Source organism: Salmo trutta, chromosome 34 (genome assembly GCF_901001165.1).
Source record: "Salmo trutta chromosome 34, fSalTru1.1, whole genome shotgun sequence".
Taxonomy (NCBI): Eukaryota; Metazoa; Chordata; class Actinopteri; order Salmoniformes; family Salmonidae; genus Salmo; species Salmo trutta.
In genome coordinates, this window is record NC_042990.1 from 38,873,463 (window position 1) to 39,017,641 (window position 144,179).

Below are 144,179 nucleotides of genomic sequence, written 5' to 3' on the forward strand. Positions count from 1 at the left end.
CCTGCCAAATGAGTTCTGTTATACTCACAGACACCATTCAAACAGTTTTAGAAACTTTAGGGTGTTTTCTAGCCAAATCAAACAATTATATGCATATTCTAGTTACTGGGCAGGAGTAGTAACCAGATTAAATCGGGTACGTTTTTTATCCGGCCGTGCAAATACTGCCCCCTATCCCCAACAGGTTATTAAGGATACTTGCAGGAGCACATAAACACTTCACTAGTCAGACACAGACACACACACACACACACACACACACACACACACACACACACACACACACACACACACACACACACACACACACACACACACACACACACTGTGACAGTGTGTCTTTTTTGGGCTACAATTGAAGAAACCCACAGGAGAGAGATACATCAAGACTAAATGTTTTTAATCTCCGAGCCGGTTGACAATGCTGTCTGGGCTGGACTTAATAAATGTCAGCCAGGTAAAGTGTTTTAATGGCCTAATCTTCCCTCCACTGTGACAGTGTAATTGTCCCTGCCTGTTCATTGACAGATAGATGCACAGAGGGAGGGAAGAATAGAAAGAGAGACGCGTGGTGGGATAGAGACAGAAAGAGAAGAAGAGAGGGAGATGATGAGAGAGAAGAGATGAGAGAGAGAGAGAGATTCATGGTGTGAAGGGCGTGAAGTGGCAGCAGTTCATGTCCTGATGGAGATAGATGGAGGAATAGTGAAAGAGAGAAAATGAGGACAGGGAGAGAGAGAGAGGAAGAAAGATATGAGGAGTGGAGAGCGTGCCTCCGCCGCAGTAAGAGGACAGGAAGCAGAAAGAGGACAGGTGTCAGAGAGAGGACAGGAGGCAGAGAGAGGACGGGAGGCAGAGAGAGGACGGGAGGCAGAGAGAGGACGGGAGGCAGAGAGAGGAGGCAGAGAGAGGACGGGAGGCAGAGAGAGGACGGGAGGCAGAGAGAGGACGGGAGGCAGAGAGAGGACACGAGGCAGAGAGAGGACGGGAGGCAGAGAGAGGACGGGAGGCAGAGAGAGGACGGGAGGCAGAGAGAAGACGGGAGGCAGAGAGAGGACGGGAGGCAGAGAGAGGACGGGAGGCAGAGAGAGGACGGGAGGCAGAGAGAGGACGGGAGGCAGAAAAAGAACAAGGAACAAAGAACAAGGAAAAGTGTGGGATGGAATAGGAGAGAGATGGAGGGAAGATTGAAAGCGACCGTCTGTTGCAAATAGAGGGAGAGAGAGAGAGAGAGAGAGAGAGAGAGGGAGAGAGGCAATGTAAATATGTTTCCCATGCCAGTAAAATACACTTTGAATTGAATTGAGAGAGAAAGAGAGAGAGGGGAAAGAGAGAAAGAGACACCTCCCACAACCATCCACCATCCAACATCCGCCACCATCATCCACCATCCATCATCCATCAACCACCAACATCTACCCGCCATCTGCAATCTGCCACCATCTGCCGTCCGCCATCCGTCCGCCATCCGCCGTCAACCACCACTATCCACCACCATTAACACTCACTGCCATCCACCACCATCCACAACCCAATGTCTTCCACCACCATCCACCATCATCTACCACCATCTACCACCATCTACCACCACCATCCACCACCATCCACAACCCAGTGTCATCCACCATCATCTACCACCATCTACCACCACCATCCACCACCAACCACCAATATCATCCACAATGCACCGCCATCCACCACCATCCACCATCATCTACCACCATCTACCACCACCATCCAATATCCACCATCCACTGTCCACCACAATCTACCACCACCATCCACTACCATTCACAGTTCACGTCATCCATGACCCCCATCCACCACCATCCATCACCAACCACCAACCACCAATATCATCCACAATGCACCGCCATCCACCATCATCCACCATCCACCACCATGCACTGACATCCACTTCAATTCCCATCCACCACCATCCCCCATCCACCACCATCCACCACCTTTCACCATTCACCATCATCCACCATCCACCATTCAACATCCACCATACACTACCATTCACAATATACCCCATCCACCATCATCCACTGTCATCCACCACCATCCAATATCCACCATAACCCATCCACCACCATCCACCATCCACCACCATCTACCACCACCATCCACTATGTGTATGACAGCAACCCCTACACACAGCAAAACCTCCTGGAGGCAATGGTGGACGCCTGTGGTGATGTGTCTGTGGAGTCTACCAGGGTTTTCTAAGGCACACAAAGGCATTTTTCCTACACTGTCTGGCAAGAGCAAACATAATGTGTGACGTTGATGAGATATTATGGCCTGACCCAGACCTGAGACGAGATGATGAGAACGCTGATGCTGAGTAACCTGTACATTTTGCAAAATTTGGAAATAAAGCTTTTGGAAAATTGGATATTTTGCTGTGCATGGACAGATACATGCTTAGTCAGTGTGACATTTCAAATGTCAGGGTTTTTGACAAAAACAGCATATACAGTAGTATTCCCTTATCCACTAATGTAAGAGATATTTATTACAGTAGTGTTTTGAAGTTCTCTCACCAGGGTGTTCCTGAAAGGGTTATCTGGATAGTCAGTGCTGTGATTTTAAAGTTCCAAATTATTTATCTGAAAACCTATTCTCCAAATATTTTTTTATTGAACACATACACAAGAATGGTGTATAGGTATAAAAGACAAGTTTACAGTTCTTATCTAAACATAAGAGAACAGACATTAACCAAAAGACCCAGAGTTCTGAAAACCTATTCTAAACATTTTGGTAGCAGTGTTTTGAATGAATCCCTCCAGTGTGTAACAAAGTCATGTAATCTGTGTTTTTGACAGCTTGTTCGTGTCTGAGGGTAAAGTTTGTTTTGGAACCAAAAAGTTAGATGTTTGTACAGTTGTGTGTTTTTTTTAAATTGTGTGAAGATTTGAGAAAATGGGGAGTTGTTCAAGAAATTGTCTTAGCAATTGATTAACTCTTAAAATTGTGTTTTGGCAACAAAATTCTACACACAAACCATCAAATGAGTAGTTCTTATACACGCCAACTACACACGGGTGACAAATGTAAAACACTATGTTGTGTCTTTTGCATGTTCAGTGGCGTCACGGCAGTTTGTCATAGCACTCACACGTACATGTATGTGCACAAATATATACAGTATGTATGCATATTCAGTATATATGTCACATGGAGCAGAACAGTTGAACCTAAGAGCATACTTAGGTGATGAGACTGGGATGAGGTAACCAAGGTATTTATTGAATCACGGGGAAGATGGAGTGCAGGCCAGGGGTTGCTCGGGCAGGTTGCCGGAAACCAGGTGCTGAGGCTGGAGCGAGAGGTGTTGGGACAGGGTAAGCAAGTGCAGAGGGGAATCCAAGCGAGCGTAGAGTGGGGAATCCAGGATAGAGTAGCAGGACTGATGAGAAGTCGGACTGGAGACAGGGATCAGAGTAGGCAGAACTGTAGCGGAGAGGAAAACAGCGTCAGGGAAGGAAACCAGGAACAAATGTCTAGAAACATGGACTGACTGAGCAGAGATTTTGATCTGGCAGTGTGGAAGTGGCAGGACTGAGTATTTGTCGAGGTCTTGATTATGGAACAGGTTGCAGCTGGTGCGGATCTGCTCTGACTCCAGCACACCTGTCACACACACACACACACACACACACACACACACGGAGAGAACACTGGGGGAGTGGCGGCAGGTCAAGGAGACACAGGATGAGCAGTAGAGGGCGTGGCAGGAGCAGATGTGACAATATACTTACACTATAAACAGAAATGCAAGGGGGAAAAAATATAATCTATTTTTTAAAACATTGTATTTTCATCCAGATTTCGGGATGATCAGTAACAGACAAAACAAGTACAGTAGAAGATAAACAAATAGGCTTGTCCTCCTCCTTGTCCTCTTCCTCGTCCTCCTCCTTGTCCTCTTCCTCATCCTCCTCCTTGTCCTCGTCCTTGTCCTCTTCCTCGTCCCCCTCTTAATAATGTCACTCCTCTTCCTCTAACTCTCTCTCCAAAAATCGCCTCCGTTTGTTGTCCAAACCAAGAAAGCCAACCTGAAACCTATTTATAGTGCTCGATCTCTGATTTCTAAGTGAAGAAATTAGCTATAAATGTTATCACGTGAGCACTGGGTGAAGGTAATTGGTAAATGAGTGTGGCATTTGGAATGGCAGTGTTTTCCAAACGAAACACAATACCTGGAAGTTTTGAATGAAGTGTCTAATGTAGAGATCTGTGTTTAGTGTTTTGCAAAAAGTGTTTTACAATTGCAAACTGAGTGTAAAGCAGATAATGTGCTTGCAGTTTTGCAGACTTCTGAAGATTAGGTACATGAGTTAATGGTTTCACTGAGTGTTCCTGAAGTACCACGTTTAGTGTGTAAGCAATTGTAAAAAACTGTACGCTTTAAATGTCTTTTGGTTGCATCTTGACTTGTGTTTGTTGAAGTACTGCAGTGCCTACCCCCACCTCCACCTTAACGAGGTCCAAACATGTTGCCACCTGGCCACAACTAACACAGTTGCCTTACCTGTAATAGACTTACATTTATTATCAACTCTATTTAAATCCCACTCCTTCAAACATATAACGTATGGCAAAGGTAACATGTTTCACAATAAAAGTCCTAACAATATAGAGGCCTTACGCTAACTGACGTGAAGTCAGGTGATTGTTGTTCATCATTTATTCATGATGACTCACTATAAACTATGGGAAATATGGATTGTTTCCTTCCTCTTCAGGAAGCAGAGTGATTCAGATGGTAAGGCTGTTTTCATGTCTTCCACAGCTGTTTGTGTGGTGGTAATGGGGAAGAGGCACCTGCTAGACATTATGAAGTCCATCAATCAGTCTCTTCTGGCTTCTCCTCGGCCCCTCCAGACATTTAGATGATTCCCCATGATGGTGATGGAACTAACTCATTATAAAACAGTATAAAAGTCTGAAGAAAATTCCTTTGGATTGAAGGAATCCCTGAACAGTAAAGGTATCTGTTAGTGTGTGTGTTTGTGTGTGTGTGTGTGTGTCTGTCTGTCTGTCTGTCTGTCTGTCTGTCTGTCTGTCTGTCTGTCTGTCTGTCTGTCTGTCTGTCTGTCTGTCTGTCTGTCTGCGTGCATGCGTGCATGCGTGCATGCGTGAGTGTGAACTGTACTTTATTCTCCGTAACTACATTCAGGCTGAAATATAATTCTGAGAATCTGTGCGGCTTTTCCCTAGCGAGGTTGAGAGAATGAGGCGAGAGACTGAAGGCCGGCCCAACAGATAACTTCACTTTTATCTTCAAATGTTGTAAACGGAATGAATTTTCTTTGTTCTCTTATCCTGTGGAAAAAAGGTTTTATGAGAAAATTCTAATTCCATAGGCTTCTAGGCTTGTTTTGTTCATGCTTTGCCATGTAATGCTTGTTGAATCTGTATAACTTAAATGTATGTGAATCCATTCATTTTGCAAAGTAATACTTGCATTCTCTTCTTATGACCATTTCTTGATCTTAGACAGCTAAACTCATAATACTTGATTACACATTGTTTTACTATAATATTACAGTTGTTCCCAATTGTTTACACACTAAAGCTGGCCCATGAGGCACAATGACCCAAATCTGTAACTCATTTAGCAGAACCAGACACCAAATCTGCATTACTACGGGCACATGTTTTGCTTTACACTCAGATTGCAATTTTATAACAAACATTTGACAAAATGCAACACACAATGCTCTACCTTCGGCAAAACCTTCACAACTAAAATCTCTTGTCTACTGTATTACTGCAGTGTTTACTGTACCGTATGCTATTTTGTTTTTGTAGAACTGAAAGACGACCACCACGCTGTGGTAGAACGCATCTATTTACATATGAACAGGAGGTTGCCATTGTGCAAATGGTAGTTGAAAATAATGCCATAAGACTGCGAGAAATCCATCAACAGATGACTGAAAACCCTGCCTTAACATCAGAGTGAGTTTATCAACCATAGCCCACATCCTTATTGAAACACCATCTCCGGATGAAGCAAATCTACAGTCCCACTTGAAAGGAATGAATAGGTGCAAGTAAGTAATGAACTAGTATTACACTCTTGAAACATTAGAGATTCACTGATGTTGCCGGTGAACTTTACTCTACATCAATTACAGTATTTACTGTCATTTCAGAAACTCGTGGAGTTGGATGCAGGTCCCATCCCCATCCTATTCATAGATGAGGCTGGATTTAATTTACCAAAGACGAGGAGAGGAAGGAACATCATTGGTCAATGCGCCATCATTGAGATACCTGGCCAGAGCTGGGGAAATGTCACCATATGCACAGCAATGAGCCACAATGGAGTCCTCCACCGCCATACCACACTTACATGATAACCTTACATGACAACTTTTTTCAACCAAAGCAGAGAGGGCCAGGTGATCCTGAGCAGCAAATGTATGTTCCATCGGGCTGCTCAGGTCCATAACTAGTTCCATGACCATCCCAGGTTTACAATTCTCTATCTCCCACCATATTCCCCATTTCTCAACCCCATTGAGGAGTTGTTTTCAGCATGGCGGTGGAAGGTGTATGATCGCGAACCCCATGAACGTATGGCCCGTCTCCAGGCAATGGAGAAGGCCTGTGGTGACATACCAGCAGAGTCCTGTCAGTGTGGATGTGTCTTGCCAGAAGATTTTTCCCCCGCTTTCTGGCCAAGGAGAATATCGCCTGTAATGTTGATGAAAATAGACCGGACCAAAACAGACCTGACTGATTATGTTTTCACAATGGAGTATTTGTTTCTTGACTTATGATTTTAACGTATTTTGAAAGTTTCTTTATCTTTACAATTGATCTAACATACAGTACAGTAGTGGCTATTGAGTGGCGCAGTGGTCTAAAGCACTGCATTTCAGTGCAGTCACTGGTTCAAATCCAGGCTGTATCACATCTGGCTGTGATTTGGAGTACCATAGGGTGGCGTACAATTGGCCGGGGTAGGCTGTCATTGTAAATAATAATTTCCTCTTAAGGATCTGCCCCTTTTTTTTCAATTTCACCTAAAATGACATACCCAAATCTAACTGCCTGTAGCTCAGGCCCTGAAGCAAGGATATGCATATTCTTGGTACCATTTGAAAGGAAACACTTTGAAGTTTGTGGAAATGTGAAAGGAATGTAGGAGAATATAACACAATAGATCTGGTAAAAGATAATACAAAGAAAAAAAAAACGTTATTTTGTATTTTTTGTTCCATCATCTTTGAAATGCAAGAGAAAAGCCATAATGTATTACTCCAGCCCAGGTGCAATTTAGATTTTGGCCACTAGATGGCAGCAGTGTATGTGCAATGTTTTAGACTGCTCCAATTGCATTTCTGTTGAACATTTTGTATCAAGACTGCCCAAATGTGCCTCATTTGTTTATTAAATAAATAAAAATTGTACAAAGTGCTATTTTTCTTCCTTTGCACATGCAAATATATTTACAGTATGTTTGCATTTTTACTGTATGTGTCCTACAGTATACTGATTGATATGAATTGAGTCATGTGGAAATAAAACTTACTTGTGTTCCTTTCTTGTTTGAGTATACACAAACAATATAAAGTATAACAACAAAATATTTGTTTTTACACTGAAATAGGTTCTGATAGTAGCGTTTTGAATATGTCACATTTGTGTGATCTCAGATGTCACTAAGTTTGTCTCATTGGTATGCAGAGTTTCATTTTGAGCAGAGAGTACCTGATTTTGATTTGCTGTGTTTCATTTTGCAAGATGTCTGTGGGGTTTTGGGCTAATTGTTTTGTGTTTAGAGTTTTGAGTACACGAGATGTAATTTCTGCAAATGAATGTTAACAATTGGGAAAAACTGTAAATGGAGTCACATAGTCCGATTTATTAAATGTAAATTGTTAAATATTACTTAGCCCTATGGTAAATGGCGACCACGACATGATATGTTACGGATATTTTGGGCTAATCTGGAGTTTATTCCATTAGTTTCCCAGATATATAACGAAAACTTACCCGATGGAGAATATGCAAGCAACCATTTTGTTTTGTTTTTGGGAATGGTCCTCTATCAATGATTTGGGGCAAAAGCTCATGTCATGACGTTGCCCTCTGGGTTTTCTATGCACCATCCCCCGACCTCTATACTTCTGACACAAGGCTGTGTGAAGGCGGTCGTAAATTCCAAAGGGAATGTCCTGCCTAACAGGCCACAGTCTTGAGACAGAGTGGGTTTTGTATGGAGAACAAAGGATTCTTCCACCTCACAGGATTGGAGAACTGAACGACATTTATGTTCTGGAGAAGGTATAAAAGATCGGTGAAGAATCCAGCTACGAACTGGACCGCTTGGTACAATTTTATGAAACCCATGAGAGACAATATTGCCATACTACCATAATAATGTTTATATAATAGCCTCAGCTATGGGACTTACACCTAAATGGTTGTATCAAATGTATTAATAAGGATAAAGCTTTTTGGAATATGCTGAGATGCTTTGTACTGATGTTAATGTGAGAGAATTGTATTTCTGTTCAAAAGCTTAACTAACTCTTCGGCACGCCCCCAGGGACACAGACAGGACAAGGCGTCAAGGCTTTTCTATGTTCAGTATAAAACCCCCACCCAGAATTTCTTTCACCAGACCAGCTTACCTCAAAAGAGAGAGCCAAGGTTTTACCATGCATCCCTCTACTGAAGTTTAACCTGTTGGGGATAGGAAGCAGTATTTGCACGGCCGGATAAAAAACGTACCCAATTTAATCTGGTTACTACTCCTGCCCAGTAACTAGAATATGCATATAATCATTGGCTTTGGATAGAAAATACCCTAAAGTTTCTAAAACTGTTTGAATGGTGTCTGTGAGTATAACAGAACTCATATGGCAGGCAAAAACCTGAGAAGATTCCTTACAGGAAGTGGCCTGTCTGACCATTCCTTGAGCTTCTTGACTCTGTTTATTGAAGACTGAGGATCTTTGCTGTAACGTGACACTTCCTACGGCTCCCATAGGCTCTCAGAAGGCGGGAAAAAGCTGAACGATGTAATTCCAGCCCCAGACTGAAACACATTAGCGCTTTTGGCAAGTGCTCTATCAGAGGACAATGGGCTGAGGCGCGTGCACGAGTCAACCCCATGCTTTTTATTTTCTTTCGTCTTTTAACCTAAACACAGATTCCCGGTCGGAATATTATCGCTTTTTTACGAGAAAAATTGCATAAAAATAGATTTTAAATAGCGGTTGACATGCTTTGAAGAACGGTGATGGAATATTTAGAAATTTCTTGTCACGAAATGCGTCGTGCTCGTCACCCTTCTTTACCATTCGGATAGTGTCTTGAACGCACGAACAAAACAGAGGATATTTGGATATAACTATGGATTATTTGGGACCAAACCAACATTTGTTATTGAAGTAGAAGTCCTGGGAGTGCATTCTGACGAAGAACACCAAAGGTAATAACATTTTTCTTATAGTAAATCTGACTTTGGTGAGTGCTAAACTTGCTGGGTGTCTAAATAGCTAGCCCTGTGATGCCGGGCTATCTACTCAGAATATTGCAAAGTGTGCTTTCACCGAAAAGCTATTTTAAAATCGGACATATCGAGTGCATAGAGGAGTTCTGTATCTATAATTCTTAAAATAATTGTTATGCTTTTTGTGAACGTTTATCGTGAGTAATTTAGTAAATTTTTTGTAAATTCACCGGAAGTTTGCGGCGGGGTATGCTAGTTCTGAACGTCACATGCTAATGTAAAAAGCTGGTTTTTGATATAAATATGAACTTGATTGAACAAAACATGCATGCATTGTATAACATAATGTCCTAGGTGTGTCATCTGATGAAGATCATCAAAGGTTAGTGCTGCATTTAGCTGTGGTTTGGGTTTTTGTGACATTATATGCTATCTTGAAAAATGGGTGTCTGATTATTTCTGGCTGGGTACTCTGCTGACATAATCTAATGTTTTGCTTTCGTTGTAAAGCCTTTTTGAAATCGGACAGTGTGGTTAGATTAACGAGAGTCTTGTTTTTAAAATGGTGTAAAATAGTCATATGTTTGAGAAATTGAAGTAATAGCATTTCTAAGGTATTTGAATAATGCGCCACAGGATTCCACTGGCTGTTACATAGGTGGGACGATTTCCTCCCGCCGACCCTAGAGAGGTTAACCATACTACGTGGTTAAACTTTTAGACTATCGATACCGACAGAATAATAACAAGTGTTTGATATTAATTAATAGTCCGCAGCTAGAAATTCGATATCATTGAACGCGAAGCCCGACGAAACATCCATTCTATAACAACATGAACGAATGTTGCTTTGAAAGATCCATTCTAACCGAGAGAGAGAGAACGCGGACAAAACTCTCCAACAGGACAAAAACTCTCCAACAAGGATCCTGACGACACACTGAGCATAAATATATATTGATTGCAATTGTTCCCGAATGAGTGAGCGTTCATGTGCAAAGGGTTAGCATATCAATTGTTAATATTTATCAACTCTGTTGTGCCTTCTCAGCTGCCCTGTATCACCCTTTTGTTTAACAAGCCGCCATGCCGGTTTAGCCCACTAGGGCACATTACTCTACCAATTCTTTGTAACGATAACCACTGTTTGTATGCTTTCTGTGAATTACATTGTTTAGTAAATAAATTATTTTAAGACAGTTGATGTATGGATGACTTAGTGAAGACTGGGTTCGTGCAGATACAACAATTTACGACGTTTGGAATGAGACTGGACTAGGAAAAATACACCATTTAAACCAGAAGATAATCGGTCAGATACTATAATATAATATAGAATGTTATAATATAGGAAAGTTATCCTCTCTGGTACATGTGGGACGATTTCGTCCCACCTACGTAACAGCCACTTCAATCCAGTGGCGCGATTTTTGAATCGTTAGAAATGCTATAACTTCAATTTCTCAAACATATGACTATTTCACAGCTATTTAAAGACAAGAATCTCGTTAATCTAACCCCACTGTCCGATTTCAAAAAGGCTTTACAACAAAAGCAAAACATTAGATTATGTCAGCAGAGTACCCAGCCAGAAATAATCACACAGCCATTTTTCAAGCTAGCATATCATGTCACATAAACCCAAACCATATCTAAATGCAGCACTAACCTTTGATGATCTTCATCAGATGACACACCTAGGACATTGTGTTATACAATACATGCATGTCTGTTCAATCAAGTTCATATTTATATCAAAAACCAGCTTTTTACATTAGCATGTGACGTTCAGAACTAGCATTCCCACCGAACACTTCCGGTGATTTTACTAAATTACTCACGATAAACGTTCACAAAAAGCATAACAATTATTTTAAGAATTATAGATACATTACCCCTCTATGCACTCGATATGTCCGATTTTAAAATAGCTTTTCGGATGAAGCACATTTTGCAATAATCTAAGTACATAGCCCGGCATTACAGGGCTAGCTATTTAGATACCCACCCAGTTCAGCCTCCACCAAAATCACATTTCCTATAAGAAAAATGTTCTTACCTTGCTTGTTCTTCATCAGAATACACTGCCAGGACTTCTACTTCAATAACAAATGTTGGTTTGGTCCCAAATAATCCATCGTTATATTCCAACAGCGACGTTTTGTTCGTGAGTTCTAGAATGCTTCTTCGCGGTGTCGCGCATGGCGCATTGGCGTGTCAAAAATGTCTAAATATTCCATTACCGTACTTCGAAGCATGTCAACCGCTGTTTAAAACCAATTTTTATGCCATTTATGTCGTAGAGAAGTGTTAATATTCCGACCGGGAGTATGCATTGAGCCTAAACAGCCGAATAAAATTTCTCCTCAGAAGCGACTCATGCACGCGCATCATTGAAAGGTCCTCCGAGCATCCACTTACAAAAGGCGATAATATATTTCAACCTGAGGTTCCCTCGTAAACCTTCAGTTATTTCGCGGGCTCTGAGAGCCTATTGGAGCCCTGGGAATTGTCACGTTACAGCTAAGATCCTTACTTTTCAATAAAAAGAGGTAAGACGCACGACTCCTTGTCAGACAGGGTACTTCCTGCTTGAAGCCTTGTCAGGTTTTTGCCTGCCATAGGAGTTCTGTTATACTCACAGACACCATTCAAACAGTTTTAGAAAATTCAGAGTGTTTTCTATCCAAACCTGAACAATAATATGCATATTCTAGCTTCTGAGTTGGTGTAGGAGGCAGTTAAAAATGGGAACATATTTTTTCCAAAATTCTCAATACTGCCCCCTATACCAAACAGGTTATATTAGGAAAATTATAACTTTGTAATCTGAAGATTTTCCTTGGTGCCCCGATCTCCTAGTTAATTACAGTTAAACGATTAATCAGTTTAATCGCGTAATAATAATTACAGGGAGTTATTTGATAAATTTGTCTTCAGTTTAATGGTGCCCAAAGACACGACACTTGTCAAAAGAGGTAAGAGATATCTTACATTTGATTCGATTAGGGATGAAATGTTTCAGTACTGGAAATATATTGAATACGCATAAGAAAAAATGTATGAGGATGTTAATTCTAGAGCTTGCTATGTTTTTACTCGGGAAACATGAATTGCAACACACAAACTAGCAATGAACATGCTTGATACCAGTGTGAAATTTCAGAGGAACTCAGAGTGCAAAATAAAGTAGTTGCAGTCCGACCTCCAACTAAGTTCAACATGAATTTACAAAGTTATTTCTGGTCTAAAGAAAGCAAGATTGAACTCTTTGGTCTGAATGCCAAGTGTCATGTCTGGAGGAAACCTGGCACCATCCCTACGGTGAAGCATGGTGGTGGCAGCATCATGCTGCGGATATGTTTTTCAGTGGTGGGGACTGGGAGACAAGTCAGGATGGAGGGAAAGATGAACGGAGCAAAGTACTGAGAGCTCCTTGATGAAAACCTCAGGACCTCAGACTGGGGGCAAATATTCACCTTCCAACAGGACAACAACTCTAAGCACACAGCCAAGACAACGCTGGAGCGGCTTCGGACAAGTCTTGGAATGTCCTTGAGGGGCCCAGCCAGAGACTGGACATGAACCCGATCAGACATCTATGGAGAGACCTGAAAATAGCTGTGCAGTAACGCTCCCCATCCAACCTGACAGACCTTGAGAGGATCTGCAGAGAAGAATGGGAGAAACTCCCCAAATACAGGTGTGCCATGCTTGTAGCGTCATACCCAAGAAGACTCGAGGCTGTAATCGCTGCCAAAGGTTCTTCAACAAAGTACTGAGTAAAGGGTCTGAATACTTAGGTAAAAGTGATATGTATATATATATATATATATATATATATATATATATATATATATATATATATAAATGTATTTTCTTTCTTCTAAAAACCTGTTTTTGCATTGTCATTATGGGGTATAGTGTGTTGTATTATAATAAATTCATCCATTTTAGAATAAAGATATAACAGAAAAATGTGGAAAAATTCAAGGGGGCTGAATACTTTCAGAATGCACTGTACACTATATGCTGTAGGGAATGGCGTGCCGTTTGGCATGCCCTGGGTGGTATCTGATTGGTTGAAACTTCTGAGTTACCTTTTCAAAACTAGATGCAGGATATCCCTAGACATTTGCATGGCCTGGTTGCAAATTAAACATCCTAAATTAAGGTGACCAGATTTCTGAAATTAAAACCGGGGACATTTCCAGTTCGACGGTCAATATATCATTAAAATGTCCAATGTCATTATCTATGAAATAAAAAAGGGGGACGATTCCGGTTTCATGTATTTAGTCTAACTGTGATAGAGAAAACAACTATATTACAGAAACACTACAGACAAGACAGAACTGTCCAATCTGAACAGCCATTCAGGTGGTCCTGGTAGTCTGGGTAGAATAAGAGCAGAAGAGAACATGAGCGAAATTGAAAAAACAGACAATAGTATATGTGAAATACTGAACAACATAACAAAGAAATAAGACGATGATGAGATTGGTAACTACATAATATACTTATACCAACCTAATCTGTATATTTCTCAGAAGAATGTATCTTCTTCAGGATTGCTCTGTCTTTGGCCAGCTTCTCCATGAACTCCTGGCAGGGGAGGTTGAAGTTTGTCTTCACAATAAGCATGGCCTTGATGGTAGGAACAGTGAACTTATTTCTTGCTGCTGTCCATATATATAATTCATTTGGGAGAACACTCTCTCGACTGGTGCATTACTTCCAGGTAAGCACATGACAACAGACGCTAATCTAGCCAGGTTAGTGTGTGGGATGTCGTTCTCTTTGAAGTGGATAACCACCGTGCTCCATCTCTGACTAAGTGGTGTCTCGGATGTTTTCCATTCTTCAAGCGATCCCCCCTTTAGAAACTCTTGGAGGCCAGTAACCTCGTCAAACAATGCATCCTGATTGATGGTCACATTGGGGCATTTTTCCTGCAGTGTGGCTGCTGCCTTCTGGATCTCTTCACGCTGAGGTTGCCTTTTTAAAAGGAGACAATGTACATCTTTTAGATTATCTGTGTGCTTTCCCCATGTTTGCAAGTACTTCACAGCCGTAGTGAAGAATGATTGGGATGTTTTGAGAAAGCTCCTTTTAGACATTGCTCCATTTCCCTCTAGCTTTCTCAGAAGTCTTCTGACCAAAACTGGAATGAAGTTGTCATCACGTCTTGCAGTCAATTTTGCCTCAATGTTTCTCAGAATTGCAGCTGACTCCACAGCACAGCTGTCCTTCAAGCATCTTGATCGTGTCACTGAATACGGTCAAGTTTCCATGGACAAAAGGCCAGCCAAAGTTCAGTCAGTCGATCTTCGAACATTGTTCGCAGGACAACAGGGCATTTGTCTTCAGAAAAAAAAGGATTTCAATGGCACATACATTTTCAGCACTCTTTCTAGAGCAGGGAGCATGGACAGCCAGCGAACATTGCTGTGTCCTAAAAGGTTATGGTACTCCTGGCCAACAAACTCACAAAAGCTCTTCAGTCTTTCTACTCTGACTGTGAAAATACGAAAATATCCAAATATCTTTGTGAGCAGGTACTCAACATCAAGTGGATGTTTAAATGGAAATTCTCTCATCATGTTGTCATTAAAATGGCATTTCCATTTCTTAGAAAGAGCCATTGTACCTCCTCTGTCTGCTCTTCTTCACTCTCCTTGTGTCACACTTCTTCACTCTCTTAACTTTTTCTTCTCCTCCAATCTTTCTCCTCTCGTCTTCCTGCTCTTTCTTCCTTTCCTTCTCTTTACCTTTCCACCTCACTCTTCCACACTCTCCTCGCTTCACTCTTTTTACTTCCTTAATTTTTCCTTCTTCTTTTCCAATCTTTAATAATAAATAGTACACTATTAGATCAAATACTTTGGTTAACAGATTCCCATTGCTTGCCTCATTTTTGTATTTTATCTCAAAAACATTGTCTGGAATAATAAATTGTCAGGCTCTGTAATAATTTCTTTACCTTTCCTCCTCTCTCTCTCACTCTTCTTCCTAACCAGTCTTCCTCCTCTCTGTTCTCTAACAGAAAACATGATGCTAATGTCATCCATGAAAATGTATAAATATATTTTCACACTACTTATAATGCCAAACCATTAAAATTGTAATCTACAAATAAATATTCTCATAATTAATTGTGCATTAATTTAATATAATCATATTTTCAAAATATACATGTGTACATGTGACATCTATGTACATATGATTTTTTTTTAACCTAGCTACCATGACAGTAGCTGGCTAACCTAACTAGATAACTTAGTCGGCATAGCTAATGTTAGCTAGCATAACCTATTTAAAACCTTAAAAAGCAGAGCATCTATCTATATAATAAATTGTGACATTATAACATCATTACCTAGTATCTCAAACGAGTGTAACTTACCTGGCTTGATAAGACTTTTGTGGTGATGTTGTGGAATCACTTGACACTTGCTAGCTTCTGTCCGAGTTTTCGACAGCAGTTTTCTCTAAAACTAGCGTGAGCAAGTAGTTAAAAGAAGAAGAGTGAATGAAGCTGATATAGCGATCAGCCCCCTCTGCTGGAGAAAACAAATCAAATCAAATCACATTTATTTATATAGCCCTTCTTACATGAGCTGATATCTCAAAGTGCTGTGCAGAAACCCAGCCTAAAACCCCAAACAGCAAGCAATGCAGGTGTAGAAGCACGGTGGCTAGGAAAAACTCCCTAGAAAGGCCAAACCCTAGGAAGAAACCTAGAGAGGAACCAGGCTATGAGGGGTGGCCAGTCTTCTTCTGGCTGTGCTGGGTGGAGACTATAACAGAACATGGCCAAGATGTTCAAATGTTCATAAATGACCAGCATGGTCAAATAATAATAATCACAGTAGTTGTCGAGGGTGCAACAAGTCAGCACCTCAGGAGTAAATGTCAGTTGGCTTTTCATAGCCAATCATTGAGAGTATCTCTGCCGCTCCTGCTGTCTCTAGAAAGAGAGAAAGAGATAATTAGAGAGAGCATACTTAAGTTCACACAGGACACCGGATAAGACAGGAGAAATACTCCAGATATAACAGACTGACCCTAGCCCCCCGACACAACTACTGCAGCATAAATACTGGAGGCTGAGACAGGAGGGGTCAGGAGACACTGTGGCCCCATCCGATGATACCCCCGGACAGGGCCAAACAGGCAGGATATAACCCCACCCACTTTGCCAAAGCACATCCCCCACACCACTAGAGGGATATCTTCAACCACCAACTTACCATCCTGAGACAAGGCCGAGTATAGCCCACAAAGATCTCCGCCACGGCACAACTCAAGGGGGGGCACCAACCCAACAAGCACAACGCGATTGAGACGTCAACCGGTAGGCTCTGCTGCCCGGTCTTTCTAGCCACGTAAAATATTATTTCACTTTGCAGTCTGTTTAACACACAGTTAAAAACGGGGACATTTCTGGGGACAGCTCCAGCCGGGGACAGGCCACCAAAAACGGGGTCTGTCCCTGGAAAACGGGGATGTCTGGTCACCCTATCCTACGTGTTTCCCGTTTCCCTTACTTAAGGGAATTGTTTAAGGGTTTTGCATAGAGAAAGAGTATGCCATGGTAACCAGAGTAAATGTTCACCTCCACAACCGCTGTTTACATTGATATCCATACTGAATGACGCAGTAACCTCTTCGGGCTAGGGGGCAGTATTTTCACATCTGGATGAAAAGCGTGCCCAAAGCAAACTGCCTGCTACTCAGGCCCAGAAGCTAGGATATGCATATAATTATTTGGATCGAAAACACTCTAAAGTTTCTAAAACTGTTAAAATTATGTCTGTGAGTATAACAGAACTGATATGGCAGGCGAAACCCCGAGGACAAACCATCCCCCCCAAACAAATCAGCTTACCTCTATTTTCAATGGCTAGTACTATAATTATAAGCCCAAGTCCTCCCAAATTGCAGTTCCTAGGCCTTCCACTAGATGCCAACAGTCTTTAGAAAGAGTTTCATGTTGGTTTTTGGAAAAATGACCATGACCTTGTAGTTTTTCTAGGTGGCTCCCATTTTGGCTTGTAGTGTTTCCATGCGCATGGACGAGTGTGCTTTCTTTTTGTTAATCTCCGGTAAAGACAATAACGATTCTCCGTCTTAAATTTTATAGTTTATTTGCATAATAGGATAACTAAGGTTTGATTATAAACGTTGTTTGACTTGTTTGGAAAAGTTTATTAGTAACATTTGGGATTTATTTTGTATGCATCTTGACGGAGGGAAACTGAGTGGATTTTTGACTGAAGCGCACCAGCTAAACTGAGTAGGATAATTTGTGATGTAACTGGGACATTTTGGAGTGCCAACAGAAGAAGATCATCAAATGTAAGGCATTTTTTATATCGCTATTTCTGACTTTCGTGTCACACCTCCCTGGTTGAAAATGATTTGTTATGCACTTGTGATTTCATGAAAGTTTAATATTTATAGTAATTTAATTTGAATTTGGCACTCTGCGATTTCACCGGATGTTGTCGAGGGGTTCCGCTAGCGGAAACGTCTAGCCGTAACAGGATTTAAGGGACCTCATGGACACCCTTAACTTTTTCAATTCATTTGACAGGGGAAATTCACATAAAAATGTTATGTGCAACTGACTTAAATTTAGGGAAACTTCAAGGGTAAGGAAAATTAACTTAACCTTTTGGATTTACCCTAGGATAGGGGGCGCCACAGCGCATTTTGGAAAAAAATCGTTCCCATTTTCAACGGCCTACTAATCAAAGTCAGAAGCTAAGACATGCATATACTTATTTTATATGGATAGAAAACACCCTAAATTTTCTAAAACTGTTTGAATGGTGTCTGTGAGTATAACAGAACTCGTATGGCAGTCAAAACCCCGAGACCGATTGAACCAGGAAGTGGAAATCTGAATTGTGGACTCGACTTCACAGCCTTACCTATAAATCACAACGTAAAAAAATGAAAATTGAGCACTTTCCAGTGCTTCCACTAGATGTCCCCAGTCTTTACAAAGTGTTTTGAGGGTTCTGCGGTAGAAACTCAGTGAAAGAGACGATGTGGCAATTGGTCAGAGTAGTAGGGCCATGAGCATTGTGACGTCGGCGGCCGTGTCTGCCCCCACCTTTGGAAGCCTTTTGAAACACAATGACATCGTCCCACTCGAATCTGATTGGCTCTCTTGTTGAAACAGGCCCTGACGATTACTTGATACAACGTTTGACATGTTTGAACGACCCTAACTTACCGTAAACAGTCATTTTGCGTTAGACAGGTGCCGCGCACGGAACAACATTTGATTACAGCCTTAGGACGCGCTAACGACAGGAAGCTAATGGAACATAAAGCATGGACTTTTTCGACCGAAAATACATTTGTCATGGACCTGGGACATCGGGAAGTGTTTTCTGATGAAGACAACTAAAGGTGAGGGATTATTGGCGATATTATACAATATCAGATGTTACTTGCTCAAATGTTCAAAGATGGCGCCGAGCTAGGTTTTCGAGCTCAATTTCTGGGTATCGCATCCCATTTGATCTCAAAGTGTGATTACCCTGTAAAGTTAATTTAAAATCTGTTTTGACAGGTGTTTTCAAGAGATATTCATCTATAAATCTTAGATTGACAATATATATTAAAAAAATCGTTTTCGAATAGTAATTTATAAAATTGTAGCACTGTTTCCCGGGACGCATTATATGGGAAAATAGTTAGTCAACCTCAGGTGCCGATGTAAAATGCTGTTTTTATATAGAAATATGACCTTTATTGAACAAAAGATTGCATGCTGTGTGTAACATGATGTCCTAGGTGTGTCATCTGATGAAGTTTGTAAAAGGTTAGTGCTGCATTTAGCTGTTTTTTGGTTATATGTGATGGGTGTGCTTGCTCGGAAAATTCATATGATGCGACTTTTACAATGTACTCTAACATAATCTAATATTGTGCTTTTCCTGTAAAACCTTTTTGAAATCGGACAACGAGGGTCGATTCAAGAGAGGTGTATCTATAAAACGATATGAGACAGCCCTATATTTGAAAAAAAAAAAAATATTGAATTTCGTTATGCTAATGTCGCTAGGAGTTTTCGCTGGAAAATGATCCCGCTAACGGGATGGTAGGCTGAAGAAGTTTTTAAGGTGTTTTATGCAACCAGGATACTTTCTAAATCCATCTCCTCTTCTCCTCCCTTCCTCTCCTTCTCTCTTCCTCTCCTTCTCTCCTCCTCTCTTCCTCCTCATCACCTCCTCTCTTCCTCTTCCCCCCTCCTTTCTGCCTCACCTGTCCTTTTCTCTTCCTCTCCTACTCTCTTCAGGGTGCTCCTCCTCACTCTGTCTCTCTCTGTCTCTCTCTGTCTCTCTCTCTGTCTCTCTTTCTCTGTCTCTCTCTCTGTCTCTCTCTCTCTCTCTGTGTGTGTCTGTTGACAGGAGTTCATCTCAATAGGTGAAGTCTAGCCACTCCATTACCCAGGTAGGGGTCTGACAAAGGAAGGACCATCTCTCTCTCTCTCTCTCTCACACACACACACACACACACACACACACACACACACACACACACACACACACACACACACACACACACACACACACACACACACACACACACACACACATACATACACACCCTACCTCTCCCTTTGTTGATGTTAGACAGAGAGAGGTTGCTCTTGGGCACACAGCCCTTCACTACATCCCTGAGCTATTAGGACCTGACAGTGTCTTCCATTACAGTGTTTCAGTCCTGTCTGTCTCTGACTCTTCTATGAGACAGAACTCAGAGGGTTGAATGCTGAACACACACCAGTCCCAGCTTTAATAGCTTTCTACCACCGCACCGCAGCAACCTAACGGCCGCCCGCCAAGTCAATTGAATGTATTACAAGTGTAATTGAAGAGTATTGACTGACAGATTCTTAACGTGTCGTGGGAGCTTTGCTTCCCCCACTCACAACAAATACTAAGAGATAGATAGATAGATACAGTAGCTTACGCGCACAGACGCACACACGCAAGCGCACACACACACACACACACACACACACACGTGCGCACTCACGTCTCAGAGCAGAGCAAGCCTCATAAAAATGTCAGAAAATGACATTAAATGACTCTGACATTCCATCACTTCCTCCGCCATTTAATCAAGATCCATGGTCCATGAACGTGTGTGTGTGTGTGTGTCTGTCTGTGTGGCTTATGTGTGTGTGTGTGTGTGTGTGTGTGTGTGTGTGTGTGTGTGTGTGTGTGTGTGTGTGTGTGTGTGTGTGTGTGTGTGTGTGTGTGTGTGTGTGTGTGTGTGTGTGTGTGTGTGTGTGTGTGTGTGTGTGTGTGTGTGTGAATTAGTGCCTGTCACATCGTTAAATACTCCGTCCTCAAATATATGATCATGTTTCATCAAGCTGCACTCTGGGGTTCAATACACAATCTAACTCAAGGTCAGACCCCTCTTGGACTGACGCCCCAGAAAACGCCTGCGTTAGAGCTTTAGCCTGGAGCAACGAGATGGCAGCCGGCTAGCCGCTAATCTGACTCATGACAATTGAAGAAAAGTGATGAATTCAGACACAAATATGGCAGAAAGAAGCATTTCTTTCCCCAAACTAGTAACAATTTAATAATAATCTTTTTATAATCTTTTTTTTTTATAATTACAACAAAAAGTACAAAAAAAAGAAACATACTAGAATAGAAAGAGCAGTAAAACCAAAGACATAAAGACAGTCTAGATGTTAGCAGGACACAGTCTATATGTTTGCAGGACACAGTCTATATGTCAGCAGGACACAGTCTATATGTCAGTAGGACACAGTCTATATGTTTGCAGGACACAGTCTATATGTCAGCAGGACACAGTCTATATGTTTGCAGGACACAGTCTATATGTCAGCAGGACACAGTCTATATGTCAGCAGGACACAGTCTATATGTCAGCAGGACACAGTCTATATGTCAGCAGGACACAGTCTATATGTCAGCAGGACACAGTCTATATGTCAGCAGGACACAGTCTATATGTCAGTAGGACACAGTCTATATGTCAGTAGGACACAGTCTATATGTCAGTAGGACACAGTCTATATGTCAGTAGGACACAGTCTATATGTCAGCAGGACACAGTCTATATGTCAGTAGGACACAGTCTATATGTCAGTAGGACACAGTCTATATGTCAGTAGGACACAGTCTATATGTCAGTAGGACACAGTCTATATGTCAGTAGGACACAGTCTATATGTCAGCAGGACACAGTCTATATGTCAGCAGGACACAGTCTAGATGTCAGCAGGGCGGCCAAATGAAAAGATACAGTGAAATGGCCTAGAGAGAAACATTAAACAGGAAATAAACAGGAAATACAGTGCCGTCAGTAAGTATTCACACCCTTTGAGTTATTCCACATTTTGTTGTTTTACATCCTGAATTCAAAATTGATTAAATATATATTTTGTGTCACCCATCTACACACAATACTCCATAAAGAGAAAGTGAAAACGTTATAAAAATCAAATACAGAAATATCTCATTTACATTAAGTATTCACACCCCTGAGTCAATACATGTTAGAATCACCTTTGACAGCGATTACAGCTGTCAGTCATTCTGGGTAAGTGTCTAAGAACTTGTCAATATTGCCCAATATTATTTTCAAAATTCTTCAAGCCATGTCAAGTGGGTTGTTGATAGCGTTCCTAGACAGCCATTTTCAAACCTTGCCATAGATTTTCAAGCAGATTTAAGTCAAACCTTTAACTCGGCCATTCAGGAACATTTACTGTCTTCTTGGTAAACAACTCCAGTGTAGATTTGGCCTTGTGTTTTAGGTTATTGTCCACTTTGACATTATGGGGTATTGTGTGTAGGCCAGTGAAAGAAAATCTCAATTTAATATTTTTTTCTTCTTCGTCAGGCTGTAACACAACAAAATGTGAAAAAAAGTCAAAGGGGTGTGAATACTTTCTGAAGGCACTGTACAGCACTATCAAAAGTCATCCATCTATTTCATAACATAACTCCCATGTTGACTCCACAGAACCTGCGCTGTAAGCAGCATTTACATAAGCCACTCACACTCACTAGATGATTGATTATTTGAAAAAGGGGCCAATTGGCGCCAAGGTGAGAGGAGAGGTTGGTGGTAGCTAGCTGTCACCATGGTAATGGGGTCAGGAAGAGGTTAATGGGTTAGGAGCTGAGGACGCTAGCGCACGGTTAGCGGAGCTGCTAAATTAGCCTCCGAGGGTTCTACAGGGGTGACCGTGCCCCGCGGTGCCCTGGCCCCAATTGATCCCCCCCATCCCCCCTCCTGGGCTGACAACTCAGAAAATGCCTGCGTTAGCACTTTAGCCTGGAGGAACGCGATGTAGGTGAAAGGTGGTAGGTGAAATGGTATCACAGACCACATGGACATCGTGCACACATACAGACACACATAGAAAAATAATTTATGCATGCATATATACACATAATATTATATATATATATCTATGCACCCATGCATACAGAATTCACATATATCAATTCCCACATCTGTTTCCTTCCAGACAAGTTTTGGAAATTGACCTTCACACCTTTTTCCTGCGAAACAAAACCTTGAGAGATAATGTCACCTTGTAAAGCAGTGGTCACCAACCGGTCGATTGCGATCGACTGGTCAATCTGTACGGCGTTCCTAGTCAATCAACAAACATTTCTGTAGAAAAGCCAATGATAAAAACTTACGCCCCCTTTTTGTTTTTGTGCTGCGCAGCTGGTGGATAGGTGCACTTGATTCAGAAGCCCTGCGCACCTGGTAGGCAAGTTGTTCCTATTATGAACCATTTCATGTCTGAAAAGACAAACTCTGCCTACAAGGCAAGCCGGGACATCTGTGGCTAAATCCAGTGCCCCTATGTTGGTCAATTATATATTTTTTATTTTTACATTTCACCTTTATTTATTAACTAGGTAAGTCAGTTAAGAACAAATTCTTATTTATAATGATGGCCAAACCCAGATGACGCTGGGCCAATTGTGCGTTGCCCTATTAGACTCCCAATCACAGCCGGTCTTGATACCGCCTGGAATCAAACCAGGGTCTGTAGTGACACCTTTAGCACTGAGATGCAGTGCCTTAGACCGCTGCGCCACTCGGGAGCCCAAATCACTGTGCTTACAGCAAAGTTTGATACTAGCCTACATGAAATTTCGACACTTAAAAACCATGACCTAAGAGAGACTGTCAAAGAATTCAGCAAAGAGCTGCTGTTTTTATGAGTTATTTTATTCAGCACTATTACAAAACATGAATTGTGCTTCTCCGTACTACCACTGGAGCTGCAATGAATTACTAGCCAAGTGTATCAATAGGTCTGCATTTGTATTATCATTAGCGTCTACTCGTGTGTATTTTAATATTAAGGAATATTTAACTTTCTATGGTCATAGGAACAACAGGAATTTGTGCATGTGTTGCGACTCATGTTTAGCCATCGGGTTGGAAGACGGTGTCCCCTCTCCCTGGTCAGTCTCACCAGAGGAAAGGAAGGAGAGATCAGAGACCATGAGAGTCGAACCCTCTGCTGCTCCCTACCTCCCACTGTGGAGTCTAATGCCATGTTCAAAACAACTTGGAACCTGGACTTCAATCAAGTTGTAGTGACATCTCAAGGATGATTGAAGGAAAAAGGATGCACCTGAACTCAATTTGGAGTGGTATAGTAAAGGGGTGTGAATTCTTATTTAAATGAGATATTTCTGTATTTAATTTTCAATAAATTTGCTAAAATTTCTAAAAACATGTTTTCAATTCATCTAGTTATTGTGTGTAGATGGGTGAGAAAAAAAAATCATTGAATACATTTTGAATTCAGGCTGTATGACAAAAAAATATGTAATGAGTCCAAGGGTATGAATGATTTCTGAAGGGGCTGTATGTGCTGTGTATTCATATTAAAATGATATATTGATATAAAACAGTGAAGATATAAGACAGTGTTGTAGAACAGTATTTATGATCTATTAGATGAAATGTGTGTATCCATTGCTAGATGAAAGGACAGTTCTGGATGGATCTGGTTCATGATCAGGTCTGGATGGATCTGGTTCATGATCAGGTCTGGATGGATCTGGTTCATGATCAGGTCTGGATGGATCTGGTTCATGATCAGGTCTGGATGGATCTGCTACATGATCAGGTCTGGATGGATCTGGTTCATCGACAGGTCTGGATGGATCTGGTTCATGATCAGGTCTGGATGGGTCTGCTACATGATCAGGTCTGGATGGGTCTGGTTCATCAACAGGTCTGGATGGATCTGGTTCATGATCAGGTCTGGATGGGTCTGGTTCATCGACAGGTCTGGATGGATCTGGTTCATGTTCAGGTCTGGATGGGTCTGCTGCATGATCAGGTCTGGATGGATCTGGTTCATGTTCAGGTCTGGATGGGTCTGGTTCATGATCAGGTCTAGATGGGTCTGCTACATGATCAGGTCTGGATGGATCTGCTACATGATCAGGTCTGGATGGATCTGGTTCATTGACAGGTCTGGATGGATCTGGTTCATGATCAGGTCTGGATGGATCTGCTACATGATCAGGTCTGGATGGGTCTGGTTCATCGACAGGTCTGGATGGGTCTGGTTCATGATCAGGTCTGGATGGGTCTGGTTCATCGACAGGTCTGGATTGGTCTGGTACATGATCAGGTCTGGATTGATCTAGTTCATCGAGAGGTCTGGATGGGTCTGGTTCATGATCAGGTCTGGATGGGTCTGGTACATGATCAGGTCTGGATGTGTCTGTTACATGATCAGGTCTGGATGAGTTTGGTACATGATCAGGTCTGGATGGATCTGGTTCAGGTCTGGATGGATCTGGTTCATCGACAGGTCTGGATGGATCTGGTACATCAACAGGTCTGGATGGGTCTGCTACATGATCAGGTCTGGATGGGTCTGGTTCATCGACAGGTCTGGATGGGTCTGGTACATGATCAGGTCTGGATGGGTCTGCTACATGATCAGGTCTGGATGAGTCTGGGACATGATCAGGTCTGAATGAGTTTGGTACATGATCAGGTCTGGATGGACCTGGTTCAGGTCTGGATGCATCTGGTTCATCGACAGGTCTGGATGGATCTGGTTCATTGACAGGTCTGGATAAGTCTGGTACATGTTCAGGTCTGGATGAGTCTGGTACATGTTCAGGTCTGTATGAGTCTGGTACATCGACAGGTCTGGATGAGTCTGGTACATTGACAGGTCTGGATGAGTCTGGTACATTGACAGGTCTGGATGAGTCTGCTACATGATCAGGTCTGGATGGGTCTGCTACATGATCAGGTCTGGATGAGTCTGGTACATCGACAGGTATGGATGAGTCTGCTACATGATCAGGTCTGGATGGGTCTGCTACATGATCAGGACTGGATGAGTCTGGTACATCGACAGGTATGGATGAGTCTGCTACATGATCAGGTCTGGATGGGTCTGCCACATGATCAGGTCTGGATGAGTCTGGTACATGATCAGGTCTGGATGAGTCTGGTACATGTTCAGGTCTGGATGAGTTTGGTACATCGACAGGTATGGATGAGTTTGGTACATGATCAGGTCTGGATGGGTCTGCAACATGATCAGGTCTGGATGAGTCCGGTACATGATCAGGTCTGGATGAGTCTGGTACATGTTCAGGTCTGGATGAGTTTGGTACATCGACAGGTCTGGATGAGTCTTGTACATGATCAGGTCTGGATGGGTCTGCTACATGATCAGGTCTGGATGAGTCTTCTATATCGACAGGTCTGGATGAGTCTGCTACATGATAAGGTCTGTATGAGTCTGCTACATGTTCAGGTCTGGATGAGTCTGGTACATGTCCAGGTCTGGATGAGTCTGCTACATGTTCAGGTCTGGATGTGTCTGGTCCATCGACAGGTCTGGATGAGTCTGCTACATGATCAGGTCTGGATGGGTCTGCTACATGATCAGGTCTGGATGGATCTGGTTCAGGTCTGGATGGATCTGGTTCATCGACAGGTCTGGATGGATCTGGTGCATCAACAGGTCTGGATGGGTCTGCTACATGATCAGGTCTGGAGGGGTCTGGTTCATCGACAGATCTGGATGGATCTGGTTCATCGACAGGTCTGGATGGGTCTGGTTCATGATCAGGTCTGGATGGGTCTGGTACATGATCAGGTCTGGATGGATCTGGTTCATCGACAGGTCTGGATGGGTCTGGTTCATGATCAGGTCTGGATGGGTCTGCTACATGATCAGGTCTGGATGAGTCTGGTACATGATCAGGTCTGGATGGATCTGGTTCAGGTCTGGATGGATCTGGTTCATCGACAGGTCTGGATGGATCTGGTTCATTGACAGGTCTGGATAAGTCTGGTACATGTTCAGGTCTGGATGAGTCTGGTACATGTTCAGGTCTGGATGAGTCTGGTACATCGACAGGTCTGGATGAGTCTGGTACATTGACAGGTCTGGATGAGTCTGGTACATTGACAGGTCTGGATGAGTCTGCTACATGATCAGGTCTGGATGGGTCTGCTACATGATCAGGTCTGGATGAGTTTGGTACATCGACAGGTATGGATGAGTCTGGTACATGATCAGGTCTGGATGGGTCTGCCACATGATCAGGTCTGGATGAGTCTGGTACATGATCAGGTCTGGATGAGTCTGGTACATGTTCAGGTCTGGATGAGTTTGGTACATCGACAGGTCTGGATGAGTCTGGCACATGATCAGGTCTGGATGGGTCTGCTACATGATCAGGTCTGGATGAGTTTGGTACATGATCAGGTCTGAATGAGTTTGGTACATGATCAGGTCTGGATGAGTTTGGTACATGTTCAGGCCTGGATGAGCTTTCTACATCGACAGGTCTGGATGAGTCTGCTACATGATCAGGTCTGTATGAGTCTTCTACATCGACAGGTCTGGATGAGTCTGCTACATGATAAGGTCTGGATGAGTCTGGTACATGTTCAGGTCTGGATGAGTCTGGTACATCAACAGGTCTGGATGAGTCTGGTACATTGACAGGTCTGGATGAGTCTGCTACATGATCAGGTCTGGATGAGTCTGGTACATGTTCAGGTCTGGATGAGTCTGGTACATGATCAGGTCTGGATGAGTCTGCTACATGATCAGGTCTGGATGAGTCTGGTACACATTCAGGTCTGGATGAGTCTGGTACATCAACAGGTCTGGATGAGTCTGGTACATGTTCAGGTCTGGATGAGTCTGGTACATGGTCAGGTCTGGATGAGTCTGGTACATGTTCAGGTCTGGATGAGTCTGGTACATGTTCAGGTCTGCATAATCAGTCACTCGCATGAAAGGACATGGGAAGGACTTAATAAGTTCATGATTGAGACAGGGTGTGCGTCCCAAATTGAACGGAATCCCTATGGGCCCTTGTCAGAAGTAGAACACTACATAGGGAATAGGGCCCAGGTCAAAAGCATTGCACTACATAGGGAGTAGACCCCAAGTCAAAAGTAGTGCACTACATAGGGAGTAGGGTGCCATTTGGGACGTAGCCTTGCTCTTTGATAGCACCCAGGGAGAGTCTGCCTGACGCCTTTGAAGTGGGTAGAGATATGCAGACTGTGACGTATTTCAAGGGCGATAGCTCGGCTCAGCTCTGGTGGCTCTGTGCCCCATCCCTGTGAACCCATCCAATGAAAAGAGACAATCTGCTTCCCAAATGGAACACTGTTCCCTATATAGTGCACTACTTTTGACCAAAGTGTCCCTTTGTGAAGTGATAGTGACAATGTTGCCCCCCCTCTCTTCTCCACACCTCTGCTACGCTCTGTTATCATCTATGCATAGTCACTTTAATTCACTCTACCTACATGTACATATTACCTCAACTAACCGGTGCCCCCGCACATTGACTCTTTACAGTACCCCCCATGTATATATTGTTATTCTACCGCTGCTCTTTAATTACTTGTTACTTTTATTTCTTATCCGTATTTTTTTAAACTGCATTGTTGGTTAGGGGCTAGTAAGTAAGCATTTCACTGTAAGGTCTACACTTGTCGTATTCGGCGCATGTGACTAATACAATTAGATTTGACATTGATTTGAATGTTAAGTGTCTTTCACCGAATCATTCAAGCGTTTCATGTTCCAAGGTCTTTAAAATACCTATGTCCTATTCAAGAGTGTTTCAAAAATGAGCAATTTCCATTTAATTTGTTCATATGTTCAATCATATGCTCTTGACCTTTTGTTCCATGCTTTGTGCCATTTGATTTGATCACATATGATTCATATTTTTATATGTACCACAGATGGACACTTATCAGTTGATACTAGGCTGATACGTGTGACTCATTCTTGGTTCAAGGCAGGTTGAAAGTGTTGTTGTTCTTTTTGTTTTGTTCAGGACATTAGGTCCCTACTTCAGAGTAAAGCAAACAACAATAACAATGATATTCTCAAGGTAGCTCTATGGAATCCGCATTGTAGCTCTATGGAATCCGCATGGTAGCTCTATGGAATCCTCAACGTAGCTCTATGGAATCCTCATGGTATCTCTATGGAATCATCAAGGTAGCTCTATGGAATCCTCAAGGTAGCTCTATGGAATCCTCATGGTAGCTCTATGGAATCCTCATGTTAGCTCTATGGAATCATCAAGGTAGATCAATGGAATCATCAAGGTTGCTCTATGAAATCCTCAAGGTATCTCTATGGAATCCTCATGGTAGCTCAATGGAATCTTCATGGTAGCTCTATGGAATCCTTAAGGTAGCGCTAGCAGACGTCAGAGCAGACCAAACAAAAATAACAATGTGCAAAAACAAAACAGTAGCACTACCTCTGTAATATGGATGAATAGCATGAACTGAAATACTGACGAAACAAAGTTAAAACCCCCTAGATTCGATTGACGCACACGTGACGTCATTTTGAAAATTGAATGACTCCATGTGTGTTTATGCTAGAGACTTACTGTTTCTTGCAGTGGCTGCAGCTCCATCTCCTCTTTCTGATATAAAGCTGGTGCCTATCTCATAACATGGGGCCTGTGAAAGCAGTGTTTTCTACACGAGGGGATCCGGACAAAACAATTATCACGAAATCACCCATAAAACCATCGAAAGAGAAGACTCACACCAACACAACGGTGTCCTTTGTTTTGTTAAACATTTTTTTTGTATACATAAAGGGGTCATAAAATTCTAAAACAAACAGCTAAATTATTGTTTTTTTGACCATCTTAAAGCAATTTCATATGTTAGCTTAGTAGATAGTCCCAACTAAGGGCTTAGAGCTACAATTTTCATTGTGAAAATGTATGTAAAATTGTTTGTAACATCATTACAGTCCCAACTGTTATTATTTTGGAAGAAAAGACCAACTATTGGCTCATCATTGTTCCTATAGATGCAGTAAAGATGGAATGCAGGTCATTGATGCGGTCCATGGAATGCAGGTCATTGATGCGGTCCATGGAATGCAGGTCATTGATGCGGTCCATGGAATGCAGGTCATTGATGCGGTCCATGGAATGCAGGTCATTGATGCGGTCCATGGAATGCAGGTCATTGATGCGGTCCATGGAATGCAGGTCATTGATGCGGTCCATGGAATGCAGGTCATTGATGCGGTCCATGGAATGCAGGTCATTGATGCGGTCCATGGAATGCAGGTCATTGATGCGGTCCATGGAATGCAGGTCATTGATGCGGTCCATGGAATGCAGGTCATTGATGCGGTCCATGGAATGCAGGTCATTGATGCGGTCAATGGAATGCAGGTCATAGATGCGGTCCATGGAATGCAGGTCATTGATGCGGTCCATGGAATGCAGGTCATTGATGCGGTCCATGGAATGCAGGTCATTGATGCGGTCCATGGAATGCAGGTCATTGATGCGGTCCATGGAATGCAGGTCATTGATGCGGTCCATGGAATGCAGGTCATTGATGCGGTCCATGGAATGCAGGTCATTGATGCGGTCCATGGAATGCAGGTCATTGATGCGGTCCATGGAATGCAGGTCATTGATGCGGTCCATGGAATGCAGGTCATTGATGCGGTCCATGGAATGCAGGTCATTGATGCGGTCCATGGAATGCAGGTCATTGATGCGGTCCATGGAATGCAGGTCATTGATGCGGTCCATGGAATGCAGGTCATTGATGCGGTCCATGGAATGCAGGTCATAGATGCAGTAAAGATGGAATGCAGGTCATTGATGCGGTCCATGGAATGCAGGTCATTGATGCGGTCCATGGAATGCAGGTCATTGATGCGGTCCATGGAATGCAGGTCATTGATGCGGTCAATGGAATGCAGGTCATTGATGCGGTCCATGGAATGCAGGTCATTGATGCGGTCCATGGAATGCAGGTCATTGATGCGGTCCATGGAATGCAGGTCATTGATGCGGTCCATGGAATGCAGGTCATTGATGCGGTCCATGGAATGCAGGTCATTGATGCGGTCCATGGAATGCAGGTCATTGATGCGGTCCATGGAATGCAGGTCATTGATGCGGTCCATGGAATGCAGGTCATTGATGCGGTCCATGGAATGCAGGTCATTGATGCGGTCCATGGAATGCAGGTCATTGATGCGGTCCATGGAATGCAGGTCATTGATGCGGTCCATGGAATGCAGGTCATTGATACGGTCCATGGAATGCAGGTCATTGATGCGGTCCATGGAATGCAGGTCATTGATGCGGTCCATGGAATGCAGGTCATTGATGCGGTCCATGGAATGCAGGTCATTGATGCGGTCCATGGAATGCAGGTCATTGATGCGGTCCATGGAATGCAGGTCATTGATGCGGTCCATGGAATGCAGGTCATTGATGCGGTCCATGGAATGCAGGTCATTGATGCGGTCCATGGAATGCAGGTCATTGATGCGGTCCATGGAATGCAGGTCATAGATGCGGTCCATGGAATGCAGGTCATGGAGGTCATCCAAATACACATATAAGCAATAGCCGAAATGTAGGCACATTTTGTTGGGGGGCAATGATGAGATTTGGGATCATTGTCAAAATCAAATCAAATGGTATTGTTTACATACACATATTTAGCAAATGTTATTGTGGGTTTTGCGAAATGCTTGTGCTTCTAGCTCCAACAGTGCAGTAGTATCTAACAATTCACAACAATACACAAATCTAAAAGTAAAATAATGGAATTAAGAAATATATAAATATTAAAATCAGCAATGTCGGAGAGGCATTGACTAAATTCAGCAGAATAGAATACAGTATATACATATGAGATGAGTAAAGCAGTATAAAACATTATTAAAGTGACTAGTGTTCCATTATTTATAGTTACCAGTAATTCCATGCCTATGTATATAGGGCAGCAGCCTATAAAGGTGCAGGGTTGAGTAGCCGAGTGGAAGCCGGCTGGTATGGCTATTTAACAGTCTGATGGCTTTAAGATAGAAGTTTGTTTTCAGTCTCTCGGTCCCAGCTTTGATGCACCTGTACTGACCTCACCTTCTGGATGAACAGACCATGGCTCGGGTGGTTGATGTCCTTGATGATCTTTTTGACCTTCCTGTGACATCGGGTGTTATAGGTGTCCTGGAGGGCAGGCAGTGTGCCCCCGGTGATGAGTTGGGCATACCGTACCACCCTCTGGAGAGCCCTGCAGTTGCGGGCGGTGCAGTTGCCGTACCAGGGGGTGACACAGCCCAGATGCTCTCAACTGTGCATCTGTAAAGGTTTCTGAGGATCTTAGCGGCCAAGACACATTTCTTCAGCCTCCTGAGGTTGAAGAGGTGCTGTTGCGCCTTCTTCACCACTCTATCTGTGTGGGTGGACCATTTCAGATTGTCAGTGATGTGTACGCCGAGGAACTTGAAGCTTTCCACCTTCTCCACTGTGGTCCCGTCGATGTGGATAGGGGCGTGCTCCCTCTGCTGTTTCCTGAAGTCCGCGATCAGCTCCTTGGTTTTGTTGATGTTGAGAGAGAGGTTATTTTCACTCTGCCAGGGCCTTCACCTCCTCCCTGTAGGCTGTCTCGTCATTGTTGCTAATCAGGCCTACTACTATTGTGTCATCTGCAAACTTGATGATTGAGTTGGAGGCTTGCGTGGCCAGGTGAACAGAGAGTACAGGAGGGGGCTGACCACGCACCCTTGTGGGGCCCCTGTGTTGAGGATCAGCGAAGTGGAGGTATTGTTTCTTACCTTCACCACCTGGGGGTGGCCCGTCAGGAAGTCCAGGACCCAGTTGCACAGGGCGGGGTTCAAACCCGGGGCCCTGAGCTTAATTATGAGCTTTGAGGGTACTATGGTGTTGAATACTGAGCTATAGTCAATGAACAGCATTCTGACGTATGTATTCCTCTTGTCCAGATGGGATAGGGCAGTGTGCAGTGCAATGGTGATAGCATCGTCTGTGGATCTATTGGGGTGGTAAGCAAATTGAAATGGGTCTAGGGAGTCAGATAAGTTAGAGGTGATTTGATCCTTAACTAGCCTCTCAAATCACCTCATGATGACAAAAGTGTGTGCTATGGGGCGATAGTCATTTAGTTCAGTTACCTTTGCTTTCTTTGATACAGGAACAATCTTGAAGCAAGTGGGGACAGCAGATAGGGAGAGATTGAATATATATCTGTACAAACTCCAGCCAGCTGGTCTGCGCATGCTCTGAGGACACGGCTAGGGATGCCGTCTGCGAAGGGTTAACACACTTAAATGTCTTTCTCACGTTGGCCATGGAGAATGAGAGCCCACAATCCTTGGGAGCAGGCCACATCAGTGGCACTGTGTTATCCTCAAAGAGGGCAAAGAAGGTGTTTAGCTTCTCTGGGAGAAAGATGTTGGTGACCGTGACGTGGCTGGTTTTCCCTTTGTAATCCATGATTATCTGTAGACTCTGTCACATACGTCTCGTATGCCTGTTTGATTGCCTTGCAGAGGGAAAAACGACACTGTTTGTATTCAATCCCAGTTACCTTGCCATGGTTAAATGCTGTGGTTCGCACTTTCAGTTATGAGCGAATGCTAGCATCTACCCACGATTTCTGGTTTGGGTAGGCTGTAATAGTCACCATTGGAACAACATCCCTTATACACTTCATGATGAACTCAGTCACCATGTCTGTGTAAGCGTCAATGTAACTCTCAGAGGCTACCCGGAACATATCCCAGTCCGCGCGATCAAAACGTTGAATTGACCTTAGCACAGGTACTTCTTATTTGAGTTTCTGCGTATAGGAAGGGAGGAGCAAAATGGAGTAGTGATCTGATTTGCCGAAGGGGAGGGCGATGGGAGGGCCTTGTAGGCATCTCGAAAAGATGAGTAGCAATGATCTAGTGTTTTCTCTTAACAACTACTACAGTCAATGTGTTGACAGAACTTTGGTAGCATTTTCCTCAAATTTGCTTTGTTAAAATCCCCACCTATCCCCATCCCCCACGTGTTTCCATAACATTTCCATTGTTTTGGTAGAGTTCCATTGACTTCTTTACCACATCTGTCAGAGCATGGTTTAGTCCCATTGTTGAGTCATCATTATTCCTATCAGATCAGAGTTTATAAGAGCATGGTTTAGTCCCATTAATGAGTCATTATTATTCCTATCAGATCAGAGTTTAGTCCCATTATTCAGTCATCATTATTCCTATCAGATCAGTTTAGTTCTATTATTTAGTGATCATTATTCCTAGAGTGTACCCCAGGGTGTGAAGATAACCCTCTAGTGGTGTGGGGACTGTGCTTTGACAAAGTGGGTGGGGTTATATCCTGACAGGTTGGCCCTGTCCGGGGGTATCGTCGTGTCTCAGCCTCCTGTCTCAGCCTCCAGTATTTACAGTGAGGGAAAAAGTGTTTGATCCCCTGCTGATTTTGTATGTTTGCCCACTGACAAAGAAATGATCAGTCTATAATTTTAATGGTAGGTTTATTTGAACAGTGAGAGACAGAATAACAACAAAAATATCCAGAAAAACGCATGTCAAAAATGTTATAAAATTATTTGCATTTTAATGAGGGAAATAAGTATTTGACCCCCTCTCAATCAGAAAGATTTCTGGCTCCCAGGTGTCTTTTATACAGGTAACGAGCTGAGATTAGGAGCACACTCTTAAAGGGAGTGCTCCTAATCTCAGTTTGTTACCTGTATAAAAGACACCAGTCTACCGAAGCAATCAATCAATCAGATTCCAAACTCTTCACCATGGCCAAGACCAAAGAGCTCTCCAAGGATGTCAGGGACAAGATTGTAGACCTACACAAGGGGGCAAACGTACAAAATCAGCAGGGGATCAAATACTTTCTTCCCTCACTGTATGCTGCAATAGTTTATGTGTTGGATGGGCTAGGATCAGTCTGTTATATCTGGAGTATTTATTCTGTCTGAGCCGGTGTCCTGTGTGAATTTAAGTATGCTCCCTCTAATTCTCTTTCTCTCCTTCTCTCTTTCTTTCTTCTCTCAGAAGACCTGAGCCCCAGGACCATGCCTCAGGACTACCTAGCCTGATGACTCCTTGCTGTCCCCAGTCCACCTGGTCATGCTGCTGTTCCAGTTTCAACTGTTCTGCCTGTGACTATGGAACCCTGACCTGTTCACCGGACACGCTACCTTGTCCCGGACCTGCTGTTTTTGACTATCTTTCTCTACCACACCTGCTGTCTCTAACTCTGAATGATCGGCTATGAAAAGCCAACTGACATGTACTCCTGAGGTGCTGACCTGCTGCACCCCCTACAACCACTGTGATTATTATTATTTGACCCTGCTGGTCATCTATGAATGTCTGAACATCTTGGCCATGTACTGTTATAATCTCCACCTGGCACTGCCAGAAGAGGACTGCCCACCCCTCAGAGCCTGGTTCCTCTCTAGATTTCTTCCTGGGTTACTGCCGTTCTAGGGAGTTTTTCCTAGCCACCATGCTTCTACATCTGCATTGCTTGCTATTTGGGGTTTTAGGCTGGGTTTCTGTATAGCACTTTGTGACATTGGCTGTTGTAAAAAGGGCTTAGTCTCTTTCGTCTCGCTGTCTCTTTCAATCTCTCTTAGTTTCTGTCTCTCTCAGTCACTCTTAGTCTCCCTTACTCTCTCAGTTTCTTTGTCTCCTGTAGTCTGGCCTAGTTGTGTTTGTGTGTGTGTGTGTGTGTGTGTGTGTGCCCCCCACAGCCAAAATATTTTCTCAGTTTTCCCAGTTTTAAACGAACCATTCATTTCCAGGCTTTTATTTGTGTAAAGCAAATATAATCCAGCTACTATGACGAGGAGGATGAGTTAGGGTAAGGTTTTAAAATGTTTTCAGAATGCCACATTTTCTCTGATGACTTTGCTCTCTGGTCTTTTCACCTGGGATTTACCCTGCCAACCCTGCCTGGCCAATATATCTCATTGTCATTCCAGATCCAGACCTGACATTTCACTCATTCTTTCCAAATTGGTTCCAAATTAGTTCCCAAATTAGTTCATATTTGACCCTGAGCTTCCGACAGAGCTTGAAGTTAAAATGTCACAGTGATGCTTAGTGCTGTGATTCTCATCTATACACACACACACACACACACACACACACACACACACACACACACACACACACACACACACACACACACACACACACACACACACACACACACACACACACACACATTAATTTCAAAACATCAAGCCTCTCAAACATTTGAATCAGACTGACCTATGAATTAGTTCACAGATTCATACATCTACAGTCTAAATCACTGAACGTGTGTGAGCGAACAGAAGTTTACCCAAACCATGTTTTTAGGCCTACGATGACTTAAATCTGGGCGTAAGGTGTTAAGATGGCGCTGCAGTGGATAGCAGCCAGGAAGAAGATGGCGCTGCAGTGGATAGCAGCCAGGAAGAAGATGGTGCTGCAGTGGATAGCTGCCAGAAAGAAGATGGCGCTGCAGTGGATAGCAGCCAGGAAGAAGATGGCGCTGCAGTGGATAGCAGCCAGGAAGAAGATGGCGCTGCAGTGGATAGCAGCCAGGAAGTGGATAGCTGCTGTCTTATTGGCTCCTGACCTATTCTGCAATTTTGTGTTTTTTTTATTTTTTATTATGATTTTAACATCTTCAGGAACAGAACATGTATCACTAACCTCGATTTGGCCCAAAAAGTTTACTTCAGTTAGACGGCAGCTCTGGACGTTCTGCTTACTCTAAACCAGGTCCTAATCGCCGGGACTCGAAAGAGGAATCTCACTCAACGAGTTGTATAGAGCCGTAAACAAACAATAAAATTCACATTCAGAGATGCCGTTTTCCGTGGCCGGTGATTTTAAAACAGGGAACCTGAAATCTGTTTTACCTCATTTTTACCAGCATATAGCCTATGCAACTAGAGTAAAAAAACTCTACATCACGATGCGAGCCTACCAGATGAGCTAAATGCCTTCTATGCTCGCTTCGAGGCAAGCAACACTAAACCATGCATGAGAGCCCCAGCTGTTCAGGACAACTGTGTGATCTCGCTCTCCGTAGCCGATGTGAGTAAGACCTTTAATAACCTCTTACATCTAGACGTTCCGCTAGCGGAACACCGCTCCAATATCCAATGATAGGGCGTGGCGTGAAATACAAACTCCTCGAAAATCCGAAAACTTCCATTTTTCAAACATATGACTATTTTACACCATTTTAAAGACAAGACTCTCCTTTATCTAACCACACTCTCCGATATCAAAAAGGCTTTACAGCAAAAGCAAAACATTAGATTATGTCAGGAGAGTACCCAGCCAGAAATAATCAGACACCCATTTTTCAAGCTAGCATATAATGTCACAAAAACAAAACCACAGCTAAATGCAGCACTAACCTTTGATGATCTTCATCAGATGACACTCCTAGGACATTATGTTATACAATACATGCATGTTTTGTTCAATCAAGTTCATATTTATATCAAAAACCAGCTTTTTACATTAGCATGTGACGTTCAGAACTAGCATTCCCACCGAACACTTCCGGTGAATTTACTAAATTACTCACGATAAATGTTCACAAAAGACATAACAATTATTTTAAGAATTATAGATACAGAACTCCTTTATGCAATCGCGGTGTCCGATTTTAAAATAACTTTTCGGTGAAAGCATATTTTGCAATATTCTGAGTAGATAGCCCGGCCATCACAGGCTAGCTATTTTGACACCCACCAAGTTTGGTACTCACCAAACTCAGATTTACTATAAGAAAAATTGGATTACCTTTGCTGTTCTTCGTCAGAATGCACTCCCAGGACTTCTACTTCAACAACAAATGTTGGTTTGGTTCCAAATAATCCATAGTTATATCCAAATAGCGGCGTTTTGTTCGTGCGTTCAAGACACTATCCGAAGGGTAACGAAGGGTGACGCGCGGACGCGTATCGTGACAAAACATTTCTAAATATTCCATTACCGCACTTCGAAGCATGTCAAACCGCTGTTTAAAATCAATTTTTATGCGATTTTTCTCGTAAAATAGCGATAATATTCAGACTGGGAGTCGTTGTTTTCGTTCAAAGACTGAAAATGCAAAATGGACTCTTCATGTGCACGCGTGCGCCCGTCTCATTGTTCTCAGATCGACCACTATCCAAATGCACTACTGTTTTTCAGCCAGAGACTGCAGAGTCATCATTCAACGTTCTGGCGCCTTCTGAGAGCCTATGGGAGCCTTAGAAAGTGTCACGTTACAGCAGAGATCCTCTGTTTTGGATAGAGATGACAAAGAAGGCCAAGAAATGGTCAGACAGGGTACTTCCTGTACAGAATCTTCTCAGGTTTTGGCCTGCCATTTGAGTTCTGTTATACTCACAGACACCATTCAAACAGTTTTAGAAACTTTGGAGTGTTTCCTATCCAAAGCTACTAATTATATGCATATTCTAGTTTCTGGGCAGGAGTAATAACCAGATTAAATCGGGTACGTTTTTTATCCGGCCGTGAAAATACTGCCCCCTATCCATAACAAGTTAATCAGGTTAACATTAGCAAGGCCGCTGGGCCAGACGGAATATCAGGACGTGTACTCAGAGCATGCGCTGAACAGCTGGCAAGTGTCTTCACTGACATTTTCAACCTATCCCTGACTCTGTCTGAAATAACAACTTGTTTCAAGCGGACCAGCATAGTCCCCGTGTCAAAGAACACCGCAGTTAGCTGCCTAAATGACTATCACCCCTTAGCGCTCACATCTATAGCCATGAAATGCTTGAAAGGCTGGTCATGGCTCACAATCAACACCATCATCCCAGACACCCTGGACCCAATCCATGTCACATACGATCTATATTGCACTCCACACTGCCCCCTCCCACCTGGACGAGGGCAGTGCATATATGTTAGCATATTAACTTTTTTTGAATCATAACCTGGCTCAGGAAAATTACATTGTTTTTGACACTTGAGGGCACAAGGCCATTTGTCCATGTCAAATGAACAATCAAATATATAAAATGATTACAACATTTCCTGAGAAAAAAGTGTAAAATTGAAACCTACTACGAGTACTGTAAGGCCATTGTAGGAACAAAAGGCTACAGGGATCTCTAAGGTTTATAACTGGGTCATCTCAATCAGGATTACAGGACTCAAGCCTACTGACTGAGATTGGCAAAGGCCGCGGCTTGTAATCAAACTGTCAGTGTACTGTAACCTGCAGGGGGCCCAGGGCAGTCATGACACACGCATGCACGCACACGCACACGCACGTGCACACACACACATACCTGTACACACTCACACTCAAGAGGGTCTAGAGAAGGCAGTCACGGCTGGCAATGTCCAAATAAAACAATCTCAATCACATTCTATGCGATTTGGGCCAGCGATAGAAGAACCCTAGAAATCCGTTACAGTCACAATTGTTTCTTCAGTGATGGAAATCAATGTCCTTGTTTTGTGCCGCTCGCTCTCTCTTCTTCTTCTTTTTCTTCTTCTTCTTCTTCTCTTTCTCCTCAGAGAAGAGAAAAATCTATTGAGGCAACACCACTTCTCTGGGTTCATTTTGTTGAAGCAGAATTATGTGAGACGTGAGTTAGACAGGTATTGGTTTTTGAATCAGAGTTATGTGTTGTTTTTGATTTTTTTTTTCATCAGCCTGGGATGATAACCCTGAATCAAGGTTGCAGGCAGAGGAAGAATTAGTCCTTTTGTTGTTATTAAAACTGTCAAACAGACAGACGAGGGTGACAGGATATTGATACAACATCTAGGAGGGAGGGAGGGAGGGAGGGTTGTCTCAGAAATTCCCCACGGTTTCATAACAGGATTGTCTCAGAAATTCCCCTCAGTTTTATAACAGGGTTGTCTCAGAAAGTCCCATCGGTTTGAAAACAGGGTTGTCTCAGAAAGTCCCCTCGGTGTTATGCCTGCCTGTCGCTACTGTCACAGACACAGGATTGGCAATGATCCTGCATAATAGACATCTCTAAAATGTTTTATTTGTCAACGTCTGCTTGGCTCTGTCATCTTAATATGCAAAAAACACTCAACCAAAAATAGATAAAGAACAAAATAAAAATGTTTTTCTCCAAAACACAAGACATGAAAGTCTGTCTACTGACACGTCTTGCATGTGGGGGGGGGAAAAAGCTGGTATTGGACTCAGATGAATCTTTAAAGAAGGGCCCTGTGGGGTGTTTTATGAGAAACTGACTGAGTTCCCAAATGGCACCCTATTCCCTATATAGTGCACTACTTTTGCAAATAACCCTATATGTCCAGGTGAAATGGAAAGCACTATGAAGGGGATAGGGTGCTGTTTGGAAAGCAGTCATGGAAGTGGAAGAAAATGTGTTTGTATTCATCACCGGGTATCATATACGTACACATATTTCCATGGGAATGAAGTGGATTGAAAAAAAGCATTTTATCATTCAGAAAACTCTCCCTTTTGGATTGTATTACCCTTTGCAATAACTGCAAACATACATACATGCATGCACTACATGACCAAAAGTATATGAACACCTGCTTGTCGAAACATCTCATTGCAAAATCATGGGCATTAATATGGAGTTGGTCCCCACTTTTGCTGCTATAACAGCCTCCACTCTTCTGGGAAGGCTTTCCACTAGATGTTGGAACATTGCTGTGGGGACTTGCTTTTATTCAGCAACGAGCATTAGTGAGGTCGGGCACTGATGTTGGGCAATTAGGCTTGACTCGCAAGCATTCCAATTCATCCCAAAGATGTTTGATGGGGTTGAGGTCAGGTCTCTGTGCAGGCCAGTCAAGTTCTTACACACCGATCTCGACAAACCATTTCTGTATGGACCTCGCTTTGTACACAGTGGCATTGTCATGTTGAAACAGGAAATGGCCTTCCCCAAACTGTTGCCACAAAGTTGGAAGCAGAGAATTGCCTAGAATATCATTGTATCCTGTAACATTAAGTTATTTACATTTACATTTACGTCATTTAGCAGACGCTCTTATCCAGAGCGACTTACAAATTGTTATCACTTCACTGGAACTAAGGGGCCCGAACCATTAAAAACAGCTCCAGACCATTATTCCTCCTCCACCAAACTTTACAGTTGGAACTATGCATTTGGCAGATAGTGTTCTCCTGCATCCGCCAAACCCAGATTGGTGCCTGATTCATCACTCCAGAGAACATGTTTCCACTGCTCCAGAGTCCAATTGCCGTAAGCTTTACACCACTCCAGCTGACGCTTGGCATTGCGCATGGTGATCTTATCCTCGTATGAGGTTGCTCGGCCATGGAGCCCCATTTCATGAAGCTCCCGACGAACAGCTCTTGTGCTGATGTTGCTTCCAGAGGAAGTTCGGAACTCGGTAGTGAGTGTTGCAACCGAGGACAGATGATGTTTACGCACTACGCACTCTGTGAGCTTGTGTGGCCTACCACTTCGCGGCTGACCCATTGTTGCTCCTAGACGTTTCCACTTCACAATAACAGAACTTACAGTTGACTGGGGAAGCTTTAGCAGGGCAGAAATTTGACAAACTGACTTGTTGGATAGGTGGAATCCTTTGACGGTGCCATGTTTAAAGTCACTGAGCTCCTCAATACAGGCCATTCTACGGCACTGAGCCTTTCTCTGAAAGGTTTTATGAGTTGCAGAACACATTGGGAGGGATCTTAGACTATTCCTCTATACAGAATCCTTCCACATCCTTCTTATCCTTCATCTTTGCTTTTGGAGCCACCCCAATATTTTACAGTAGTTATGGGGTTTTACAGTAGGTATAGGGTTTTAACAGTATGCATGGGGTATGGGGTTTTAGGTATGGGTTTTTAAATTAGCTATGGCGTTTTACAGTAGGTATGGTGTTCTACAGTAGGTATGGTGTTTTACAGTAGGTATGGTGTTTTACAGTAGGTATGTTTTACAGTAGGTATGGTATTTTACAGTAGGTATGTTTTACAGTAGGTATGGTGTTTTACAGTAGGTATGATGTTTTACAGTAGGTATGATGTTTTACAGTAAGTATGCTCATGCATTCCCATTTTGATGCCAAGCCCACAACCGGCTAAAGACCTCTATTTTCATGTCATCCAACAAATGTAAACGCCTGGAGTTTGCTTTGGAACTGGTGCTTTGGTCACATGACATGACATGACAACTGACATCTTTGGGTACTCAAACCAGTGATGGGTTTGACGTCAAAATGATAGCTCAGTATTTGAATGATTTATTTTGATACAGTCTATTTTTGCTCATCTTTAGTGTCTGAATTATTTGGGACCCAACTGCACAGATTATGATCTTTTGTCAGAGATCATTCATTGTCCAAAGGAAGTATTCTGGATGTTCCTGGAAGCCTACAGGGTATTCCGTCCGTAATCTCAGCAAGACGAGAAAACACAAATGTTTGTCAGGACCTGTTGATACTCAAACAGGAGATATGGAGACAGACAGACAGACAGACAGACAGACAGACAGACAGACAGACAGACAGACAGACAGACAGACAGACAGACAGACAGACAGACAGACAGACAGACAGACAGACAGACTCTTACACACACTCTTACACAGACACACAGTGACATTTCAAACAGGGGCAGAGATAATTACTTGTTGAGTTTTTGACATTAAACTCATGGTGGCTTTAAGATTTTCACCAAACTCCTGCAGACTTTGAGAAAACAAGTTTATAAGGACATGCTGATTACCATGGTGTTTGTTTATTTTCATTCCTCTAAAGGGATTTTGACATTGTGGCTTGTGCTTATGTTTCTGTGTGTGTGTGTGTGTGTACATGTCTGTATGTGTGTGTGTGTGTGTGTGTGTGTGTGTGTGTGTGTGTGTGTGTGTGTGTGTGTGTGTGTGTGTGTGTGTGTGTGTGTGTGTGTGTGTGTGTGTGTGTGTGTGTGTGTGTGTGTATTTAGAGATAGGAGATTAAAACTCAATATGGTGTGAGGAGTGAGGAATAGACAGTTCCGTTCTTCAAAGTACACAGCAGAAATACACTTGGCAGCTGCTTCGTTTCAGCTCTGCTGCTATGGCAGAATAAGGCAAAACACACAAACTGTAAGGATCGACGCTGGTAGATGAGAAGCAGGTACAGGGAGTGAATATTTAATTAACAATGAACATGGACTAACAAGGGAAATCCATGAACTAATAGTACAGGTAGATAGCAATAAAAATTATACTACAGAAATACAAAATAAGTTAGAGGAAAAACAAAAAGAACCGAGGAACTTATTCAAGAACGATCTAATGTAATCTATTACAACAATAAAGCAAACTGGATGGAATATGGAGAAAAATGCACAAAATTCTTCCTGAATCTCCAATACAGGAACATTAACAAAAATGATTTGCAGAAACTCGTTACTGAAAACGGAGTCATCTATGATTCTACCAATTATATTTTAAAAGAGGAAACTAATTATTTTAGGCAGATGTTCTCTTTTCTGTCTCATCCTTTCCCACTGAATGAAGATTATGGGAGGGAATTCTGTCGAAATAATATAAAAAAATGGAAAATTAACAAATGTACAGAAAGATCAGTGCGACGGCCAAATTACAGAGGAAGAACTGTTTGAGGCTATTAAATCCTTTCAGTCTGGAGAAACCCCAGGGCTTGATGTAGCGGTATAGAGGTAGAGGTATATAAATTATTTTTTGATATACTTAAAGCTCCATTGTTAGATTGTTTTAATTACTCCTGTAGAAGTGGTAGTCTGTCAGGTACTCAGCGGGAAGGTCTGATTTCTCTATTATTAAAACAAAACCCAGATGGCAAATATAAAAAATTGGAGGAGGCCCCTTACACTTCAATGTTGTGATGCAAAAATACTAGCAAAGTGCATAGCACTCAGAATTAAAAGGATTTTACCAGGTATTGTTCATCCTGATCAGACAGGGTTTTTTTTCATGGACTACACATTGGAGATAATATATGACAACTACGAGAAATAATGGAACATCATGAAACATACAAGAAGCCAAGAATGGTATTTACAGCGGATTTTGAAAGGCATTTGATAAAGTAAGACTGAATTTTATTTAGAAATGCCTTGATTTTTTCAATTTTGGTAATTCTCTTATAAAATGGATAAAAATAATGTATAGCAACCCCAGGTGTAAAATAGTAAATAACGGCTACTTCTCAGAGAGTTTTGAATTGTCAAGAGGAGTTAAACAAGGATGTCCGCTGTCACCATATCTATTCGTCATGGCCATCGAAATGCTAGCTATTAAAATCAGATCCAATAACAACATTAGAGGATTAGAAATCCAAGGCTTAAAAACTATAGTTTCCATGTATGCCAATGACTCAAGTTTTATATTAAGTCCGCAAGCTAGATCCCTGCAATGTCTCATTGAAGATCTAGATAACCTTTCTGTACTCTCTTGACTAAAATCTAATTTTGATAAGTGTACAATATTATGCATTGGATCATTAAAAAATACAACTTTTACATTACCCTGCATTTTACCTGGGCAGAACTGAAAAAGCGTGTGTGAGCAAGGAGGCCTACAAACTTGACTCAGTTACACCAGCTCTGTCAGGAGTAATGGGCCAAAATTCACCCAACCTATTGTGGGAAGGTTGTGGAAGGCTACCTGAAAAGTTTGACCGAAGTTAAACAATTTAAAGGCAATGCTACCAAATGCTAATTGAGTTTGTAAACTTCTGACCCACTGGGAATGTGATTAAATAAATAAAAGCTAAAATAAATCATTCTCTCTACTATTATTCTGACATTTCAAATTCTTAAAATAAAGTGGTGATCCTAACTGACCTAATACAGGGAATTTTTACTATGACTAAATGTCAGGAATTGTGAAAAACTGAGTTTAAATGTTTGACTAAGGTGTATGTAAACTTCCGACTTCAAATGTTTACGTGCGTCTGTGCCCGTGTCTCTCTTCACACTCCCTCTGTTCCATAAGGTGTATTTTTATCTGTTTTAAAAAATCTGATTCTACTGCTTGCATCAGTTACCTGATGTGGAATAGAGTTAAATGTAGTCATGGCTCTATATAGTACTGTGCGCCTCCCGTAGTCTGTTCTAGACTTAGGGACTGTGACGAGACCTCTGGTGGCATGTCTTGTAGGGTATGCATGGGTGTCTGAGCTGTGTGCTAGCAGTTTAAACAGACAGCTTGTCAACACTTCTTACAAAAACCAGTAGTGATGAAGTCAATTTCTCCTCCACTTTGAGCCATGAGAGATTGACATGCATATGATTAATATTAGCTCTCCATCTACCCTACATCTGTACATACAAGGGCCAGCCGTGCTGCCTTGTTCTGAGCCAATTGTAATTTTCTTAAGTCCCTCTTTGGGGCACCTGACCACACTACTAGACAGTAGACCAAGTGCGACAAAACATTATACATTACAATATTTAGTTGAGGTTTAAGGTTTAGTGAATGATTTGTCCTAAAAACAATTACATTTTACATTTAAGTCATTTAGCAGACGCTCTTATCCAGAGCGACTTACAAATTGGTACATTCACCTTATGATATCCAGTGGAACAACCACTTTACAATAGTGCATCTAAATCCTTTAAGGGGGGGGGGGTTAGAAGGATTACTTTATGCTATCCTAGGTATTCCTTGAAGAGGTAGGGTTTCAGGTGTCTCCGGAAGGTGGTGATTGACTCCGCTGTCCTGGCGTCGTGAGGGAGCTTGTTCCACCATTGGGGTGCCAGAGCAGCGAACAGTTTTGACTGGGCTGAGCGGGAACTGTGCTTCCTCAGAGGTAGGGAGGCGAGCAGGCCAGAGGTGGATGAACGCAGTGCCCTTGTTTGGGTGTAGGGCCTGATCAGAGCCTGAAGGTACGGAGGTGCCGTTCCCCTCACAGCTCCGTAGGCAAGCATCATGGTCTTGTAGCGGATGCGAGCTTCAACTGGAAGCCAGTGGAGAGAGCGGAGGAGCGGGGTGACGTGAGAGAACTTGGGAAGATTGAACACCAGACGGGCTGCGGCGTTCTGGATGAGTTGTAGGGGTTTAATGGCACAGGCAGGGAGCCCAGCCAACAGCGAGTTGCAGTAATCCAGACGGGAGATGACAAGTGCCTGGATTAGGACCTGCGCCGCTTCCTGTGTGAGGCAGGGTCGTACTCTGCGAATGTTGTAGAGCATGAACCTACAGGATCGGGTCACCACCTTGATGTTAGTGGAGAACGACAGGGTGTTGTCCAGGGTCACGCCAAGGTTCTTAGCACTCTGGGAGGAGGGCACAATGAAGTTGTCAACCGTGATGGCGAGATCATGGAACGGGCAGTCCTTCCCCGGGACGAAGAGCAGCTCCGTCTTGCTGAGGTTCAGCTTGAGCTGGTGATCCGTCATCCACACTGATATGTCTGCCAGACATGCAGAGATGCGATTCGCCACCTGGTTATGAGAAGGGGGAAAGGAGAAGATTAATTGTGTGTCATCTGCATAGCAATGATAGGAGAGACCATGTGAGGATATGACAGAGCTAAGTGACTTGGTGTATAGCGAGAATAGGAGAGGGCCTATAACAGAGCCCTGGGGGACACCAGTGGTGAGAGCACGTGGTGCGGAGACAGATTCTCGCCACGTCACCTGGTAGGAGCGACCTGTCAGGTAGGACGCAATCCAAGCGTGGGCCGCGCCGGAGATGCCCAACTCGGAGAGGAGGATCTGATGGTTCACAGTATCAAAGGCAGCAGATAGGTCTAGAAGGATGAGAGCAGAGGAGAGAGAGTTAGCTTTAGCAGTGCGGAGAGCCTCCGTGACATAGAGAAGAGCAGTCTCAGTTGAATGACCAGTCTTGAAGCCTGACTAATTTGGATCAAGAAGGTCATTCTGAGAGAGATAGCAGGAGAGCTGGCCAAGGACGGCACGTTCAAGAGTTTGAGAGAAAAGAAAGAAGGGATACTGGTCTGTAGTTGTTGCCACACATTCTGAATCTGACTGCAGCTCCCTGTTAAGGGTTGCAGTGATTTCACTTGCTGTAGTATCTGACGTGTATAGTGTTGTCATCCACATACATAGACATGCTGACTTTACTCAAAGCCAGTGGCATGTCATTATTAAATGGTGAAAAAAGTAAGGGGCCTAGACAGCTGCCCTGGGGAATGCCTGATTCTACCTAGATTATGTTGGAGTGGCTTCCATTAAAGTGTTATTTTAGACAGATAACTCTTTAAACACAATATAGGAGAGGGCGTAAAGCCATAACACATACATTTTTTCCAGCTGCAGACTATGATCGATAATGTCAAAAGTCACACTGAAGTCTAACAAAATAGCTGCACAACATTTTTGTCATCAATTTCTCTCAGCCAATCATCAGTAATTTGTGTAAGTGCCATGCATGTTTAATGCCCTTCCCTATAAGTGTGCTGAAAGTCTATGGGTTGGTAACAGTATGTTTGGTTGGCTATTTGAGCCAGTAAAGGGTGCTTTACTATTCCTGGGTAGTGGATTTACTTTTGCTTGCCTCCAGTCCTGAGGGCAAACAAATTCTAGTAGGCTTAAATTGAAGATATGGCAAATTGGAGTTGCAAAATAGTCTGATATTATCCTTAGTAATTTTCTATCCAAATTGTCAGATCCAGGTGGCTTGCCATTCCACGCCAATTTCACAGAATTATAAATAACAATGCTTGTCTTTCAAATTTGTTAAGTTAAACTTGGATGTGTAGTGTCAACATTTGTTGCTGCCATGTCATGCCTAAATTTGGTCATTTTGGCAATTAAAAAAATTATTGAAGTAGTTGGCACCATCGAGAGCATCCTGACTGGTTGCATCATCGCCTTGTATGGCAACTGCACGGCCTCCGACCGCAAGGCGCTACACGTGGTAGTGCGTACGGCCCAGTACATCAATGGGGACAAGCTTCCTGCCATCCAGGACCTCTATACCAGGTGGTGTCAGAGGAAGGCCCTAAAAATTGCCAAAGACTCCAGCCAACCTAGTCATAGACTGTTCTCTCTGCTACTGCATGGCAAACAGTACCGGTGCGCCAAGTCTAGGTCCACAAGGCTTCTTAACAGCTTCTACACCCAAGAAAGAAGACTGCTGAACAGCTAATCAAATGGCTACCCTGACTATTTGCATTGACAACCCCCCCTTAAGCTGTTGCTACTCTCAGTTAATTATCTATGCATTGTCACATTACCCCTACCTACATGTAAACTACCGTTCACAAGTTTGGGGTCACTTAGAGGTGTCCTTGTTTTGAAAGATAAGCACATTTTCTGTCCATTAAAATAACATCAAATTGATCAGAAATACAGTGTTGACATTGTTAATGTTGTAAATTACGATTGTAGCTGGATAAGGGCAGATTATTAATGGAATATCTATATAAGTGTAAAGAGGCCCATTATCAGCAACCATCACTCATGTGTTCCAATGGCACGTTGTGTTAGCTAATCCAAGTTTATCATTTTAAAAGGCTAATTGATCATTACAAAACTCTTCTGCAGTTATGTTAGCACAGCTGAAAACTATTTTTCTTATTAAAGAAGCAATTCAACTCTCATATTTAGACTAGTTGAGTATCTGGAGCATTAGCATTTGTGGGTTCAATTACAGGCTCAAAATGGACAGAAACAAAGAACTCGTCAGTCTATTCTTGTTCTGAGAAATGAAGGCTATTCCATGCGAGAAATTGCCAAAAAACTGAAGATCTCGTACAACGCTGTGTACTACTCCCTTCACAGAAGAGCGCAAACTGGCTCTAACCAGAATAGAAAGAGGAGTGGGAGACCCCGGTGCACAACTGAGCAAGAGGACAAGTACATCAGAGTTTGAGAAACAGACGCCTCACAAGTCCTCACCTGGCAGCTTCATTAAATTGTCGCCGCAAAACACCAGTCTCAATGACAACACTGAAGAGGCGACACCCTGGGATGTTGGCCTACCTCAATTACCTTGACTAACCTGTACCCCTACACATTGACTCTGTACTGGTACCCCCTGTATATAGCCTCCACATTGACTCTGTACCAGTACCCCCTGTATATAGCCTCCACATTGACCCTGTACCAGTACCCCCTGTATATAGCCTCCACATTGACTCTGTACCGTAACACCCTGTATAAAGCCTCCGCATTGTCTCTGTACCGTAACACCCTGTATATAGCCTCCACATTGACTCTGTACTGTAACACCTTGTATAAAGCCTCCGCATTGTCTCTGTACCGTAACACCCTGTATATAGCCTCGCTACTGTTATTTTATTGTGTCTCTTTTATGATTTTTTTACTGTAGTTTATTTAGTAAATATTTTCTTAACTCTTTTTTTTCTTAAAACTACATTGTTGGTTTAGGGTTTGTAAGTAAGCATTTCAATGTAAGGTCTACACCTGTTGTATTTGGCGCATGTGACAAATAACATTTGATTTGATTATCATTTGGTTTTGTGATGATCTAATTCTCTAAATGATGCCCAAAATTTAATTTAAGTGCTCCAAAGCTTTTTACTATCGTTCTTTATATAATTAATCTTTGTTTCTTAGTGTAGTTTCTTATTCTTTTTATTCAGTTTAGTCACATGATTTCTCAATTTGCAGTACTTTTGCCAATCGGTTGTTCAGATAGACTTATTTGCCATTCCTTTTGCCTCATTCCTCTCAACCGTACAACTTTTCAATTCCTCATCAATCGACGGAGATTTAACAGTTTTCACAATCATTTTCTTAATGGGTATATGCTTATTAGTAACTGGGATAAGCGATTTCATAAATGTATCAAGAACAGCATCTGGTTGCTCCCCATTACACACCACAGACCAGGAGATATTCTTTACATTTTATCCAGATACTGACTTTCAGCACTTGGTGGTCTGTAGCAGCTTCCCACCAGAATGGGCTTTAGGTGAGGCAGATGAACCTGTAGCCATATTACTTCAACAGTATTTAACATTAGATCCTCTGTAAGCTTCACAGGAATGTGCCTTTGAATATAGACTGTAACATCGCACTCCCCAAATTGATATTTCTGTCTTTTCTGTAGATGTTATAACCATCTTTTGCTACCACAGTATCATCAAAGGTATTATCTAAGTAGAGTTTCAGAGAGTCTGAATATGAATGTCATCTGTTACTAGCAAGTTATCAATGTCATGACATCAGTTACAAATGTAATTTGTTAGCACTTTTCTGTTGATTGTTTTTATTGCTTTACTGGGAAGCTTATCAGAAGTAGTAGACATGACAATATTATTTATGTTTGAGCTGATCGTGCAGGGTGAGCTGCACACAGTGGACATCCTACTAGGGCACACCGCTTCAGAGCTAACAGTATAACTGTCACGCTTACTCCTGCTTTCTCCCTCCGGGGGCTTGACATCGCCGTACCCACCGGTCCTGGAAACTGACATTGGGCACACCTGGCAACCATCATTGCGTACACCTGCTCCCCATCGTTAAGCACACCTGGACTTCATCACCGCCCGGATTACTCTCCCTTCATATAGCCCTCAGTAGCCCCAGTCATCAGGCAGTATTTTTTTATATATATTTTTTTTTTTTACATTTTGACTTACTTTTGGTTATATTTTATTTAGACTTTATTTTTTTACTTTTATCTTTGACAGTCTTTCTATCCACCATCCAGCAACTCCACTCCCACTTGTCTCCAATTCCACATCCCAACCCTCAGCTTCCCTCAGCCCATTCCACCTATCTCTGTTGGCCACCCTCTTCGGATTTCTACGCACCATATATCGTTCAACTATGCTGTGATGTTTAACATACAATTTGAATATATCTAATCGAATAAAATCCACATATTGCGAGTTGAAGATAAATACTTTTACTAAGCGTATTAGAATATTAGCAATTGACTGACCATGTCTCTCCAGATCTCCCAACAATGCTATTTTTAGGGTCAATGTTAGATGAATGTTTTGCTTTTTCAGCCATTCCTGAACCTGAGACAAGAAACAAGCTACCCGAGGGCAATACCAAAACAAATAGTCTATTGATTCTGTATCCTCACAACAAAATCTACAGAGCTGCGATGATTGTATGCCCCCAATATTCAACATTTTGTTGGTGGCAAGAATTCTGTACAATAATTTTTGATGAAAAGCACAAAGTCTTGAATCTTGCGTCGTTTCATAAATCAACTCATACACCCTGTACTATGGAATTGGTCAATCAAAAAAATGTATAATACAATTTACAAACAAAATACCCTTTGTAAACATCTTTTCGATAAATACAAGTCTTTTATCAACCAGCACATTTGAGTTCAGCCATAATATTTGTTGTAATATTTGTAATATCTTTTTAGGGGGATGAAATTGAAATTGTAGCCAGCTCTGCAATGCTTGTTTGAATAAGAGAGATGCTTTGTAAAAAGTTTCATTTTCAATTTTTTTTAAATGAGACAAGGCAATCTGCACAAAGGCAAAAGGAAATGTTTTAATCAATGGATGAGCTTTTCTTAGTAATCTTCTAAAATATTTGGATAAGTGAAGCTTTTAGATTTAATAATCTCAACCCACCTAGTTCATATTAGGGCTCGTGAGTGGCACAGCGGTTTAAGGCACTGCATCTCAGTGCTAGAGGTGTCACTACAAACCCCGGTTCGATTCCAGGTTGTATAACAACTGGCCGTGATTGGGAGTCCCATAGGGAGGCATGCAATTGGCCCAGCGTTGTTCAGGTTAGGGTTTGCCTGGGGTAGGCCGTCATTGTAATTAAGAATTTGTTCTTAACTGACTTGCATAGTTAAATAAAACAAATATTAATTATATAGATAGGCACACTTTATCATGTTTTGTTTAGCATCCCAGATAAAGCAAAATATTTTCTGCTCATATGATTTAAAAAACGAATCATCAGGAATAGGCAGTGCCATCAGTAAGTGAGTAAACTGAGATATGACTGAGTTAATCAGGGCAATTTATCCATAAATAGACAGGTATTTACCTCTCCATGATTGCAGGATCTTGTCTATTTTTACAAGTTTTCTATTGAAATTCGTTGTGAAGAGCTCATTTATATCAGACAGTTCTGTTTTTCTCTCACGTACAGTACCCATCTCATGTTTGTTATTTTGTATCATTTCATTATTAAACTCAACCTTTGACAACTGCTTCCTTATTCCCTGCGTATATGTTACAATACCTCTGGTTCACAGGCACATGATTACTGCATACAATAGCTGTAGGATCGACAGAGGCAGAGTTAGAGTGACAAACATTAGGTTACTTACATTGTGACTGTCAATGCCCCCTTGGGATAATGTACATTTGCTGCAATATTACGACAACTCGGTGACACAATGGTAGGGATTATCTGAGCAGGCCTTGGGTCATTGATAAGTCATTGTCTCAACGCAGCCAAGATGATTTGGATGGGCTTTGTCATGTTTCCAGAAGGTGTCAAAGTTATCTTTAAAAGTTATTCCAACAGAGCTGATATGAAGGCAAAAACCCAGATGCAGATTACGTCGAATAAACTATATTTTAATTATCCCACAGGGGCAGGCAATAGACAGGTCAATAGTCCAGAGTAGTGGGGAAAAGGTACAGGATGGTAGGCCGGCTCAGGGTCAGGGGCAGGCAGTGGTCAGGCAGGTGGGCTCAGAGACAGGGGTCAAACCAGAAGAGCGAGAAAAAGAGAGACTGCGGAAAAGCAGGAGCTGAGATAAAAACGTTGGTTAATTGGTTAACTTGACAGAAAACACACGTATAAATACACAGGGGATAATGGGGAAGATGGGCGACATCTGGAGGGGGGCAGAGACAATCACATAGACAGGTGAAACAGATCAGGGTGTGACAGTACACCCTCAGGAGCGCGTACCTGTTTGCCCGGGGTGCCGGAAGTCAGCGATGAGGGCTGGGTCCAGGATGTCTCTAGCGGGGACTCAGCACCTCTCCTGTGGGCCGTAAACATCCCAGTCCACCAGGTACTGGAAACCCCTTCCCTGCAGATGAACACTCAAGAGGCGTCTCACCGTGTATGCCGGATGACCATCAATGACATGGGGAGGTGTGGTGTGCCTAGAAACAGAAGACAGAGGGCTGTGAGACACGGGCTTAATCCTAGATATATGGAAAACAGGGTGAATACAGAGGGTACAGGGTAACAAAAGACGAACAGCAGTTGGGCTAATGAATGGTAAGGAGGGGCAGATCCTCTTGCTGTTTTGTAGGTAAGTACCATGGTCATATAGTGGATGTGAGCTTCGACTGGAAGCTATTGGAGTGTGCGGAGGAGCGGGGTGACATGAGAGATTTTGGGAAGATTAAAAACCATGCGAGCTGCGGTGTTCTGGATAAGTTGCAGGGGTTTGACGGCACAAGCTGGGAGCCCAGCCAACAGCGAGCTGCAGTAGTCCAGATAGGAAAGGACAAGTGCCTGGATTAGGACCTGCGCCACATACTGTGTGAGGTAGGGTTGTACTCTACGGATGTTGTAGAGCATGAAACTGCAAGAGAGGGTCACTGCTTTGATGTTTGCAGAGAACGACAGGCTGTTGTCCTGTTAGGTAGGATGCAATCCAAGAGCCTGAGATGCCCAGCCGTGAGAGGGTGGAGAGGAGGAACTGATGGTTCACAATGTCGAAGGCAGATAGATCTAGGAGGATGAGAACAGAGGAGAGAGAGTCAGCTTTGGCAGTGTGGAGAGCCTCTGTGACACAGAGAAGAGCAGTCTTGGTTGAGTGACCCATCTTGAAGCCTGAGTGGTTAGGGTCCAGAAGATAGTTCTGAGAGAGATAACAAGAACGTTGATCAGAGACAGAACGCTCAAGTGTTTTGGAATGAAAAGAAAGAAAAGAAAGAAAGTATACAGGTCTATAGATTTTGAAGTCAGAGGAGTCGAGTGTTGGTTTCATGAGGAGGGGAGCATCTCTGGCCATTTTGAAGTCAGAGGAGACAGCCAGAAGTCAAGGATGAGTCGATGAGGGAAGTGAGGATTGGGAGAAGGTCTCCAGAGATGGTCTGAAGGGGATGTGGTCGAGAGGGTAGGTTGTCGGGCGCCAGACCTCAGTAGTCACAGGCTGTCATCTGGAGAGAGGGGAGAAAGAGGTCAAGGCATAGCATAGTTCTTTGTGAGTGAGACCAGTGGACTCAATAGGCTGAGTGAATGAGTAGCGGATGTCGTCAACATTTAAAAAAAGTGTTTGACATATTTTTACGCAGAGAGGGTGGAGGGATGGGAATGGGTGGAGGATTAAGAAGGGAGGAGAAGGTGGAAAATAGTTTCCTAGGGTTAGAGGCAGAAGCTTGAAATTTAGAGTGGTAGAAAATGGCAGTAGATACAGAGGAAAATAAGGTAGAGAGGAGGGAGTGAAAGGATGATAGGTCCTCCGGAAGTTCAGTTTCCCTCCATTTTTGCTCAGCTGCCCACAGCCCTGTTCTGTAAGTTCGCAATGAGTCACTCAGCCACGGAGCAGGAGGGGAAGGCCTACCCGGCCGGGAGGAAAAGGGACAGTGCGAGTCATAGGATGCAGAAAGGGAGGAAAGTAGGGTCGAAGAGGCAGAATCAGGTGACAGGAAGGAGAAGGATTTAGTAGAAGGGAGAGATGATAGGATAGAAGAAGAGAGAGTAGTGGGAGAGAGAGAGTGAAGATTGTGCCGCCGAATGACCATCTGGGTAGGGGTTGAGTGGTTAGGGTTGGAGAAGAGGGAGACAGAAAAGGAAACAAAGTATTGATCAGAGACCTGGAGGGGGGTTGCAGTGAGATTAGTAAGTGAGCAGCCTCTAGTAAAGATAAAGTCAAAGCATCGCCTGCCTTGTGAGTTGGAGGGGATTGGGAAAAGGTGAGGTCAAAAGAGGCAAGGACAGGAAAGAGAGAGTTGTAAAGAAATAATTGAAGGCAGACATCGGGACGTTGAAGATCCAAGTACTAAGAGCGGTGAGCCATCGTCAGGAAATGAGCTCAAAGGTGTCAAGCTCATAGAGGAACTCTCCAAGGGCACCTGGTGGGCGAAAGATGACAATAATGTTAAGTTTGAGTGGACAAGTGACAGGACGGAATTCAAATGAGATGGACAGGTAAGGGAGGGAGAAAACAGAAACTCTCCACTTAGGAGAATTTGAGTAGACCTGTGACACCACCGAAGTTTGGGGGAGACTGAAGAACCAAACACTAATTACTAATTGCCGAGCAGAATAATATGCAAATCTTAGCTTTTGGGACTGAGTAGCAGGCAGTTTACTCTGGGCACCTTCTTCATCCGGACGTCAAAATACTGCCCCCTACCCAAGAGAGGTTAATGTTCTTCTTCTTGAGCCACTCCTTTGTTGCCTTGGCCGTGTGTTTTGGGTAATTGTCATGCTGGAATACCCATCCACGCCCCATTTTCAATGCCCTGGCTGAGGGAAGGAGGTTCTCACCCAAGATTTGACCGTACATGGCCCCGTCCATCGTCCCTTTGACGCGGTGAAGTTGTCCTGTCCCCTTAGCAGAAAAACACCCCCAAAGCATAATGTTTCCACCTCCATGTTTGACGGAGGGGATGGTGTTCTTGGGGTCATAGGCAGCATTCCTCCTCCAAACACGGCGAGTTGAGTTGATGCCGAAGAGCTCCATTTTGGTTTCATCTGACCACAACACTTTCACCCAGTTGTCCTCTGAATCATTCAGATGTCCATTGGCAAACTTCAGACAGGCCTGTATATCTGCTTTCTTGAGCAGGGGGACCTTGCGGGTGCTGCAGGATTTCAGTCCTTCATGGCGTGGTGTTACCAATTGTTTTCTTGGTGACTATGGTCCCAGCTGCCTTGAGATCATTGACAAGATCCTCCCGTGTAGTTCTGGGCTGATTCCTCCCCGTTCTCATGATCATTGCGACTCCACAATGTGAGATCTTGCATGGAGCCCCAGGCCGAGGGAGATTGACAGTTCTTTTGTGTTTCTTCCATTTGCGAATAATTGCACCTACTGTTGTCACCTTCTCACCAAGCTGCTTGGCGATGGTCTTGCAGCCCATTCCAGCCTTGTGTAGGTCTACAATCTTGTCCCTGACAACCTTGGAGAGCTCTTTGGTCTTGGCCATGGTTGAGAGTTTGGAATCTGATTAATTGATTGATTCTGTGGACAGGTGTCTTTTATACAGGTAACAAACTGAGATTAGGAGTACTCCCTTTAAGAGTGTGCTCCTAATCTCAGCTCGTTACCTGTATAAAAGACACCTGGGAGCCAGAAATCTTTCTAATTGAGAAGGGGTCAAATACTTATTTCCCTCATTAAAATACAAATCAATTTATAACATTTTTGACATGCGTTTTTCTGGATGTTTTTGTTGTTATTCTGTCTCTCACTGTTCAAATAAACCTATCATTAAAATTATAGACTGATAATTTCTTTGTCAGTGGGCAAACATACAAAATAAGCAGGGATCAAATACTTTTTTCCCTCACTGTAAAGACAAAAAAAAAGATAAAATAAATCAAATGTATATGTAGATTTACTCAAAAACAGAGATGCCAACTTACACGCTCACACACACACACACACACACACACACACACACACACACACACACACACACACACACACACACACACACACACACACGCTCACACACACACACACACACACACACACACACACACACACACACACACACACACACACACACACACACACACACACACACAAAACACTAACCTTTTCACTTCCTGATCTCAGCGTCTATATTCTTCCTGTTCCAGGGAGTCGTGTGCGTGTGTGTGTGTGTGTGTGTGTTCATGCTTATAATTCCAGGGCTTCTCAGGGAGTCAGGTGAGGTTGGGTTCAGGCTGTATCGCCCAGAGCTCAGTGTCACTGTTCCTCAGTCTCACAGCAAGGGGCTCACTTAGTGTCAGGAACATACACATCAGGAACAAGCCTCACAGCTGTCAGACTATACTGTTCCATGTCTCCTCTCCTCTCCTCCTAGTTGTACTGTCAGACTCTACTGTACCATGTCTCCTCTCCTCTCCTCCTAGTTGTGCTGTCAGACCATAGTGTACCATGCCTCCTCTCCTCCTAGTTGTGCTGTCAGACCATAGTGTACCATGCCTCCTCTCCTCCTAGTTGTGCTGTCAGACCATAGTGTACCATGCCTCCTCTCCTCCTAGTTGTGCTGTCAGACCATAGTGTACCATGTCTCCTCTCCTCCTAGTTGTGCTGTCAGACCATAGTGTACCATGTCTCCTCTCCTCCTAGTTGTTCTGTCAGACCATAGTGTACCATGTCTCCTCTCCTCTCTTCACCCAAATACTCTGCTTCTAATTTGTGTAATATGGTTGTTTTTTTATATTTTGTTGTTGTTGTTGTTGTTGTCAGCTGTCAGAGACTAGGAATATATTTGGCTGAGAAACCAAAATCTCACTAATATAACCTTTTTAAAGACTTCAAATCAAATCAAATTCATTTATATAGCCCTTCTTACATCAGCTGATATCTCAAAGTGCTGTACAGAAACCCAGCCTAAAACCCCAAACAGCAAGTAATGCAGGTGTAGAAGCACGGTGGCTAGGAAAAACTCCCTAGAAATGCCAAAACCTAGGAAGAAACCTAGAGAGGAACCAGGCTATGAGGGGTGGCCAATCCTCTTCTGGCTGTGCCGGGTGGAGATTATAACAGAACATGGCCAAGATGTTCAAATATTCATAAATGACCAGCATGGTCAAATAATAATAATCACAGTAGTTGTCGAGGGTGCAACAAGTCAGCACCTCAAGAGTAAATGTCAGTTGGCTTTTCATAGCCGATCATTGAGAGTATCTCTACCGCTCCTGCTGTCTCTAGAGAGTTGAAAACAGCAGGTCTGGGACAGGTAGCACGTCCGGTGAACAGGTCAGGGTTCCATAGCCGCAGGCAGAACAGTTGAAACTGGAGCAGCAGCACAGCCAGGTGGACTGGGGACAGCAAGGAGTCATCATGCCAGGTAGTCCTGAGGTATGGTCCTAGGGCTCAGGTCCTCCGAGAGAGAGAGAGAAAGAAAGAGAGAAAGAGAGAATTAGAGAGAGCATACTCAAATTTACACAGGACACCGGATAAGACAGGAGAAATACTCCAGATATAACAGACTGACCCTAGCCCCCCGACACATAAACTACTGCAGCATAAATACTGGAGGCTGAGACAGGAGGGGTCAGGAGACACTGTGGCCCCATCCGATGATACCCCAGACATGGCCAAACAGGCAGGATGTAACCCCACCCACTTTGCCAAAGCACTGCCCCCACACCACCAGAGGGATATCTTCAACCACCAACTTACCATCCTGAGACAAGGCCGAGTATAGCCCACAAAGATCTCCGCCACGGCACATCCCAAGGGGGGGCGCCAACCCAGACAGGAAGACCACGTCAGTGACTCAACCCACTCAAGTGATGCACCCCTCCTAAGGACGGCATGGAAGAACACCAGTAAGCCAGTGACTCAGCCCCTGTAATAGGGTTAGAGACAGAGAATCCCAGTGGAGAGAGGGGAACCGGCCAGGCAGAGATAGCAAGGGCGGTTCGTTGCTCCAGAGCCTTTCCGTTCACCTTCACACTCCTGGGCCAGACTACACTCAATCATAGGACCCACTGAAGAGATGAGATTTTGGGTAATGTTGGTCGGTTTTTGGGTAATGTTCGTATTTCTATGCTCTGTCTATGTTGTGTATTTCTTTGTTGGCCTGGTATGACTCTCAATCAGGAACAGCTGTACATCGTTGTTGCTGATTGAGAGTCATACTTAGGTAGCCTGTTTTCACCTGTCCCTTTGTGGGAAGTTGTTGTTTGCATAGCTGTGTGTGTGTGTGTGTGTGTGTGTGTGTGTGTGTGTGTGTGTGTGTGTGTGTGTGTGTGTGTGTGTGTGTGTGTGTGTGTGTGTGTGTGTGTGTGTGTGTGTGTGTGTGTGTGTGTGTGTGTGTGTGTGTGTGTGGCCTGCAATCCTGTTCGTTCGAAAGTCACTATGAGCACTCGACCCGCTACATACGATGACCGTTACAGAGAGAGAGTGTAGAGAAAGAGAGCGAGAGATGCTCAGCAGGCTCTTAACAGAGAAAATGTCCTCCTGTGTGCTACCTATATCCCCCCCACTAGAATCCCCATACTTTAATGAAGACAGCTTCTCCACCCTGGAGGGGGAAATCAATCATTTCCAGGCCCAGGGACATGTACTAGTCTGTGGTGACCTAAATGCCAGAACCGGACAAGAACCTGACACCCTCAGCGCACAAGGGGACAAACACCTGCCTGGAGGGGACAGCATTCCCTCCCCCATATGCCCTCCTAGGCACAACCATGACAAAATAACCAACAAAAACAGGTCATAACTCCTGCAGCTCTGTCGTATGCTGTGTATGTACATAGTCAATGGTAGGCTTCGAGGGGACTCCTATGGTAAGTACACCTATAGCTCATCTCTTGGCAGTAGTACTGTAGACTACTTTATCACTGACCTCAACCCAGAGTCTCTCAGAGCGTTCACAGTCAGCCCACTGACACCCCTATCAGACCACAGCAAAATCACAGTCTACTTAAACAGAGCAATACTCAATCATGAGGCATCAAAGCCAAAGGAACTGAGTAATATTAGGGAATGCTATAGATGGAAGGAATGTAGTTTGTAAACCGACCAAAAAACAATTAGGCAACAACAAATTCAATCCCTTTTAGACAACTTCCTGGCAAAACGTTCCACTGCAATAGTGAAGGTGTAAACTTGGCAGTAGAAAATCTTAAGAGTATATTTGACCTTTAAGCTTCCCTATCAAATCTAGAAATTTCAACAACAAAAAATGAAGAAAATGAACAACAAAGACAAATGGTTTGATGAAGAATGTAAAAACCTCTGAAAGAAATTGAGAAACCTGTCCAACCAAAAACCTAGAGACCCAGAAAACCAGAGTCTACGCCTTCACTATGGTGAATCACTAAAACAATACAGAAATACACTATGGAAAAAGAAGGAACAGCACGTCAGAAATCAACTCAATGTATTTTATTAAGAATCCATAAACTCTAATCACTTCTGGGAAAATTGGAAAACACTAAACAAACAACAACATGAAGAATGATCTATCCAAAATGGAGATGTATGGGTAAACCACTTCTCCAATCTTTTTGTCTCTATAACAAAGAACAAACAGCAAAAACATATACATGATAAAATACAAATCTTAGAATCAACTATTAAAGACTACCAGAACCCACTGGATTATTCAATTACATTGAATGAACTACAGGACAAAATAAAAACCCTCCAACCCAAAAAGGCCTGTGGTGTTGATGGTATCCTCAATGAAATGATCAAATATACAGACAACAAATTCCAATTGGCTTTACTAAAACTCTTTAACATCATTCTCAGCCCTGGCATCTTCCCCAATATTTGGAACCAAAATAGAAACCCTCCAACCCAAAAAGGCCTGTGGTGTTGATGGTATCCTGAATGAAATGATCAAATATACAGACACCAAATTCCAATTGGCTTTACTAAAACTCTTTAACATCATTCTCAGCCCTGGCATCTTCCCCAATATTTGGAACCAAGGACTGATCACCCCAATCCACAAAAGTGGAGACAAATTTGACCTCAATCACTACCGTGATATATGTGTAACAGCAACCTTGGGAAAATCCTCTGCATTATCATTAACAGCAGACTCGTACATTTCCTCAGTGAAAACAATGAACTGAGCTGATGTCAAATTGGCTTTTTAAATTATCGTACGACAGACCACGTATTCACCCTGCACACCCTAATTGACAAACAAACAAACCAAAACAAAGGCAAAGTCTTCTCATTCTTTGTTGATTTCAAAAAAGCCTTCAACTCAATTTGGCATGAGGGTCTGCTATACAAATTGATGGAAAGTGGTGTTGGGGGAAAAACATAAGACATTATAAAATCCATGTAAACAAACAACAAGTGTGCGGTTAAAATAGGCATTAAACACACACATTTCTTCCCACAGGGCCATGGGGTGAGACAGGATGGAGCTTAAGACCCATCCTCTTCAACATATATATCAACGAATTGGCGAGGCCACTAGAAGTCTACAGCACCCGGCCTCACCCTACTAGAATCTGAAGTCAAATGTCTACTGTTTGCTGATGATCTGGTGATTCTGTCACCAACTAAGGAGGGCCTACAGCAGCACCTAGATCTTCTGGACAGATTCTGCCAGACCTGGGCCCTGACAGACCTGGGCCCTGACAGTCAATCTCAGTAAGACAAAAATAATGGTGTTCCAAAAAGGTCCAGTTGCCAGGACCACAAATACAAATTCCATCTAGACACCGTTGCCCTCGAGCACACAAAAAACGATATATACCTTGGCCTAAACATCAGTTCCACAGGTAACTTCCACAAAGCTGTGAACAATCTGAGAGACAAGGCAAGAAGGGAATTCTATGCCATCAACAAGAACATAAAATTTGACATAACAATTAGGATCTGTCTAAAAATACCTGAATCAGTTATAGAACCCATTGCCCTTTATGGTTGTGAGGTCTGGGGTCCGCTCACCAACCAAGAATCCACAAAATGGGACAAACACCAAATTGTGACTTTGCATGCAGAGTTCTGCAAAAATATCCTCAGTGTACAACATAAAACACCAAATAATGCATGCAGAGCAGAATTAGGCTGAAACCCAATAATTATCAAAATCCAGAAAGAGCTGTTAAAATCTACAACCACCTAAAAGGAAGTGATTCCCAAACCTTCCATAACAAAGCCATCACCTACAGAGAGATGAACCTGGAGAAGAGTCTCCTAAGCAAGCTGGTGCTGGGGCTCTGTTCACAAACAGACCCCACAGAGCCCCAGGACAGCAACACAATTAGACCCAACCAAATCATGAGAAAACAAAAAGATAATTACTTGACACTTTGGAAAGAATTAACAAAAAACCCAGAGCAAACTACAATGTTATTTGGCCCTAAACAGAGAGTACACAGTGGCAGAATACCTAACCACTGTGACTGACCCAAACTTAAGGAAAGCTTTGACTATGGACAGACTCAGTGAGCATAGCCTTGCTGTTGAGAAAGGCCGCCGTAGGTAAACCTGACTCTCAAGAGAAGACAGGCTATGTGCACACTGCCCATAAAATGAGGCACTTCCTAACCTCCTGTCAACTGTATGACCATATTAGAGACACATATTTCCCTCAGATTACACAGACCCACAGAGAATTCGAAAAAACAAACCCGATTTTTATAAACTCCCTTATCAACTGGGTGAAATACCACAGTATCCCATCACAGCAGCAAGATTTGTGACCTGTTGCCACAAGAAAAGGGCAACCAGTGAAGAACAAACACCATTGTAAATACAACCCATATTTATGCTTATTTATTTTCCCTTTTGCACTTTAACCATTTGTACATCGTTACAACACTGTATATATACACATAATAGGACATTTGTAATAACTTTATTATTTTGGAACTTCTGTGTGTGTAATGTTTACTGTTCATTTTTATTGTTTATTTCACTTTTGTATATTATCTACCTCACTTGCTTTGGCAATGTTTACATATGTTCCCCATGACAATAAAGCCCCTTGAATTGAATATAATTCTCACAGCTGAGTTCAGGTACATTGGTGAGAAGATTCTATCATACATTTCATTCACCAACAGTTTAACCATATGGCTAAGGAATCTCACCAATGTTTCACTCAGCACAGCATATCCACTACCGACAACACCATCATCTAATCAATTAACCAGCAACATATTAGCCCACTGAGCTAAAACCTATAGGCATTAGTACTGGGAACGAACACAAGTCTTCAGCTCTCAAGCGATTAACCATTTCCACCTAACTACAAAGGGTGAACATATCCCCAAACAGTAATTCTCTGGTAACCAGTTCTCAGTTATTAAGTTCATTTAGACCCCAATAACCATTCATATTGTGCTGAAGGAGATGAGTATGGTTTCACGGCATAACTATGATAATATCAGACTCTAAACCATCTGGAGCTACAGCATCTCTGACCACAAAACAATAATTGATCATTAGCCCAAAAATAAAGAATATATTCATGTGGATGGTTTTAAGAGAGGTTGAAAGGAGTAAACAAAACTTTTGAGATGTTTAAACAAACATAACAGAAAACTTTGAGTTTCTGACATTCAAACTTCCTAACATCTCCTCAAATCCTCTCAGAACTTATAGTTCAATCAGCTAGATGTTTATTTCAGGAGCTGTAGCAGCCCAGAGACTTGCCTAGTTAAATAAAGATAAAATAAATAAATAATTGTCTTCAAAGATTCCTTTAAACACAGCTCACAACAAACACACACACACACACACACGGTAACTAGGTTAACACACATGCAGAATTAAAACTACTCACAACAAACACACACACGGTAACTAGGTTAACACACTTGCAGAATTAAAACTACTCATCTTCAAACACACACACACACACACACACACACACACACACACACACACACACACACACACACACACACACACACACACACACACGGTAACTAGGTTAACACACATGCAGAATTAAAACTACTCACAACAAACACACACACACACACACACACGGTAACTAGGTTAACACACATGCAGAATTAAAACTACTCACAACAAACACACACACACACACACACACACACACACACCCACACACAAGCAGGCTAACTGTGAAACTCTGAAAATGTCCTGACGCAGGTGGAAGACTATATCCAGGGAAGGATCATGATTATGGCTTTCCAGCCTGGTTTAGACCTAGATTCAATCAGATCAAACATTAACCGGCGATAGCCGACACCCACATAGCTGATGTTTTGGGGTGTCACCATAATAACATTGGAGCCGACAGGGTAGACTAGTGGTTAGAGAACTGGACTAGTAACTGAAAGGTTGCAGGATCGAATCCCCGAGCTGACAAGTTAAAAATCTGTCATTCTGCCCCTGAACAAGGCAGTTAACCCACTGTTCCTAGGTTGTCATTGAAAATAAGAATTTGTTCTTAACTTACTTGCCTAGTTAAATAAAGGTAAGAAGATACAATCGGATTATGCTTAGTATGCCCACACAGCCATGTAACAGTGTTTGTTTATGGGAAGCAAAGACAAGAGGTGAACACCGGTGCTATCTAGCATGCTCTGAACACATGTGCTAATCAGCCATCTAGCATGGACCAAACACCTGTGCTAATTAGCCATCTAGCATGCTCTGAACACCTGTGCTAATTAGCCATTTAGCATGCTCTGAACACCTGTGCTAATTAGCCATCTAGCATGCTCTGAACACCTGTGCTAATTAGCTATCTAGCATGCTCTGAACACCTGTGCTAATTAGCTATCTAGCATGCTCTGAAAACCTGTGCTATCTAGCATGCTCTGAACACCTGTGCTAATTAGCCATCTAGCATGCTCTGAACACCTGTGCTAATTAACCATCTATCATGCTCTGAACACCTGTGCTAATTAGCTATCTAGCATGCTCCGAACACCTGTGCTAATTAGCCATCTAGCATGCTCTGAACACCTGTGCTAATTAGCCATCTAGCATGCTCTGAACACCTGTGCTAATTAGCTATCTAGCATGCTCTGAACACCTGTGCTAATTAGCTATCTAGCATGCTCTGAACACCTGTGTGTAAGCGTAACTGGAGAAGTGTAATGGACGTGTAGTTTCATCAGAAGGAGGCTCCATAGCTGTATGGATCTGTCCGCTAAAGTAAGTGTATCCTTTTGTATTTGAAGGATTCTTTCTCGCTGATGAAAGATAACCTGTCTGGGAACCTGGGACGTTTGCGTCCCACCCTAGTCAACAGCCAGTGGAATTGCGTCGCGCGAAATACAAATACCTCGTAAATGCTATAACTTCAATTTCTCAAACATATGACTATTTTACACCATTTCATAGATACACCTCTCCTGAATCGAACCACGTTGTCCGATTTCAAAAAGGCTTTACAGCAAAAGCAAAACATTAGATTATGTTAGGAGAGTACCCTGCCAAAAATAATCACACTGCCATTTTCAAAGCAACTAGCATGCATCACAAATACCCAAAACACAGCTAAATGCAGCACTAACCTTTGACAATCTTCATCAGATGACACTCCTAGGACATCATGTTACACAATACATGCATTTTTTGTTCGATAAAGTTCATATTTATATATAAAAACAGCATTTTACATCGGCGCGTGACGTTCAGAAAATATTTTCCCTCAAATGCTTCCGGTGAATTAGCGCTACAATTTACAAAATTACTATTCGAAAACATTGGTCAAATATAATATTGTCATTCAAAGAATTATAGATTAACATCTCGTGAATGCAACCGCATTGCCAGATTTAAAAATAACTTTACTGGGAAATCACACTTTTCAATAAACGAGGTGCTATGCTCAGAAAAATAGGCTAGGCGATACAGGTTAGCGCCATCTTGGAGTCATCTAAAATCAAATATACTATTGTAAATATTCACTTACCTTTGATTATCTTCATCAGAAGGCACTTCCAGGCATCCCAGGTACACAACAAATGTAGTTTTGTTCGAAAAAGTTAATAATTTATGTCTCAATAGCTCCTTCTTGTTAGCGCGTTCCGAAGGCTACTCAAAATGTACGAGGCGCGCGGGACTTGTCGTCACGAATGTGCAAAAAAAACATATTTACGTTCGTTCAAACATGTCAAACGTTGTATAACATAAATCTTTAGGGCCTTTTTCAATCAGAGCTTCAATAATATTCAAGGCGGACGATTGCATTGTCTTACTAAACGTTTCGGAACGAGAGGGTACCCACGGGCGCCCGCGTCATAGTAGTAATGGCCCTCCCTCTATGGCCAAATTTCCAGGCCTCTCGTTCGGTCAGTTTTTACCGGAGAAGACTCAAACCACTTTGTAAAGACTGTTGACATCTAGTGGAAGCCTTAGGAAGTGCTAAATGAATCCTAACTCACTGTGTGTTTCATAGGCAAAGTGTTGAAGGTGATTCCACAAATCAGATTTCCACTTCCTGCATGGAATGTTCTCAGGTTTTTGCCTGCCATATGAGTACTGTTATACTCACAGACACCATTCAAACAGTTTTAGATACTTTAGAGTGTTTTCTATCCAAATCTACTAATTATATGCATATTCTAGTTACTGGGCAGGAGTAGTAACCAGATTAAATCGGGTACATTTTTTATCCGGCCGTGCAAATACTGCCCCCTAGCCCCAACAGGATAAGGGCTTGATTATTGAATGTTATTGAATGTTATTGATGATTATTGAATGTTAAAATACAGTGTTGGGTTTGTAGTTCACGAGGCAATCATGTGCTACTAATGGCTGAGAACTGTAGAGAGAAGGCAAAATGGCGGCTAGAGTTTTCGAGAGCCAGAGTTGTTGTAGCTTGCTTGCTAGCTTGTTGTAGCTTGCCATCCCCGAACACCATGATAGATCTGAGTGGGCAGGTTGCACTTAGATAGCTGTCTATCTCTGTTTTTACCATCTACTAGCAACATAACATGACAAAACTCCTTGCGTACTTTAGTGCCTACTTACCAGATTGGCGTCCAAGGCAACCCCGAAGCCACCAGCAGGCTGTTCCTTTCTTGACTTCAAAGACACAATGAACTGTTGGGATATGAGTCTTTGATAAAAGTTATTCAAATTGTGAAAATAGAAGTGTATAATTCAAATTATTTTATAAACTTTTGTATTAAGACAGTTTAGCTGGAATATAATTAATCTACCTGTTAGATTTGTGGAATTTAAAGCACCATTCAAAAGTTTGGACACAACTATTCGTTCAAGGATTTTTCTGTATTTTTACTATTTTCTACATTGTAAAATAGTAGTGATTATATCAAAACTATGAAATAACACATATGGAATCATCTAGTGACCAAAAAAGTGTTAATCAAATGTTATATTTGAGATTCTTCAAAGTAGCCACCCTTAGCCTTGATGACAGATTTGCACACTCTTGGCATATTCTTATTTTTTTTTTATTTTTTTTTTTATTTTTTTTACAGAAGCAAGAATCGTATTTTATTTCACATACAGGAAGTGATGACAAAATAGCAACAGTATAACCTGTTTATGATGACAACGTCTATTATTGTTATTTATTTTTTTCCAATAAAAAAAATTAATAAAAAAAACACAGAGAAACAAACATTGACATTCATTGTACTGTTGAATGGGATGGCAAATTTAGAGGACAAAACAAAACTTAACTCACACATACAAAAAATAAAATCCTATTAGGTGTCACATTTAGAAGAAGACAGCATATAGTCACTACAAGCAGTGTAGTTCAACTAAAAATAAATATTGAGTGGAGTACAGCACAGAGTAGCAGCACATCATCAACCCAGTTATGAAGCAGGACTAGACCTTTTATCCAGTATCGGCTGCCATATTTTGTAAAACAATGGACTTCTATTGGATGTATTGTAGTGAATCTTTTCCATATACATTACATTCCCTAAAATCCCATAACCACATTTCAAAGGTAGGTACAGTCTCCAATTTCCAAAATTGCAATTTGAGCCTATTGGCTAATAGAATACAAAGAGAGACAGCCTTCCCCTCCTGGTTATTCCCATCAACTGTACCAAACAGAGAGATCAATGGGTCTGGGGCTATAACTCTATCGAAGGCATTAGATAAGTAATCAGAAATGAGAGCCCAGTAAGCATGTAACTTAGGACATGTCCAGAATAACTGGGTCAACGTCCCCTCATTCTGCTTGCACCTCTCACACAATGGTGAGGTGTCCGAGAATATTTTATGCAGTTTTACTTTTAAATAATGTAACCTGTATATCACCTTAAACTGAACAAGGTTGTGTCTGGCATTCACTGAACTGTGGTTTATATTCATGAAAACTTCTACCCAGTCCTCATCTGAGATTTCTGAACCAAGTTCTTGTTCCCAAGCCCTTTTTAATAGTGTCTGTGGATGCCTCTATGTGGGCCTGTAGCACATCATACAGTCTAGAGACCGACCATTTAGAATGGGGTTTGACAAGGATCAGGATGTCTAATGTAGGACTATTTGGCTTAATGCCACACTGTGGGGATATGTGTCCTGAAGAAATTCCTGATTTGGAGGAATCTGAAAAAATGTGTTGTTGGCATGTTAAATTTAGCCTCTAATTGATTAAATGAAGCTAACTGACCATCAATGTATAAGTTACCAATTGTTGTGAGCCCCTTCTCCCTCCACTGTGAAAACACCATATCATCCAATGCAGGGTGGAAAGCATGATTCAGGCAAATCGGGCTGTCAATGTATACAGTGGGTATGTTAAGAAAATACCTAATCTGTTTCCAGATCCTAATAGTATGACAAATGACTGGATTAGAGTCATAAGTGGCTTTCTTCACATACGATGGACTATTAACAAGTGCAGAGAATATTGATAATACAGTTTAAAGTGAGAAAGGCCATATACTTGCATAAATGCTTCTTTGAAATTATGTCTGCCTTGTCTTTATTAAACACACCATGTAAACATTCACAGTGCAAGGTGGGAAAGTATGTGAACCCTTGGATTTAATAACTGGTTGACCCTCCTTTGGCAGCAATAACCTCAACAAAACGTTTTCTGTAGTTGCGGATCAGACCTGCACAAGGACTGAGGTCAGAAGGAATTTTGGACAAAACCTCTTTACAAAACTGTTTCAATTCAACAATGTGACTGGTGTGAACTGCTCTCGAGGTCATGCCACAGCATCTCAATCGGGTTGACGTCAGGACTCTGACTGGGCCACTACAGAAGGCGTATTTTCTTCGGTTGAAGCCATTCTGTTGTTGATTTACTTCTGTGTTTTGGGTCGTTGTCCTGTTGCATCACTCAACTTCTGTGAGCTTCAATTGGCAGACAGATAGCCTAACATTCTCCTGCAAAATGTCTTGATAAACTTGGGAATTAATTTTTCCATCGATGATCGCAAGCTGTCCAGGCCCTGAGGCAGCAAAGCAGCCCCAAACCATGATGCTCCCTCCACCATACTTTACAGTTGGGATGAGGTTTTGATGTTGGTGTGCTGTGCCTTTTTTTCTCCACACATAGTGTTGTGTGTTCCTTCCAAACTACTCAACTGTAGTTTCATCTGTCCACATAATATGTTGCCAGTAGAGCTGTGGAACATCCAGGTACACTTTTGTTAACTTCATACGTGCAGCAATGTTTTTTTTGGACAGCAGTGGCTTCTTCCGTGGTGTCCTCCAATGAACACCATTCTTGTTTAGTGTTTAACGTATCGTAGACTCGCCAACAGAGATTGTAGCATGTTCCAGAGATTTCTGTAAGTCTTTAGCTGACACTAGATTCTTCTTAACATCATTGAGCATTCTGCGCTGTGCTCTTGCAGTCATCTTTTGCAGGACGGCCACTCCTAGGGAGAGTAGCAACAGTGCTGAACTTTATCCATTTCTCCATTTATAGACAATTTGTATTACCGTGGACTGATGAACATCAAGGCTTTTATAGATACTTCTGCAACCCTTTCCAGCTAAATTGCAAGTCAACAATTCTTAATCTTAGGTCTTCTGAGATCTCTTTTGTTCGAGGCATGTTTCACATCAGGCAATGCTTCTTGTGAATAGCAAACTCAAATTTGTGAGTGTTTTTTATAGGGCAAGGCAGCTCTAACCAACATCTCCAATCCCATCTCATTGGACTTCAGGTTAGCTGACTCCTGACTCCAATTAGCTTTTGGAGAAGTCATTAGCCTAGGGGTTCACATACTTTTTTCTACCTGCACTGTGAATGTTTAAATGATGTATTCAATATAGACAAGAAAAATACAATAATTTGTGTGTTATTAGTTTAAACACACTGTGTTTGTCTATTGTTGTGACTTAGATGAAGAGCAGATCAAATTTGATGACCAATTTATATAGAAATCCAGGTAATTTCAAAGGGTTTACATACTTTTTCTTGCCACTGTATACGGGATAAAACCTATCTGGTCAGGATGTATGATGTCAGAAATATATTTTTCAATCAGTTTGCCAATATCTTTGTCAACACCTTATTTTCTATGGGGATCAACGACACAGGGCGATAAGACGACATCTCCATGGAATCTCTATCTTTTTTTCAGGATCACTGCTATAGTACTGTAGCCTCATACAGTGTTTGAGGGAGTTTGACATTTTCTTTGGAATGTTTAAACATTCGCAACATAAGTGGAGCTAGACTGGCTCTGCAGTACAGTCGTGGCCAAAAGTTTTGAGAATGGAACAAATATTAATTTCCACAAAGTTTGCTGCTTCAGTGTCTTTAGATATCTCTGTCAGATGTTACTATGGAATACTGAAGTATAATTACAAGCATTTCATAAGTGTCAAAGGCTTTTATTGACAATTACATGAAGTTGATGCAAAGAGTCAATATTTGCAGTGTTGACCCTTCTTTTTCAAGAACTCTGCAATCCGCCCTGGCATGCTGTCAATTAACTTCTGGGCCACATCCTGACTGATGGCAGCCTATTCTTGCATAATCAATGCTTGGAGTTTGTCAGAATTTGTGTCTTTTTTTTTTGTCCACCCACCTCTTGAGGATTGACCACAAATTCTCAATGGGATTAAGGTCTGGGGAATTTCCTGGCCATGGACCCAAAATGTTGATGTTTTGTTCCCCGAGCCACTTAGTTATCACTTTTTGCCTTATGGCAAGGTGCTCCATCATGCTGGAAAAGGCATTGTTCGTCACCAAACTGTTCCTGGATGGTTGGGAGAAGTTGCTCTCGGAGGATGTGTTGATACCATTCTTTATTCATGGCTGTGTTCATAGGCAAATTGTGAGTGAGCCCACTCCCTTGGCTGAGAAGCAACCCCACACATGAATGGTCTCAGGATGCTTTACTGTTGGCATGAAACAGGACTGATGGTAGCGCTCACTTTGTCTTCTCTTCTCCGGACAAGTTTTTTTCCGGATGCCCCAAATAATCGGAAAGTGGATTCATCAGAGAAAATGACTTTACCCCAGTCCTCAGAAGTCCAATCCCTGTACCCTTTGCAGAATATCAGTCTGTCCCTGATGTTTTTCCTGGAGAGAAGTGGCTTCTTTGCTGCCCTTCTTGACACCAGGCCATCCTCCAAAAGTCTTCGCCTCACTGTGCGTGCAGATGCACTCACACCTGCCTGCTGCCATTCCTGAGCAAGCTCTGTACTGATGGTGCCCCGATCCCGCAGCTGAATCAACCTTAGAAGACGGTCCTGACGCTTGCTGGACTTTCTTGGGCGCCCTGAAGCCTTCTTCACAACAATTGAACCGCTCTCCTTGAAGTTCTTGATGATCCGATAAATGGTTGATTTATGTGCAATCTTACTGGCAGCAATATCCTTGCCTGTGAAGCCCTTTTTGTGCAAAGCAATGATGACGGCACGTGTTTCCTTGCAGGTAACCAAGGTTGACAAAGGAAGAACAATGATTCCAAGCACCAAACTCCTTTTGAAGTTTCCAGTCTGTTTTTCGAACTCAATCAGCATGACAGAGTGATCTCCAGCCTTGTCCTCGTCAACACTCACACCTGTGTTAACGAGAGAATCACTGACATGATGTCAGCTGGTCCTTTTGTGGCAGGGCTGAAATGCAGTGTAAATGTTTTTTTTGGGATTCAGTTCATTTGCATGGCAAATAGGGACTTTGCAATTAACTGCAATTCATCTTATCACTCTTCATAACATTCTGGAGTATATGCAAATTGCCATCATACAAACTGAGGCAGCAGACTTTGTGAAAAGTAATATTTGTGTAATTCTCAAAGTTTTTGGCCACGACTGTACTTGTTATGGAATTATATTACATATCCACCGGGCCCAGGGGCATTGCTGTTTGGAAATTGTGCTATCGCTGCGTTAGTCGCCTCTAAAGTTATCCCAGCATGGAGTGCAGCAGCTGCCCCCCGTCTAGTTTAGGAAGTTCACATTCAGCGAGAAAGCGTTCCATAGTTTGTGGATCAGTAGCATCGCATTTTGATTGATATAGCTCTGAGTAAAACTGCGCAAAGCATTTATTAATATCCTGCGGATGTCTTACTATTTTACCCTTTTATTTTGCTCTAGATGCCTGTACATCCCTTAGCTGTCTTGCTAATAATTTGTGGTTTGTCACCCAGTTCAAAATAACTTTGTTGCTTTCTAGCAAGTAAAGAGCCCACCCATTTCGAAAGGATGGTATTGTATTCATATTTCAACTTTGTGATCTTCTCAAGGACTGCATTTGAGGAATTCGTCCTAAAAACGTTATCCTGTTCCTCTTTCAGCCTAGTATTGGCGCGTTTCTTCCTCTCCGATGTATAAGAAATAATGTAACCTCTAATCACAGCTTTTAGAGATTCCCAGTCGTCAACATCCCACGTGTCGTTAGCTCAGAGGAAAAAGGCAAATCTGCTTCTTCAAAAAGTCTCATCTTTCAACGAGTATGCGTCTAAGCGCCACGGTCGCCGACCTGTAGACATATTGTTGAGTTTTCAGCACCATGGACAGCAGAGAGTGTTCCGTTATTAGAATAGGGTAACTGACGCAGCTGCTGAAATTAGTTTGGACCAAAATTAGTCAATTCTGGAATATGATTTATGAACTGATGAAAAAAAAAGAATAATCCCTGTCTGTTGGGTGAGTCAGTCTCCAAATATCGACAATGTTAAGGTTTGTCGTCAATGTACTTAGGCAGACACTGGCATTTGATTGTTGAAGTGACCTTGATAGCTGTCTGTCTAAAAGAGGATCAAACGTACAGTTAAAAGTCACCTCCAACAATAACACTTGTATAAGAGATATTTGGTATGGCCTTAAACACCCTTTGAAAATAAAAATAATGCATCATCGAAGTTGGGTCCATATAAATTGACCAAGGTTATTGGTTTCAAATTTAGTGTACCAGCCACAATAATATACCAACCCTTAAGATCTGAAATCGAGGATGAGTAAACAAAAGGAATGTTTTTCCTTATCAGGATTGCTACCCCTCTCTCTTTTGCATCAAAATTAGATTGGTATATCTAACTGAACCAGCCGACTCGTAGCTTGGCCTGAGCCGAGCGTTTAATATGAGTTTGTTAAAGAAGCATTATGTCAGCCCCCACTGATTTAAGATGAGAAAAAACCTTAGCTCTTTTCACGACATGCCCTAAGCCATTACAGTTCCAGCTGACTATCTTTATTCCACCAGGTCTACTCTGTGCTCGGTCACTATGTGGCATTTCTTATTTTCGAGCAAATTGTTGCTGTCATACAAAATCCAAACTAAAAACGTCCTGCCGTGCGGGATCTTGCCACCTGTAACAGTATAGCTTCCGTCCATCTCCTCGCCCCTACCTGGGCTCGAACCAGGGACCCTCTGCACACATCAACAACTGCCTCCCACAAAGCATTGTTACCCATCGCTCCACAAAAGCCACAGGCCTTGCAGAGCAAGGGAAACAACTACTTCAAGGTCTCAGAGCGAGTGACGTCAACGATTGAAACGATATTAGCGTGCATCCTGCTAACTAGCTAGCCATTTCACACCGGTTACACTCACCCCCCTTTGACCTCCTCCATTTCCGCAGCAATCAGTGATCCGGGTCAACAGCACCAATGTAACAGTATAGCTTCCGTCCTTCTCCTCGCCCCTACCTGGGCTTGAACCAGGGACTCTCTGCACACATCAACAACTGACACCCACGAAGCATCATTACCTATCGCTCCACAAAAGCTGCGGGCCTTGCAGAGCAAGGGAAACAACTACTTCAAGGTCTCAGATTGAGTGACATCACAGATTGAAACACTATTAGCGTGCACCCCGCTAACTAGCTAGTCATTTCACACCGATTAAACCACCTGTATTAAAAGTGAACATAAAACAAAGACCCCATCCCCCCCCCATCCCCATCCCATCCCATTACTGAGTGACTTCCCCAAACTAAGCACTCCTTGACTAACACACAAACCTTAGGGTGTCTAGACATACAGCTTGAACTAACTCGTCATCTTCCCCGTAGCTCAGTTGGTAGAGCATGGTGTTTGCAACACCAGGGTTGTGGGTTTGATTCCCATGGGGGGCCAAGTACGAAGAAAAAAAAATGTATGAAATGAAAATGAAATGTATGCATTCACTACTGTAAGTCGCTCTGGATAAGAGCGTCTGCTAAAATGACTAAAATGTAAAATGTATCTATAGATGCTCCGCATATAAACTAACATTAAGGGGTGAGTGGTGCTTAAACAAGAGACTAAACAATGCTATATAAGCAATAACATCTCACCCATCATTATAAGTATCAATTTCTGATCTTCTGATCGAAAAGACATAGGCAGGAAATTCAAACACATTCCTTGCCTGTATTTTGCCACTTAGCCGGTTGACACAGCAGTTCTGTATGCTCGGCCAGGGAGGTTGCTTGACAAGAACAGATCGGCTTCTTTTGGGATGTCAAACGTACGTGTTGATCCCTCGACTGTCACCTTAAACCGGGCTGGGAAGAAGAATCCATATCAGATGTTGGCCGTCCTGCATTTCTTGCATAACTCATCATAGCCTTTCCATTGGTTCCTCACCTTCAAAGTAAGATCTGGGTAGAGAGACACACTGGCTCTGTCGTAGTTAAGGGGGAACTTTTGACAAGCCAGCTTGAGGATGAGATCCCTGGTCTGGGGATAGCGCAGCCGTGCGATGAGTGGCCTTGGTGGCTCGCCCTTGGCTGGCTTCATTGCTTGTGATCTGTGTGCGCGGTCGATCAGGATGCACGTTTTGAAGTGTTCACTCCCCAGCAATGCCAGTATCAGCTCCGAGACAAATTCAGTGGGTTTCCCTTTCGCAGTGTCCTCCTGGATCCCAAATATTCAGATGTTCTGGCATCTTGAATGCGATTCGAGCACTTCCAATTGGGCATTCGGGGTTTTGTTCTTTATGTCCTGTAGCTTGGCCTCGTGATCGGCTGTCATCTGCTCAACCTCATGTACCCTGCCCTTAGTTGTCTTCACAGTTTCAGTCAAAGTCCCAATACTCTTTGAGATATCAGCCAACTTTGTGTCCACCTTCTTGCTTAGTGAGTTTATAGCAGCCAGTAGGTCACTTGGAGTAGGTTCTGTGGCTCTTGGGACCTGGCATCTTCAGCTAACTCCTCGTTGGTCGGCGATGTTGAAATTGATTCATTGTCTCATTCAAATTATCTTGTTTAGCGACCCCTTTTTTGGTGCCTTTTCCCTTTGTCATATTGCCAGACAGTGTTTGAAGTTAAAGGTGGTGAGAGGTTAAGATAAATATCCATTTGTTTCAAAATTGAGCAGAGCTCTAGCAAAGCAAGTCTACGCTGTAGCACGCTCTCTAGCGCCCCTCTTGGCATTCTCTCAACTAGCTTCATGAGGTAGTCAACTGGAAAGCATTTCAATTAACATCTATGCCTTGTTAAAAGTTAATTTGTGGAATTTCTATCCTTCTTAATGCGTTTAAGCCAATCATTTGTGTTGTGACAAGGCAGGGGTCGTATACAGAAAGCCCTATTTGGTAAAATACCAAGTCCATATTATGGCAAGAACAGCTCAAAGCAAAGAGAAATGACAGTCCATCATTACTTGAAGACATGAATGTCAGTCAATCCGGAAAATTTGATGAACTTTGAATGCTTCTTCAAGTTTAGTCACAAAAACCCTTGAGCGCTTTGATGAAACTGGTTCTCATGATGACCGCCAGAGGAAAGGAAGACCCAGAGTTAACTCTGCTGCTGAGGATAAGTTCATTAGAATTACCAGCCTCAAAAATTGCAGCCCAAATAAATGCTTTGCAGAGTTCAGGTAGCAATCACATCTCAAGATCAAATGTTCAAAGGAGACTATGTGAATCAGGCCTTCATGATCGAATTGCTGCAAAGCAAACACTACTAAAGGACACCAATAACAAGAAGAGACACGCTCGGGCCAAGAAACACGAGGAATGTACATTAGACAAGTGGAAATCTGTCCTTTGAGTCCAAATTTGAGATGTTTGGTTCCAACTGCTGTGTCTTTGTCAGACGCAGAGTAGGTGAACGGATGATCTCAGCATGTGTGGTTCCCACCGTGAAGCATGGTGGAGGAGGTGTGATGGTGTTGGCGTGCTTTGCTGGTGACACTGTCTGTGATTTATTTAGAATTCAAGGCACACTTAACCAGCATGGCTACCACAGCATTCTGCAGCAATACGCTATCCCATTTGGTTTGCCCTTAGTGGAACGATCATTTTGTTAATCAACAGGAAAATGACCCAATACACCTCCAGACTGTGTAAGGGCTATTTGATCAAGAAGGAGAGTGATGGAGTGTTGCATCAGACGAACAGAACTCCACAACCCAATTGAGATGGTTTGGGATGAGTTGGACTGCAGAGTGAAGGAAAAGCAGCCAACAAGTGCTCAGCATATGTGGGAACTCCTACAAGACTGTTGGAAAAGCATTCCAGGTGAAGCTGGTTGACAGACAGACAGACAGACAGACAGACAGACAGACAGACAGACAGACAGAGCGAGACCAACATAGAAAGAGAGAGAAACAAAATGACAGAGAGAATAAGAGAGGCCTGTGTCTTCAGGCCTAACGCTAGTGACTCCAGGCCTAACGCCAGTATCTCCAGGACTAACGCTAGTGTCTCCAGGCCTAACGCTAGTGTCTCCAGGCCTAACGCTAGTGACTCCAGGCCTAACGCCAGTGTCTCCAGGCCTAACACCAGTGTCTCCAGGCCTAACGCCAGTGTCTCCAGGCCTAACGCCAGTGTCTCCAGGCCTAACGCCAGTGTCTCCAGACCTAACGCCAGTGTCTCCAGACCTAACGCCAGTGTCTCCAGACCTAACGCCAGTGTCTCCAGGCCTAACGCTAGTTTATCCAGGACTAACGCTAGTGTCTCCAGACCTAACGCTAGTGTCTCCAGACCTAACGCTAGTGTCTCCAGTCCTAACGCTAGTGTCTCTAGGCCTAACGCTAGTGTATCTAGACCTAACGCTAGTTTCTCCAGGCCTAACGCTAGTGTCTCCAGGCCTAACGCTAATGTCTCCAGACCTACCACTTGTGTCTGCAGGCCTAACACTAGCTAGGCTAATCTGAGTCCTAATGACAGTCCCTCTGTGACGTGCAACACCAGGCATGACTGGGAATAATGGTCCGTACACTCGCTGTAGTTTATCCTCCTGTATGGATGATGGCTCTCCTATGTGTCATTATGATAACTAGGCCTGGCCTGCCTTACTGTGGGCTGGTACTCAGGAGAGAGGTAGAGATAGAGAGAGGAGATGGTACTGGAGGGGAGGGAGGGGAGGGCAGAGGAAAGAAGTGGAGAGGAGTGGAAATCTTATTGATTTTCAGCCTATTTTGTTGGTCTCTCTTGCTCTCTTTCTCGCTCTCTCTTGCTCTGTCTCTCTCTCTCTCTCACTCACTCACTCTCTCTCTCGCTCTGTCTCTCACAATTCAATTCAAAGGGCTTTGTTGGCATGGGAAAGTTATGTTTGCATTGCCAAAGCAGGTGAAATAGATAAAAAACAAAAGTGAAAATAACAATACCAAGTAACATTTAACACTACAATCACAAAAGTTCCAAAGGAATAGAGACATTTTAAATATCATATTATGTCTATATACAGTGTTGTAACGATGTGCAAATAGTTAAAGTACAAAAAGGAAAATAAATAAACATAAATATGGGTTATATTTACAATGGTGTTTGTTCTTTACTGTTTGCCCTTTTCTTGTGGCAACAGGTCACAAATCTGTCTGCTGTGATGGCACACTGTGGTATTTCACCCAGTAGATATGGGAGTTTATTAAAATTGGATTTGTTTTCGAATTCTTGGTGGGTCTGTGTAATCTGAGGGAAATATGTGTCTCTAATATGGTCATACATTTGGCAGGAGGTCAGGAACTGCAACTCAGTTTCCACCTCATTTTGTGGGCAGTGTGCACATAGCCTGTCTCCTGTTGAGAGCCAGGTCTAGCTATGGCAGCCTCTATCAATTGTAAAGTTATGGTCTGATTTTTTGTTAATTCTTTCCATTTTGTCAAGTTGGGTCTAATTGTGTTGCTGTTTGTGTTTGTGAATAGAGCCCAAGGACCAGCTTTCAAGGTGAAGGTTTGGGAATAATCGCTTCCTTTTAGGTGGTTATAGATTTAATGTCTCTTTTCTAGATTTTGATAATTATCAGTCTAATTATCAAAATCCCCACAGACTTGTGGAAAGAAATGCCCAGTGGAAAGAAATGTGTGTTTTTTTTGCCAATTTTAACCACACACTGTTTCCATGCCAAAATTAGAAGTTTTGCCTTTGTTTTGGTTTGTTTGTTTGTCAATTAGGGTGTGCAGGGTGAATACGTGGTCTGTCGTATGTTTTTTTTTGGTAAAAAGCCAATTTAACATTTGAAATGTACAAGTCTACTGTTAAAACTTCTTCGGGATCGGTGTCCCTTCCACGGGATGGTTGAGCTAACATAACATAATGCAATTACCATGAGGTTGTAATTATTATTTTTTTAATTTCACCTTTATTTAACCAGGTAGGCTAGTTGGGAACAAGTTCTTATTTACAACTGCAACCTGGCCAAGATAAAACATAGCAATTCAACACATACAACAACACAGGGTTACACATGGAATAAACAAAACATACAGTCAATAATACAGTAGCACAAAAGAAAACAAAAAGTCTATATACAGTGAGTGCAAATGAGGTAAGTTAAGGCAATAAATAGGCCAATAGTGGTGAAGTAATTACAATATAGCAATTAAACACTGGAATGGTAGATGTGCAGAAGATGAATGTGGAAGTAGAGATACTAGGGTGCAAAGGAGCAAGATAAATAAATACAGTATGGGGATGAGGTAGGTAGATGGGCTGTTTACAGATGGGCTATGTACAGGTGCAGTGATCTGTGAGCTGCTCTGACAGCTGGTGCTTAAAGCTAGTGAGGGAGACATTAGTCTTCAGAGATTTTTGCAGTTCGTTCCAGTCATTGGCAGCAGAGAACTGGAAGGAAAGACGACCAAAGGAGGAATTGGCTTTGGGGGTGACCAGTGAGATATACCTGCTGGAGCGCGTGCTCCAAGTGGGTGCTGCTATGGTGACCAGTGAGCTGAGATAAGGCAGGGCTTTACCAAGCAGAGACTTGTAGATGACCTGTAGCCAGTGGATTTGGCGACGAGTATGAAGCGAGGGCCAATCAACGAGAACATACAGGTCGCAATGGTGGGTAGTGTATGGGGCTTTGGTGACACAATGGATGGCACTGTGATAGACTGCATCCAGTTTGTTGAGTAGAGTGTTGGAGGCTATTTTATAGATGACATCTCCGAAGTCGAGGATCGGTAGGATGGTCAGTTTTACGAGGGTATGTTTGGCAACATGAGTGAAGGATGCTTTGTTGCAATATAGGAAGCCGATTCTAGATTTAATTTTGGATTGGAGATTCTTAATGTGAGTCTGGAAGGAGAGTTTACAGTCTAACCAGACACCCAGGTATTTGTAGTTGTCCACGTATTCTAAGTCAGAGCCGTCCAGAGTAGTGATGCTGGATGGGCGAGCAGGTGCGGGCAGTGATCGATTGAAGAGCATGCATTTAGTTTTACTTGCGTTTAAGAGCAGTTGGAGGCCACGGAAGGAGAGTTGTGTGGCATTGAAGCTCGTCTGGAGGTTAGTTAACACAGTGTCCAAAGAAGGGCCAGAAGTATACAGAATGGTGTTGTCTGCGTAGAGGTGGATCAGAGAATCACCAGCAGCAAGAGCAACATCATTGGTGTATACAGAGAAGAGAGTCGGCCTGAGAATTGAAACTTGTGGCACACAGTAACACAAACATTTCCCAGGACATAGACATATCTTATATTGGCAGAAAGCTTAAATTCTTGTTAATGCAGAGGATTTTCCCAAGGTTGCCGTTGACGCATAGTTATTGGGGTCAAATTTGTCTCCACTTTTGTGGATTGGGGGGATCGGTCCTTGGCTCCAAATATTGGGGAATATTCCAGAGCTGAGGATGATGTTAAAAAGTTTAATTATAGCCAATTGGAATTTGTGGTCAGTATATTTTATAATTTAATTGAGGATACCATCATCTCTCTCTCGCTCTCTCCCTCCCTCGCTCTCCCTCTCTCCCTCTCTCCCTCTTGCCCTCTCTCTCTCTCTCACACATCCACATGTCCCTGGGGCTTGGACTGGGCTGTTTTACATTCTGTGGTGTGTGTGTGAGTGTGGTGGAGTGCAACACCATGTTACAGATTGGGTGTCTTCCAGATAGACTGCCGCCATGACGACAGTGACAGGTCTGAGGTAAACAACCACAGACACACACACACACACTCAAGCATCTCCCCATCTCCATCACCCCATCACCTGACACACAGAAGAAGAGAAAGTAGAAAACAGGAAGGCAGAGGGGTTGAAAGGGCGGACAGGAGAGTGACAATCACCAAGCCAGTCTGAATATCTCATAAACACTTTAGAGTCTTAACTTTTTTCCTACTCTCCTCAGTTCACCACTGTTTCATATCACAATATTACGTGGGGCAGGAGGAGGCATGGTTAAAGCATTTTTCCACTACTGTTTCATATCACAGTATTACGTGGGGCAGGAGGAGGCATGGTTAAGGCATTTTTCCACTACTGTTTCATATCACAATATTACGTGGGGCAGGAGGAGGCATGGTTAAGGCATTTTTCCACTACTGTTTCATATCACAATATTACGTGGGGCAGGAGGAGGCATGGTTAAGGCATTTTTCCACTACTGTTTCATATCACAATATTACGTGGGGCAGGAGGAGGCATGGTTAAGGCATTTTTCCACTACTGTTTCATATCATCACTTCTCTTTTCTTCACTACTACTGTTGGCATGTGAATAAGACCATGTCAGTTAAAGAAGTAAAGTTGTTCAAATCAGGTGAGGTGCTCATCAGTTATTTCTTTCTCACACTCCTCTTTTATATATATATATATTGCTTATCTTATATATATTTACATTTAACCTTTATTTAACTTGGCAAGTCAGTTAAGAACAAATTCTTATTTACCATTATGACCTACACCGGCCAAACCCAGACGACGCTGGGCCAAATGTGCGTCGCCGAATGGGACTCCCAATCACAGTCGGATGTGATACAGCCTGGATTCGAACCAGGGGCTGTAGTGACGCCTCTTGCACTGAGATGCAAGATCGCTGCACGACTCGGGAGACTTCTGTTCAGCTCAGGTAAGGGTTAACCCTAAACCTAAGCCCAACTCCTAACCCTAACCTAACCCTAACCCCTGACCCCTACAACTAACCCCTAAACCTAACTCTAACCCCTAACCCCTAACCCCAACCCCAAACCCCAACCCCTAAACCCTAAACCTAACTCTAACCCCTAAACCTAACTCTAACCCCTAACCCCTAAACCTAACTCTAACCCCTAAACCTAACTCTAACCCCTAACCCCTAAACCTAACTCTAACCCCTAACCCCTAAACCTAACCCCTAAACCTAACCCTAACCCCTAAACCTAACCCCTAACCCCTAACTCCAACCCCTAACCCCTAACTCTAACCCCTAAACCTAACCACTAAACCTAACTCTAACCCCTAAACCTAACCCTAACCCCTAACCCTAACCTAACTCTAACCCCTAACCCCTAAAACTAACCCCTAAACCTAACCCCTAACCCTAACCCCTAACACTAACCCATCCTTCTCTCATCACTCTCTCCAGGGAGCAAATTAAACACCTTTCTGTCTTTCTCTCTCCCAATACCCTCCCTTTTCTTATCCCTGGCAGCCATTTTGATCTCCTCTCTCTATCTAGGATGTCTTCACTGTGGCCAGTAAGTCAGTCTGTGGCCAGCGTAGAAGGTGCGTAACAAAATGCACACAGGACAGGGTACTACACAGCCGTGAAAGCCAGAACAGGCCTGTCTATGCTGTTATAGAGAGGGAGATAGATATGAGGCCCTGGGGACAGAACAGGCCTGTCTATTCTGTTATAGAGAGAGCAATGAATATGGCTATATATCAAAGGCCCATCAGGAAGTGTGCATGTGTGTGTGTGCACGTGTTTGCGCAGTTGTGTGTGTGTGTGTCTGTGTGTGTCTTTTGTGTGTGTGTGTGTGTGTGTGTGTGTGTGTGTGTGTGTCTGCGTGTGTGTGTGTGTGTGTGTGTGTGTGTGTGTGTGTGTGTGTGTGTGTGTGTGTGTGTGTGTGTCTGCGTGTGTGTGTGTGTGTGTGTGTGTGTGTGTGTGGCCACTGAGACCTATCTGGCCATCTATCAGAGGCTAACAGTCCAGTCCAGAGCCCATCTGTCTCCTCTGCTCCCTCAGCCAAGGCTGACACTCAAGGTGTTTGTATGACTTTATATTCCTCTCTGGACGCTATAGGAAGGCTAGTGTTACTGGCTGCCAGGTCTAGGGCTGTAGGTGAGTGTTAAAAAAAAAAGGTGTTTCTATGAATTTATGTAATTTTTTTGCAGCCAGTACTTTCGAACATAAGCAACCGTTAAAATTGAAACAGGTTCTATCAGCCAATTAAAATCATTGATTTTACTTGCACTCGACAAAAAGCTAAATTGTAGCTTGTCCCATCAGACAACATGCCAGGTGTTAGCTCTATGCTAACCTCACCGGCATATCTGGCACAAGTTCTGCATCAGCCAATTAAAATCATCGACGCGGTTGGATGTGTACCAACACTTGTTCATGGATGCGTTCTTAACATACCTCAGTCCAACAGGACATTCTTGATCATCAAAGTAACTAATCACGTGAATTTGACTGACCGGTCAAACTGCTCTCTGTAGGCCACGTAGTTGTAGCAGATACCCTGTGTATTCTTCACACTTGTCAGAGAACTGTCTTATATGGGACACCATACGAACGGAAGAGAACTAACATGTACCACCAGACAACATGCTGATAGGTACAGTATCTGTATCGGCTGTGAATGACAATAGAACATGAAAGACCGGTGTAATAGTTATACATTGTTATATATTAGCAGAACACTGCTTCTACAGTATGAAGGATGAAGGATGGTTTTATTCTACATGGAACTGGTACACTCGATAGTTATGAAAAAACACTTTGTTTAGAATATCTACAGGAGTTCAGCTATGGCTCTCGTCTCATCTTCCTCCTGGAGAAAGCCAGGTCAGTAGCTACATAGGCTATGGCTCTCGTCTCATCTTCCTCCTGGAGAAAGCCAGGTCAGTAGCTACATAGTGGTATGGCTCTCGTCTCATCTTCCTCCTGGAGAAAGCCAGGTCAGTAGCTACATAGGCTATGGCTCTCGTCTCATCTTCCTCCTGGAGAAAGCCAGGTCAGTAGCTACATAGTGGTATGGCTCTCGTCTCATCTTCCTCCTGGAGAAAGCCAGGTCAGTAGCTACATAGGCTATGGCTCTCGTCTCATCTTCCTCCTGGAGAAAGCCAGGTCAGTAGCTACATAGGCTATGGCTCTCGTCTCATCTTCCTCCTGGAGAAAGCCAGGTCAGTAGCTACATAGGCTATGGCTCTCGTCTCATCTTCCTCCTGGAGAAAGCCAGGTCAGTAGCTACATAGTGGTATGGCTCTCGTCTCATCTTCCTCCTGGAGAAAGCCAGGTCAGTAGCTACATAGGCTATGGCTCTCGTCTCATCTTCCTCCTGGAGAAAGCCAGGTCAGTAGCTACATAGTGGTATGGCTCTCGTCTCATCTTCCTCCTGGAGAAAGCCAGGTCAGTAGCTACATAGGCTATGGCTCTCGTCTCATCTTCCTCCTGGAGAAAGCCAGGTCAGTAGCTACATAGGCTATGGCTCTCGTCTCATCTTCCTCCTGGAGAAAGCCAGGTCAGTAGCTACATAGGCTATGGCTCTCGTCTCATCTTCCTCCTGGAGAAAGCCAGGTCAGTAGCTACATAGTGGTATGAGAAGAGTGCCATCTTCCTGCATCTCACATCTGAGTGTATTTTTTTAATAAACTGCCTGCGGGACACATGGTTTGAGGCAAACTGTCTTATCCAGTATGGTTTGCCATGCACTCAACCCCTGCTGCCACCCACCTGCCCCCCACCTGCCACCCACCTGCCACCCACCTTCCCCCCACCTGCCACCCACCTGCCCCCCACCTGCCCCCCACCTGCCACCCACCTGCCCCGCACCTGCCTCCCGACTTCCACCCGCCCTCCACCTGCCACCCACCCGCCCTCACCCAGAGCCTCACCCAGAGAGCTGTACATGTCAGTGTGTTAGACAGAACCTCACCCAGAGAGCTGTACATGTCAGTGTGTTAGACAGAACCTCACCCAGAGAGCTGTACATGTCAGTGTTTTAGACAGACAGAACCTCACCCAGAGAGCTGTACATGTCAGTGTGTTAGACAGAACCTCACCCAGAGAGCTGTACATGTCAGTGTTTTAGACAGACAGAACCTCACCCAGAGAGCTGTACATGTCAGTGTGGTTAGATAGACAGAGAGCTGTACATGTCAGTGTGGTTAGACAGACAGAGAGCTGTACATGTCAGTGTGGGTAGACAGACAAAAGCCATAGACTAGACCAAAGAAATAGAACTGAATGCCATGTTAGTTCTGGGACAGCTTAAGTTATACTGTAAGATTTCTGTGTTCCTTGTGCTATTTGTGGTTCCCTCTACAGATAGCATATTTTAATTTGCTAGGTAAAGTGTAGGCACACCGCCTTCGTAAACAAATCAATACGATAGCCTAACACGAACAAACCCATCGATTTGTCTGTTGATAAAATGTATCTACACTCAAACTGGCCATGTTTGTGCAATGTTCACATTTGGCCTCAACCTGCAGGGATATTAGTTCTGGGATTTGTCCCCCGGGAAAGATCTAACAGTGGACATAAGGAGATACGAGATGAGACAAAACTTGCCAGTTAACTATATAAAATTGTGTTGACGTCGGAGTTCCATGGTAACACGTCTTCACGTAACGTGATAACACTTCGAGTTGAGAGCTAATTTCATAGCAAGGTGTTCCAGACACTGGTACTTCTTGCTTTTTTTGGCACAACTGTGATTTGATAGAGAAATGTCAGCTAGCTAGATAGGCTAGCCAGCTGTAGCTATCCCCAAGCTAAATCTTACTGGCTAGCTAGCTGCTGTCAGGTTGGCTAAACACAAGGTCAGCACAGGTGTTAGCCTATACATAGAACTGAATTAGCTGATTATCTTGAGATGGCAAGTCAGTCAGGAGAGAGAAGTCCTCAACTTCAAATCTCCTCTCATTTTAGTCATTTAGTAGACACTCTTATCAAGAGCAACTTTGAGTAGGGAATGTATACATTTTATAAATTTTCATTTCGTGCATTTCTTTTTTTGTGTACTGGCCCCCCATGGGAATCAAACCCACAACCCTGGCATTGCAAACACCATGCTCTACCAACTGAGCCACAGCAAGGCTAGTTTAGCTTACCTTCGCTGTCACTAAGTTACTCACTACTGCCCTTGTTTGTTTTATTGTGATTGAATTGCAAGGACACACCCAAGAAACACTCACATTAAACCACATCCTGAAGACAACTCTTGTTTGGGCTTCAGTGACGGTCACTGCATTTCTTAATGAGTTCCAGAAGAAACACATTTAACCTTTATTTAACCTTTATTTAACCGTAATTTAACCTTTATTTAACTAGACAAGTCAGTTAAGAACAAATTCTTATTTACAATGAATAATTGGTGAGTGAAGGAAGTTCACCTTTAAGTCTTCCCCAAACCATAGCCCTAACCGGAATGAATACCTTACCTTAACGGTCCCGTAACAGTCCCGGTCCCGTGTGGCTCAGTTGGTAGAGCATGGTGTTTGCAACACCAGGGTTGTGGGTTTGATTCCCACGGGGGATCAGTACGGAGAAAAAAATGTATGAAATGCATGCATTCACTACTGTAAGTTGCTCTGGATAAGAGTGTCTGCTAAATGACTAAAATGGAATTAACCATATAGACATTCATCTATAATACTTTGCATTTTGAAGAGAAACTATGAGCTCTTGTTGCTTTTAACAGGCTTCATAAATAACCATTGGTTTTGCTGCCGGCTCAGATCCCCAGCGACTTTACATAAATGCCTCTTTGGTGAGTGAAAACTGTTTTATGTGTCAGCTACACAACCACTCTGTCAACTACAGTACTTCTGTAGCTTTGATGATATGATATCTAAGGCTGTCAATTACTTATGTCATACGCAGGCATTTATGCACACACTTGCCACACCAATACAGGAACGCACGCACACACACACACGTGATTATTGACTGCAGAGACCTACCACTTTCTCTCTAAGCGTGGGGGTACATTTACCGACTTCCAGTGTTTATGTGTTTGTGTGTGTTTGTGTGTGTGTGTGTGTGTGTGTGTGTGTAGGAACAGACTTACAGACCTTTTTAATTCCTTCCAGCTAAAGGTCAGCCGTCAGACAGTATAGAGCCAGCCTAAAGGTGAAGGAAACATGAAATACCATCAATAATCAACCATAAAGCACTGAGCATCATCCAGTCACACGTTAACTGTCAGCTCACAGACCCACTGGAAGCCCTCTGGCACAAAATGGCTTCCTGAGCTTTACGGCTGCTTCTCACCACAGGAGTTGGGTCCACTGTCAGAACACAAAGACTGTGGAAGCTGATATGTCGTGAGCCCTCTGGCACAAAATGGCTTCTGAGCTTCAGCCATGGAAATTGGTGGTTGGGTAGCTGTGTGGCTGCTAATCACCAGGAACCCGGAAAAGCAGCTTAGAAGGCTTGGCAACACTCTACATTAAATTGTTTTTTTTAAAGAAAGTACTGTACAAAACAGTGGAATAACATAGTATGTGTATCCATCTATGAATAACATGTATTTTTTTGTGAGAAATATGTAACAAATACCTGATAAAAATTTATGACATGCTATTATTGTATAAATATGTTGCAATGATACCTAATGTAACGGAAAGTGTAGATGATTTATAAAAAATAAAAAAACGCTATTCCAGAAGTCTATTTCTTCATGGGCTTATAACAAAGACATAATTTCACAGCACTAACAGAACAAGTCCAACATTTTCAACTGAAAACTAAAACCAAAGAGTTAAGTGTTGAATTTACCCCAACAGCTCAGCCATGTATTAATGTGCATATATGTGAAACATGCTACAGAGCCAAATAACTGTGTTCAACCACCTTTCTCAAACTCCCCCAGACACACACACACACACACACACACACTGGGTGTGTGTCAGAGCTGATGGAAAGAGGCACAGCTCCAGAGTCTAAGGTGAAACACAAACACCACCATAGTAGGACGACAGCGTGAGCTTTGGAAAATTCACATGATCTGAGCAAAGCAGATCAATTTCAAGGTCTTCTTTATTTCAAATAAGTTCTCTTCAGGTAGTTCTGCCTTGCATCCATAGTCTTCTCGTTTCATCCAGTCACTGGCACCCCAACACTATGCCCACCGGACACAGACATCAGAACAACGTGTCGTTTCTGTGTAGATTTGGTTGAGATCAATGAAATCATTGTGAAATCAACAACAATATTTCACCATGTCATTGGATGAGGCTCAGTTTGTAGAGCATGGTGTGTACAATGCCAAGGCTGTGGGTTTGATTCCCACGGGGGGGCAGTACAAAAATAAAATAATCATTAAAAAAATGCATGAAATGTACGAAATGTATGCATTCACTACTGTAAGTCGCTCTGGATAAGAGCATCTGCTAAATGACTAAAATGTAAGTGTTGTATGAAAAAAATACAAAATTACCATATGCTGATTACTTTTTTCAAATCCAATCAGTTGAAGTTGATTCGGCATACTCACATTTCATTTTTTTGTTGTTGAAATGACGTTGAAGCAACATTGATTTACCCAGTTTTTTTTGGCCCAGTGGATGCTGCATATCAGAGTGTTTGTTTCTCTGGTTCCCTGTCTGTGCTGTTCATATCAGAACGCAGTGGTGTAAAGTACTTAAGTAAAAATACTTGAAAGTAGTAATTAAGTAGTTATTTTGATTATCTGTACTTTACTTTACTATTAATATTGTTGACAACTTTTACTTTAATCCACTACATTTCTAAAGAATATAATGTATTCCATACATTTTCCTTGACACTCAAAAGTACTCGGTACATTTTGAATGCTTAGCAGGACAAGAAAATGGTCTAATTCACACACTTAAAGAGAAAATCCCTGGTCATCCCTAGTGCATCTGATCTGGCAGACTCACTAAACACAAATGCTTTGTTTGTCAATTATGTCTGAGTGTGCCCCTGGCTATCCGTAAATGAAAACAAAACAAGAATATCGTGCTGTCTGGTTTGCTTAACATAAGGAATTTGAAATGATTTATACTTTTACTTTTGATACTTAAGTATATTTGAGCAATTACATTTACTTTTGATACTTAAGTATATTTAAAACCTACTTGAGTCATTTTCCATTAAGGTACCTTTACTTTTACTGAAGTATGACAATTGGATACTTTTTCCACCACGGTCAGAGCGTTTGTTTCTCTGGTTTCCTGTCTGCTCTGTTAATATCAGAATGTTTTTTTCTCTGGTTTCCTGCTAGTGCTGCTGGAAGGGACAGGCGGCTCAGTCTGAAGACCAAAGAGAGTCAGGGGTCACAGAAAGAGTCAGGGGTCACAGAAAGAGTCAGGGGTCACAGAAAGAGTCAGGGGTCACAAAGAGAGTCAGGCGTCACAGAGGGAGTCAGGGGTCACAGAGGGAGTCAGGGGTCACAGAAAGAGTCAGGGGTCACAGAAAGAGTCAGGGGTCACAGAAAGAGTCAGGGGTCACAGAAAGAGTCAGGGGTCACAGAGGGAGTCAGGCGTCACAGAGGGAGTCAGGCGTCACAGAGGGAGTCAGGGGGCACAGAGGGAGTCAGGGGTCACAGAGGGAGTCAGGCGTCACAGAGAGAGTCAGGGGTCACAGAGGGAGTCAGGCGTCACAGAGGGAGTCAGGCGTCACAGAGGGAGTCAGAGGTTACAGAGAGAGTCAGGGGTCACAGAGGGAGTCAGGCGTCACAGAGGGAGTCAGGCGTCACAGAGGGAGTCAGAGGTTACAGAGAGAGGCATGGGTCACAGAGAGTAATTTGACATAAAATAAGCATTTTCAGTAACCCTTCCTTTTAAGGGGCCTTATTACAGTGTAATTACACTTACAAGTATTGTAGTTAACTGTAACAACTCGTAGTTACAATGTAATAACAACATGTACCTGGTAGTAATTGCGGTCTGTAATTGCAGAAGTATAACAACGAATGCTTGTTACCATGCTTGTTACAAATGGGCAGGTTTCCACTGAATTCACCAACACGGTATTTCGCTTCTTCACAGCTGCATCCAATTCATTAACAACTGTGACAAAGGTTGGGATCCCTTGTGGATTTGCTGGGTGTCTGAGAGATTATAGCCTATGCTCAATGGGCTTTAATTACTTAACTATGAAGGTGCGATGTTCAAAATATACACCCAGTCAACGTTGTTGCTAGCACTTGTCCCCATTTATAAAGCGCACCATCTGGGTTAACTTGGTTGAGCTTGTGAAAACATTTTTAACGCGAGTGTCATCTCAGATGAGGAATAAGACACTATTTCAAAGCATAGTACATGTAATGTTTGCCTATGTACAATGTAATTACTATTTGCTACACAGGATTTAGCTAAAATGAAGTTTATTTTGTGGGGTGCTTACTTTTTTATTGATTTATTTCACCTTTATTTAACCAGGTGGGCCAGTTGAAAACAAGTTCTCATTTACAACTAAGTAACTTGTAACTAAGGTGTACTTATGCAGTACATTACCCATCCAGACAAACTGGCCCTCATTTTTTTAAGTTTCCGGAAGCGCCATCCAAGTGGGAGAACAAGTACACTAGCACACCATAGCACATGTAAAATGCACTTAAGTACAATGTAATTACTTGTTGTTGCACAGGATTTAGTAACTTCTATATAATTACTTAGACCTACTACTCATTACCAAGTGGAAATACAGTACCTACAAATAATAGATCAGCTTCTACTTTAGTAAACTGTACTGCAACATGTTAAAAAAGACCTGACGTTTTTTACGAAATAAGGATTACCTACAAAATAAAAAATATACATTTTTATTGTTATATTAATCATGTGATTAGATAATAAAAATAACTATTCTTCTGGCGATTCTTATCTGTAGCCTATAGAACGGTGAGTAGCCTAGATAGCTAATTTAGAAAAAACGGAATTGTATTTTTCCTCCCCTTTTTAACATTACAAGTAACAATGGAAATCAACAACTCTGTCTTCATATGTTTCTTTCTCGTAAGCATTTTCCCATCCTGGAGTCTGAGTGAAGTCTGAGCTAGTGTTTAGCTACGTTGAAAATAAACTAATATTAGTCATAGTGTTTTGACACACATAGAGCTAACGTTAACAGTTAGCAGTTAGCTAGCCAACACTTGGCTAGTGTCACACCCTGACCTGAGAGAGCCATTTTTCTCTGTTTGGTTAGGTCAGGGTGTGACATGGGGTGGGCATTCTATGTGTTATATTTCTATGTTTTCTTTTTCTTTGATTGGCCTAGTATGGTTTCCAATCAGAGGCAGCTGTCTATCATTGTCTCTGATTGGGAGTCATACTTAGGCAGCCTTTTTTACCTCCTTCAGTGTGGGATCTTGTTTTTGTACAGCTCAGTGAAGCCTGCAGAACGTGACGTTCGTTTTCCGTTATTTGTTGTTTTGATTTAGTGTTCTGAGTTAATATAAATAAATGTATCATGAGCACTCACCACGCTGCACCTTGGTCTACTTACGACGATCGTCACAGCTAGATAGCTGGCAAATGCTTAATGGACAGCTAACTTCCTATGCTAAATCATGTGGCAGAATTCATGTATCCCCATAAAAACTAAACAAATTGCATGGAAAACTTACTTTCTCTCTCCTGTCTTGATGTTTTTTGTATTTTTCTTGTCTACAACACTTTTTGGGCAGACATTAAGCCTTAATCCTCGACATTAATACCTTGGATGAATAAATAATTCCACCAATGCATCACATTAAAAAGTGAGAATGTTCTTCAACAGTGCAAGTTTACATGACGGAATAAGAGTTTGTCTTGTGACCATTTTAAGTGCATTTATCAACTATTATTCCACCAAGCTTACAATTTGGCAAACACAAATTACAATTTCACAATTTTAACCATGAATGTTTATTAAAGTGTCCCAAAAACTTTAATTGATGGTTAAAGCAATTGACCCATTGTCAAATACACTGTTAAAAATTATTTAACAACTTAAACCATTTCTTGATGTGAATAGTTTGTGAAACCTGCTTTGCTATTGCATTCATAATCTCTATGAATTTGAAACAAAAGCTTTACCTGGGCCTGGCAATCAGATTCCAGAGCCTGTTATAGGCTCTTTGCAAAAGGTTACTTCCGTATTTAGTAAACAGTACCCACTACTTCAGGCACAGCCGGAAGTTGTTGCCAGTGCGTGAATATGGCGGAGGTTTTCTCTAAATGACTTTAGGAGTTGCCTGGCGGTATAAGCAGTTGTGTCAATGAGGATGGGTTGTCAGTTGGCTAACACATATCACAGGGTTTATACAGGATGAAATATGGTGTGTTGGGACGCTATCGGAAGTGATGTAAGCTAAAGTACTGGTACTTAAAGAAGCATATTTTTTGTTTTTTTAGTATTTTTTTATTTTATTTAACCTTTATTTAACTAAATATAGAACTATTTGAATTCGTAACATATCATATGAATTGCACATACAAATTATTATACATTTTTTGTTGTTGCAGGATGTGACATATCATACAAAATGGATGACATAGTGTACAATTTGATGATGTAGTACACAAAAAAATGGGGACCATTCTTTTGGTTCATGAGCACCACTAGCGGCTAAAATTATACAAAAGTTTGAGAGTGCATCTTTAAGACAAAATACTTTATAGTACTACTAAATCCGTTTTTTTTGGGGTGTCTGTACTTTACTTTGTAACTTTTACTTTTCTTTTGGCCTTACTGCTTTTAGCTCATACAAACGCATTGAATAACAGATTCACTGCATGGAACAACAGATTGTTCCCAAAGAATTATCGAAAGGAAGTTTGTTCTGAAGTCTGTCCTATATCAAAGAGATATAAGAAAGATCAGGATAAAAAAAAATAAAAAATATGTGTTTAACCCCTTATTTTTTTAAGCAGTCTCCATATATACTGTAATTCTATTCATTTTTTCAACTGGTACTGGACCTTCAGATGAGTTTTGTGAAGTCTGTGGACGTCCTTGAGCAAAACAACTTACCACAGAGGGTCATATTAGTGTGTATCCCAAACTGTTGGGACGCTACAGACTGACGTGGGCAGATCGGCTGTACCGACGAGTTCCAATATGCTTGTGGGGGTGGTAGAGCATCACAGAGAACACAATCAAGTCTCATCTTTCCATAGAGGGGTCATAATATTTTGTAGGCCAAACAGTTCGGACGCTACAGACGATTTTGTGAGAAGGCCGATTTTTCCGGATGTCTTATGGTTCTGACAAACATTGTTGTAGCTCTGACACCTTTCACCGCAGATGAGGAAGTGAGACTTAGGCAGATTGACACACATCCAATGCAACAAAAAAACGAGATATCTCTAGCTTAAACTGACAGAACTTTATGAGAGTTTTTTTGTATTATGCCAATTATATTTCCCCTGGGGCACGGACGTCAACCTTATGGGGTTAACTAGTTAGAGCCTATTGAGCGTAGGCTATAATCTCTCAGACACCAAGTGCATCCATTTTGTCACAGTTGGTAATAAATTGGATGCAGCTGAGAAGTAAAACACTAAGTTGGTGAATTTAGAGGAAACCTTCCAATTTGTAACATGCATGTTAATAACCTTTAGTTGTTACACTTCTGTAATTACAATCTGCGTTTACTACCAGGTACATCTTGTTGTTAAATCGTAACTATGAGTTGTTGCAATTAATTATAATACATGTCACAGTGTAATTACACTGTAATAAGGATCTCTTAAAAGGAAATGTTACAGAGTTTTCTATTAAACTTCAAATTGTCCTCAATGCATGGTTGAAAATAGTACATGAATATTTCCATATTTTGCCGGTGGTTCCACAATTACTGCACCTTGGTTGGACTACGAGTTAGCAATATACTTTTTTTCCTTATGAAGACATAGTGAACAGTTGAAAATGCTTTCTTTCAAACCACAAACATGTGTAGTTAAAGGAATCCTTAATAGACAGATAATGGTCTCTGTGAAGCTGTTGCAGCTTCTGATATAAACAGCTAGCTGATTGAACATTTGGCTTCTGAGAGGATTTGTAGAGTTATAAAAGAAGCTTTCAATCTCAGAACAAACGTCTCTATTTTGTCTGTCTAAATATCAAAACAATTCAGACAGACGCTTTGACTAGTTTTCTTTTTCTTTTTAAAACACTTAGGAGATGGGTAACATTATCACTTTATGAAACAGTTTCAGTTTTCAAAAAAATATAATTAAATCTATTCCCGTTATTGTATTATTTTGGGGAAATTATTTTTGGTCAATGATTCATTATTGTTTGTGGTCAGAGATGCTGTAGCTTCAGATGGTTCAGAGTTTGATTTTATCAAAGTCATGCAGTGAAACCATGCTCATTTCCTTCAGCACAGTATAAATGGTTAATGTGGAATAAATTCAGTGTGTGAATTATGGGGGGGCCAGTGGGCACATTTATGTGACAAAACGAGCAAGTATAGCGTGGAGAATCAATGCACCATCTAAACCGCTGTAAAATATATTTTCCATAACCAAAAATATAGTATTTTCATCTGTTTGAAGCTGGTGTACAAAACCGAAAGTTAAACTTAAAAACGGGAAGCATAGAAGTAATGCACATTAAACAGATCTACCGCTTCTAAGACTTGCTTTCAATGAGAATAACAGATCTAGAACTAACATTTCTATGTGAATTTTGATCACCAAAAAAAATACATATTACTATAATCTACCTGCCAAAAGTTAATCTATACCACAATGTTGTTCTATTCATCTACCACCATGTTGTTCTATACATCTACCACTATGTTGTTCTATACATCTACCACAATGTTGTTCTATTCATCTACCACCATGTTGTTCTATTCATCTACCACCATGTTGTTCTATACATCTACCACCATGTTATTCTATACATCTACCACCATGTTGTTCTATACATCTACCACCATGTTATTCTATTCATCTACCACCATGTTGTTCTATTCATCTACCACTATGTTGTTCTATACATCTACCACTATGTTGTTCTATACATCTACCACCATGTTGTTCTATACATCTACCACCATGTTATTCTATTCATCTACCACCATGTTGTTCTATTCATCTACCACCATGTTATTCTATACATCTACCACTATGTTGTTCTATACATCTACCACCATGTTGTTCTATACATCTACCACCATGTTGTTCTATACATCTACCACCATGTTGTTCTATACATCTACCACCATGTTGTTCTATTCATCTATCACCATGTTATTCTATACATCTACCACCATGTTGTTCTATACATCTACCACCATGTTATTCTATACATCTACCACTATGTTGTTCTACACATCTACCACCATGTTATTCTATTCATCTACCACCATGTTATTCTATACATTTACCACCATGTTGTTCTATACATCTACCACCATGTTGTTCTATTCATCTACCACCATGTTATTCTATACATCTACCACCATGTTATTCTATTCATCTACCACCATGTTATTCTATACATATTCCTGTCATGCTGCTAAATATATCTACCTGTCAAGTTTTTCTATACATCTACACCATGTTATTCTATACATCCACCAGCATGCTATTCTATACATTTACCACCATGTGTCATAAGCGTCGTAAGGAGTGGACCAATACGCATCTTCTTTACTTTAATTAAAGAAAAACACTTAACTGGAAACAACCACCCACAAATACAAGTGAAAACAAACACAACTAAATATGGCCTCCAATTAGAGACAACAACCGCCAGCTGCCTCTAATTGGTGGTCATTGCCAAAACTCACATAGAAATACAAAAGCTAGATAAACACATAGAAATAGAAAATATAGAACATAAACCAAAAACACCGAACCACACAAATCAAACACCCCCTGCCACGCCCTGACCAAACTACAATAACAAATAACCCCTTTTACTGGTCAGGACGTGACACCATGTTATTCTGTACATCTATTCTGAAATCTCATTTCCATGTTTAAACATGTGGAAGAATTGGGGTCAATTGAGTTTCTGGAACGATTCTCTCAGCACAATCAGTTATAGACAGTGCTGTAACAGATGCAGACTTCCTATGAAGTGCACTACTTTTGACCAGAAACCCTTTTAGCTCTGGTCAAATGTAGTGCACTTCATAGGGACTAGGTTGTCATTTACTGAATGTGCTAAGAACACCGCTCCAGTTGACAGTAGAATTAGAAACACAACTGACCCCAATCCTGCCACATGGGGCAAATATGGATATGAGATGCGTTCAGGGGGAGTGATCGAGGATCAGAAGGAGGAAAAGAACGAGGGTAGAAGGAGGGAGGGAGTGAACTAGGATGGAAGGAGGGAGAGAGTGAGTGAACAAGGGTAGAAGGAAGGAGAGAGTGAGTGAAGGAGGGCAGAAGGAGGGTGAGAGAGTGAGTGAAGGAGGGTAGAAGGAGGGAGTGAGTGAGTGAAGGAAGGCAGAAGGAGGGAGTGAGTGAGTGAAGGAGGGCAGAAGGAGGGAGTGAGTGAACACGGGCAGAAAGAGGGAGGGAACGAGCAACTTCCTGTAATGAAGTTCAGCTCATAAAGAGCCCTCTGAATTTAGACCTCTATGCCACTGTAGGGCTGGCAGAGCTGGCAAAGAGTGATGCTTAACACAGAAACAATATTTTTTCTCTTTCTCTCTCTCTCGCTCTCTCTCTTTATCTCTCTCTGTATATCTCTCTATCTCTCTCTGTATCTCTCTTTCTCTCTCTCTATCTCTCTCTGTATCGCTCTCTCTCTCTCCCTCTCTCTCTCTCTCTCTCTCTGTCTCTCTGTGTCTCTCTGGCACACACACACACACACACACACACACACACACACACACACACACACACACACACACACACACACACACACACACACACCCCAGCCAGCCAAGCAAGGCAAAGTGTATTTCACGCTCAAGGAGTGGCCGGTCAGTCCCTGCACAGCACAGAGCAGAGCCAGGAGTCAGGAGACATTAATCTCTATTAGACAGCCTCGTGGCCAGGAGTGGAGTGGAGCTGGCACAGGTGGGTTACACAGTACACTGAACATGGTTCTGCTGTCAACAGTACAGAACAAGGCCTAGAGTTCATCTGTACAGACCTGTGTATAGGACATATTACTACTGTCATCACTGAACAGGGTCTGGACTGGACATAGGACTACTGTCATCACTGTACAGGGACTGGACTGGACATGGGACTACTGTCATCACTGAACAGGGTCTGGACTGGACATGGGACTACTGTCATCACTGTACAGGGACTGGACATGGGACTACTGTCATCACTGTACAGGGACTGGACATAGGACTACTGTCATCACTGTACAGGGTCTGGACTGGACATAGGACTACTGTCATCACTGAACAGGGTCTGGACTGGACATGGGACTACTGTCATCACTGTACAGGGACTGGACTGGACATGGGACTACTGTCATCACTGAACAGGGTCTGGACTGGACATAGGACTACTGTCATCACTGTAGAGGGACTGGACATGGGACTACTGTCATCACTGTACAGGGACTGGGCATGGGACTACCGTCATCACTGAACAGGGTCTGGACTGGACATAGGACTACTGTCATCACTGTACAGGGACTGGACATAGGACTACTGTCATCACTGAACAGGGACTGGACTGGACATGGGACTACTGTCATCACTGTACAGGGTCTGGACTGGACATGGGACTACTGTCATCACTGTACAGGGACTGGACATAGGACTACTGTCATCACTGTACAGGGACTGGACTGGACATGGGACTACTGTCATCACTGTACAGGGACTGGACATAGGACTACTTTCATCACTGTACAGAGACTGGACATAGGACTACTGTCATCACTGTACAGGGACTGGACATAGGACTACTATCATCACTGTACAGGGTCTGGACTGGACATAGGACTACTGTCATCACTGTACAGGGACTGGACATGGGACTACTGTCATCACTGTACAGGGACTGGACATAGGACTACTATCATCACTGTACAGGGTCTGGACTGGACATAGGACTACTGTCATCACTGTACAGGGACTGGACTGGACATGGGACTACTGTCATCACTGAACAGGGACTGGACATGGGACTACTGTCATCAGTGTACAGGGACTGGACATGGGACTACTGTCATCACTGAACAGGGTCTGGACTGGACATGGGACTACTGTCATCACTGAACAGGGACTGGGCTGGACATAGGACTACTGTCATCACTGAACAGGGACTGGACATGGGACTACTGTCATCACTGAACAGGGTCTGGACATGGGACTACTGTCATCACTGTACAGGGTCTGGACTGGACATAGGACTACTATCATCACTGTACAGGGTCTGGACTGGACATAGGACTACTGTCATCACTGTACAGGGTCTGGACTGGACATGGGACTACTGTCATCACTGAACAGGGTCTGGACTGGACATGGGACTACTGTCATCACTGTACAGGGTCTGGACTGGACATGGACTCTACAAGGTATGCAAAGCGTTCCACAGGGATGCTGGTCCATGTTGACTCCAGTGCTTCCCACAGTTGTGTGAAGTTGTGCTTTGTGTGGTGATACAGATGGGAAAATGATGAGCTTATAAAACCCAGCAGCGTTGCAGTTCTTGACACAAACCGGTGCGCCTGGCACCTACTACCATACCTTGCTTTTAGAGGTGGTCTGTAGCAAAATCGTCAGACACAACTTTTCTCTCTCTCTCTCTCTCTCTCTCTCTCTCTCTCCCCTCTCTCTCTCTGTCTCTCTCTTTCCCCCTCTCTCTGTCTCTCTCTTTCCCTCTCTCTCCCCCCTCTCTCTGTCTCTCTCTTTCCCTCTCTCTCTTTCTCTCTCTCTGTCTCTCTCTCCCCCCTCTCCCTGTCTCTCTCTCTCTCTGTCTCTCTCTCTATGTCTCTCTCTCTCCCTCTCTGTCTCTCTCTATGTCTCTCTCTCTCTGTCTATGTCTCTCTCTCTCTCTGTCTATGTCTCTCTCTCTCTGTGTATATCTCTCTCTGTATCTCTCTGTATCTCTCTATGTCTCTCTCTCTCCCCATCGCTCTCTCCCCCCTCGCTCCCTCTCCCCCCACACCCCCCACCCACTCTCTCTGGATGAACAGATGGAGGAGTCGCAGTATTTCAGAGGGAACACAAGTCATTTACATAATGGTGACAGAGGAGCTGTCTGTTCGGATAACAGTGGTTCCACGGCTGATGTGAGTGGCTGGACCTTTCTGTGGCGACAGGGTCAGGGAGAGGTGAAAGACAAGTGGCTTGGAAACTTTGTCAAAATACTTGTCAAAAGAAAGGCAAGATTTAGAGTGCATCCAAAATGGCACCCTATTCACTAATATAGTGTTCTTCTTTTGACCTATTGGAAATACAGTGATATTTCGGATTCACTTTGTTATCTGAACTCAAACCCTACTGCTGAACACTTCTTGTTGGTCTGGATGACTTGGATGGATCGATTTCAGATCAGGGATGTTTCTTTAAAAACTGAAAATCAAAAACTTTAGTTAAAACCAATAGTTATTATTCCTCTCGTAACCTTCCCTCCTCGAAGATATCTCATTTGAAACAACTAAGGGTGTTTCCTCAAAAATGCATACTACCGTGGTCCGACCACGCAAACTGGAGAACGGGAGAGTCGGAGTATGAGTCCAAATCATAGTATGCAAAAAAACGGTGAACGGAGGGCACTTCTCGAACTTGTACTCCGTTTGTACATATTTTGAAGCGTGAATCGATGCGAACTTCAACAGAAAGTATACACACAAATTTGACGCAACCACTTAAAAAAACAACTCAGTATTTCTTGAAATCAATAGTGCCATTATTTGAGCTGAAGCGAAAGAAAATAAACTTTGACTTTGGATTCAAATGTTGCCCATTGACATATCATAAGATGCCTGACTACACTATTTTACCTTGATATGTTAATAAATACATGCTGTGTACTTTGGCATGTTTACCTGCCTATAATACCGACTGCAGCATGTGTAGATCGCAAGTCCACAGTAAGTCATTAGAGCTAACTGGCTATCTAATACGGTTAGCTAGCCAGATAGCCACAAATACTTGCTAGATAGCTAGCTAGCTACTCACAAATAATTGACATATACCTTGCGAAACATTAGTTTTAGGTCATTTTTTTGCCTGTTTAATTCATTCACTATCTGGCTAGCTAGACTATATGATTCACATATAGCTGATAATTATGAAGTAAATCGTTTGTTTTGTATTCGTCTTATTTCATCTGTATTGTTGTCATTGTCCTGGCTGGAAAGAAGGGTCAGTGAATGGGGAGGTGGAGCGTGAGGTAATACAGTAGGGGGAGGGCTTCTCTAATATCATGTTTTTTTTGCGTTCTCCACACTCTCGTCCTCACAATAAAGTAGTCAAGAAAACATGCCTGGAGACTCTGAGCATGAGAGTGTAGAGCACGGTAGTACGCATATTGAGAAACAGTGTGAATATATGAACACAATAAACTCAAAATACTTCAGGAGGATCTCTCTGTCTGTCTGTCTGTCTGTCTGTCTGTCTGTCTGTCTGTCTGTCTGTCTGTCTGTCTGTCTGTCTGTCTGTCTGTCTGTCTGTCTGTCTGTCTGTCTGTCTGTCTGTCTGTCTGTCTGTCTGTCTGTCTGTCTGTCTGTCTGTCTGTCTGTCTGTCTGTCTGTCTGTCTGTCTGTCTGTCTGTCTGTCTGTCTGTCTGTCTGTCTGTCTGTCTGTCTGTCTGTCTCTCTCTCTCTCTCTCTCTCTCTCTCTCTCTCTCTCTCTCTCTCTCTCTCTCTCTCTCTCTCTCTCTCTCTCTCTCTCTCTCTCTCTCTCTCTCTCTCTCTCTCTCTCTCTCTCTCTCTCTCTCTCTCTCTCTCTCTCTCTCTCTCTCTCTCTCTCTCTCTCTCTCTCTCTCGGCAGGTAGCCTAGGGTGTTGGGCTGGATCAACTGGCTTGTTCTTAACTGTTCCTGCCTGGTTAAATAAATTAAAAGCTTTGTCTCTGTCAAACCTTCGTCGCCAATCACCTTTATCATTCTCTTCAGAAATTGCTGGTACTTTCTGTTTGTAGCAAGTGAGTATCATGAAACACAGAGACAGGACACTGTGACTTGACAGATAAATGTCCTCAGAAATAGCTAGCTAGCTGTCAGCTTGGCTAAACACAGAACGTTAGCAGGAGGTCTGAAGAAGGCTCAGCAGTCCCCTCAACAGACAGCAGGACATTGGAGGTCTGTTGATATTTACATTTTTTACATTTTTAGTCATTTAGCAGACGCTCTTATCCAGAGCGACTTACAATAGTGAATGCATACATTTCATACATTTTTTTCTCCGTACTGGTCCCCCGTGGGAATCGGACCCACAACCCTGGTGTTGCAAACACCATGCTCTACCAACTGAGCTACACGGGACCCTCTAGTGGTGGGGGGGCAGTGATTTTGCAAACTGGGTGGGGTTATATCCTGCCTGGTACCCCTGGGTGGGGTTATATCCTGCCTGGTACCCCTGGGTGGGGTTATATCCTGCCTGATACCCCTGGGTGGGGTTATATCCTGCCTGGTACCTCTGGGTGGGGTTATATCCTGCCTGGTACCTCTGGGTGGGGTTATATCCTGCCTGGTACCCCTGGGTGGGGTTATATCCTGCCTGATACCTCTGGGTGGGGTTATATCCTGCCTGGTACCCCTGGGTGGGGTTATATCCTGCCTGATACCCCTGGGTGGGGTTATATCCTGCCTGGTACCCTTGGGTGGGGTTATATCCTGCCTGATACCTCTGGACAGGACCACAGTGTCCTCCGATTCACCCCCATTATCAGCCTCCAGTATCTACGCTGCAATAGTCTATGTGCCGGAGGGCTAGGATCAGTCTGTTATATCTGATGTAATTATCATGTCTGTCTTATCTGTTGTCCTGTGTGAACCAACTGGCAAGTGTCTTCACTGACATTTTCAACCTCTCCCTGTCTGAGTATGTAATAACAACATGTTTCAGGCAGACCACCGTAGTCCCCTGTGCCCAAGAACTCTAAGGTGCTTAAATGACTGCCGGCCCGTAACACTCACATGCACCACCGTTTAAAAGTTTGGGGTCACTTAGAAATGTCCTTGTTTTTTCAATAAAAACACAGTTTTAGTCCATTAAAATAACATACAATTGATCAGAAATACAGTGTAGACATTGTTCATGTATATTACTATTGTAGCTGGAAACGGCTGATTTTTAACGGAATATCTACATAGTCGTACAGAGGCCCATTATCAGCAACCATCACTCCTGTGTTCCAATGGCACGTTGTGTTAGCTAATCCAAGTTTATCATTTTAAAAGGCTAATTGATCATTAGAAAACCCTTTTGCAATTATGTTAACACAGCTGAAAACTGTTGTTCTGATTTAAAGAAGCAATAAAACTGGCCTTCTTTAGACTAGTTGAGTATCTGGAGCATCAGCATTTGTGGGTTTGATTACAGGCTCAATATGGCCAGAAACAAATAACTTTTGTCTGAAAATTGTCAGTCTATTCTTGTTCTGGGAAATGAAGGCTATTCCATGTGAGAAATTGCCAGGAAACTGAAGATTTCGTACAACGCTGTGTACTACTCCCTTCACAGAACAGTGTAAACTTGCTCAAACCAGAATAGAAAGAGGAGTGGGAGGCCCCGGTGCACAATTGAGCAAAAGGACAAGTACATTACAGTGTCTAGTTTGAGAAACAGACTCCTCACAAGTCCTCAACTGGCAGCTTCATTAAATGGTACCCGCAAAACACCAGTCTCAACAGTGAAGAGGCGACTCCGTGATGCTGGCCGTCTAGCCTACTGATATTTACTCCTGAGGTACTGACCTGTTACACCTTCTACATCCCTGATGGTCATCTATGAACATTTAAACATCTTGAAGAAGAATCTGGTCATAATGGCAATGTTCTCTTATAATCTCCACCCGTCACAGCCACCCCTCAGATCCGCCCCTCATAGCCTGGTTCCTCTCTAGGTTTCTTCCTAGCTTCCTGCCTTTCTAGGGAGTTTTTCCTAGCCACCGTGCTTCTACATCTGCATTGCTTGCTGTTTGGGATTTTAGGCTGGGTTTCTGTATAAGCACTTTGTGACATCTGCTTGATGTAAAAAGGGCTTTTATAAATACATTTGTTTGATTGATATAATATGGTAATTATGGCCTTTCCAATGTCCATATACTTCCTCTTGCATTCATTTAGAAGGAAAATCAGAATCATTGATTGATTTGTTGAGTACCTTAAGTGTTTTTAAAGGGAGAAAATAATAAAACACATAAAACGTTGACCTACACAAACTATGGCTTCACCTTTATCAAACTCATACTGTATGTCTGTGAAGTTCGATTTTTGAAAAAGGTTTATTTTAAATAAAAAAAAACTAGAACATTCTATCTGCATAAACCCATTTGAACTTGTCACTATAAGGTTTTATCTTCAATCCAACGACTAGCCTGAACAAATACATACGGACCAATCAGCACATGTCTTTGCCATCTGTCTCTATGTACGGTCTAGGCTAGTCTAGCCAGCCGTAACGGCACACAAGCAAAAACAACAGCAACAACAACAAAAAAACAACGCTGTCAGGAATTTTAAAGTAAATGATGTGTTCACATCGTTGTTCAGTATTGACAGTAATGTGTCTGAAGATCATAAAACATTTCTTCAACTGTATCTAGTGATGTGTTCTGTTTTGGAAAATTTGTGTTATTCTATAGCTACAGTCTTCTTAAAAAAAACTGAACATGTCAAGTTCAGAAGTATCAGACTGTACCTAATGGTTGAACCCAGATTGACATTTTAGAGCCATAAGGTTCATTCTGTGATTGCACCCTAAAAAAATTTTTTTTTTTAAAAGATTTAGAAATGTCTTAGGATTTTGATACTCTGCACTTTAGTTACCTTTAAGTTCAGGACCCCGTGATGGGTTAGAACAAATGATTCACTACAAAACAGTTCTGAGATCTGGGATGTGAAAACATTGACGTTCAATATCTCAGAACTATGCAATTGCACAGATAGAAACGTATAGTCCCAAGGTCACAATAGATCTTCCTCTATGCCAAATGTGTTGCTTTTATCACAGAGTGCACTATAGAGTCAACATTTTCAGCTTAATATACAAAAATAGATACTTTTTCATTCCTTCATATTAACACAGAAATTATCGGAAATTGTCCTAATATTTCAGAAGGATCAACAAAAGGGTTTTGAAATTAGGACTTTTAGACCCATTGGGGTCAAAGTTGACCCTGTTTGCGCTTTTAGGGTTAACACATAACAGAGTGACCTCAGCATCTACACGGCAATGGAAAGTAACCAGACAGTATTGAGAGAATCTATTGATTCATGTTCATACTTGTTGGCCTGAAAGGTCTTGTTTTCACATAAGTGGTTGGTTCTTGCTGTTCCAGACTCTGGGTGTATCCCAAATGGCTATTTTCCTTTTAAAGTGATGTGTTTAAGGTCCATAGGGCTCTGGTCTAAAGTAGGGCACTATATAGAGAAAAGGGTGCTATTTGGGACATACTCCCTGTCTGACAATGGGCGGCTAGACAGAGCACAGACCACTTTGTAGACAAGCTCTTTTATGAGACTTGAAGAAGAGAAGAGACGAGAAGAGAAGAGAGAGAGAAAAAAAATAATCAATACTGTATATTTCAGATGGTTATGAAACAATACTTTTTGTCCATGGACACAATTGTGAGGTTGGATGTCCTTGCCCCTGAAATGGGAAAAACTAAATCAATCAGTCTTGTTCCCTTCCATTGTACTTGTTGAGGCAGAAACTAATAGGCAATCAAAAGACAGACAGGGAGAGGGAGAGAGAGAGAGAGAGAGAGAGAGAGACAGGAGAGAGGAGAGTTTTCAAAGACAGACAGGGAGATAGAGAGAGGAGAGAGAGGAGAGTGTTGAGAGAGAGTGTTGAGAGAGAGAGAGACCGCCCACGGTACTATCAATCAGCAATGTAAGCATTGGCGGCCATTTTAGCCCCTCACTCTCTGCACAAAGGTGTCTGGATTAGGGAGGAATGGAGAAAATACAAAACAGACAGAGTGACTGCAGTTGGAAAAAGCAAGAGAAGATAATTGTCTCTGGCCATGTAACATGCTGTGCAGCTCACTGGGCCCTTCCTTGTCAATGGTAGTGCAATGTATAGGAAATAGGGTTCCATTTGGAGTGAACCTAGGTCCAGGTAGGTGTACCTACCTGTGTACCTACCTGTGTACCTACCTGTGTATCTATCTATCTATCTATCTATCTATCATCTATCTATCTATCTATCTATCTATCTATCTATCTATCTATCTATCTATCTATCTATCTATCTATCTATCTATCTATCTATCTATCTATCTATCTATCTATCTATCGTTCTATCTATCTATCTATCGTTCTATCTATCTATCTATCTATCTATCTATCGTTCTATCTATCTATCTATCGTTCTATCTATCTATCTATCGTTCTATCTATCTATCTATCGTTCTATCTATCTATCTATCGTTCTATCTATCTATCTATCTATCTATCGTTCTATCTATCTATCTATCTATCTATCTATCTATCTATCTATCTATCTATCATCTATCTATCTATCTATCTATCTATCTATCTATCTATCTATCTATCTATCTATCTATCTATCTATCTATCTATCTATCTATCTATCTATCTATCTATCTATCTATCTATCTATCTATCTATCTATCTATCTATCTATCTATATCCACACGCACTTCTCAAACACAGAACGATGGAAAACCAGACAGGGATAAGAAGAAACTTGTTGTTATATTAACCTACAGTAGCCTCCCTCCTCCCTCCCACAGACCGTGTGACCGGTCCAAAATGTATAGAGAAGAAGAACAGAGGAGACTGAAAAGCAGCCTGTCACAAAACGATCAATATGACTTTTCCTGGCTAAATGTCAGCTAACAGTCTTACAATGGAGGCTTGGGTGGGATGGTTGGTGTCTATCCAGCCAACTGACTGATATGTTAGTCTCAGTCAGAGTCACTCCACTCTGGGTCCCAAGGGTTAGTGAACACAGCTGTAGGGTTAGTAGACAGCTGTAGGGTTAGTACACATCTGTAGTAGAGGTCGACCGATTTATGATTTTTCAACGCCGATACCGATTATTGGAGGGCCCAGAAAACCGATACCGATTAATCGGCCGATATTTATTTATTTATTTATTTATTTGTAATAATGACAATTACAACAAAACTGAATGAACACTTTTATTTTTACTTAATATAATACATCAATAAAATCAATTTAGCCTCAAATAAATAATGAAACATGTTCAATTTGGTTTAAATATTGCAAAAACAAAGTGTTGGAGAAGAAAGTAAAAGTGCCAGGTAAAAAAGCTAACGTTTAAGTTCCTTGCTCAGAACATGAGAACATATGAAAGCTGGTGGTTCCTTTTAACATGAGTCTTCAATATTCCCAGTTAAGAAGTTTTAGGTTGTAGTTATTATAGGAATTATAGGACTATTTCTCTCTATACAATTTGTATTTCATATACCTTTGACTATTGGATGTTCTTATAGGCACTTTAGTATTGCCAGTGTAACAGTATAGCTTCCGTCCCTCTCCTCGCCCCTGGGCTCAAACCAGGAACACATCGAAAACAGCCACCCTCGAAGCATCGTTATCCATTGCTTCACAAATGCCGCGGCCCTTGCAGAGCAAGGGGAACAACTACTTCAAGGTCTCAGAGCGAGTGCCGTCACTGATTGAAACGCTATTAGCGCGCACCACCGCTAACTAGCTAGTCATTTCACATCGGTGACACCAGCCTGATCTCGGGAGTTAATAGGCTTGAGGTCATAAACAGCTCAATGCTTGAAGCACAACGAAGAGCTGCTGGCAAACGCATGAAAGTGCTGTTTGAATGAATGCTTACGAGCCTGCTGCTGCCTACCACCGCTCAGTCAGCCTGCTCTATCAAATATCAAATCATAAACTTAATTATAACATAATAACACACAGAAATACGAGCCTTAGGTCATTAATATGGTTAAATCCGGAAACTATCATTTTGAAAACAAAACGTTTATTCTTTCAGTGAAATACAGAACCGTTCCGTATTTTATCTAATGGGTGGCATCTCTAAGTCTAAATATTGCTGTTACATTGTACAACCTTCAATGTTATGTCATAATTATGTACAATTCTGGCAAATTAATTACGGTCTTTGTTAGGAATAAATGGTCTTCACATAGTTGGCAATGAGCCAGGCGGCCCAAACTGCTGCATATACCCTGACTGCTTGCACTGAACGCAAGAGAAGTGACACAATTTCCCTAGTTAAAAGAAAGTCATGTTAGCAGGCAATATAAATATGCAGGTTTAAAAATATATACTTGTTTATTGATTTTAAAGAAAGGCATTGATGTTTATGGTTAGGTACATTGGTGCAACGACAGTGCTTTTTTCGCGAATACGCTTGTTAAATCATCAGTCGTTTGTCGAAGTAGGCTGTGATTCAATGATAAATTAACAGGCATGGCATTGATTATATGCAACGCAAGACAAGCTAGATAAACTAGTAATATCATCAACCATGTGTAGTTAACTAGTGATTATGTTAAGATTGTTTTTTATAAGATAAGTTTAATGCTAGCTAGCAATTTACCTTGGCTTCTTGCTGCCCTCGCGCAACAGGTAGTCAGCCTGCCACGCAGGCTCCTCGTGGAGTGCAATGTAAGGCAGGTGGTTAGAGTGCTGGACTAGTAACCGGAAGGTTGCAAGATCGAATCCCCGAGCTGACAAGGTACAAAACTGTCATTCTACCCCTGAACAAGGCAGTTAACCCACTGTTCCTAGGCCTTCATTGAAAATAAGAATTTGTTCTTAACTGACTTGCCTAGTTAAATAAATGTAAAGAAATGTATTAAAATACATTAACAAATCGGCCACAATCAGTGTCCAAAAATGCAGATTACCGATTGTTATGAAAACCTGAAATTGGCCATTCCGATTAATTGGTCGACCTCTAATCTGTAGTGTTTTAGTAGACAGCTGTAGGGTAAGTACACATCTGTAGGATTTAGTACACAGCTGTAGGGTTAGCACACATCTGTAGGGTTTAGTACACATCTGTAGGGTTTAGTACACAGCTGTAGGGTTTAGTACACATCTATAGGGTTTAGTACACAGCTGTAGGGTTTAGTACACATCTGTAGGGTTTAGTACATAGCTGTAGGGTTAGCACACAGCTGTAGGGTTTAGTACACATCTGTAGGGTTTAGTACACAGCTGTAGTGTTTAGTACACAGCTGTAGTGTTTAGTACACAGCTGTAGGGTTTAGTACACAGCTGTAGGGGAAGTACACAACTGAAGGGTTAGTGGACAGCTGTAGGGTTAGCACACAGCTGTAGTGTTAGCACACAGCTGTAGGGTTAGTACACAGCTGTAGGGTTTAGTACACAGCTGTAGGGGAAGTACACAACTGAAGGGTTAGTGGACAGCTGTAGGGTTAGCACACAGCTGTATTGTTAGTGAACACATACACAAGTACCTGCCGAGTGTCGAGACAGCTCCCTCAGACACAGGCAGCAGTGAGGGTAATGTTAGCACCTGCCGAGGGTCGAGACAGCCCCCTCAGACACAGGCAGCAGTGAGGGTAATGTTAGCACCTGCCGAGGGTCGAGACAGCCCCCTCAGACACAGGCAGCAGTGAGGGCAATGTTAGCATCTGACGCAGGTGCCTTTTTAACTTCAGGGTAAACAACTGCTACAGGATACAAGAAGTGAGAGGTAGGAGGGAAGAGGGAAGAGGTAGGAAAACAGATTGGATTCAACAGATTGGATTATCTGTCAATTGGCAGTAACTGAAATTCCAACAGATGGTTTAATGGAAAACCAAATGCGACTGTGACAAATAGTAGGAATAGTTGATTATCAAGCGTATTGATTAAAAAAGGTCAGGTGAACGCTGATCGATGCTTCACAAGCGTATCGTGCACAATGACATCCCACGTATATACACCTACACACACAGACGTAGGTAATAGATAACTCTGAGGTGTGTTCTGTCTAACCCTCAGATCCGTATCCCTTTCTTGTTGTCCTCTTTTTCTCATGGGTGGAATGTTATTAATATGTTTCAGAATTTCATCATTAATAAAGATTATAGTAAAGATTATTTCGAGAGAATTTTTTTTGGGGGGGGATAATCCGGTGTTTCTATGTCAACATTTTTTTGTTGTTGTTATATTTCAGTCTTCTGTGATGTGTGTATATAAAGTGTAATATTTTGATGCAAACTCAAAATGCAATACATTTCCACTCCATGACATGGTACAGGTGACTTCTTTCATTTGAGCCCATAACCATGTGTGTGAGGTGTATACACATTGTTACAAAACTATAGATAGACAATAATATAACATTTGAAATGTCTATATTCTTTGAAAACTTTTGTGAGTGTAATGTTTACTAATGTTTCCCTTGTTTATTTACCTTTTGTTTATTGCCTATTCCACTTGTTTTGGCAATGTGAGAGAGAGAGAGAGAGAGAGAGACTTTTTGACTTTTTGTCTTTCTTTATTGAACCATTCTCATTTCATTTAAAACTCACCACCCAACCTCCCCCTTAAAAATAAAACCAAAAATACATCCTGTGATTCATACATGTACCACATGATACAAACCAACATCACAATACTCAAAACAATACCCACTCCTATAACCGTATATCCAAAACATCTTCCCCAGCTATACAGACAGCCCCCCCAACACACCATATCTCCTGAAACATCTCCACACTTTTTATCATTTTATAGAACTCAAACTCAACCCTAAGGCGCGCAGAGACCATCCCATTAAACAATAGTAAAGGGTCTGTTATCCCCCCACCTTTGACCCTGTTCCTCCTTGTTAGCCAAATAGACAACTTCGCCTGAGCAAACAGAAAATTCAACAAAACACATTTGGCCTTCTCCTTGCTTGAATACCTGTATCCCATTATGAACACCCCAACAGTAAAGACCACCCCCAACCTCTCACACAGACATTCCAACAGAGACATTAATGAAATTAACCTGGTGCACACAGAAAACACATGGTGCACTGTTTCTTTCATTTTACAGAAAGGACACTCCTGCCCAACTCCCGGTTCAACCCGTGCCAGCCAGCTGTTAGTGGCCAGGGCTCCATGTAGAACCCTCCACTGGAGGTCCCCTGACCTCTTTGGTGCTGGGGGTTTGTAGAGCCCCCTCCATCTAAAACCCACCATACTCTCCTCCCCACATACCCCCTGCCACTGATGTGCCTTTACTCCTGTTAGGCTCCTAATGTTCCCCACCTTAACACAGAGGTTGTAGAGGGCTTTACCTCCCACCCCTTCAAACTCACCCAGGCTCGGAGTGTTAAGATCTAACAAGTCCTCCAGACCCCCTTGCCAGTCTCCAGTCTCTGCCTTCACCTGCAGTGGCGGAAAGCTTGGTGGCCCCTCTCCCTTTGGCTGCTCAAACATCCCTCTTACCGGCTCAGACAGTGCCTCCTGGACCTCCTCCAGGAATCTCTCCAGCAGCCTAAGAGACATTATCCCTGTTTGCTGTGCCAAGACTTCCGGGCTTTTCCACCCCTCCTCTCCCAGAAGTCTCAAGTCACCCAGCCTTTTTACACCCCCTGCCATCAGTTGTCTCTGCAGGGTGGCCGACTGGACCGATCTCAAAGGGATGGCTGGGTTGTGGAAGATAGGCTCCTCCCACACCCACAGCCCAGGCTCCACACCCCCTTCTCGTGTGGGCCTTAGCAGCTGCCAGGCCCTCAGCACCCCAGAGTAAAAGTCTGAGAGACCTGCTGTACTCAGCCTCTCCAGCCTCATGAGGAACAGCTGCCGATCCAAACCTAATCCGCCAGCTCTCCTCAGCAGCGCGCATGCTGGTTCCCTCCAGCCAACGTCAGTATGGTACAGCAGTCTCTGCACCGCCTTTAGCCGGAACGCAGCCATCCTGCTCTCCAGTTCCACCAGGCCCTGTCCTCCTTCATGGACGGTCATATACAACACTGCTGCCCTCAGCCAGTGATGGCCCGACCAGAAGAAGTCCACCAGCTTGCGTTGCAGGTCTGCGAGCAGACCGGCGGGGGGGTTGAGGACAGCCAGTTTATGCCACAGGGAAGATGCCACCAGGTTGTTAATTATCAGCACCCTCCCTCTATATGACACTTGGGACAGGAGCCACCTCCACCTGGCCAGTCTTGACACCACTGCCTGTGACAGCCCCTCCCAGTTCTTCCTGACCCACCTCTCCGAGCCCAGGTACACCCCCAACACTTTAAGCCCTTCCCAACCCCACTGCAAACCCCCTGGAAGCAGAGGAGGAGCCCTATCCCCCCATGCCCCGCATAACAGAGCTTTGCTCTTGCCCCAGTTTACCTTAGCTGAAGAAGCTCCCTCGTACACCTTCAGACTGGTCTCCAGTGCCTGCATATCTTGGCCATCCCTGACCATCACAGAAACATCATCTGCATATGCTGACATTGCTATTCCTGTCAACACATCCATGCCTGTCCAGCACACTCCCTGCAGTCTCCTGCGTAGCAGTCCTAAAAAAGGCTCAATGGCTAGTGTGTATAACTGCCCAGATAGAGGGCATCCTTGTCTAATGCCCCGTCTCACCCAGACTGGCCTACTGAGCCCCCCTCCCACCTTGACCATGCATGACGCCCCAGCATACAACAGCTTCACACAGGTCAAAAAACTCCTCCCAAACCCAAACACAGACATCACATTAAACAGATACTCATGGTCCACTCTATCAAAAGCCTTCTCTTGATCTAAAGAGACCAGTCCGAAGTTCACATTAGACCCTCTCGACAAGTCCAACATGTCCCTAATTAAGAACAAGTTGTCCGTGATTGAGCGTCCCGGTACACAATATGTTTGGTCTTTATGTACTATCGAGTCCAAGTGGGACTTCAGTCTGTTAGAGAGGACCTTGGCAAATATCTTGTAGTCCGCACAGAGCAATGCCACAGGCCTCCAGTTCTTAAGTTCACACAAGTCTCCTTTTTTGGGCAGGAGAGTCAGAGCCGCCCGACGGCAGCTCATCGGCAACTCCCCTACCCCGACGCATTCACGCAACACGCAAAAGAAGTCCCGTCCAACTATTCCCCAGAATTTTTTATAAAACTCCACTGGGAGTCCATCAACCCCCGGTGCACGACCGGTGGACATCTGGGTTACGGCCTCTGCCAGTTCATGGGACAACAGAGGAACGTCCAAATCATCCCTCTGTGCCAGAGAGAGTTTAGGGAGTCCTGTGAACAAGACCTGAGCACACACAGGATCACACTCTTCTGCCCTATACAATTCAGTATAAAACTCCACAGTCCGCTCCCGCATCTCACCCACCACAGAGGTCACCCGCCCATCAGACAGCCGTAGACAGTGCATACCCTTGGCTTCACTGCTCTGTCTTTCCAAACCAAAGAAGAAGGAGCTGGGAGCATCCATCTCCTTGAGCATGGAGAATCTAGCTCTTACAAGTGCTCCCTTTGCTTTAACCTGGAAAAAACTGCCCAGGTCCCTGCGTAATTCAGCTAAATTAGCCTGGAGGCCTACATTGCCTTGCCCCACCATCTGTACCTCCATCTCACTAATACACCGCTCTAGTTCCCCCAAAACTCTCCTAGCCTCTGAGGATGAGAGAGCTGTGTACTGTTGACAGAAAAGCCGAATTTGGACTTTCCCCACATCCCACCATTGGCTCAGAGACTCATAATCCTCTATTCGCTGCCTCCACCTTTCCCAGAAGGTCTGGAAACCTGCGCAAAAAGTGGCATCTTGTAAGAGCTTTACATTGAATTTCCAATAGGATGCCTGCCGGGGCCCTGGTGAAATAGACAGCTGAGCCATGGTTATATGATGATTGGAAAATCCCACCGGGAGAATGGTAGCGCCCAACAGCCTATTGCTCCGATTCCTAGACATATAAAACCGATCAAGTCGGGCTGCACTCACCCTAGCCCCAAAAACCTTCACCCATGTATACTGTCTTGTGTTCGGATGTTTAGTTCTCCAAACATCCACTAGGTCAAACTGATTAATAATATCCCTTAACACTCCCACTGACACTGAATGAGGCTCTTCCCCATTTCTGTCTTTTGTAAAATCTATTGTGCAGTTCCAGTCCCCTCCAACCACCAGTGTCTCCTCAGGCTCTACCTGTGAGAGTTCCTGTCTAAGACTCCCAAATAGAACCCCTCTTTCTCTCCCTGTGTTAGGCGCATACACATTTATAAAGACAAACCCCATATTGTTAATTTCTGCTTTAACAACAAGGAGCCTACCCCTACACACCTCCTTTGAGGAGCAAATTTTTACAGACAGACCCGGTGCAAAAAGGACTGCCACTCCTGCACTAAGATTTGTCCCATGGCTCAACACACTTGCCCCTTTCCACCAGAGCCCCCAATCGACTTCATTCAATACATCACTATGTGTCTCCTGCAGAAACAACACCTGTACTTTTTTTTGTTTTACATATTCACCCAACACACTCCTCTTTCCCGCATCTCTGGCGCCATTTATATTGAGCGAGCCTACCCGTAGAGTCTCCATAAGAAGTGGGAGAAAAGCCAGCAGAGAAAGAGACCAATAGCAAAGCTCAAAAACCCCAGTGTCAGAAAGAAAGTATACATCTAAACAGTGTCCGAAGGTAGACCCTTACGCACTGTTGTGACCCACTTCCTCAACCTAAACCGTTTCCTGGGTGAGAGGACACCATGCCCCTCATTTCTCACAGCATGTTGTACTGATCGTACAAACTTTCTTGAATCAGGGAAAAAAGCCTCAAGATTGACTTTTTTCCCCTTGGTCTCATTCAGGAACCTTGTCAGTTCCCTCACCGTGTACTTAGACCCCTCTGCTTGACTGGCTGTCAGCTCCGGGCCTATTGAAGAGGAGTCTGAAAAAAATAACTCCTCATCCTCTTCCTCAGACTCACTTTCCTCCTCATCTCTATCTCCCACCCTGACCACCTGCCCTTCCTCTCTGGTCAGGGCATCTCCCACAGCAACAGGCAAAGTTTCCATTGTGCCTTTAACCACACCCTTTTTCCTTTTCCGCTTGGCACCCTCCTCCTCCCCCCCTAGTCTCTTACACTTCCCCACTGTACTCTCTTCATCCACTGTCATAACCTGACTAGACTTAGCATCCTCTACACCACCCTCCATATCATAGCTAAACCCAGCCTCAGCTACCCCACCATCTCTAGCCTGACAAGGCTCAGCCTCCACTACCCCACCATCTCTAGCCTGACTAGGCCCAGCCTCCACTACCCCACCATCTCTAGCCTGACTAGACCCAGCCTCCACTACCCCACCATCTCTAGCCTGACTAGACCCAGCCTCCACTACCCCACCATCTCTAGCCTGACTAGGCCCAGCCTCCACTACCCCACCATCTCTAGCCTGACTAGGCCCAGCCTCCGCTACACCACCATCTCTAGTCTGACTAGACCCAGCCTCCACTACCCCACCATCTCTAGTCTGACTAGACCCAGCCTCAGCTACCCCACCATCCCTGGTATGACTAGGCCCAGCCTCTGCTGTCTGCATCTCATTACCCCCTGCACTTTGATCTCGATTTCCCCCACCAGCGCTTGTACCCTCACTTTGTCTACGGCCTTTATGTGGGCATGCAAAGCTCTTATGCCCCAAATCCCCACACTCAAAACACCGTAGACTGTCTGTGCTGGCAAACCCTGCATAGAGCCCCTCCCCATGCCTCACTTTAAAATGCACATTTAGCTGTTGCTCATTGTTGTTCAGAAACATAAACACTTGCCTCCGGAACGAAACAACGTGCTTAACAGCAGCTGCCTGAAAGCCTGCCGACAGTACACGAAACCCGCTAGCAAACTTACCAAAACGACTCAGCTCTTTCCTGATCTGATCGTCCGTAATAAACGGAGGTAAATTTGCAACGACTACTCTTGTGGAAGGGGTAGAAAGAGGTAAAACTGGCACCAACACATCCCTTACAAATATTCCGCTAGCAATTAGCCTACCAACCAAATTTTCTCTTTTCATGAACACAACCACAGCTTTGTTCATTCTAGAAGCAGAATGTATAAATTCAGCTCCTACCTGTTCGCCGACCGCGAGCAGAACCTCCTCCACCTTAACTCCATTCTCAGGAACACACCTGAATCCATGCCGTATCGACAGCATCTCCTCCGCGCTAGGCTGAGAAGCCATCGCGCATACCACGCCTTGCAAACCCCAGAAAACTTACTCTGTCCTCTTCCACCCTAACTCTGAAAAAAACTGTGGATACCGCTAAAACAAATATTGCATTAACCGTATACCATAGAAAATAAAATGTAAGGAAAAGATCAAGACAAGAGTCTAGAAAGTTAGTTAGGACAGAGTCCTCACCAAACACTCAAACTCCCAAAAATTCCCAGCATGCAGAGAGAGAGAGAGAGAGAGAGAGAGAGAGAGAGAGAGAGAGAGAGAGAGAGGAGAGAGAGAGAGAGAGAGAGAGAGAGAGAGAGAGAGAGAGAGAGAGAGAGAGAGAGAGAGAGAGAGAGAGAGAGAGAGAGAGAGAGAGAGAGAGAGAGAGAGAGAGAGAGAGAGAGAGAGAGAGAGACAGACAGACAGACAGACAGACAGACAGACAGACAGACAGACAGACAGACAGACAGACAGACAGACAGACAGACAGACAGACAGTTTTAAATCATCTTTATTGGGTCTGGGAACCCACAACAGAATAAAAACTCATACAAAACCATTGTTACACATCAATTAAAAACACAGCACCAAATCCTCCTGCACACTAACTAAACACAACAGACTCTGAATACCCCATATACTCATAAACAGATCAATATTGTTAAACAGTTTGTAATAGGCTGTCCCCGAATAACCTGTACTTTAGCCCAAATATAAACAGTTGGGAAGAGAAAACCTCTCCCAAAGCTGAGAACCAAGAAGTGATCAGGTCAATCATCCCGACCAACCTGGGACACTGTAAAACGAGATGTTCCAGAGTGTCAGACTCAGCACAGAATGGACACCCTTCCCCAACAGTAGGATCCAGGTGTACCAGATGTATGTTGGTGGCTATGGCTCCATGTATTATCCTCCATTGGAGGTCAGCTGTCCTCTTTTCAATAGACAGTTTGTGAAAATGATCCTCTCGGCCTTACGGGACTTGACAAGAACTCTCCAAGCCTGCATAACAGACTCATAAAATGGAGTCAGGCCAGACAAATCACCCCCCTCCAGCTTTAAGAGGAAAAGGTGCTTGTCTAAGCCCAAACAGCCCGCTCTCCTCATCACTGTGTCGGCTGTGTCAACCCAGCTAGAACCGTCTCTGTACAACAGTCTCTGGGCTGCTTGAAGCCAGAAAGCCATGATCCTAGAGGAAATATCCACCAGGCCTTGCCCACCCTCGTGTAGTGGCAGGTACAGGGCTGCAGCTTTAATCCAGTGTTGTCCAGACCAGAGGAAATATCCACCAGGCCTTGCCCACCCTCGTGCAGTGGCAGGTACAGGGCTACAGCTTTAATCCAATGTTGTCCAGACCAGAAGAAATTGACAAGGGTCCTCTGAAGCTCTTGTATCAGACCCCCCGGTGGCTGTAACATCATTAGTCTGAGCCACAGGGTAGAGGCAGCAAGATTATTAGCTACTAGTACCCTTCCCCTATAAGACAGCTGGGGTAGCACCCATTTCCACCTTGACATTCTGGCACACCCTTTCTCTACTACACCCTCCCAAAACATGACATCATGTAACAACTTGACTTTAAAATACCAGTAAGGCGATAACCTTCGTGGACAAGTGAATGTCAACAGTAATAATATGGTGATCAGAGAAACACACAGGAGTAATATCTCACCTTCAACCCTACTACACTTGACAAGCTCTGTTGTAGATACCACAGTCACCCTTAAGCCTGAGGAAAACAAAATGGCCACCCCAGCACTGAAATTAGTACCATGACTGAGTATATGCTGCCCCTCCCACCACATACCCCAGTCAACCTCATTAGCCTCATCACTATGTGTCTCCTGTAGAAAAACTACATTAAGCCTTTTCTGTTTTATTACTTCTAATACCCAAGCCCTCTTATTCCTGTCCCTTCCCCCATTAATATTGAGAGAACCTACCCTTAGTACCTCCATATAGAAAAGAGAACCTACCCTTAGTATCTCCATATAGAAAAGAGAACCTACCCTTAGTACCTCCATATAGAAAAGAGAACCTACCCTTAGTACCTCCATATTGAAAAGAGAACCTACCCTTAGTACCTCCATATAGAAAAGAGAACCTCCCCTTAGTACCTCCATATAGAAAAGAGAACCTACCCTTAGTACCTCCATATAGAAAAGAGAAAGGAGAAGCAGAGGAAACCACAGAGAAACCAAAGAGAAAAAAGACACCCTATGAGGCATGATCATCATCATTGTTTTAATTTTCTCTTACCCTGACCACGTTTCCCACTACCTTTTGCTGCTGTGACAGCAGTAACACATTTCCTCAAGCAAAAACGCTTCTTCTCACTCAACTGGTCTAACCCCGCCGTCTTCTGTAACATCACAGCTGACCTCACAAACTTATCAACATCAAAAAAATCTGCCAATTTGACAGATTTCCCAGAAGTCTGATCCAGGAACCCATTGACCTCCTCTGGACTGTATATTGAGTCGTCACCAGCTGCTGTCATCAATAGAGATGTCCATATCCTGCTCCTGATCCTCCTCAGCTGAGGCCACAGACCCCTTGACTCCCGTCTACCACATCCCTCTCAACACTCCCCACCTGCACCCCATCACTCATACCGGGCATCTCCTCCACTACCTGGGAGACTAGCCCCACCTGAACCCCCTTACTAGTAGTGGACATCTCCTCCACTACCTGGGAGACTAGCCCCACCTGATCCCTATTACTAGTAGTGGACATCTCCTCCACTACCTGGGAGACTAGCTCCACATGAACCCCCTCCTGTACCCTATTACTCATAGTGGGCATCTCCTCCATTACCTGGGAGACTAGCCCCACCTGAACCCCCTCCTGTACCCCAGCACTCATACTGGGCAACTCCTCACAAGTCTGAGGAAATGACTCTTCAGATCCATCCTTACCTTCTACAACAATATTTTTCTGCTGCTTAACATTTCCCTCTGATACAAATTGCAACTCCGTGCCCTCAGCACGGACAACTTGTTCCTCAGCAACAGGACAAACTGAAATGGTCCACCCACACAGACAGCGCAGCAGCGCCTCTTCAACCTCAGGCGGCTGAAGAGATTCGGCTTGTCACCAAAAATACTCACAAACTTTTACAGATACACAATCGAGAGCATCCTGTCGGGCTGTATCACCGCCTGGTACGGCAGCTGCTCCGCCCACAACCATAAGGCTCTCCAGAGGATAGTGAGGTCTGCACAACGCATAAACCGGGTGCAAACTACCTGCCCTCCAGGACACCTACACCACCCGATGTCACAGGAAGGCCAAAAAGATCATCAAGGACAACAACCACCCGAGCCACTGCCTGTTCACCCCGCTATCATCCAGAAGGCGAGGTCAGTAGAGGTGCATCAAAGCGGGGACCAAGAGACTGAAAAACAGCTTCTATCTCAAGGCCATCAGACTGTTAAACAGCCATCACTAACATTGAGTGGCTGCTGCCAACATACTGACTCAACTCCACCCACTTTAATAATGGAAAAATGGATGTAATCAATTTATCACTAGCCACTTTATATTATATAATGTTTACTTACCCTACATTACTCATCTCTTATGTATATACTGTACGCTATACCATCTACTACATCTTGCTATCTTGATGTAATGTATCACTAGCCACTTTAAACAATGCCACTTCATATAATGTTTTCATACCCTACATTACTCATCTCATATGTATATACTGTACGCTATACCATCTACTGTATCTTGCCATCCTGATGTAATTAGTACGCTATACAGTATATACATAGTAGACCCTTGATGTAATGTATCACTAGCCACTTTAAACAATAACACTTTATATAATGTTTTCATACCCTACATTACTTATCGCATATGTATATACTGTGCTCTATACCATCTACTGTATCTTGCTATGCCGTTCGGCCATCACTCATTCATATATTTATATGTACATATTCGTATTCATTCCTTTACACTTGTGTGTATAAGGTAGTTGTTGTGGAATTGTTAGGTTATATTACTTGTTAGATATTACTGCACGGTTGGAACTAGAAGCACAAGCATTTTGCTACACTTGCATTAACATCTGCTAACCATGTGTATGTGACAAATCAATATGATTTGATTTGATTTTTTGGTTGCTCTACCACTGTCGGCCCAAGTGTTACGAGGACTACCTGTGCCCCTCCCTCTGCCTTTTCTCTTTTCGGGCAAGCATGTCGCTTATGACCAACATCCCCACACTCAAAACACCGTTGACTAGTACTAGCATAAGCCATATACAGTCTGTCGTCATACTTGACTTTAAACGATAACTCCAAAGTCTATTCCGGTGAATCCAAAGACATGAACACTTGTCGCCGAAACGACATAGCCTGTTTCAAAGCCGAGTGTTTGCAACCCAACGGGCTTAATTAATTTCTTAATTGAACTTGCGAACTTCCCAAATCGCAATAACTCACGCTCCAATAGCTCACTGGGAACAAACGGCGGTACATTCGAAATCGTTACCCTTGTTGACGGAGAAAAAGAGGCGTAACTTGAATAAACATTCCTTTAAAACCTCTTACATCTAGACGTTCCGCTAGCGGAACGCCTCACCAATATCCAATGGTATAGCGTTGTGGCGCGAATTACAAATACCTCAAAAATGCAAAAACATATGACTATTTTACACCATTTTAAAGACAAGACTCTCCTTTATCTAACCACACTGTCCGATTTCAAAAAGGCTTTACAACGAAAGCAAAACATTAGATTATGTCAGGAGAGTACCCAGCCAGAAATAATCACACACCCATTTTTCAAGCTAGCATATAATGTCACAAATCCAAAACCACAGCTAAATGCAGCACTAACCTTTGATGATCTTCATCAGATGACACTCCTAGGACATTATGTTATACAATACATGCATGTTTCGTTCAATCAAGTTCATATTTATATCAAAAACCAGCTTTTTACATTAGCATGTTTTGTTCAGAACTAGCATACCCACCGAAAACTTCCGGTGAATTTACTAAATTACTCACGATAAATGTTCACAAAAAACATAACAATTATTTTAAGAATTATAGATACAGAACTCCTTTATGCAATCGCGGTGTCCGATTTTAAAATAGCTTTTCGGTGAAAGCACATTTTGCAATATTCTGAGTAGATAGCCCGGCCATCACGGCTAGCTATTTTGACACCCACCAAGTTTGGCACTCACCAAACTCAGATTTACTATAAGAAAAATTGGATTACCTTTGCTGTTCTTCGTCAGAATGCACTCCCAGGACTTCTACTTCAACACCCAATGTTGTTTTGGTTCCAAATAATCCATAGTTATATCCAAATAGCTCCGTTTTGTTCGTGCGTTCAAATCACTATCCGAAGGGTGACGCGCCGGCGCGTTTTGTGACCAAAAAATTCTAAATACCGTACTTTGAAGCATGTCAAACGCTGTTTAAAATCAAAATAATATTCAAACCGGGAGACGTTGTATCCGTTCAAACACTGAAATAAGAAAATGGAGTCTTCACATGCACGCGCGCACCAGTGTCATTGTTCTCAGATGGACCACTCTCCAAAACCCCTACTGTTTTTCGCCCAGGGACTGCAGAGTTATCCTTCCACGTTCTGGCGCCTTCTGAGAGCCAATGGGAGCCTTAGAAAATGTCACGTTACAGCAGAGATCCTGTATTTTCGATAAAGAGGCTACAGAAGGCCAAGAATTGGTCAGACAGGGCACTTCCCATATAGAATCTTCTCAGGTTTTGGCCTGCCATATGAGTTCTATTATACTCACAGACACCATTCAAACAGTTTTAGAAACTTTAGGGTGTTTCTTATCCAAATCTACTAATTATATGCATATTCTAGTTTCTGGGCAGGAGTAATAACCAGATTAAATCGGGTACGTTTTTTAATCCGGCCGTGAAAATACTGAACCCTATCCTAAACAGGTTGTACGCCTTGCTCAACCATACGATCAACAAGACGCTCTTCTTTAAGAAAAACCACCACCGCTTTATTCATCCGTGACGCATAAGCAACATTCTCATATCCTACCTTCTCTCCCACGGCAACCAGAAACTCCTCCACGGTGACAGTAGCTTCAGTAACACACCTAAAGCCGTGCCGAAGAGACAGAGACGGCGTCCCCATGTGGGTCGCCATCCCCGCCAAAACCAGGGTAATTTCGACACAAATAAAAATATCCTTAATTCTACCACAACAACTAAATAAAAATTATGATAACCTTAATCATGCATAGGAAGAGAGAGAAAAAAAGATATCACCAAGAAAGGGAAACATAAAAGAAAAACCAAGATATCTAACTCTACACACCACTCACACTCCATCACACAATTCCCAGCATGCACCAAACAGAGAGAGAAGGGAGAACAACTGGAGAAAGATACCCAGTAACAAATCACTTCACAAATTCAGCTGCCGAGAAAGAGAAAGAGAGAGAGAAATACCAAGTATATGGCAATCTTTCTTCTCCCTTCCTCCTCTCTCAGGTTCTCTTTTATCTTCACTTTCATTAATTCACCAACTCAGCGGAGCAAGGGACGAAAAAAAGAATGGGAGAGATAGATGACGGTATATAGACTTAGGGAGCGAGACTCGCAGACATACTTCTCTCCTCCTCCCACTCCTTTCATCCCCCTATTCCTGAGAGACAGATAAACAAGTCCTTCTACACATAAATATTACAATGTTTAATTAGGAGAGGAGCCACACAAGGTGACCCAGGGGAGAGTGGGGTATTAACACACACACACACACACACACACACACACACACACACACACACACACACACACACACACACACACACACACACACACACACACACACACACACACACACACACACACACAGAGAGAGAGAACAGCAGGTACAAAGTCAAATGCAAATCTATTAAGAGACAATACAAGACAAGGATCCACTAGAAGCACTGCAAGGCCTGCACCTAGACAAAGGATACAACGCCTGGTAGCTTACATTGTTCTTTACGTACAGTAGAGCAGCATACTAAATCATTTGACAATTTTTTGTCTGTTCACGCACTCAAGATAAACTGTTCAACCATACTACATATCACACATACACACATCTCTCCGATTCCTCTCTAACTCTTCTTCTCTGATTTCGCTCTAACTCTTCTTCTCTCTGATTCCGGTCTAACTCTTCTTCTCTCTGATTTCGCTCTAACTCTTCTTCTCTCTGATTCCGCTCTCACTCTTCTTCTCCCTAATTCCTCTCTAACTCTTCTTCTCCCTAATTCCTCTCTAACTCTTCTTCTCTTTGATTCCGCTCTAACTCTTCTTCTCCCTGATTCCCCTAGTCATTTATCTATCGGGAAATTAACTGTTATGTAATGATTTACAATAAGTTTACAAATGCTTAACTTCTCTAGCAAAGGGGGGCAGTATTGAGTAGCTTGGATGAAAAACATGCCCAAAGTAAAATGCCTGCTACTCAGGCACAAAACCTAGAATATGCATATAATTAGTAGATTGTGATAGAAAACACTCTGATTCTAAAACAGTTTGAATGATGTCTGTGAGTATAACAAAACTCATATGGCAGGCAAAAACCTAAGAAAGATGCAACCAGGAAGTGGGAAATCTGAGGTTTGTAGTTTTTCAAGTGATTGCCTCTCCAGTATACAGTGTCTGTGGGGTCATTTTGCACTTCCTAAGGCTTCCATGAGATGTCAACAGTCTTTAGAACCTTGTTTCAGGCTTCTACTCTGAATGGGAAGAGAATAAGAGCTGATTCAGTTATGTGTCTGGAAAATTGGCATGAGATCAAACATGCGTGCGGCGGTGAGAGCGAGCTGCCTTTCCTATCAATTCTAAAGACAATGGAATTGTCCGGTTGAAATATTATTGCAGATTTTTGACAAAAACTTCCTAAGATTGATTCTATACATCGTTTGACATGTTTTTACGAACTGTAATGGAACTAATTTGACTTTTCGTCTGGCCTAAACTCACGCGCTTAGTGAATTTGGAGTGCTGGACTAAACGCGCGAACAAAATGGAGGTATTTGGACATACATATGAACTTTATCGAACAAAACTAACATTTATTGTGGAACTGGGATTCCTGGGAGTGCATTCTGATGAAGATCATCAAAGGTAAGTGAATATTTGTAATGTTATTTGTGACTTCTGTTGACTCCAAAATGGTGGGTATCTGTATGGCTTGTTTTGATATCTGAGCGCTGTACTCAGATTATTGCAAAGTTTGCTTTCGCCTTAAAGCTTTTTTGAAATCTGACACAGCGGTTGCATTAAGGAGAAGTTTATCTATAATCCTGTGCATTCTGACGAAGATCAGCAAAGGTAAGATAATATTTCTAATACTAATTCTGAGTTTAGGTGACCCCCGAACTTGGCGGGTGTCTGTATAGCTTGCTTTGATGGCGAGCTATGTACTCAGGATATAGAAAAATGTGCTTTCGCCAAAAAGCTATTTTAAAATCTGACACAGCAGTTGCATCAAGGAGTACTGTATCTATAATTCTTAAAAATATTGTTATGTATTTTATCAAAGTTTATGATGAGTATTTCTGTAAATTAATGTGCTCATTCACCAGAGGTTTTGGAGGGAAAACATTTCTCAACATTACACGCCAATGTAAAATGTTCTTTTTTATATAAATATGAACTTTATCGAGCAAAACATGTGTTACATGAAGCCATCTGATGAAGACCATCAAAGGTTAGTGATTCATTGTAGCTGTATTTCTGGTTTTTGTGACGCCTCTCCTTGCTTGGAAAATGGCTGTGTGGTTTTTCTTGTCTAGATGCTGTCCTAACATAATCTAATGCTATGCTTTCGCCGTAAAGCCTTTTTGAAATCTGACAATGTGGTTGGATTAATGAGAAGAGTATCTTTAAAATGGTGTATAATACTTGTATGTGTGAGAAATTTGAATTATGAGATTTTTGTAGTTTTTAATTTGGCGCTCTGCTATTTCACTGGCTGTTTTTGAGGTGGGACGCTGCCGTCCCATATGTCCTAGAGAGGTTTAACAAACTATTTTAAGTTTAAGTAATGATTTACAAGAAGTATACAAATGCTTAAAAAACGATATTCTATATTAAAACTTCTTCAGGATTGGTGGGTCCCCCACAGGACGGTTGAGCTAATGTATGCTAATGCAATTAGCATGAGGTTGTAAGTAACAAGAACATTTCCCAGGACATAGACATATCTGATATTGGCAGAAAGCTTACACTCTTGTTAAGTAATAATTTACAAGAAATTGACAAATGGTCAACAAACTATATTAAATGTTATGTAATGATTTACAAGAAGTTTACAAATGGTTTACAAATTATATTAAAAGTTAAGTACTGATTTAGAAGAAGTTTACAAATTCTTAACACACAGTATTTAAGAAATGGCACGAGGGGGTGTGGTACATGGCCAATATATCAAGGTTCTTATGCATGACATCTCGGAGTGCCTAGATACAGCCCTTAACCATGGTGCCTTACTGCTATTATAAACAGGTTGCCAACGTAATTAGAGGAGTAAAAATACATGTTTTGTCGTACCCGAGGTATACAGTCTGTTATACCACGGCTGTCAGCCAATCAGCATTCATAATAAATGTTATGTACAGTGAGGGAAAAAGGTATTTGATCCCTTGCTGATTTTGTACATTTGCCCACTGACAAAGAAATGATCAGTCTATAATTTTAATGGTAGGTTTATTTGAACAGTGAGAGAATATAAAAGACACCTGGGAGACAGAAATCTTTCTTATTGAGAGGGGGTCAAATACTTATTTCCCTTATTAAAATGCAAATCAATTTATAACATTTTTGACATGTGTTTTTCTGGATTTTTTTGTTGTTATTCTGTCTCTCACTGTTCAAATAAACCTACCATTAAAATTATAGACTGATACATTTCTTTGTCATTGGGCAAACGTACAAAATCAGCAGGGGATCAAATACTTTTTTCCCTCACTGTAATGATATACAGTGCGTTTGCAAATGCTTAAGACTATATTGTAGTTTTAAGGTATTTGTAAGGGTCTTATAAAGGTCTTAATGTAAATGTTTTATAATGTGTATATGTTATACAGTGCTTTTAATTATTAATAACTGTTTTTTTCCCGAATCCCACCGTACCTTCTCGGCTATGAAATCGGGCTTCCGAGCTGGTCATGGGTGCACCTCAGCCACGCTCAAGGTCCTAAATGATATCATAACCGCCATCGATAAGAGACAATACTGTGCAGATGTATTCATCGACCTGGCCAAAGCTTTCGACTCTGTCAATCACCACATTCTTATCGGCAGACTCAACAGCCTTGGTTTCTCAAATGACTGCCTCGCCTGGTTCACCAACAACTTCTCAGACAGAGACAGAGTTCAGTGTGTCAAATCGGAGAGCCTGTTGTCCGGATCTCTGGCTGTCTCTATGGGGGTGCCACAGGGTTCAATTCTCGGGCCGACTCTCTTCTCTGTATACATCAATGATGTCGCTCATGCTGCTGGTGATTCTCTGATCCACCTCTACGCAGATGACACCATTTTGTATACTTCTGGCCCTTCTTTGGACACTGTGTTAACTAACCTCCAGATGAGCTTCAATGACATATAACTCTCCTTCCATGGCCACCTACTGCTCTTAAATGCAAGTAAAACTAAATGCATGCTCTTCAACCGATCGCTGCCTGCACCTGCCCGCCCGTCCAGCATCACTACTCTGGTTAGATTGTAAACTCTCCTTCCAGACTCACATTAAGCATCTCAAATCCAAAATTAAATCTAGAATCGGCTTCCTATTTCACAACAAAGCATCCTTCACTCATTCTGCCAAACATACCCTCGTAAAACTGACTATCCTACCGATCCTTGACTTCGGCAATGTAATTTACAAAATAGCCTCCAACACTCTACTCAGCAAATTGGATGCAGTCTATCACAGTGCCATCCGTTTTGTCACCAAAGCCCCATATACTACCCACCACTGCGACCTGTATGCTCTCATTGGCTGGCCCTAGCTTCATATTCGTCGCCAAACCCACTGGCTCCAGGTCATCTAATAAGCCTTTGCTAGGTAAAGCCCTGCCTTATCTCAGCTCACTGGTCACCATAGCAGCACCCACCCGGAGCACGCGCTGCTGCAGGTATATTTAACTGGTCATCCCCAAAGCCAATTCCTCGTTTGGCCGCCTTTCCTTCCAGTTCTCTGCTGCCAATGACTGTAACGAATTGCAAAAATCACTGAAGCTGGAGACTCATATCTCCCTCTAACTTTAAGCACCAGCTGTCAGAGCAGCTAACAGATCACTGCACCTGTAATGTGTGTATATGGGAGGTGAAGTCAAGTGCAGGAGAGCGGAGTATAATAAACAGGTGCACTTTAATACCGGTTACCAAATGACATCACATAACACATACAAGTGCCAAAAACACGGTCTAAAACAAAAGTGCAATGCCTGACAGTAATCCACGTAACAAATAACAATCACTCACAAATACAACATGGGGAACAGAGGGTTACATAATAAACAAGTGATTGGTGAGTGAAGCCAGGTGTGATAAGACAAAGACAGAACAAATGGAAAATGATTAGCGGTGGCTAGAAAGCCGGTGACGTCGACCGCCGAATGCCACCCGAACAAGGAGAGGGACCGACTTCGGCGGAAGTCGTGACAGTACCCACCCTTGACGCGCGGCTCCAGCAGCGTGCCGACACCGACCACGGGGACGACCTGGAGGACGAGGCGCAGGGAGATCTGGATGGAGACGGTGGAAATCCCGCAGCAATGAAGGGTCCAGGACGTCCTCCACCGGCACCCAGCATCTCTCCTCCCGACCATACCCCTCACACTCCACGAGGTACTGAAGGCCCCTCGCTCGACGCCTCAAGTCCAGGATGGCTCGAACAGCATATGCCGGGGCCCCCTCGATGTCCAGAGGGGGCGAAGGAACCTCCCGCACCTCAGCTTCCTGGAGTGGACCAGCCACCACCGGCCTGAGGAGAGACACATGGAACGAGGGATTAATGCGATAATCTGGGGGAAGCTGTAATCTATAGCATACCTCGTTCAGTCTCCTCAGGACTTTAAATGGCCCAAAAAACTGCGGACCCAGCTTCCGGCAGGGCAGGCGGAGGGGCAGGTTTCGGGTCGAGAGCCAGACCCTGTCCCCTGGTGTGATCACCGGGGCTTCGCTGCGGTGGCGATCGGCGCTCGCTTTTTACCGCCTCACGGCCCGTTGTAGGTGCACATGGGCAGCATCCCAGGTCTCCTCCGAGCACTTGAGCCATTCGTCCACCGCAGGAGCTTCGATCTGGCTCTGATGCCACGGTGCCAGAACCGGCTGATACCCCAGTACGCACTGGAAAGGAGAGAGGTTAGTGGAGGAGTGGCGGAGTGAGTTTTGGGCCATCTCTGCCCAGGGGATGAACGTCGCCCACTCCCCCAGCCGGTCCTGGTAATATGACCGCAGAAACCTACCCACATTCTGATTTACTCTCTCCACCTGCCCGTTACTCTCGGGATGAAAAGGGCGGACACACTCTCACGCCCCGAAGGAGCCGGGTGGAGCTCCAGCTGTAGTAAAAACCCCTGGCATCCGGCAGCCGTCCCATCATATCCCCTCGGGAGCGCGAGTTGAATCCCGCTGGGACCAGCTGAAAGAGGGGTAGACAGTGGGACCTGTTGTAGTGGGGCTGGTAGAGGTGCTGAAAAACCTCCTCTCTCCCAATGATCCATAGTCTGCAGCACGCGATCCATGGCTGTGCCCAGACGTTGCAACATGGTTGCGTGCTGCTGAACGCGCTCCTCCACTGCAACTGGGAGGGCGTCTGCTCCTGCTGACTCCATTCTTGAGGTGAGTGATTCTGTAATGCGTGTATATGGGAGGCGAAGTCAAGTGCAGGAGAGCGGAGTATAATAAACAGGCACACTTTAAAACCTGTTGGTGACCCCTTCCCGTTCTCATCCCGTTAACGGGATTGATTTTGACAACAGTCAGTGGAAAATCAGAGCGCCAAATTTAAAACAGCTAAAATCTCATAATTCCATTTTCTCAAACAATCAAGTATTTTACATCATTTTAAAGATAAACTTCTCGTTAATCTAACCACATTGTCCGATTTCAAAAAGGCTTTACGGCGAAAGCATAAAATTAGACTATGTTAGGACATAAACTTCACAAGAAACACCACAGCCATTTTCCAAGCAACTAGATGCATCACAAAAACCCAAAACACAGCTAAATGAAGCACTAACCTTTGATGATCTTCATCAGATGACACTCCTAGGACATTATGTTACACAATACATGTATGTTTTGCTCAATAAAGTTCATATTTATATCCAAAAACAGCATTTTACATTGGCGCATAATGTTGAGAAATGTTTTCCCTCCAAACCTTCGGTGAATGAGCACAATGAGCACATATAGTACGTAAATTCTCATCGTAAACATTGATCAATATAGAAGTGTTATGCACAGAATTATAGATACACTTCTCCTAAATGTAATCGCTTTGTCAGATTTCAAAAAAGTTTGAGTACAGCCCATCTGAGTACAGCCCAGATGACACTAACAACTAGCAAACAGAAACCCGCCATCTTGGAGTCAATAAAACTAAGAAATTACATTATAAATATTCACTTACCTTTGATTATCTTCATCAGAAGGCACTCCCAGAAATCCCAGCTCCGCAATAAATGTTCGATAAAGTTCATATTTATTTCCAAATAATCTATTTTGTTCACGCGTTAGGTTCACTATCCAAATCCACTACGCGCGTGCTTACTTAGTCCAGAAGAAAAATGAAAAAACGTATACTACAGTTTGTAGAAACATGTCAAACAATGTATAGAATCAATCTTTAGGTTGTTTTTATCATATACCTTGAATAAAATCCCAACCGGACCTATCCGTTCTCTTTAGTAGTGAATATGAACTCAGCTCGCTCCCAAGTCATTGCGCGTGACTTGAGCCCATGCCTTATAATGGGACACCAGTTTACCACAGCTGGTATTCCCTTCAAATTCACCATAGAATCTTCAAACACCGTTCTAAAGACTGCTGACATCTAGTGGAAGCTTTAGGAAGTGCAAAATGAACCCTAAGTCACTGTATACAGTCAAGGCAATCACTTGAAAGGACTACAAGCACCAGACTTCCAACTTCCTGCTTGACTTTTTCTCAGGTTTTTGCCTGCCATATGAGTTCTGTTATACTCACAGACACCATTCAAACAGTTTTAGAAACGTCAGAGTGTTTTCTATCCAAATCAACTAATTATATGCATATTCAGAGTAGTAACAGAGTAGTAACCAGTTTAAATTGGGTATGTTTTTCATCCGGCCGTGAAAATACTGCCCCCTAGCCCTAAGAGGATTTATTAATACCGGTTACCAAATGACAGCACATAACACATACAAGTGCCAAAAACACGGTCTAAAACAAAAGTGCAACGCCTGACAATAATCCACGTAACAAATAACAATCACTCACAAATACAACATGGGGAACAGAGGGTTAAATAATAAACAAGTGATTGGTGAGTGAAGCCAGGTGTAAAAAGACAAAGACAGAACAAATGGAAAATGAAAAGTGGATTGGCGGTGGCTAGAAAGCCGGTGACGTCGAACAAGGAGAGGGACTGACTTCAGCGAAAGTCGTGACAGCACCTGTACATTGCCCATCTGTAAATAGCCCATCCAACTACCTCATCCCCATACCGTTATTTATTTTTTTGCTCCTTTGCACCACAGTATCCCCACTTGCACATTCATCTTCTGCACATCTATCACATCTAATGGCTAAATTATAATGATTTCGCCACTATGGCCTATTTATTGCCTTACCTCCCTCATCTTACCTCACTGTATATAGACGTTTCTATTGTAATATTGACTGTAGGTTTGTTTATTCCATGTGTAACTCTGTGTTGTTGTTTGTGTTGCACTGCTTTGCTTCATCTTGGCCAGGTCGTAGTTGTAAATGAGAACTTGTTCTCAACTAGCCTACCTGGTTAAATAAAGGTGATGTTAAAAAAATAAAACACACATACATATATACACACACACACACACTACGGATGCTGTGGCCTACTGTTGACGGTATATACCTAAATTAAGGAACACATCATCTGTTGACAGTGGAGACTTCCATGAAGGAACACATCATCTGTTGACAGTGGAGACTTCCATTAAGGAACACATCATCTGTTGACAGTGGAGACTTCCATTAAGGAACACATCATCTGTTGACAGTGGAGACCTCCATGAAGGAACACATCACCTGTCACAAGCCTGACCTGATTCAGTCTTAATTAATTGAACCTTTATTTAATATTCATTGTGAACTAAGTTAATGGGTGGCGAGGTCTGCACAACACATCACCATGGGGAAAACTACCTGCCCTCCAGGACACCTACAACACCCGATGTCACAGGAAGGCCAAAAAGATCATCAAGGACTTCAACCACCTGAGCCACTACCTGTTCACCCCGTTTCCTTTCAGAAGGCGAGGTCAGTACAAGTGCATCAAAGCTGGGACCAAGAGATTTGAAAACAGCTTCTATCTCATGGCCATCAGACTGTTAAACAGCCATTACTAGCACAGAGAGCACAGAGAGGCTGCTGCCAACATACAGACTTGAAATCATTGGCCACTTTAATAAATGGAACACCATTCACTTTAATAATGCCACTTTAATAATGTTTACATATTTTGCATTACTCATCTCATATGTTTATAATGTATCCTGTATCCTTCACTATCTATTCTATACTATCTATTGCATCTTAGCCGTTCTGTCACTGCTCATCCATATAGTATATACTCATATATTGTCATTCCTTTACTAGATTGTGTATATTAGGTTTTTTGGTGGAATTTGATAGATATTAGGTTTTGTTGTGGAATTGTTAGATATTACCTGTTAGATACTGCTGCACTGTCCGATCTAGAAGCATTTCACTACACTCACAATAACATCTGCTAACCATGTGTATGTGACAAATAACATTTGATTTGATAACAATGTTTTACATAAACAACTTGGTCTATGCTCAACATGGTCTCAGTAGAATATGTTAAAATAATAACATGAATCGTTAGTGAGATAGGTATTCTATGCAGGCTTTGAAATGGAAATGTTTTAATAAGGTAGAGAAATGTAAATGTTTTATAAAGTGTATAATGCGTTATACAGTGTTTATAATTATTAATAACTGGTTTATAAATAATTGTTGAGTAATAGTGTCATCTCATCAGTGTTTCTAATTCCTCAGTAATCAGACTAAATGATTCATAAGCAGTAATAAGTAGTTTATAACCTGTAATGGCGTGTTTTTTTAAGATGTTATTTTAACTGGTTAATAAACATTAATAACTAGTTTATAAACAGTAATAACTGGTTTATAAGCAGACATTACACATGTCAATGAACCATGTCCTTAGGGCCCAGTCTCTCTAAATGGCAGAGGAATCAACCAGTGTACATTTGTTAAGCTGGTGGATATTAACACTGCCCTAGGTTCACGCTCAGTTAACAACCTCCATATACTCTCTCATATACTCTCTCTCTCATATACTCTCACTCTCACTCTCACTCTCTCACAATTAACAACCTCTGTATGCACAAACACACACTTTCCAGTTAGGCAGCAAGAGAAGTGCGCCACTGTGTTTCAGAGTTGCCAAACTATGTGTGTGTGAACAGTATGTGTGTCGTTATTTGTAGAAATGTGGTTTGCAACAACTGAGGGAGGGAGGTAAAAGCACATACAAAGACTGATTTCAAAACTAACTGAAAATGTAATTCACTGACCAGCTACATTTCTTTCTCTTTCTCTCTCTCTCTCTCTCCCCGACCTCTCTTACTTTTCTATCTCCCCTCTCTTCCCCCCAACCTCACTCCCCTCCCTCTATTACCCTCCATCATTTGTATTCTGGCCAGCCTGTGGAGGGAGGAGAGAGACTTTTTCTTTGAGGATGTGGAAGAGGACAGTGGATCATGGCAAAGGGGATCAAATGGCAAATTAACGCTTCCGTAATTACACTCATTACTGGGGAGAGTGAGTTGGAAATTACTGCACCCTTTAGGAAGACACACACGCACACGCACACACAAACACACACATACATACACACACACACAAATACACATTCACACACGCACACGCACACACAAACACACACATACATACATACACACACACAAATACACATTCACACACACGCACACACACAAATACACATTCTCACACACAAACACACACATACATACATACACACACACAAATACACATTCACACACACGCGCACACACACACACATAAACACATACACAGACATACATATGCACACACACGCACACACACACGCGCACACACACACACACACACACACACACACACACACACACACACACACACACACACACACACACACACATATACACAAACACACACACACCGACACACACGCAAGCACACACACACACACACACACACGCGTATATACAGTAACATACACGCCCACACAGTGACTTTCAACCATCTCAGTTTAACTAACTTGTTTTACTCTCTCCCTTTCCCTCTCCTCTCATATCCTCCCCATCCTCTCCCCCTCTCTCTCCTTCAACGTCTCCATTTATCTCCACTTTGCTTCCCCTAAATTACCATCCCATCTCTCTCCCCCCTGTATCCCTCCCCCATGTCCTTCCCTCCACCCCCTCTTTCTCCCTACCTCTCCCTACCTCCCTCCTTCCCCATGCCCCCCTCCCTCCATGTCCTTCCTTCCCTGCGTCCCCCCACAGTCCCATAGGGCAGCACAGCGTCGTCCGGATTTGGACGGTGTAGGACGTCATTGTCAATAAGAATTTGTTCTTAACGGTTTTTCACAATCACTTTGACTGTAATGGTTTCTATTGAGAAGTAGAGGAGTCAGGCGCAGGACACAGGAATAAGTGTAAACAAAACGTGTTTACTCAAAATTATCAATAAACTTCTCACTGAAAATAACATGGTTTAAAAAAAACCCCACCAACAACCACAAAACAGGAAACAATCACGGACAAGACAAACAGGAAAGGCAGAGGTTTAAATAATGAACATAATTAGGGAAATCAAAAACAGGTGTACACAATAAAGACAAAACCAAACGAACAGTGAAACATCGATCGGTGGTAACTAGTAAGCCGGTGACGTCGACCGCCGAACGCCGCCCGAACAAGGAGAGGAGTCGATTTCGGCGGAAGTCGTGACATTGACACTAATTTCAGAACCTTGATGTTATTTTTCAAAACTCTAGACACAAAATTCACAACCGATGATCAAAATGCAGATTTTTCCAAATATCTATGACATTTTCCAAGTGCTTGGATACAATACACATTAATAAGCTAAGATAATTTGTTAATTGAACTAAAATCACCTGTTCAAAGCTACACAACTTAACACCAAAGTATTAAGAGAGATGACTGTCAATTCATTTCATTACAATGATCTAACTATCAATTGATACAACTGCTCAAAATGATAAGTGACTGTTGCATTACTCTTAATGCATAGTTTTATGGAAACTGACAAACAATATTCCATGTTTAAATCATGAACGTTTCAGGATAACGAGATCCATTGACACCAATTACCATGGAATGTGAACCAATTGGACTACATTATCTATGGATGTAATATTTCATCTTCATTCTTTATCAGACACGGTTTCTATGGTCCCATGTACCACTTTTCCAGACCATGTTTTCAGATTTGACATGACTGTACGCTCTTGGACACTTTATTAGGTACACCTATCTAGTAATGGGTAGGACCCCCTTTTGCCTCTACAACAGCCTGAATTATTCACGGTGATGTACGTTAAGAGATGTCCTTCTGGACACCATTTGTGGCAGATCGCACCATTCTCCGTAAACTCTAGAGACTGTAGTGTGTAAAAATCCCAGAAGGGCAGCTGTTTCTGAGGTGCTGGAACCACCATGTGTGGCACCGACAATCATACCACGGTCAAAGTTGCTTAGATTACGCGTCTTGCCCGTTCTAATGTTTGGTCGAACAACAACTTGAGCTCTCTACTCCATATACTCTATATATTGAGTTGCAGGCAGCCACATGATTCGCTGTTCGAAGGAGCAGGCTATTTGCGTTAACACGCAGGTGTACCTAATAAAGTGGCCGTTAGTGTATGTATGCAGGCCCTTGTAATTGCTTTTCCAATACTGCCAACTCGTCACTGACGATTGATTTCACATTGTTGTACGAGTATATAGTGAACTGAGTGGTATCCACCTACAACAACATAGAGATAACATGGAGCCGGCAGGTGATCCAGGTCACAATAGAGGTCAAGCAGTAGGAGGAGGAAGACGAGGAAGATGTAGTGGTCAAAGGAATGGCAGGGGACAAGCACCTCTTCTGAGAGGTGGTCGTGGCCCTCGTTTGAGAGGTGTGGGGTGAACGTGGTAGAGGACAAGACCACGGACCAAGACAGCGGCAGCAACAGCAAAGAGTGTCCAATGAAATCCGAGCAATAGTTGTAGACCATGTCATAAATCATGGCATGACAATGACTGAGGCAGCTACAATGATGATTCAACCAAACCTCAGAAGTTCAACCGTGGCCTCAATCATCAGAACTTTCTGCAATGAGAACCGGTAAGTCTTCAGCAATGCACTAAACATTAAGTCTATTGTCAATTGTCAAATGACTTGCCAATATGTAAGGGGGCATCTTGTAAGCTTTGTAAACAAACCCCTCGAATGAACTCTATCTGTAATTAGCGTTAAACCGTTACTATAGCAACAATACAATCAACAGTCTTACTAGGTTCTCCATCGGAAAATATTAGTTAGCTCTGGAACATTCGCTCGCATTTCACTTCAATGCCACAAAATAATTAATTTAAGGTATTATTTACGAGACAAAATAAGTTGGGAAATGAGGTAGTTAAGATGTACAGACAGGGTACAATGGGATGTAGTAGTTATTAAGGTGAGAAGCTCCACACACACGTCTTTGTGAATAGGTTTCTCAAATACATCAAACACATTTTTTTGAATGATATAATCTCTTTAATCGAAAGAGAAATGAGAGAGGGCTACGTCGACATACTGTGAAACTATAGAGAGAACTCACCAACCAGGAATAGAACTAGGACAGTGGTTCACAACCTTTCTCTGTTACCGTACCACCAGCTAAATGTTGCTCTACCCGGAGTAACCCTGAAGTAACCCCTCATGTGAGGCGGCAGCGTAGCCTAGTCGTTAGAGCGTTGGACTAGTTAACTGAAAGGTTGCAAAATCGAATCCCCGAGCTGACAAAGTAAAAATCTGTCATTCTGCTCCTGAACAAGGCAGTTAACCCACTGTTCCTAGGCCTTCATTGAAAATAAGAATTTGTTCTCAACTGACTTGCCTAGTTAAATGAAGGTTAAATAAAATTAAATGTGGATTTAACAGTAAGCCAATGAACTCATGAGGTTTCTAAGTACCACCTGTGGATAGGCCCAGTACCCTCAGGGGTCCTCGTATCCCTGGACAGAAGTAACTGACCTAGGCTACCAGTTAGCATGTGGACAGTATTGATCAAATGGTTTGTAAATTAATCCTGCCATCATACAATACTCAATAACTTCCATCACTTTACAAACACAACACCACTGTACAAACACACACACACAACACCACTTTATACACAAACACAAAACCACTACACACACACACACACAACACCACTTTACACACACACACAACACCACTTCACACACACACACAACACCACTTTACGCACACAGCACCACTTTCAGAGGAAAGAAGAATGCAATGGGGTAAATTGGTGTTCAACCTTCCCAAGTTCTCTCACGTCACCCCGCTCCTCCGCTCTCTCCACTGGCTTCCAGTTGAAGCTCGCATCCGCTACAAGACCATGGTGCTTGGCTACGGAGCTGTGAGGGGAACGGCACCTCCGTACCTTCAGGCTCTGATCAGGCCCTACACCCAAACAAGGGCACTGCGTTCATCCACCTCTGGCCTGCTCGCCTCCCTACCTCTGAGGAAGCACAGTTCCCGCTCAGCCCAGTCAAAACTGTTCGCTGCTCTGGCACCCCAATGGTGGAACAAGCTCCCTCACGATGCCAGGATAGCGGAGTCAATTACCACCTTCCGGAGACACCTGAAACCCCACCTCTTTAAGGAATACCTGGGATAGGATAATGTAATCCTTCTAACCCCCCCCCCCTTAAAAGATTTAGATGCACTATTGTAAAGTGGTTGTTCTACTGGATATTATAGGTGAATGCACCAATTTGTAAGTCGCTCTGGATAAGAGTGTCTGCTAAATGACTTAAATGTAAATGTAAATGTAAATTACATGTCAGTGTTGCCTGCCCAGTCAGATGCCGTTAGTATGGGATGGAGTTGGACGGACTCACAGCCGAAGGAGGTTCTCTCGCTCTCTCTCAGTTCTCAATCCAGTTTATTAGAGGAGGTTCTCTCGCTCTCTCTCAGTTCTCAATCCAGTTTATTAGAGGAGGTTCTCTCTATCTCTCTCTCTCTCTCTCTCTCAGTTCTCAATCCAGTTTATTAGAGGAGGTTCTCTCTATCTCTCTCTTTCTCTCTCTCTCAGTTCTCAATCCAGTTTATTAGAGGAGGTTCTCTCTATCTCTCTCTCTCTCTCTCAGTTCTCAATCCAGTTTATTAGAGGAGGTTCTCTCTCGCTCTCTCTCTTTCTCTCAGTTCTCAGTCCAGTCTATTATCAAATCAAAGTTTATTTGTCACGTGCGCCGAATACAACAAGTATAGACCTTACAGTGAAATGTTTACTTACAGGCTTTAACCAATAGTGCAAAAAAGGTGTTAGGTGAACAATAGGTAAGTAAAGAAATAAAACAACAGTGAAAAGACAGGCTATATACAGTAGCGAGGCTATAGAAGTAGCGAGGCTACATACAGACACCGGTTAGTCAGGCCAATTGAGGTTGTATGTACATGAATGTATAGTTAAAGTGACTATCCATATATGATGAACAGAGAGTAGCAGCAGCGTAATAGAGGGGTTGGGGGGGGGGGAAACAATGCAAATAGTCCGGGTAGCCATTTGATTACCTGGTCAGGAGTCTTATGGCTTGGGGGTAAAAACTGTTGAGAAGCCTTTTTGGTCCTAGACTTGGCACTCCGGTACCACTTGCCATGCGGTAGTAGAGAGAACAGTCTATGACTGGGGTGGCTGGGGTCTTTGACAATTTTTAGGGCCTTCCTCTGACATCGCCTGGTGTATAGGTCCTGGATGGCAGACAGCTTTGCCCCAGTGATGTACTGGGCCGTACGCACTACCCTCTGAAGTGCCTTGCGGTCGGAGGCCGAGCAGTTGCCGTACCAGGCATTGATACAACCAGTCAGGATGCTCTCGATGTTGCAGCTGTAGAACCTTTTGAGGATCTCAGGACCCATGCCAAATCTTTTTAGTTTCCTGAGGGGGAATAGGCTTTGTCGTGCCCTCTTCACGACTGTCTTGGTGTGTTTGGACCATTGTAATTTGTTGTTGATGTGGACACCAAGGAACTTGAAGCTCTCAACCTGCTCCACTACAGCCCCGTTGATGAGAATGGGGGCGTGCTCGGTCCTCCTTTTCCTGTAGTCCACAATTATCTCCTTAGTCTTGGTTACGTTGAGGGATAGGTTGTTATTCTGGCACCACCCGGCCAGTTCTCTGACCACCTCCCTATAGGCTGTCTCGTCATTGTTGGTGACCAGGCCTACCACTGTTGTGTCATCAGCAGACTTAAAGATGGTGTTGGAGTCGTGCCTGGTCATGCAGTTGTGGGTGAACAGGGAGTACAGGAGGGGACTGAGCACGCACCCCTGGGGAGCTCCAGTGTTGAGGATCAGCGTGGCAGATGTGTTGCTACCTACCCTCACCACCTGGGAGCGGCCCGTCAGGAAGTGCAGTATCCAGTTGCAGAGGGAGGTGTTTAGTCCCAGGATCCTTAGCTAAGTGATTAGCTTTGAGGGTACTATGGTGTTGAACACTGAGCTGTAGTCAATGAATAGTATTCTCACATAGGTGTTCCTTTTGTCCAGGTGGGAAAGGGCAGTGTGGAGTGCAATAGAGATTGCATCATCTGTGGATCTGTTTGGGCGGTATGCAAATTGGAGTGGTTCTAGGGTTTCTGGGATAATGGTGTTGATGTGAGCCATTACCAGCCTTTCAAAGCACTTCATGGCTACGGACGTGAGTGCTACGGGTCTGTAGTCATTTAGGCAGGTTGCCTTTGTGTTTTTGGGCACAGGGACTATGGTGGTCTGCTTGAAACATGTTGGTATTACAAACTCAATCAGTGAGATGTTGAAAATGTCAGTGAAGACACCTGCCAGTTGGTCAGCACATGCCCGGAGCACACGTCCTGGTAATCCGTCTGGCCTCGCAGCCTTGTGTATGTTGACCTGTTTAAAGGTCTTACTCACGTCGGATCTCAGGACCCATGCCAAATATTTTTTGTTTCCTGAGGGGATATAGGCTTTGTCGTGCTCTCTTCACGACTGTCTTGTGTGTTTGGACAGAAGAGAAGGTTAGAGGAGGTTCTCTCTATCTCTCTCTTTCTCTCAGTTCTCAGTCCAGTCTATTAGAGGAGGTTCTCTCTATCTCTCTCTCTCTCAGTTCTCAGTCCAGTCTATTAGAGGAGGTTCTCTCTATCTATCTCTCTCTCTCAGTTCTCAGTCCAGTCTATTAGAGGAGGTCCTCTCTCTCTCTCTCTCTCTCTCTCTCTCTCTCTCTCTCTCTCAGTTCTCAGTCCAGTCTATTAGAGGAGGTTTTCTCTCTCTCTCTCTCAGTTCTCAGTCCAGTCTATTAGAGGAGGTTCTCTCTCTCTCTCTCAGTTCTCAGTCCAGTCTATTAGAGGAGGTTTTCTCTCTCTCTCTCTCAGTTCTCAGTCCAGTCTATTAGAGGAGGTTCTCTCTATCTATCTCTCTCTCTCAGTTCTCAGTCCAGTCTATTAGAGGAGGTCCTCTCTCTCTCTCTCTCTCTCTCTCTCTCTCTCTCTCTCAGTTCTCAGTCGTCTATTAGAGGAGGTTTTCTCTCTCTCTCTCTCAGTTCTCAGTCCAGTCTATCAGAGGAGGTTCTCTCTCTCTCAGTTCTCAGTCCAGTCTATTAGAGGAGGTTCTCTCTGTCTATCTCTATCTCTCTCTCTCTCAGTTCTCAGTCCAGCCTATTAGAGGAAGTTCTCTCTATCTCTCTCTCAGTTCTCAGTCCAGAAAATTCTTTTAGAGCCTTTCCGTGCAGTGAATTCTTCCTCTGAACCCAGTCAGGGTGGATTGTGAACTGTCAGTTAGTCTTGAATAAGAAAACACTGCGTTCCTCAGGATCACCTCTGGGATGATTGCTTTTATCAGAGTAGGATAGGTCTCATCGATAGGTGTTTGGTTTTCAAGGAGAGGCAACGACCCACCACAAAATACATTTGATTTACCTGTCTGTTAGCAACTCCTGTAGTTATAGCGATAGTCACAGAGGGAGGGCTGATAGGCCGGACAGGGTATCACAGGACCACCTGTGTTGATTCTGAGAATTCAGCACTTATATGTCCGTTGAGATAAATCGGAGGTTTCCACAGTATATTCCCATAGTACATATAACAATTGAACAGTCCGTAGGATGAAATACATGTACGTAGATTCTAAACATGCCTTTAGTAAAATACATACAATCCACCTGACAGCAAATACACAATTATACCCCTTTTTAATGAAAGATTTCCCAGTATGGTCGGCTGGTCTGCTGGTCGGCTGGTCTGCTGGTCGGCTGGTCTGCTGGTCTGCTGATCTACTGGTCTGCTGGTCTGCTGGTCTACTGGTCTGCTGGTCTGCTGATCTGCTGGTCTACTGGTCTACTGGTCTGCTGGTCTGCTGATCTGCTGGTCTGCTGGTCTGCTGGTCTACTGATCTGCTGGTCTGCTGGTCTACTGGTCTGCTGGTCTACTGGTCTGCTGGTCTGCTGGCCTGCTGGTCTACTGATCTGCTGGTCTGCTGGTCTACTGGTCTACTGGTCTGCTGGTCTGCTGGTCTACTGATCTGCTGGTCTACTGGTCTGCTGGTCTGCTGGTCTACTGGTCTACTGGTCTGCTGGTCTACTGATCTGCTGGTCTACTGGTCTACTGATCTGCAGGTCTGCTGGTCTACTGGTCTACTGGTCTACTGATCTGCTGGTCTGCTGGTCTACTGATCTGCTGGTCTGCAGAAAGTGTCTCTTCTTTGTCCTCTTTGACCTCCTGCAGGGGACACTCAAGAGTCGTAAAAATAAGATACGGAGAGGAGTTCTTGTTCTTGTGATAGGGGCATCTTGTAAGCTACTCAGTGACAGGAAGGGCTGACCCCCCCCCCCCCCCCCCATTGATGCATGCATAGGGAACATTTGCTCCTTCAACATTCATTGCATGAGGCGCTGTCAATAACAGAACATTTACTCTGGCCTGGCCTGTGGTACATAGGGAATATCTGTTCTCCACCATTCATAACCGAGGGGCATTTGTCAACAACAAAACTGTAAATCTTTGCCTGGAAGGTGCGTGACCCTCATTCGTTGGCTCTCGTTATAACAGTGAGTGACATGCTCTGTTGAAAGGCTACAATATGTTCTGTTATGGGTAACATGCTCTGTTTAGAGGCTATGATGTGTTCTGTCATGGGTAACATGCTCTGTTTAGAGGCTACGATGTGTTCTGTCATGGGTAACATGCTCTGTTTAGAGGCTATGATGTGTTCTGTTGTTGGTGTGTTCAGAGGGTCCCTGGTATGAGCACAGGTTTGGGCAAGGAGAGGGACGTGTGTGTGTGTGTGCTGTTGAGAGAGGACATGTTAGTGTGTGTGTTTGGTAGGATTACCAGGAAATTGGATTCCTGCTCGTCCTCTTGCAAGATATGCATGATCCCCCAAAAATACCCCCAAAAAAGTCATTTTCAGGCCTTAGTGTGGATTTCCATCGAAAGATGCTTAACTTCAGCCCCGGGGCTGGAAATTCTCCAGCTTGTTTTACATATAGAGTGTATCCATTTTTCTCTAGAAAGTTATGTGAATAACAATCATTTCTTTCAATGCAGCAAATACAGCAGATGTTTCCCAAATGGCATTCTTTTCCCTACATCGGGCCCTATGGGCCCTGGTCAAAAGTAGGGTGCTATGTACTGACCAGAAAGCAGTTTGGGACGCAGAGAGACGTTTTGCTGACTGATCTACATGAAGAGTATCTGGGGGTTTCAACATCTAACTAAATTGCAAGGGAAGCAAAACACGGCTTGCCTTCAATAATTGATATTGATTATATTTATTAGTGTGAGAATAGCGATTACCTCTAATTATGTTTTTGAAATACCAATATCTGTCTGTAATGTTTTGTCAGCTCACTGTAACTAGATTCAATTCTGATTCCGTAATGTCGGCGCTATAGCGTAATTGAAATTTAAAGGAGATTTGCATATGTTTTGCTCAGTAGTTAATTACCATAAAATTGAAATTGTTCTATTATGGGCATGTTCCGCAATACGGATTGTATTTTAGGCCTTACACTCACCGTGCTGTATTTTTTTACTTTCCACCTGTGTTTGACTGAAAATGTAGCATTTAATACTCCTCTATGAACATGTATTAGTTAATTACACTAGTCTTTATGCCCATCGGTTGTCAACAACCTGGTACTAAATCATATGTAATCGTCATGTTCTGTCACATCAGTATGTGAATTACGATGAATTACTGCTGAATTTTCAGAGCCTCGTCAAACATCGGTTTGGTAACCTTCTTCTATTTCCTGTCTCTTACAGTATGTCCAATAGAGAGCCAGCATCCCAAATAGCATCCTATTCCTTACATAGTGCACATAGAGCTCTGGTTAAAAGTAGGGCTCTGGTTAAAAGTAGGGCTTTGGTTAAAAGTAGAGCTCTGGTTAAAAGTAGGGCTCTGGTTAAAAGTAGAGCTCTGGTTAACAGTAGAGCTCTGGTTAAAAGTAGGGCTTTGGTTAAAAGTAGAGCTCTGGTTAACAGTAGAGCTCTGGATAAAAGTAGGGCTTTGGTTAACAGTAGGGCTCTGGATAAAAGTAGAGCTCTGGTTAAAAGTAGGGCTCTGGTTAAAAGTAGAGCTCTGGTTAAAAGTAGGGCTCTGGATAAAAGTAGAGCTCTGGTTAAAAGTAGGGCTCTGGTTAAAAGTAGAGCTCTGGTTAAAAGTAGAGCTCTGGTTAACAGTAGAGCTCTGGATAAAAGTAGGGCTCTGGTTAAAAGTAGAGCTCTGGTTAACAGTAGAGCTCTGGATAAAAGTAGGGCTCTGGTTAAAAGTAGAGCTCTGGTTAACAGTAGTACACTATGTAAGGCAGGTTGTCATGCCCTGACCTTAGAGAGCCTTTTTATTTCTCTATTTGGTTAGGTCAGGGTGTGATTTGGGTGGGCATTCTAGTTTTTCTATTTCTTTGTTTGCCGGGTATTGTTCCCAATCAGAGGCAGCTGTCTATCGTTGTCTCTGATTGGGGACCATACTTAGGCAGCATTTTTTTCCCACCTTAGTTTGTGGGATCTTGCTTTTTGGTACTCTGCTGTGTAGCCCTACTGAACGTTACGTTTCGTTTGTATTTGTTTTGTTTCGGTGTTCATTGAATAAAGAAAGATGTACACCTACCACGCTGCACCTTGGTCCAATCCTTCCAACAACGAGCATAACACAGGTGTCGTTAACAGGCGTACCGCACATCGCACCGCGGGCCAAAACCGGGCCAAAACCGCCCTGCGAGTGTGTTTTTTAACCCCAAAGGTAGTAAAAAAAAATTGTTTTTGGTCAAAAAATACTTAAATCACCAGGAATTCAGTTAAACATTTGTTTACTTTCGGAAATACGTTGCCAAGTATTCCAACAAATACTAACAAATAGACGTATTTGATAGCGTAGGCCCACCCAATCAGATTGCTCTTTACTTGTCAGTGTTCCAACTGGGAAATTATTGGTATTTTTACCTAAACATGCAAACACCTTCAGATAGAATCCATAGTAAGACAACATGATGTTATTCAAACATTTCATCCAGGCACATTTTTGCAAAAAGGTCAAATGTCACAGTGTTTTTCTCATCACATTGCAGTCAATGGGAAAATGTGAGTGTAACAGGGTTGATGTTTTTCTCACGTCTTTCTCCCTATCTCTTTATCCCTTCTCAATCTCTTCTCTCTCCCTCCCCCATATTTCACCCTCCCTCCTCCTTTCCCTCTTTCACCCTCTCACTCTCTCCCTCACCCTCCACCTTCTCCTCCTTCCTTTCCCTGCCTCCCCCTCCTCTCATTGCTCCCTCTCCCTCTCCCACAGACAGGCTGACAGACAGGCAGAAAGACAGACAGAGACAATTTCAAGTTTCAAGACAATAACAAATGGGACCAATTTCATCTTCAGAATTCAATCAGTAGTTCATAACAAGGCTTTAATATTTCTAGAACTGCAAGACCATTGTTTCCAATGGAGGTCAAAAATGCTTTTGGGTCGATTGACTTCCGATTTCATACGCTGGGTCCCTCAATCAGAAATATGTAACATTTGGGAAGATTAAACCTTTTTAACTCTTCGAAACAACCCCTATGATCCCCCAATTAAGTCACTTCCTGTAATCGCAGGAAGCTGAAATGCAATGTATGGCTTACTGGGACACTATGCCCTGAGATTTAAGTCTTTACGAATTGACCGTTCTACAGAGGACAGTGTTTTTCTGTAACTTCTGGGCTCCCGAGTAGAGAAGCGGTCTAAGGCACTGCATCTCAGTGCTAGCGGTGTCACTAAGGACACCCTGGTTCAATTCCAGGCTGTATCACAACCGGGCCATGATTAGGAGTCCCATGGGGCGGCGCACAGTTGGCCCAACGTCGTCCGTGTTTGGCCGGTGTAGGCTGTAATTGTAAATACGAATTTGTTCTTAACTGACTTGCCTAGATAAATAAAGGTTAAAAAATATTTTAAAAACTTCAGGGAGAGAATGAAGGAAAACTTTGAGGATGAATTAAGACACTTCCTGTTGCCACAGGAAGCTGAACTGAACCTCATCACAGGGCATCCCTTTAAGGTCACATGATTGGTTGTGTGCATGGATGGTTAGCTAGCTCAAAGAGCATCATGGCTGCAGATAATGATTTTCTATGAAAGAAATGCCTTGTTCCCTGTGGGATCAAGAGTTCACTGTGAAGAGTTCATTTCACATGGTCAGATGTAGGCTAGTGTTCATCGGGAGCATCTCTTTAATGATCCCATGGATGAATATTGTTTCTAGCCTCGACCATCCTGCCCATGTCACTCAAAAGCATATTAACTCCAGGTCAAGCTTCAAGTGAGGCCTACCTTTCTGCCATGTTGTGGGGGATGGGGCAAATACTGGCTTCATGTCCACTCCCAGCTCAACCTTAACCCTAACGTAACCCTAATGTAATCCTAACGTAACCCTAACCCTAACCTAACGTAACCCTAACCCTAACGTAACCCTAACGTAACCCTAAACTTAACCCTAACGTAACCCTAATGTAACCCTAACATAACCCTAACCTTAACCCTAACGTAACCCTAACCCTAACCCTAACATAACCCTAACCTTAACCCTAACGTAACCCTAACTTTAACCCTAACCTTAACCCTAACGTAACCCTAACGTAACCCTAACCTTAACCCTAATGTAACCCTAACATAACCCTAACCTTAACATAACCCTAAACTTAACCCTAACGTAACCCTAACCTTAACCCTAATGTAACCCTAACATAACCCTAACCTTAACCCTAATGTAACCCTAACCCTAACGTAACCCTAACTTTAACCCTAATGTAACCCTAACCCTAACATAACCCTAACCTTAACCCTAACGTAAC